Source organism: Suillus plorans, assembly GCF_016647745.1.
Source record: "Suillus plorans strain S12 chromosome Unknown HD556scaffold_98, whole genome shotgun sequence".
NCBI lineage: Eukaryota > Fungi > Basidiomycota > Agaricomycetes > Boletales > Suillaceae > Suillus > Suillus plorans.
In genome coordinates this window covers 52,784-174,986 of record NW_024537482.1, presented here as the reverse complement: position 1 = coordinate 174,986, position 122,203 = coordinate 52,784, and the positions used below count along the sequence as shown (strand labels likewise).

Genomic DNA, 122,203 nt, shown 5'->3' with positions numbered 1-122,203 from the left:
GTACCATCGTGTCCATCTCCCTATTCACATAGCACGACTGTATGTACGGTCATGTGTGTCTCTAAATGTTCTGTAGTCATCGTCATGAATATTTCAAGTCTCAAGCACCGGCACTTTGAAATCTTTTCCAACAATTTCACCAAAGGGGTGCCAACAGGACCGTGCACCTTCGATAATGTAATTTACCAATACATGGACCCGACGGTTTGTACCGTCGAGCTCGTTGTTCACAATGGCCTACCACCTCCATACACGGCATAACTGTATGTATGGTCATGCCCGCTTTTCTCTCCTGATTTTATCATCAACTTGAACATTCGGAGATCTTCGTTATTCCCTGGCTCGACGTCCCCGATGGCCTTTGCATCTTCGCTCCGGAACTACTGTCATTTCACCCTTTCGTCTCCTGCTTTCCTACCCAAGCTCAATCTGTCCTTGTCATTGCTGTCATTTCTCTTCGTCGTTGTCCGTTACATGATGGAACGTTCTACTGTTCAAGTTTACCATTACTGTGAGTCCCACCACTTTCCCCTGGTTCTCGTTCCAATTTTAATGGGTCTTCCCAGTACAAGACCTGAATTCCTACATTGGTACAATCCCATGTTACTGTTGTATTCAAATAGTGGCTATGTAGTAATCACCTTGTACTTTGTCACTACCGCTTCTTATTGCAATAACAATCGCTGCCATTGTTATTTAGTGACATGCCTTTTTTGTTTAAAAAATTATCCTAGCTGGTTCTGCCTCCCAAGACATTCGTCTCACATCCCCACACCAATAGGCGACAGTACATACTGTCGTCAGCACCACCCAACTCATTCACCTCTGTATATATAATGCCCGCATCTCGTGCAATGCTCAAACAATGCATGTGTGAGGAGTGCATTGGTAAAGGCGGATATGACAACAAAGGCGCACCAAAAGGAGTGCTCATGGCAGAACGTTCAATTACGTCTCACATCTGGCGTGTAAAAGCAGAACGTGCTGAGCACGCCGCAGGAGACATTGACTTGGATTGTGTCATCTCCAATCTTTCTGTGTGCACCATCGCTGGTAATACTAGGGTTGCCAGTCCCGTCTCCGCTATTACCGGCCATCTTAGTCGGTTGACCCTTTCCATGGACACTTCACAGTCATCATCATCCACTTCTTCTATGGCCGATAATCTCTATCGTCAAGGACCGCACATTACTCATGCAGTACCTGTTGCTGACCATGACCTCGACCACTCAACGTTGTCGGATTCCCTGCCACCACCTATGAAAATTCACAGAGCTGCTGGTGATAAATCATCCAAAAAGCATAATCAACGCACCATGAAGGCATTAGAAATTCTTGACAACATTGAATCCCAGATTCAACGATGCTTTCGCTTGTTGCTGCATTCTGGTAGCATCAATGACATTAGTCACGAGCTACTTTTACTTCGCAAAGCTTTGGAGACTATCAGTCAACAGGCAGATATTGTGGTCACGCGAAAGAAGGCCATCGTATCATGTATGAATGAACTGTCGACCCAGTTCGACAGCCAAAAACCATCCGATGACTCGCTGAAAGTACCTGTCAAGATTAATACCCATAAGCAATGAGCACGTAATCATGATTCTTTGTTGATTGTTCTCTAGACACCCCTCAGCAAGCTTCAGTAAATCGGTCAGACAAAATCACGCAAGTCGTCCTATTCTTTTGTGTTACATGTAGGGTTATCATGGGGGTCAGCAGGAGTAGCTGCAATTTAATCATCCAGATAATTTCCATCATACTGTTTCTGGCATTCCGGAAGTCAGACAGCAGTCTCAGCTCTTCCAACGAAAATATCCTCAAGCAGATTCCCATGACCTCAGAAAGCACAGAGGCAAAATTCCATCTCACCGGCAAAATCGTCCCGTATGCCGTCTGTAGCTGTCATTGCACCTACGCCCCGATTTATGCACCAGGCTCGACAACCCCAATATATCCTGAACAGTGCACACATTGTCCTACGCCCGGGACTGAATGTGGCAAGACCTTGCTTATAGTTGGCGCTGATGGAGAACCCCGTCCCAGAAGGACTTTCATGTACCATGATTTCAAGGATTATCTGTCTGGTCTCCTTTCTCATAGAGATATTGAGGCTGTGATGGATCAGGCATGTGATGAACTCATGGATTCCATTGACTCCCCTCATATCCCCTTCGTCAAAAATCCATTTGATGCTCAGTTTCTCTGTCAATTCCGTGGCCCAGAGCCAGGCTCACTGTTCGTCGATAGAGGAGAAGAAGGGTGCTATGTCTTTGCCCTTCATGTGGACTTTTTCAATTCGGAAGGTCTGAATTTGCGCGGTGCTAGCACGTCATGCGGAATCATTTCTATGGCGTGCTTGAATCTACCGTTGGATATCAGATATAAACCCGAGAACATATATCTCGCGGGCATCATCCTGGGTCCGAAGCAGCCATCTCTGGATAATCTCAACCACTATATCCGACCACTCATCAATAATCTGGTAGACGCATGGGAATGTGGTGTCAAGTTCTCCAACACCGCTTGTTATCCCGACGGACGGCTTACTTGTAGTGCGGTTGCCCTTGTTGTCTGTGATCTTCCTGCTGCTCGTCACATCGCTTCTCTAGCTGGAGTCAGTAGTCATTTCTACTGCAGTGCATACCAATGCTATCACAAGTCTACTTATGGAAGAGTGGACTTCAAGACTTGGGAGCCTTGTGACAGAGAAAAACTACGAGAATATGCTGAGAAGTGGAGAGATGCTGCTACGTCCTCTGAATGTGCCAGACTGTTTAAGGCTCATGGCGTGCGCTATTCCGAGCTTTGGTGTCTACCATACTGGGACCCCTCCCGGCAACTTGTGGTCGATCCAATGCACTGCATATTAGAAGGGTTGGTCCAGCACCACACTCGTAGTCTGCTCGGTTTGACTTCAGAGTCCACCGCGTCAACTTCGGCCCCTCCAGCATTTGCATATGACTTTGGCGAAATACCTCCCGGGACAATGTCATCCAAGGAAATGACGCAGATATCTGCAATTCACGCTCTTCTTATTTCCCAGATGACTCTTTCTGATGACGAGGAATGTTTAAACAAGCTGAGAAGCTCCCTGCTTTGCAAGAATATCGGACTGTTAAAGTTTGTGTGCAATTCCTTATGTTGTATCCCACAGAAATCCAGTAGAACACTGAAGATCGACTATGTTGAAGCTCTTCTCAACTGGGTAAGCTCTTCATGATTTCCATTGCCTTTAGTTTCATAATGTTTCTTCACAGCGTTGTGCAAAGCCTCTAGCTGCCCCTCGAGAAGAACATCTATTTGTGGTGGCAGATGTCCTTGGACATATCCACGACGTCATCCAGGATACATCTGTCCCCAGTTGGCTTGGTTCAGTTCCCAGTAATTTTGGAGAGGTATCTGCTGGGACGATTAAAGCTGATGAGTGGCAATTGCTTGTCATGGTCTACCTCCCATTGCCCTTCTGAGCTTATGGGGGGCCGGTACCTCGCATTCTTCTGATGAACTTGCTGTTCGCCTCAGAGCTGCGTTGACTTGTTGAAAAACAAAGTAAGGAGAGACATTGTGATATGATCTGCTGTTGTTGCCTGCTCACGGCGTATTTATCTGCACCTCTCATTTGTTTCAAGTACTTTTGTATCATTCCCGTATCTGTTTGATTCCATGGTAACTTTATAGTAATTCTATAGTAATTGTTGACGCCATTGTGTAGTACTGTGAGATACATTGACGGCTACCCCTTCACTATTCTTTAGGTACTATTATATGACGGTTACCATTTTTGTAGCCCTTATTGTTTTCGCCCAATATGGTAGTTTGTTGAATGCTTTTCCGAGTGCTTCTTATCATGAACCATCCCTTAAGTTCAATGTAGCTATTCGGCTCTTTCTCTATCTATCATGCGCAATACTTCTACAGTTGTTCCGCCTTTCTATGACTCGGAACCTGGTGTTCCACCGCCCCTTCCCCCAATGCTCACGGACCAGTTGGAGCTGTTTGGTAATGCTGATCGTTGCCCGACTACACTTATTGCCGATGAAATCCTTGGTCCTAAAACTAATATCGTTCCCACTGCAAGGGCGTCGTTGTCCGCACCCGCCCCTGAATCTAAACTTCTGAAGTGGACGCTCAAGTATTCTGATCGCTCTTCCACTCCATATCCCAAGAGAGCCACCTCTACACATTCCAATTCTCGAACACCTTCGCCCTCAGATTCCTCGGGCTCTTTGAGCTCTTTCTCAGATAGCGACTCCTCAACTTCGAGCATAGATTTATCGGAAAGCTCGAAGATTCCTAAACCTGCTGGTGAACCTGGGCGTCCAGGGCGTGGGGGGTACACACTTTGTGAAGCTTTAGATTGACACAGCTTCAGAGGCCAGCATATCCAGTCACATGTGTTGATGGCTGGAAAGCAATCTGAGTGCCGCAAGTTGGCTGCAGCGAGTCTTCATCCTTCATTTCAAGGTGCGTATAAAATTTCCTCGCTGTTCCTCCTTCTTAAACCATTGTCTTCTTGCAATGTCAGCTTAACACTGTAAGACAGTCGAGAAAACATGGAGCAGCAGACATTCATAAGTTTGAGTAGACTACCAGACTTGTTTTTACCTCACACTTGTGTCCTTTCACGAAGTAATAACATCATGTGAAGCATATTCCCTCCCTACAACATGTCTGAATAGTATGTCATCAATTATCAACATCTGGAAGACAGTGTGAGAGTCAGAACAGAACATAGAGCCGAACATATAGAAGTAAGTATAGTGAAAAGACTTGAAAAATGATGATCATAGAGCCACATACATTCAAGTAAGTGTAGTCAAAAGATAAAATGAAAGTTTGAGTCAACATAGAGCCGAACATCATAGAAGTAAGTATAGTGAAAAGACTTGTAAAAATGATGATCATAGAGCCACACACATTCAAGTAAGTGTAGCGAAAAGATACAATAAAAGTTTGAAGGGTCAGAAAGTACCAAACACGTTGAAATCAGTGAAGTCATGTAGAGTAGGGGGGTTGAAACTAGTAGCTGATGGTGCATGGATTGGCGCTGTCATGCTGTCTGGATGCGCAGGGCCAAAGATTTTATCTGACCTATCCAATATAGCATTGCAGTCGAGGGAAGAACCAAAGGGTGTGAGATCGCGAGTGTTGACATTATTGCTAGAGTGAGTAGTATTACCAGACACACAAGGTGCGGAGCTGGCATTGGAAGTGGCATAAGGAGGTGGTGTGGAAGACTGGCTGCGAGCCTCATGCTCATCATTGTCCCCTTCCTCGGGGTCATGCTCACTGTCTTTGACAGTGTCTGCACTCTTGTATTTCTTGTGCCGGCCATGCAAGTTACAATCAGTAGCTGCAGACTTCGTTCGTTTTTTACCTTTATCAGATCGTGTCTGTCGGCTATGATCCTCAATCTCGCCACAGTCAAGTTTAGCATTGTGCTCCTTGGGAATTTTCTCAAATTCCTTGCCTGTTAAAGTCTTCCAGCATGTTGCACCTGAGTTCCACAGCCGCAAGAGCCTGTCAAGCTCTGGGAGGGCACTGGATGCCTGGCTAAGGTTGGCGAATGGAACATTGTCAGGCCACCCCTCTATCATGACTTGGTAGCATTGGACAATGTTCTGGAAATAGTATGCCCATTGCATGTTGGCACGAGGGTCACCAGTGATCTCACCTGTAGTATAGCAGTAAATTAATTATATAGCATACAAAATGCGGGGAACTTACAAAGATTCTTGTTGATAATGTTGTGGATGGCTGCATGTTTTTGAGACATGCGCTGTTGGTGATTTTGTGCAGCACCTAGTTTGGTTGTGAAATAAGTTAGAGTTCAACCGAAAAAAATAAGCAGCAACTCGTACCTTTCACACCCTGAATAGCAAAGCCCTCCATTTTGCTAATTAGATCTTGATTGTCGATATTCATCACAGAGTGCATGAATTCCTGGATGCCTTCAGTTGTAAAGTATATGCTCCGAAGGGGAAGATCAGTTGACCCGCGTGTATATAGAGTATGGTTTCAGCGCCTGTGCGACATTTCAGACTTTTAAGCTATTTCAAAAACAAATTTATGAGCGAAAGAAAATTCAGAGGGGGGACACAAACCTCATTTTCGACAGCTCTCAGAGTTTGAGTGATATTGTTGACCTTTGACTTCGTGGACGTGCGCACACCTGTAGCCTTTGTCAATGACCATTTGGCGTACTCTTTAAGTAGTTCTTCCTGCTCGTCCTTTGAAAGGGCATAGTACTTCTCCTTGTGCTCATAAATGAGCTGTTGAAGTGTACCTCTGCCTTGGTCACCTGTAGGAGATTGTCAGGTACAATACATAGTAAGAAGGAAAAACAAAACTTACAATTTTTGATGTCCTGGTTTTTTTTCCAACAGAACACATTCCAAGCATTCAGTTTGGAGCGCTTGGAGTGCTGGATCCCATGGCCAATGTACAGTTCATTCTGTACACAGTGAATACTTTTATGGTGAGCTGAAGCAATAGTTTTTGTAGCCTTGTCAATCTGGTACCAAGCCTCATCAAGGGCTATTTTGAACTGGCGAGACTTCGTGCGTTGGTTGGCCGTCAGAAGAGCATGGGCCTCCTTACTCATGATGACCTTTGGACAGACACGAGGTTGCTGGATGCGGCGCCTAGCATTGCTGTTGTTGGGAGATACCATGTCTGAAGAGAGGGAAAGTAAGTTAGCATTGGTAAACAAAATTCAGAGACATTAAAAACATTTGTGGACATGACGCCATGGTGAAAAGTCAAAAAATGATTATTCAAACGATCTACAAAATAATAAACAACCGAAAGAGGTAAAGTGCACATAAAAGCACTAGAATGCCAAGCCACTTCAAGATGACAGAGAGAATAGAAGATTTGTGCTAGCAAATTATTAGCTTGACAGGTGTGCAGCCACAATCAAATTACGAACCTTCACGATTTCAGGGCTGAATGGCACACCTTGAAAGTCTGCGAGAAGGGCCTTCACCAAGATAGAGGCTTGCTCATAGTTCAGGTCCCACGTCTGGGACCTGAGTACTGACTCCCAACGACTGCTTCGCACAGTTCCAACAAGTACACGAAGTTTGGGTAAGAGCGCATCCCCCAGTTTGAACTGATCAAGAACAGCATTGGTATTGGGACCAATACTAATGAGCGGAGGACTAAAATTTATGGCATCGCAAGCGAGTTCTGGCTGAACCAAAAAAATCGGGCCAGGGACTCTGTCGGCAGCAAAGACATCAGCAGGTCGGTGTCGGCGTAACTACGAATGTGGAGTCAACATGTCTTTTGCAAGACTTGTCACCAGTTGGATTCCCTCAGAAATTGCTGCAGATGCCGGTTTCTTCAGATCTGCAGCAGGGGCGGATGATGCTTTCAGATTGTTCTCAAAGGTTCTTGGTGCTTGTGTGGAGCACACAATGCGAGCCCCAGTAGCTATGAGAGGCCCTGGGAGGTGCTGTGGTCCATCTGTACTGATATGAGTGGCAGGGACTTCATGGCTTCATTAGTGATGTTGGAAAGGGCAAGTTCGATTCGACTTACAAGACTAAGGCAGTTTGATATTTTCAACTGCACAACGCTTAGCAAAATGTTGGAGATGTAGTACCACAAACTCTTGAGTGAATGCTTGCACAAGCACAGCAACATCTCCTCCAATCTGTCGAGGAACTTCTTGCAGCTCTCATGGCGTGATGTATAGTTCATGTCATATCCCACGTTCCGGACCCAGACCTATCACATTCATCATTTCCGGATTTCTGGATCCGGCCGACTTCTATGTATCGTCCAGATCCGACCCGCGTCTAACTTCTGTGCCTTATCCCTTTGGTATTTCCCTTATCAGTTAGTACGCTTTATTTTCCGTTCCTTATTCATTTCCATCTTCATTTTACTAAGTTCCGATAGACTAGTGATAGTCGTCCCATATGTTTTCTTCATAGCTTTACATAGCTTCGCACTGCACTTACTGTTCTCCGTTATGTCCTCAGTAGTATATAAACCCCTGTACAATCTCTGTAGTTTCCTCAGTTCGAATATCATCTTAGACTCTGCTCATTCCCTCCTCCGTCCGACTTGAGTTTCTCTCTCATCGACCTCCGCTTGTCTTAGGATCGACTCCTATAGACTTGTCACCTCTGCCTCTACCTCTGGTAGTCCTCCGCTGTTTCCTTTCTAGTTCGGACTTCGTCCGGATTAGTCTTATCTCTTGTTTCCAAACGTCCGCCGGAATTCCCGCGCATCGGACATCGGACTCCGGACATCGCCCGACACCCTCCGGACATCATCAGGTAACCTTCGGACATCGTTCAACAACCCTCGGAAGTTAGGGGCACGTACTCGGGTAAGGGGCGCAGCGCACGAGCTGAAGCCAAGCCCTTCGGATCCGACCCTTGAGCACGTTCTTAACAGTTCAAGAGGAATCTTCTTGGGTGACATAGTTGAACCTACTCCAGAGCCCACACATTGAATGAATAGAGATATACCACCATCGAGGCGGTCCTGTGTAGCAATCTAAAGAGTGTGAGATTTACTGTAGCTTAAAAAAAAGAACTTACTGTGTCAAAGATGTCTTGGAGCATCGCTTCAATGAGTTCTTTGTGAGACAGCGCTCTCCCCGACTCCAGCTCTTGACCATCGGACTGAAAGGCTATGTAGGAGGGATGGAGGCCACCAACTGTCTTGGTATGATAATACGTGCCATCAATGTGAGAATCATGCCTAAGTAATGCCCTGGCAGCAGCCTGGCATTCATTATTGCTAAAGCCTTGTGCAAATGTTGAACAATGTAGCGCAGCAAGTCCAGACATTGTGAAATGAGATGAAATTTGGGTTTGAGTTTGAGACTGCAGCGGCATGGTCATTGAAGAAGACACGAAACAGGTGGTAGAGGTAGCGAGCATTTGTTGTACTTGAACATAAATGGACTAAAGGCATTAGATAACATGATGTGCGAAAGTCAAATTCTGCCATGGGCTCTACCTTGGGATTTGCCAACAGCCAGATCTTTCGCGAATGTAATGTAGGACAGTTGACCATGATAAATCCATTTAAGTTGGAAGATAGTGCTGGAATGGCTTGTAGAATTGAGAATGGGTGATCTGAGGGTGCAGGAGGATACTACTAAACTGCTCAATGTGCAATGTGGCACAAGATGCACTGCTGCCAATTTGAGATAGTTATCTCAAATCAATTTAAATTTCAACAACTTCCAGTAACAATGATTTCAAATTTAAGTACTGTGATATCATAAACATGTTCCCTTGATTTTGAGAACACAATGGTCAAGGTAGGTTTTCATATGAATCACATTTATAACGTCTACCACAAGAAAGCTTGGAGTCACCCACTAAACTATCCCAACATCATATGTCTTCGAGCACCTTCAAAACCACACTGATCCAAAGTTGTTAAAGAACCCTTAGTATGGTTCTCATGAATGAATGACCCCCCCCCTTAAAAAAAAACACCACCCTAAAAAATAAAAAACACCCCCCCACCTGTCCAAAATGGGAAGGAATGAGGGGTCAGTACGCCTGCGGGGGTGCAGAAAAAAAACCATGCGGGATAGGAAAATTATTTAATCTTACTCGTAGCAGAATGTGATTTAGCAATACAAATAAAATTGTCACTCTAACCAAGAAGGACAATGCACTATATCCAAAAAATGAAGGAGAGATGTCTTGATGTTTTGTTTCAGCTCGTCCAACTTCAAAACGGACAGCGTGTCCAAGTTACCATTGCTGTTTGTGAAAGATAATGACAGCTGATAGGGGTAGCACAATCCTCCATACACGGTTGAGGCCAAAGACATCGATGTTGAATAACTCCGATCGGCGACAGCGTGTCCGGCATTAATATTGTCGACAGTGTAATGTAGGATGAGTTGAGGCAGGCCTTCGCAGGGAACTTAATGGTGGCCATATGAGAACGTGGGCGCTCAAAGTGTACTTCCAATCAGCTAAGATGATGGGCAAGTGGAGTTTGGTGCGGTGGAGGACGCACGCCACCGCATGCACTGATGAAACTTAACTTGGGGAGCTAGATGAGTATGGATGGCGGGTATTCTGGAGAGATGGGAAATGAAGAACAGTTGACGTGACGCCTTTCGTATAGACAAATGATCGTTGGCGTTGGCGAGTGCCGGAAAGTTGTCGCCACTGTTGCTACTTAGACTCAGAGGCAAATTTGCGGCTGATGAGGTTTTCGAGGTCTTGTCATTATGCTGTACATGGGGGAGCTGAAGGCCCCAGGACAGTAACTTACCGTATTCTCTTATCACAAGGTTGTACCGTTCTTGTGAGTGGCAGAGGGTAAGCATTGGTCCAGTTGGTCAGGGCGAGAAGAAACAATGTACAACCGAGTGAGTTTGTACTGTAAAGATGTGCCGTGAACATCATGATGTTTCGGTTCATTCGAGTGGGAACTTCGTTGATTGGAATAAATCAGTATTGCCTGGACGACATGCAGGATGAGTTACAATATATATTAGGAGAACGTACGTTCGAGATTCATAAGCACCACCACTTCAAAGGGCCCTCAGCGAGTAGGCATCCTCCTGCAAATCCCACATCGCATACGGAGGTTGAAGATACAGCAAACACACCAAGAGACAGTAACCAAGTTGCTATATTCCAGTTCGTAAGTTATGGTCCAAACAGTAATACCAAACAGCATGAGTCAGCCAATCCAAAGAGCCGAAGTAAAAAATGAACAAGTCCGTCGCTGCATATAACAACAATCGTCTCCAGCAAAGGTAAAACAGATAACCCATCACCATCATGAATGTCAGTGTACAGGTGCAGGTATATTAATATATGCAAGTCTAAATGATATAGTCAATGGCACACTGGATTCATGAGAGGAAGATCATTGCGAAGAGAGTACCGGTGACACCCGCAAGGGTCGAAACACCAAGAGCGACGGCACCGCCGGTCTGAGTTGCAGCAGCAGCACCAGCTGAGTTCGAGCCAGTCCCAGTGGCCTTAGCAGTACCGCCACTTGCTGAAGCGGAGACGCCAGTAGGGGTAACGGTGGCGATACCGGTGTAGAGAGCAGAGCTGGCGTAAGTCACGCAGTTGGATGAGGCGGGAGTGAAAGCTGTGTAAGGTGGGTCGACAGCGGCGGAATCTGGTTGGCTGTAAGTCATGGTAACGCCGCCGGTGACGTAAAGACCAGCAGGAATCTTGAGATCAGAGTCGCAAACCTCGAAGGTACCGTTCTGGGCATTGTTGGGCATGTTGTAACTGCAACCCATGCGGTCGTAGATGTTCTGGCAGTAAGCGGACTGGTTTGCGCTGCTAGAAGCAGGATCACAAATTGTGATACAGAAAGCATCGCCACCCATGAAGCTGCGGTGCATGAGAACGAGAATGGGAATTGATTTGAGTTCAGCGACTTACTTCGTCCAGTCAATAACTTGCTGGTAGGAATCGTTGTTGCCACCGTTGCTTGGGAACGCGTTGGAGTACATCAAACCCCCAAGAGGATTCCCACGCTGAGTGACAGTCAAGTTTAACTCTAATCGACAAACGTGAGAGACTCACAAGGTCAGCACCATGAGGGTCGAGCTCTCCTCCGTAATCTTGAGCGTTCATGTTAATCTGAGTCTGGTCGATAAAACCAGCGATTTGAATGTACTCCGATGTAACGAGATACTGAACACCCTGGAGGGCACCATTGGGGATGAGACGAGTACCGTGGCCAGGCTTTGTGCACCATGCAACCTCCTCTTGTTCGGTATCGCCGATGGTGGAGTTAGGAATGGGCGGTGCCCACAAGCAGAAATCTGAAAACAATACGGACATTATAAGCTATGAACGCGTGCAGAGTTGTTAACCGGAGACGCACCGTCAATGTGGTTCACCATTGAGGTCTGGCACAAAGAATTCTGGTTCTGTGTGGTGGAGTTACAGATGTTATAGCCGGTCTGAGGGCCACGGATAGCAGCGGTGTTGTAGTCGACTTGGTAGGGCTTGAAAAATTATGCCGTGTGAACACGGTGCACAACGAAAGAGGGCCTGAATGCTCACAATTCCTGACGGGTAGGCATAAGTCTTGTCGACAAGTGGTGTTGGGTCAGCTGGGTCGGGTTGAGCGAGGGCGAGTTGTGAAGTGACAGCAATGGCTAAAAGCACAGAAAGAGTGGAACGAGACATATCTCAAAGTTGGTGGTGGTGATAGAAGGTAAGGAAACAAAGAACGCTTTGGTTTTGTAATGGGGGAAGCGAGGAAAAAAATGAGGCAAAATGTGTAGTCGGATCAAAGTCTCATATAGTTTGACACAAATAATTTCAGACACCGGAAATAGAATGGTGATAGCTATATTTATATCACATCACACCATGCATGAGGCTTCCTGCTTGAACATACCCATGGTATACGGTACGGTGTTTGTCCTGCAGGATGCGTTCACAGTAATTGGCTTCAAACTTCGCAGGGAATTTAAACCGACTTACTTGTGTGACTTTAGTCACAACTTGAATGCGGCTACGGATCTGATCATGATGGAGGGAGCTGTGAAACGTTACCGGTTTACCCCTGGGCCCGGTTGCCAGTATGTGGTCGAACTCATAGCTATGGTGGAACAATGATAGAGTAATACAGTACGTAGGAGAGCTGCTCCTATGACGTTACCAGTCCAACCATGTGCGTCATTCAGTACTCCTTTTCTGAGCTCCTATAAAGATTGGGTCTTTATAACGCTCCACTCTCCCCAACAGTCTGATGTCAACTTCCCAACAACACACCATGGACAAATTATCTTCTGTTATCGCTGCTCTCGACGCAGGCAAGCTCCCCACCCAGAAGCAGGCGGATACTGCAATCGATTGGACACTCCAAAATATCATCGCGAGCGTCGAATCTCCTGATGCGGGAACGATCAGCGAGTCGGGCGAAGTTCTTGCACGCGGTATACAAGACCTCCTCATTGCATACAAGAAACTTGGGGACAACAAAAATCGTGAGCATCTCGACTTTCCTCAATTTCAAAATCTAATTGCGGTATAGATGACAACCTTTTGCAACAAGTTCTTTGGCACCTCTCTGAGGGAGATTTCGCAGACATGCGTGTAGAAGCAATTGATACAGATAAAGCGTCCGCCGATCTCCAATCCATCCGCTCTACCATTCGTGCTCTTCTTCACATTCTTTGGACCAACGTCAGTGATGAAGCAACTGTCCTCCTGAATGACTTTGCGTCTTTTGCACGTCTGGCAATGGCTGACCTCGCCGGGGACATTGAAACCGGAGCCATTTACACTAAGGAAAGTCTACGCGAGCTCGACACAGGAGTGCGGCAAGGTGAGCGGGACAACCTGGGGCGCAAGCGAAAGACCCCTGAAGAAATTGAACGGGAGCGTGAGGAAGATACAAAGGCGAAATTTGAGAACACGATGGATGCTGTGAAAGAGACGGGATCTAAGGCTATAGGAGTCGGGCAAGAGGTGAAGGCATCCGCTGAAGAAGCGGCTGAGCGTACACGTATTCGCCTGCAGCAGACTTACTATAATGTCCGTTTTATTTTCTCAAACCTTTCCGGTGCTGACAGTATTTTGTGCAGATCTGCGAACGTGCGCAGAAGGATGAGGACTACCATCACGCCATCTCCACACTTTTCAACATCGTATCGAAGTGGATCAACAAGTCTCTTGATACTGCCACTGATATTACCGAGTCTACATCGCTCGAATCCTTCATTGACGATCCATCGAAAGAGAAGCATGTCCTCAAAGCCCTTCATGGCATCCGTACGCTCGTCGAGCGCGTCGCAGGTGGCAAGTCTTTGGATGACGTCTTCGCCAAGGCCCGTCTGTGCGCCGTACACGTCAGGAACGACGAAGACCTAAAGAGCTGGTTCAATGATTTCTTCGCTCATGTCCGGAAGAGCCTCGACGAGCCTGCCTATGCACGATCAGAAGAAGCTCATCACATGCTCCAACAGCTCGCAGGGCGCTGGAACCAGCTTCTTGACCAAGACTCAAATGCAGGGCGTAAGTGGAAAGAGGATGTGCGGGCTCTCAGGCACACGCTTCGTGATTTCCAACAGGCGATCGCAAGGGATGCGGACTTGCAGCGCGTGCGGAAGGCACATGCTATGTTTGGTAAAGATTTGGCGCAGAGCGTTGGCACGGGCGGACGCATTGGTATGCAGTTTTCCCTCGATCAGGCCTCATGGTTCTGGCAGGATGTCTTCAACGTTTATGCGCCACGCCTTTTGAGCGTCATCAAGGACATTCCGACTCCAAGGTAGGTTCCTGGGTTAACCGCGCGTTTTCACCATTCGCTGACGAGCTTGACAGAACCGAGTATGTTGACAATGAGATCGAATTTGTCCTCGAGAATTTCGACATCTCGTCGCTGAGCTTGCTTCCTGGGCATGTCTACATCCGCAATATCACTGACGTTGACATCACCGCTCCCGCCGGATCACAGTCAACCACCACTGCCATCGGCACACTCACGCACATTCGGATGCAAGCAGTGCAGCTCGCGCTCAAGGAGGTATCATTCTTCTACAGGGACAAGGTTGCTATTGTCGGGCCCAAGGACTTCACAGGTCTCATAGAGTTCAATCTGCCACCAAAGGGTATCGATATCGATCTCAAGTTCTCCTTGATCCCAAACACGCCCCAAGGTCTTAAGGAGCGCGAGCGTCTTGGACGGTTCTTCAAGATCGAGCGCGTCGAGGTGAATGTGGCGGAAGATATCAACATGCAAGTCAAGCAGTCCAACCACCCCATCCTTGCATCCGTCTTCAGGCCTGTCATCATGCTTCGTTTCCGCGAAGCGATTTCACGCACCCTGGAGGAGCAGATCCGGGGGCTGTTCGATACTACCGACGCTTTGGCGTTTGATGTTGGGCGACGTTCAGAGGTGTTCAAGGATGCTGGACTTGGGACTACGTCGTCTGTCGTTGCTGCAATGTGGAGCGAGATAGGGAAGCTCCGGCGGATGGAAGGTGGTTTGCTGTCTGGCTGGAGAGCAACTGGAACAGGAGTCGTCAAGGATGATTTGGGCGGCAACGCAAAGATTGCGATGGGCGCGGAACCACAAATTCTTTCGGGGGAGAAGAGAGGTCCTTTGGGTACTCATGCGGAGCCGCTTGCAGCAAGGATCCCGGGTGCAGACGTTGGAGGTGCCTTGGAAGGTGCAACAACTACTGTTGAACGAGTAGAGCAAGCCGGGAAGGAAGGCCTAAAGCAGGTGCAGAGTTTCAAGCAAAGCGTTGAGCATAAGAAGAGGGAAGAGGAGAAGCAGAGGGGATGGCAGAGCCCAGCATTCGATATGTAATCATCGATGGCTTTGACTTCTCATTTTCTCGGTCTTTATCACGATGTTTACAAGCACATGAATAAACGGACAGTTGTGCAATACGCCGAGATGATTGACTATGCCCGCTTCCTCTTAAGGTTACTACGCGCGTTTGTACCTTGTATGGCGCACAAAGGTCCCTTCTCGAGTATCTTGTGTTCTGTAGTATCGAACTCCATCCCTAGATCTTCCAGGAGCATCTCGGCCTCTTGAGGTGGGAGTGAATCCGTCGCAAGCTGCCAAAACCTAGCCTGGTAATTAGCAACACGACTGGATGCATCGAATGCGTTGATGGTCTGGAAGTGTCAGTGGGTGGGCAAAAAACTAACGTCATGAAGACTTTTCTTCGGCGAGTCCATTCCGCTCGCCATTTCGCCCAGTCGGCATCGATCTTGAGGAGTTCCTCAGCAGAAATGAGCGGTGCGCCAGAGCGAAGGGGGATGAGTCTGTCGGTGAGTTGCGCTATCTTTGTTGGGACAAAAGCAGGTCATATTGGTTCTCTAAAAATCGGTGAGAGTCATGTACTTACTTCCTTTTTCGTGCCCGCAATCTGGGCCTCGAGTTCTTCGTCCGTTGGACCATTTTTGAGTTTTGATAGTTCTTTCGCGATTGAGATTATACATAAGAGGGATGGATCCGCTTTCGTTCAGCGCTTACCTGCCGTTATAGCTTTGACCTCTGCCGCAAGTACGTTGTTGCTGTCCTCGACCGTCTTGCACTCAACCTCAAGTTCTGTAAGCTTGTCAGCAGGAACCGTGTCAATGCTAGCCTGATTGGCAACAAAGAAGCTGGTTTTCCCTGTATAGGTCGTAAATGCAAGAAGCTCTTACTTATAAATTTATACACACCGTATGTTTTCTGCACAATCTCCCCCCTCTCTGCTAGAGCGACGAGGATCTTCTGCGTTGTAGCCTTCGGCACTGCACCTTTCAGGTTGGCAGCGACATCCACAGCACCAAAGGGGCGGTTCATCTGTTGCATGTCATGTCAGTATAGCGCATATATGCGCCTTTTTCTGGGTCACTCTTTTCAGATATTGCAATATTGCATCTTCGGCTAATGCGAAATGAGAAAAGCATGAAGGAGTAGCAATCGGGCCTAACCTTCTTGACCTTTGAGAACCTTTACATCTGAGCTTTTCACTTTGCTTGCCATTGTCAGTTGTGAGAGCGATGTCGATGATGATCGGGTCAGTTGATTCTGCCTTCTGGAGTCACGTGTGAAGAAATTCGCTTGTGATTGTCTATTTCGGCTTTGCTTCGGGAGAGTAACATCCTCCGCTCCCTGTATGAGTGTGTAAGGTATTCATGAGTTCTACTGTCTCTCATCAGCGAGACAAACGTTCATTCGACTATGCTATTCGATCTGGAATTGCTGGTGGCTTGGCAGGGTGCATCGTATGCTTCGCTTTTCTCATGCTCTCTGCGGTTAATTAACACCGCATCTATAGGCAAAGACGGTTGTGGCCCCCCTTGACAGAGTCAAGATCCTTTTCCAAGCCTCAAACCCTGATTTCCAGAAGTATGCTGGTATGTATAGTTGACAGCGTCTCTCCGCATCTACCTCTGGACTGACTTCATCCCCCAAAGGAACTTGGACTGGAGCTTATCGAGCCGGACTCGCAATATACAGAGATGGTGGTGCCAGAGGATTACTTCAAGGCCACTCCGCGACTCTTCTACGAATATTTCCATACGCAGCCATAAAGTTTATGGCCTATGACCAATGGAGAGCGGTACGTCCACTATTTCATATGTGTACACACTTACTTACTGTACCATACAGCTTGTGATACCCAATAGGGATAAAGAAACAAATTTCAGACGGTTTACTGCTGGCGCTCTTGCAGGTGAGCCGGGCCCTCAGTCATATCTCGTCATTCAATCGTATTCGCCACAGGCATGACCTCCGTTATTTTCACCTACCCACTCGAGTTGGTCCGCGTGCGCATGGCGTTCCATAGTCGACTATCTAGCTCTTCCGACCAGACACGCCCTTCCTTTCTTAGAGCTATGCGTGTCATATATAACGAAGGTTCCACGTCTTCCCCTGCAACGCGGACCACAGCGGCGCAAATATTTGAACGCTTTCCCGTTCTGAAATTTTACCGTGGCTTTACCGTGACCATGGTGGGCATGATTCCCTACGCCGGCACGGCATTTCTCACTTGGGATTTCTTGCGGGCGCATTTCTTCCCAGTCATAGATGACCACTCCAAGCGACCTCACCCCTTGGCAAATCTCGCCATTGGTGCTGTTTCTGGTGCAATTTCGCAGACTGTGTCGTATCCCTTTGAGGTCGTTCGTCGGCGAATGCAAGTTGGAGGTTTGACTAGACCAGATAGGTGGCTACGGTGGGGAGAGACTGTGCGTGCTGTGTACGCAAGTGGAGGGTGGAGAGGTTTCTACGTCGGATTAGGAATAGGTTACTTGAAGATCATACCCATGACTGCCATCAGTTTCGCTGTTTGGCAAGGAGGCAAAAGCCTGCTGGGTGTCTAGATATCAAGCTATTCATCCGTCGAAACATAACATTTTTCCGTGCAAACATTGAAGAGCCATTGTCCTCGGGGCCAAAAACGCGAACTCTGGTGGACACGACCTTGAGCGATTGATGTGGTCAAGTGAGTATCATCGAGAACTGACATCAAACAGATAACACGCAAATCAAACTACATGAGGGCGAAAGCAAGGCTACAGATAGGTGGGTAAAAATACACGGAGCTCATGAAGACTCGGGGTGAACGACGCCTCGTCCCCTTCCTCGGTAACCCCTTCCTCTCCCGCGATCAAGATGCGACATATATCCTCGTCCTCGAGAACCACCTCTAGGATGTGGATAAGGGCGCATGGCGGGTTGCGATGTCGATCCAGAAGGTTCGCCTCCTGAGGTGCCTTCTGTTGTTGATGTAGGACGACCGTTTATTGCAGGTCCACCACGCCCATTTGGCGATCCTGCGTAGCCATTAAAGGGAGGGCCTCCACGAGGTACGCGAGGGACAAGCCCTCCACGACCCCGGTTCGGATTGGACATAATTGCTACAGGTGGTTGGTGTTGGCTGTGCGGAAGTTAGCACCGTATATAACCCGCGAGCACAAGAACTTCACCTCTGTGCAGCAGAACGGAATCCAGCAACAGCTTGATGCCCAGGAGCAGGCTGGATGGCTGGATACGGACCAGATCGAGGTTTGAAAGGAGCGTTTGGGCGAGGAGGATAAGTTGAACCAGGGGAGGTAGAAGCGATGAATTGGGGGTTGCTTAGGTTTAGACATGAATTGAATTCTACAGTCGAACCTCGATACTGAGAACATCTACAAATTACAAGTTTAAGTGTCTCAGGCCAGAAGAAGTGTTTCACTGACCTGTCCCCAAGCGTCGTACCAGACATAAATGGCACGTCCCACACGACATCCATCGACTTTGTGTTCAAGCCAACGACAACGCCCTTCGCAGACAATGGAACTCCACCTGAATCTTGAACCATAGTCACTCTGTCTCCCAAAGCAAAGTGCTGGTTCTGAAGTCGATAGATAGCGTGCGATGGTTTCAGAACTGCGTGGCGAGGGATGTTCTTCACAATAGCTTTCTTGATTGTCGCTTTGGACCTGTTCTTATTGATGTCATCAGCAACCTGTTCGATTTCTTTGACAGTGCTCTAAAGGCAGCTTTGAGTGAAACACGATTCGGTATGAATAGTGATTCTGATATACCTTCGCTAGGCTGTCTGAGAAGAGGGAAACTGGCTCGAGATCTCGGACCCCCTTCAATTTGAGCCACGACTTTACTTCCTTGACCCTGGCATCAGCGTGAGAGTCAAAGATGTCCGTATCGCGGGCCATATCTATTATCCTGGAGTTGAGATCAAGGAATTGTTGAGCTAGTCTGACATCTTACCGTCGCCTCCTTGGTCCAGAATCGCGAAGATTTCTGGGAATTTGTCCTGCAAAGAACTGAGTTCCAATTCAAATGCGATTTCGATAGGACCAACCTTATATTCACGAATGAGGTCAACTGCCTTCTCGCTAAACTCCCAATAGCGACCGGTCTTCAACGAGTAGTCAATAACCTTCAAGCCCTTAGCCTCGAACTTGATGCTTAATCCAAGATTGTTCTTTTGATGATCGGAGGTGAGAACCATGAAGCTAGATGTGATCTTAGAGAGCGCTCTCGGTGACATTCCGATTGCAGAAGCTGCTTTGTACGATGGCAAGTAGTGCTGGGAAACACGGCTGTCGACAGTAGTCTTGAATTTGTTGTTCTCCGTTTTATCTGAAGGGAAGAACTACGAGGTCATTTAGAAAGATAAATCATGGTAGGCGTTGTGACATACTGCCAAGACAACAGACAAAGCGCTGTCGGTAGTTGAAGACACCTGGGCAGCCGCACCATACGCATGTTCGCCTAGGAAGAAAATGTTCGTTCCATCAGGAAATTCCTCCGACAGGGGTGGAGCATCCTTCTCGAGGAATCTGGGATCTTCAGATGCAATTTCTGAGATGACCATCTGGACGGCTTGTTCGAGTTCTCTTTCGGGTCCTTCGTAGTCCTTAACTAATGCGCCTGATTCCAAGCGTTTCAAACCTGCACGAATGTGTAAAAACGAACGTCCATAAAATACCAGCACGCACCTTTTAGCGGACGGACGTGCACTAGGACATCGACGTCACCAGTGATCACTCCACATTTCTTTGAATATATCGACTCAATCCGCTCAGCTTTGCCTTTCCAATGGCTCAAGCCCTGGTGGGAATGCGGATTTGAAACAACCTTTTCCGGGGTGCCAGGTACGAGTACCAACTTCTCGTATTTGAACAATGAATCGGACACGGCGGTAACTAGCCCCTCTTGCAAAAAGGGCCAACCGATGAAAGTGCGTTTGCCAACCATTTCCTTGGCAATGTCCTCTACCTTGCGGTTTTCGTGAGGATTTTGGATGTGAACTACCATCGACTGATTGCGGCTTTCGGAATTGTGTACATTGACACCATGAAATCCTAGTTGCGCTGTGTGGGGTAATGTATCCAGTGAGGGGAATCCAGCGAGGGCCTCCGCACCGAGGCATACACCTTCACATAGTCCAGGCACGAGATGGAGTCCGTCAAGAGTTGGTAAATCGAAAGATTCCGTCTTGCACGTGCAACGATATATGGGAGGGAAGAAGTCTGGCAACGATGAAGGGTAGACTGTGGGTTCTCCAGGATTGAAGAAAAATTTAGTGCTGGTTCCAAAGTCATTGCGGCGACGTTCTTCTGGAGTCAACCTATGTTCTCGGGCTGTACACATGGAGCGATGACGAACTACAGCCAAAAAACGGAACATGCCACTCACAACGCATTGCTTGTAATAGCCGCTGCTCATCAATGAAGGGAATCTTAACGATCGCTTCCCATTCTTGCTTCTTCCCATTTAGGTCTTGCTCAAATTCGAGGGGGTAGAAATCCAATATTGGTGAATTTGGATCGTACATTAGATCCTATGAGTGATTAGTCTAATGCACGACACAGGGCCACTGAACATACTTGATATGCTGACGGAATGTGATCCATGCTTGCGGACGGGAGGACGCCCATCAGTTGTTCGAAAGGATGGAAAGGTTTACCCAGCTCGAATGCGAACGACATGTCGCCAAGGCCGCATAAATCTTGGAGAAATTGTGAATGTAGTGCAATGAGGACAGAGACTGCAAAAAGTACCAGATATCCGTGGTGCGTAATGGTAATTGTAAAACCAACCCCACGAGGCGATCCCGCTGTAATAGTAGTGCATAACCCATTGTAGTCCCTCTACATAGCGGTATATCAAGTCATGCATCTCTTCGGGGTCGTCAAAGGAGATTTCAAGTTTCTCCTATAGTGCAAACGGTTGGTCTAAAGAACGCCATACGATGCGGGAACGCACCTTGTAATATTTTCTCTTCCATTCCGCCATTTTGTCATTGATGGATTGTTCATGTCGAGCGTCAAAACCCCCACCTTCTTCATCATCCATCACAGGTGCCTTGTCGAATTTCTTCAACACTCGATCCACTGCAGCCCTGCCTTCTTCATCTTCCTCGTCCACGTCTTCCCACTCATCCTCAGTATTTTCACCTCCGTTAGATCGCTCGACATCAGTTTCTGCTGAGGGTTCGTCTAAAATTCCGGGAATTCGCCACGTGACAAGATTCTGGTCCTCCTCATCGTACTCATCCCAAGTAACAGACAGATGCAGCTCCTCCGCCAGGGTGCTGATGAACTTCCGTTCACGGGCGGGAAACGTATTGGGCATTGTTAGGGTCGTAGTTCGGTGCTGCGTCGATTTCTTGCGATTTTGCAAGACGAACTGTTGTACTTGATCGAAAATGTCTCGTTGAGGGCGCGTAAGAACTGACATGAATTAATTGTTGGTTGTCGACACAAAGAGTAGAGAACTGTACCAAGCTTAGCACGCTTGCGCGCAAGTTCCATTTCTTGGACGTGTTTGCTCCGCTTTCCCTTGAACCAATTCGAGTCCGCGTATTCTTTCTCGTAAATCTCTCGCTCCCATATAGTCATTTCGTCCAGGACGACCTGCAGTCGCTTGGGATTAATGACCCCGCCCTCATTTATATAACCATCTGAAAGGGTGAGCCAATATGCGACATAACGAAGTTCAGGACTTACCCAGCGACGGTAAAACCTTCTTGTACACGTCAAACAAGCGCTCCAGTCCGTTCTCGTGGATGTGCAAGTCCGGAAGATTAGGTAGGAAATCATTTCCGACGAAGACTGCCAGTAGAATGAAGTCATCGATGACTCGCTCTAGGCTGTAAGCAAATGCGAGAGTGTCTTCTATATCACGAAACTCAAGGTCCAGGTATTCACGCATTAACGAGAGATGTAGAAGGTAGAAGTTGAGGTTCTCCAGGCTTACGCTGGCGTTCAGTCAATCTGCCTATGCACGAAAACTACGAAATACCTGATGTTACCCTTCTTCTTCGCGGCCGGCCCGAACTTTACTTCCTCTCGCAAGAGACAGAAGTGTGGATCATGGCTCAGAAGGCCAAGCATGATGAGGTCGGCATCAAGACCGTACAAGCAATGCCGCACGTTCGGGTTATAATCAGGTTGGGCTCTCGATAGTCGAATGTATTCCATAATCTTGTGTTCACCTTCACCCGGCACTTCGTGACCGGACAATACAACTTGCACGCCACGCCAATTAGCATCTTCGGTAATCTTCTTGTTGACAAAATATCGTAGCTGTGCGGATAGCCTGACCATGAATGGAGTACCTAAGACGGAATAAACAACATGATGCCATATGAAACGACGTAGAACGCACCTGGCGTAATGCAATTACTATCAAACGCTTTCTCTTCTGGTAGTTTTTCTCCTTTCGACTCTGCCTTCTCTCTGACTTCTTTCGCTTCTTTGGCAGTGCGAAACCGTCGACTTCGTTGCTGGTTCATCTTTGCCCGAGGAGCCACGCCATCCACTGCCATGAAAAAAAGTTTCTTTGGCTTTATCTTACCGAATAGCAAGTCCACGTATGCGAATATTGCCGTGAATATTTGCTCTTCGGACATCCTGAAGTGCGCATCTTCATCATTTGGATGCGAGCCTAGAATAAAATTTAAACGCCAGTCTACAACGTATCTCCAGGGACTACTTACAATTATGAATGATTCCATTGAAATCAAGATAGAGATTATCTGTTCGAAGACTTCAGCGCAAGAATACTGAGTAAGTCTGATAACTCGCCAAATTCTGGAATCTTGTTCTCCTCGATCAACTGTGAGGTAAGCGGATACCGCTCACTACCGAGAAATCAGCTTCTGTGGTCGAATAATGGACGACTGGCTCACGAGATATAACGGAAAAACTGCAACACGAAGGACATTCAGCTCCCTTGAGTACATATTTCACAGATAAAAGAAGCGCGAACCTTGGGGATTCCTATAAATTGGAGAAATGTGAGCATATACATGAACTTTACCAGACAGACATACCCATATCAAGGAAAGGAAGAGTACAGTTACTGTGAGGATGTGACGATTCTCGAGGTTGAGATGGAAAAGGTGTATTACGTAAGCGACGCGCTGCACAGCCAGGGAAGTACAACAATGTACGATCAAACTTTGTCCAGCTGACTCCAGCAGCCTGGAGTAGTGGCTGATCATCAAGTTGCTTGGTATCCGTGGTGCTTATCGTTCGATAATTAGAAAATTTGACAGTAGAGTCACCACTTCTGGGACCTTCAAGCCTGAACCATTTTTGTCTGACAGCGCCGAGAGTCCATCATGATTCTCTTTGGGGATAATGCGTAGACTGATCAATCCAAGTAACTCGGGGTAGTCTTTGGATGGTCCTTCCAGACGACTCCACAGAGAGTTGACGTCTGGACATTGGACACCCTCAGCATGGAGCCCCAATCCTTATTTATAGGTCATCATCATCACTGCACTGGAAACGCTAATAATACTACGAAATTGTGGTGCTTTGAGCTTGTGAGTTCTTTCATTTGCTGTACATGTAATCTAGCTCAGCAATCTGTCTACTCGCTAGGAATGATCCGATTATAAAGTTAACCCGGCTTCAAATACGATATATGCTATATCATACCTACTATGATCCAATCACCTTTCCTTGATCCACATGACTGCATTGGGACGAGGCCGCCTTACTAAGACCTTGCAAATTCCCTGCAAGTCGGAATCAGGCCTCTGTTATCCAACCGGTTCCAGCGGCCCCCATACCTTTCCGCCGAATAATGATATTTCGAAGAGCAAACCTATCTTTGCCCCTTATGCGTGCCCCGTATATTGGAACGCGGGTCATACTGCCCGTTGCACCCTTGTGACATTATAGCCCGATGACCGGGGCAGAGAGCGAGAAGTACGCATGAGGCGATCATTGATTTAGAGGTGCCTCCTCAACCTTGGATTAGCCTATACGTTCCGTGGGCCGAGCTAGCGATGCGGAAGCACTGCTGCCGATGCTCATGGAGATAGCAGGTTTTTCGATGAACGCATTGCACTCAGGCCTGTTGTCTCCGATGATGCTAGCGATCTTTGTGTGCCGTGTAGAGCTGATACCATAGGATTTGTCCAATAAAATAAAATAACGCACTTATTTTAAAACTGTGGACGTTAAGCGAATATCACGCGTATTTTCGCAAATCAGACCTTGATGCAGGCCATAATTTAGGTCAAAGATGCACCGAAAACACCGCACGTAACACAAACGCATTGTCACAGCGGACAATAAACACTGACCAAGTAGACAACGAAAGCGATACGAAATGGTGATGCCAAGTACTATAAGGGCTGCACGGATCTCTGTATCATTCGTTTCAAGTAATATTGTAACGGACTGGAAAGGACCAGATATAAATTTAGGCGTGGTATGTTTGATCGCATGTTACACATCACAGAGCACGCGATCATGCGGTGGGTTTCCCTGCTTATTGAGATTCTATAGAAATGCGTGAGTTAGTGTGGGGGGAAGGCGATTTGGAGTTCGTACTTCGGTCTCTGAGAAGCTAACCATTCCAATATCGTCTGAGGAGGTCCGGTGAGCGAGGTCTACTTTCATTGTGCCAGTCCTATTAGCCTCCCTTGAGCTGGAAAACTCCGGCAGTGACTGAAAGGTGTCCGAGGTTGTTGACTGTTTGCTATTGCTTGTGCGGCTATTAAGAAGGACAAGGAAGGAATTGCTGTACAATTTCGAAAGCATAAATGCTGGTACCACATGGTAGAAATTATGCTTGAATGTCAAAAACAGGGTGAGCTCGATAATAGCAATTATAGCTATATCGTCAGCGGTGAGTAATACAGACATGAAAAAAATGTTGTATACACACCAGTGAGCATGCCGGTTTCTATAGTAATCCTAATCAACTTGTTGAGCAGCGAGTCCGTGGCGCGAAACCCAGTGCGACTTTTTGAGAGCTTCCGGCAAAGTCACATATAGCACTTGAGATGTATTATGAACTTACAAAATAGAACATGGCGCAGCAAATTATGATATCGCACAAGGCAGTTCCCCCAAGCCACACCTGCGGACGAGTAAGAATATAACCTCCTAGCATAGTGAGAACACATACTGCAGTCGTTTTGAAGGTGTTATCCTGGGTTCCTGGCACGTTCTGTGATATGAATATTTGGATACCTTCAGCCATTGCTGCGGAGCCCTGCACTAATGCGATCTGGTCCGGAGGCAGTCAGTATTTAACGAGACATATTTGACTTGGTCTCACAGCTGCGATCGTTATTGCTAACACAAGTGACTTGCTGAGGATGTAGAGGCGCCACGCATAGAAACATTGGATCGTAGCGCTGGCTATACGTAAGATGTCACACATGAGTATACGGTCTCTCTCGTTCGGTAGAGGTCAGAGAAAACGCACTGATGCCCGTTAGAACCGGAAGATCGAACCAAGAGAGCCAAACGTCCAACAAGTCTCCACCATTTCCCCATCCCAATGCAAGAGTGTGAAAAGAGTCGTGGGTCGCCATAATGAGCTGTAAAGTTTCAAGGACGAAAAGTCCGTATACGATGGACTTGATCAATCGATTGTCCTGAAAACCTGCTTGATGATAGGTGTCTTGTACAGAGTTACAATTCCGTCACAAGGTTAACGATATTAATTGTTACTCACAAAGCTGAGTTGCCAAAACACCATAGAGGCCCCAATTAAACTGATACCCTAGTACCTACAAGTTCATGAGGCTTGATAACCTTCAAGTCACCCGAATAAGCTCACCAAAGGACCTGTTCTATATTCCGTGAGTAGAAGAGTTAGTACATGAGAGAAGGATTCGTACTACTTACAGTTGTATTACAGCGTCTGCCATTGTGCTGACTCGGACTCAGTAAGTGTTGGCAAGTGCGAGTCCACAATTTATATCGCCAAGGAAGCCAGCCAATTGACGAAATTGGTAATGGGAACTGCGGTCTCGGCGTCGACTCGGAGCTTCGAGTATTACACTGGATTTTCGATATGCCGAGTCTGTAGACCTATCTCAGATCTCAACTTGAAAGTAAGCTCAGTTTAAGCGTCCTCGCACAGCTACTATGTAATCACTTACGTTCAGAATCATTGTTCATGTCTACTTTTTATTATACCATCCCCTACGGTCACTTTTTGGATCGTCGAGTGATCAAAACCTCGTGTCTTCAACGTGTCTTGATACTCTTTTTGTAAGGATTCTTCCGACATCGCGTGACAAACCAAGAGTTGCGACGTGTGTGGTCTAAATATAGTCACGACTGGAAGTAAGCGCTTAAGCGACCATGTGCCATTCCGATCACTCGATACTTGGCAGCCTGCTAGCCTCTCGGGTAACTCGAGTGAACTTAACCTGGCCCTGCCAGCTTGGGTGTTGGGTGCATGTTAATATATCCAAGGGTAACAAGGAGGCGGTCAAAATAACACAGCCAGCCCTGACCATTACGAGAACAACAATAAGAATACACATGTGTAGTTCTCTATTCGTCATCAGACGCTGCATGCTATTTAAGTCCGTGTGCAGCATGATGCAGCATGTACAGATACCATATGATGAGATGTCAACGTGAACAATGTCGTCCAAAAGGAAATTAGAATAACAAATTGGTACTTAGTGTTATCGGTTACATAAGCTCAAGCTCGCGCTCAAGTTCCACATGGTAAAACATTCTACCTCGCCACACATCATTGTCTTGACCACTCCGAGCTGTCTGCGGGGGAATATTTCTGGAACAACTTAGGCCATGGATGGGAAAAACACTCAGCAATGATGCAGAAATCCCGTGCACAGCATCTGGATTGTCCGCGCGCGGCGCGCTCCAAGTCATCCCATGTCACCCAACAAAGGCTACTGTCGTACTGCAATTCTGATTTTATATCGCCAGGCCCAAACACGAAACATTCTGATCGGTGATACATTTCCTATTTCAGCAGGTCGAAACATATCATATCTTTGAGATGCCATCAGCTTCCGAGCCGTCTGATCAATGATGTATATACAAATAAGAAGTATACGCGCACTAATTCCCTAATTCCCACTCCTCGAGGTCATGTCCACACAGACGCAATTACCATGGGCCCACTTTTCATCTAATGAATTGGCTTTGGTATCATTCACCCTTGTGCTGTACGACCACGCTATCACGTTTGCTGAAGAGGTAAATATTCTCGCCTTCATAAATCTGAGTCATCTCTCAATTTGCCGTTATCATTTCAGATAGATTTCTTCTGGTCTGGGCCATGGTCAGCTTCGAGGATACTATATCTCAGTGTAATGCCGTGGACAGATTTCATTTTATTGTCTGTGATTAATCGTAGGTTCACAGATCCGATACCTCGCTGTGACACAAGTGTTGTGCGTTTTTGACTCCGTCTCGTAAAGCTGCACCTGTTGACGAAATCGATTACATAGCTTGGTCCTTTTTGGTCCGTCAGCTTGAGTATTCTGTGTACTGGCTCTGGAAACTAATATCCGAACAGCAGATAGCAAGAACCTCAGTTATCTTGTAGGTATTTTTAGGTTGCGCATATCGTCATTGGGGACTTACATACAACCTTCCACAGGCGTGAGTTAGTACAGCTGACAGGGCCGCAGCAAGACTAACTCACATTAAAATACTAGCGCTGGCCAGCTTTTTGTCGTGGTTTATCTCCTTGCATTCGTGGTCATGGTGCTCTGCCAATGTTTGTCTTTCACTTTCTCATCGATCAAATTGCCTTTTTTAAAAATTCATATTTATCGTCCCTTGGGTCGAAGACCCTATGTCGGACATAGCCCTTCTCACCGCGGCTTGACTATCGTATCCAATTGCCTTTACTAACGACGAGTCTACAGGTGTCGTGACACTACGAGTGTGGCATCTATTCTATCGGAGGCACTTGATTAAATGGTTTGCGGCCGTCGTGTTCATCGGTTCCATGATAGGAACTGCAATTGTCGGTGGCGTCAGTTTTGACGCCGTCAAGAGTGCTTACGAGATCACCAACTCGTCCGTGAATTCGAACGACAGACCTCCAGTGATATTCGCAATCTACTTGCCATCCTTGATCGTTCATACGGTCATGTTCTCACTAACCATGTATCGCTTTAAAGCCAGCTCAGGTGCTTTGCAAGAACATGGGATTATTCACCGGTTCTTAAAAGAGTAGGCTTTTTTGTCGGTCGCAAACTAGTTACTAATGTTTGGTTAGAGGGATGTTTATGTATGCTTTTGCTGCGGGTGGGTATACCTCGATTATTCTTACATGACAGATTCTGAAGCAAATGATAGGAACGCTGCTGTACGAAATTATCTGCCTTTCTATGACTGAACTAGATCACATATCTGTAAGTTTTCATGACCATAGCTACCAACTACAATTTGAAATTCGGTTCCAGGTCTACTATCCAGCCCTTGGGGGAGGGTAAGGTCATGCCAACCTTTCTGTTCACCGAAAGCTCATGGGAAATATCCCCCAGATTGGCAGTAGGGACCACAGTCGTCTCCGTCTGTCGCGCGATGCTGAGCATTCGCTCATTGGCTGCAACTCACCATGTCGATCCTGCATGGTTGCTTAACCACGCAGAACTCAGCCGTGTTCAGTGGAGGAGAGGAACCAGTGAAGGGGAAATCTATGTCGAAGTTGATGAGATGGACGTTTTTCCTCCGAGTCTCTGACTTCTGCAGGGAATATATGGGCAAAGGCGATATAAAAACACGAATATAATCCATATGCTATTTCTTGATCTAACATACAAAACAAGACCTTAGGTCGCTATAAATTTGTGCCACACTCAATGCATCACCTAATGCCTATCTCGTTCTGTAAGCCAGTTGGCGCGAGTGAGGTGAGAGACAAGGCTGTGATGTTGAATGAGGCAAGAGGATGAATCGGGCGCAACGGAAACTTTGGAGAACCGGTGTTAGGTTACTAACCGTGCTTACTAATTACAAAAGCCGCGGCCTGTGCGGCTTTGGATGTCAGGCCATGAACGTTCTGAACGTTTGAACTTTGGCCTGGCTTGGCCCGCGGCCTGAAGCCGGGCTATGCACGTCACTACGGGGGCAGATCGCTGAGGAACTGAAGCAGTGCACTGTCACTCCATCGCACGCTCATTTACCCAAGTAATCGTAGGAATGATTGCATCACACGGAAAGAAAGACCAGTGATTGGTGCAAGTGCGGGCGGGCAGCTAGTGCCAGTAGTGGTATTCAGAATATTGGTTTAAACAAACATAACCACCACGGATAGTAAACCACTTATTATAACCAAATACTACGACGAAAACTTTGCCCAGAGTACGTCTCCTTGAAACTTCCTTCGGAACCCAAAATAATTTAGGTCAATACCATCACGAAAGTAGGAATAAATTCCCCTACTCTTTGTAGAGCACCAGTCAGCTGTCAACTTCACCGAGCATTACACACTACTGCTAGTTGATATATACACACGCTCCTGGAAAGCCACTGAGATCATATCAGTCGCCGCGTTGGAATCAACCACGAGCTTAGCATGATATTCTCGGATGCTAAGGATCAGGCGTGGTCCCAGCACAGACCTCTGCACGACCATAAAAATATCAAGCAAGCCATAAAAAATCTGATCTTCCAAGGGATTCTATAAGAATGATGAACCATGGTTGCATGCAGAGAGGTCAGTGAAAGATTGACATACCGTTAAGAGTGTCGGAAACAAATCGAGAATAACGAAGAGGCAGGAAGCAGCAACAAAACTAGCATGTCCGACCCTTCAGTGGAAAAAGGAACCATGATTATAACTTATATGAACCTACCTCGCAAGATAAATCACCTGAGTTTTTATCAACATAGTGAAAGAGTCCTTGATGATCCCTCTTGCATTTCCGAGCCGCAACTCACGGAAGTGTTTTACAGCAATCCAGATTGCGAGACATAGTGCGAGGACCTCCCATACGAGGCTGACTATCCAATCAATGGAAACCAGAAGTGTGATATCTTTCGCAAAGCCATACGAGCACTGATGATTGCCGAAGATGATGAGTTCCTCTGGTATTCATTAATGAGCCCCATTTTGGTTTCATCCACAATTAGACGTACCTCCTGAACTATACACTGCTGCTAGTACGATTACCACTCCGGTGAAAATGTAGACAGCCAGGAAGGTAACAACGAGAAAGATCAGAATTCTTCTGGATCGTTGATACATGGCATATAACCGAGTGACGATGATGACTTGCAGTATGTTTCGATCAAGTCAATATCACTGAGGTCTCGCAAGTGCCAAGCTCACCGCACAACATCGCTAACGCCAAAGCACTCCCCGAACTCCGTACGACGTATATAAGAGAGCCTGACGAATCCAGTCAGTGACCAGCCTCGGGCAGTACACACTGCAAACAGACTCACATCTGTGGCCGTATAGCGTGGCAATCATGAGTGACTCACCAGGAAGTTAGTAAAGAGCCACACCCACTCCTACAGGGCACCACAGTTAATTGGAGGGGAATAGTAGGCATCTGTGCACAAGACTCACTGTATCTGTTAGCGGGATGGTCTGAACACTGTCTGTATGTCGTTGGTCAGAAGACCCGAAGATAGTGAATGTACTAAGGAGACATACTCAGTACGGCCGGGCTGATTATGAGACAGACCATTAGCATAACACCGATTATTTAGCCTTCTGAACATACGCAGCCCAAAATATTAATCCAATGTAGCGCGCCTAGGATACTTTTAAGTCAGCACAATATGGTGCAACAAAAAACCTGCTACATACACCGAGATACATAATTGTCATGAGAGACCAGGGTTGCCTCTGTAATTAAGTGTATTTCGTCATTTTTTCTCTGACATAGACTCTACTCACCCAGACCAATTCAATCTACAAAAGCATTCTTAGCGAGATGGCTGCTCCAGTCGTAGCATTGACGTACCTCTTGTCCGAGTGTAAGTGCTGAAAACACTTGTAAGATATCAACAGTCATTTAAATATGACCATGCTGACCCCAATCATACGTCGCCCCAATCAAGGAGGCAACTGTGAAACCGCAGCCAAGGTTAGATTAAGATAGCAGCTTCAACATCTGATTGCTCTCCGCGAACCTGCAAAATAGCTATAAACACGTTCTGCGTTGATGAACGGCAACAAAGCGGGATCATTCGAGACTATAGTCATGTTGGTAGAGGATAAGTGTGGGTGAAAAGCTAACTTGGTGGACGTATGACGATAGCATTCGTGCTAGTTATATAACCACCACAACTTGGATCATTGAAACATCGAGGGTTGATACCGTCACTGCTTTGATTTGCCAAAATAGATATTTTTGGTTGGTGGTGAAACACTAGTACTTGAGCAGCATCAAAAAACTGCCAGTACTCTTGCCGCCTTGCTCGTAATGTTTTTGCTGCACGTGTGCATAAGTCCATCAATGCAAGCAAGTAATACGACACATACCGGTCATGGTGCGACCGTCAAGAAGCCTGTCATATCTTCTCTCTTCATCTCGCCAGCACAGCCCCGGTGAGCGTAACACCTCATCCAAAAATTGCGTCGACATGATGCCAGATCTGAATAGTCAGCCATCAAAGATAGGGGAGATCCACACGAAGCGAACAAACTTGCATCCTACCCGGGCTATCGAAACCTCCCTGTGAGCACTGCTGCAATATCGAGTATGCCATTTAATTCTTTAATTTCTTGTCAATTTTATACCTACCGAGCCGGAGTTTACAGTTGTCAAACTGAACGATGCCCTGAAAAGCAGACTGGGCTAAACTCAAATGTTGCTGCTGACTCGTAAGAACACTTACCGAAAACCAATTTCATCAGAGACGTATTTGCGCTCTTGGAAATTCTAGGTGTTACAGGCACTTCGGTGTTCCTGTTTTGAGATGTCATCACCGTCAATGCCGAGAAGATTACTTTTAAACACAAAGTTCTCATGGCAGCCGTAGCCTTCCGATCAAAATCTATGTGATTAAGTGGCTGCAACCTCGCACATACAGAGACAAGAAAACATGTACGTGATGAGTCCACGGGACATTATGCTTCCAACCAGCTCGATCCGAGACTCAGGACCATGCAGCTTTGATCAAATCCGCTGCTCTTTCAGCTAGGGCATAAACACATGCTTGAGGATGTGCAGCCGGTATATACGGCTGAACAGATGTCAGAAACATTGATCACGTAACGCCAAGCTGAGACTCACTAAAACAGATGCGTCTACGATTCGCAATCCAGAAGACACTTTGACAAGTAAATCTGGGTTGACCACACCATCCTGGTTAGAGTAGGACGTCATTCGAGCGGTTCCAACTGGATGGAAAACCGTAGATGTTGAGTTCCGAGCATACTCTGCTAAGTCTGCGTCTGTAGTGGAATTGAGAGCACCAAGGGCTTGGATAATGTAACCTTTCCATGCGGGCGCCTCGACGAATCGCTTGGCAGATTTAATGGCTTCCACCATTACATAAATGTCGAATGGGCTTTCCAGCAATGCAGGATTGATGATTGGGTTGTCAAAAGGATCGCTCGACGCCAACGTCACCGAACCACCTTGAAATCAGTCAGCGACTGAGCACGCGATACGCGCAAAATTACGCACGAGATAGTGGAGAAGCTACGTTTGTTACAACAGACATGAAAAACCCTGTCGCTGGGGTACTTTCAACGAATGACACGAATCCGTTCTATAACGCACGTCATCAGATTACACGAATGAAATGAACAAGAGAGACTTACGACGGGCAGGAGTTCATAGTGAGCAGATGCCGGGCCAGCAGATGGGTCAGGATACTGTTGGAAGATACTTGAGTTTGGTGGAAGTCGCTTCCAGCCAATTTGGTTGGCACCGGGGTCCGAGAAAAGGCCTGTGCCAGTCGCATTCCATTGTGCGAGCAGATCAGCAGTCAGAGTGGCATTTCGACCAACTTTTTCGAACGTGGAAGTGGAATTGACGAGCCAGTGATTGGCCAAGAAAGGATGGTCAGAAAGATTCTTGCCAACGTCTCCAAGATTAAGAATGGTAGTGATATTCAACGACGCAAGCAACGCCGAGTCGCCAACACCGCTCAGCTGTAAAAGCTGGGGTGTATTGATCGTTCCGCCGGATAGAATGACTTCTTTGGTTGCGTTGAACAACAATCGTGGACCTTACGAGAGCATGTGAGTTGAGAACACCAGGACGCAGAAACGCTACAGTCACCTGTTGCAGTTTGAGCCACCTCTACTTGGCCGAATGTCGGAACGCCATTTTCCTGCGAAACCGCTACAAGTTTCGTGACGCGAGTTTGGATGAGGACATCCAGGTTGTCTCTTTCCATCGCAGGTGCCAAATATGATGTAGCTGAGCTGCTCCGAAAACCTTTCGAGCTCACGGAATTCTGCACCCATCCTAAGAATAATGAGCGGTTGTTCCTAGTGTTACTAGCATTGCCTGACCAAGTCCCAGAGGATAGCCTGAATTCATGTCTACGTTGTAAGGGAACTCGCAGTCCAATTCTCTCGTTGTGTCGATAACACGCCGATCCATGCCACTGACGAAGCCACCCAGGCTTACTTGCACTGGCCCCTTCTTGCCATGTATAGAGGGATCCACCTCTCCGAATACAGAACGATTGTCCGTAGGAGGGACCAAATGTTCGCTCTACCAGCCAGTTAGAATTGAGCCAGGTCAGTAAGATGGGGGTATTTACTTTCTTCATGTAATGAAACATTTCATCCCACGACCAACCAGGGTCACAGGTCACATCCGCGAATCGATTATAATCATCTATCGAGCCTCTGGTCCATATCTCAAAATCTGGAACCCCATTAGATCTTTCTTATATTCTAAGAATAGTAGACTTACTGATTGTACTTGAGCCCCCAAGGACATAACCTCTTGGATATGGTATAGACCTGTTATTGAGACCGATTTGGGGTGTGGTCGTGTAATTCCATGTAACAGCGGTGTTCGGGGAGAGAGAAGAACCTAAGAATGGCACTTCAGCGGCTAGAATGTTTTGGTTACTTGGAAAATATTAGTGAGTAAAAGACAACAAAATTAATTATCAAATAAACATACCTCGAACCAGCTTCTATCACGAGGACAGAAAAAGCAGGATTCTCTGATAGCCTTGCTGCAATGACACTGCCTGCTGTTCCCGCTGATATCATGATGAGCGGCCGAATGGGCGGAACAATTTAGCATCAAAACGAGTAAACAAAGAAAAAGTGGTCACCTCCAACCACGACAAAGTCGTACTCCCTCGTTGGCAACTGAGTTGGATCAGTATACAGCGTCGCTGTAACAGAACTCTGGAATGCCAGTCCAGAAAGGAGTAGAAGGCGCAACATGTGATGTAGGTGATACCCGGGGTGTTTGAATCATGCGTCTTATAGGCCGATAGATCCATTGATGTGATCAGCCAGCGACCATGCGGTGGATACTGACCTTGTGGGACACTACGGTTATAATGCTGGCGGGTCATCATTCCTGTTCCTCCTCAGGGCCCATCAATAGTCACTGTCAGGCCTCAGGCCGGATGTTACAAAATAAAGCCAGATCTGGTCGTTTAATTATTTAACGAATATTATAACATGTAAACAACTTATCATGATTCTTTTACGAATTAGGTAAGTGTAATATTAGCACGCTGCATCCATCATGGCATCAGTACAACATGACCCACTGGCAACGTTGTGTTGTGTACCACATTTCACAAGCTCCATGACTAAAAGCCGCTCCCATCCCGGGGGCGGTGTTACTTATTGTTTCCTTTTGTATAGCTGATCTCTCCGAGAAGGTGCGGTATGACAAACTATTTTTGCTTCGAAGCTGTGTATTGAAATACAATAGTACTAGTATACTATACTAATACTGCCAGGGCTGTTCAATCGTTCTCTCAGTGTCTCATTACCCACCAGCAGTCAGCGCTAGCTTTTGACGGCTGGCAGGTGTACCTTTTCATATCCCAGCCTCAACTAGACTCATCGAGTAACTCGCAAATTCATGGCACAAGACAACGCCACGCCGGTAGATCCCTACTTGGTACAATTTGCACCAGACGACAAGGAAAATCCAAAGGTACCGCCGTTTATCTAAAGCTTCGTCCTGCAAGCTCTAAAAACGTTCGACGACCAACTTCAGAACTGGAGCAGACGGAAACGTTGGTACCTGACATATTTTGCGGGGTTATTGGGATTTAATGCGTGAGTTCTTCCTCTTGAACGCTGCAACTCGACAAATGACATTAATGATGTAATTTAGCACGTTTGCTTCCTCTGCCCCTTCTGGCATTGCTACCCAACTTATGGCTCAGTTCAAGCTCTCTGAAGAGGTAGCTGCATTGACGATTTCAGTTTTTGTGGCCGGGTATTGCGTTGGACCCCTTTTCTGGGGCCCACTATCGGAGCAGGTATATCAACTTTGTATTTCGGAACACCGTTTTGTTGACAAGTTACCAGTATGGCAGAAGGTTGATATTCCTTGTCACGTTTCCGGTATACGCTGTAAGTGGAGATCGCACTCTAAGCATTAAAACATTTGACACATACAATGCATCAGTGTTTCCAAGTTGGTTGTGCACTATCGAAGAACACGGCATCCATTATTATATTCCGTCTGCTCGGCGGTCTGTTCGCTGCCGCGCCGTTGACCAACAGCGGGTATGAGCTCAATTCGTCGATTCAACTTTTCTTGACCAATAGCCCCCAATAGTGCGCTGATATCGGACATGTATGTATAGATTAGCCCTCTCCTTGCTCTAGCTAAATGTCTCATAGCTGGGACGCGAAAACTCGAGGAAAAGCGTTGGCTCTATTCACTCTTGCACCTTTTGTTGGACCAGCCTTGTAAGCGGGCGCATGATTCACCTGACAAGAACGACTTACATGGAATTTTTCCCTAGTGGACCACTAGTTGGGGGCTACATTGCACAGTCTGGGACCCCATGGCCATGGTTGTTCTGGGTTCTCACCGCATTCGTAAGTCGCTTAACGAGGAACGAGCATATTCACCAACTTTTCATAGGCTACAGTGTGTTTTGTGTTCATCTACTTCACTCTACCAGAGACATATGCGTTAGTTGATACAAGTGCCGATGTATACCATGCTGACTTTGTACACTCAGTCCCATTGTCCTTCTGCACAAAGCGGAACAGCTTCGTTTGAAAACGGGGGATCACCGATATCATGCTCCTCTGGAGCTAGTCCAAGCAAAGCAGCTACACAAGCGACTTGAAGAGAGCCTCACCAGGCCTTTTAAAATTCTTATTTGCGAACCAATGCTCATCGCAGTCACTGCTTACATGAGCGTAAGCTCTCATCTCTTCCATCTACTTTGACTTGACTGTCGTGTAGTTCGTCTATGGATGTGTATACCTGCTGTTCGAAGCATATCCTGTAGTGTTCACGGTGGGACACGGCTTTCAGCCAGGTATCTTGCTACGTTTAAGACTCGATTTTATATTAATATTTGCCTTAGGGGTGTTGGGGTTGACTTACCTACCTCTGGTCGCGGGCAGCATAACGGGCGTTTTTGGAGTGAGTCTTGCATTTTTCGCTGTTCACCCTCATCTGACTTTTCCTAGTATCTCTTGATATTTCACCCTCAGTACGAGGCAGCAATGGATAAGCACAAAGCAGGACTGGTTTCTCCAGAGATACGTCTTAATCTGGCTATGTCTGGGGCGCCCCTATTCGCCATCACCTTCTTTTGGTTCGGGTAAAGCCCAATTGATACCCAAGTGGTCTTGTAAACTCACATTTCTTTGTAGATGGACATCTTATCCATCCATTTCATACTGGGCACCAATGATGGCAGGTGCTTTAATGGGACTCTCTTCAATTTGGATCTTCGTAAGAACTTCCTTTCATATCAATTTTCATACCTTAATGAGTCAATTACGTTTTCTAGCTTGCATTATTCAACTATATCATCGGTACGATGAGAACTCTTTCTTTCCTCATTTCCTCAATTTTGTATAGACGTCTATCTTATTGCCGCTGCATCTGCCCTTGCTGCGAACACTGTTTTTAGAAGTGCTGCAGGCGCAGTGTTTCCTGTACGTCTCTTCTTTTGTAGCACTGACAGTTGGTGCATGACTCTCTTGCAGCTATTTGCGTCACAGATGTACACTGCCCTTGATCCACGATGGGCTTCAACTTTACTTGGCTGTATTGCCTGCTTGATGATTCCCATCCCTATCGTGCTGAAACGGTTTGCATCTGATTTTGCTTTGGAGAATCTGGTGATTAATTATCTTTTGAACACAGCTATGGTCCGATGTTACGTGCCAGGTCTCGGTTTGCACCTGCGCTTGTTTAATGATGAATGCACCGATTTTGCTCCCAAGGACGTTTCCATAGTGTTATCGATGAAGTTTTTTATTTTATCAGTACATACGTTCCTAATGGACAGTAGCTGATAAGCTCTATTTTGTCCCATGTGGTTGCTTTCGGTAGAATTATATTAGTAGCAAGTCCTTCAAAATTCAGTGTGCTAAGATTGTACCGCCAGGAGTTTCACTATGACACCGGAGGATCAAATACTGCGGAGTAGAATAAAATAAGGAAGATGCTGTGAGTTAAATTTCCAAAACAACGTTCTGAGCCCCGAGCCCCTATATGGCGAATAGTTTATATCCGCGTGGCCGGCGGGAACGGAGGACTGATGGGGGTACGAGGGCATTCATGAATTGGGAGACGCGTAAGGACACCGGGAGTCGTATATTCTCGACAGGACAAAAGTTACGCCAAAAGTATCTGGTACCTGGTCTCCGTGACTTGACTCACTTTCAGCATGATGGGGATAGTCGCTGAAACCTTTACAGGGACATCATTGAGCTCCCTGGTGATTTTTCAAATTCATATCAGCACAGACTGTAGAACTGCGGCGTTTCCACCGTGGACTGGTGAGAAAGGTATATTATATATCGTTACATGACAATATCTGCAGAGCATCTCCTTTCTATCTTCATCGGTAAAAGCAGTACATGAAGGCCCTGCAATTGACGTAACGCACTCTAATGGACTCCTCGGTATAAGTGCTCTCCTTCTCGTCATCATGCCATCGGCTTTTGATGGTACCACGTTGATCAATGATATACTGACGATATACACACCAGAATGCGATTTTTTTTCGCTAAACATGAAGTCAATACGTGAAACGAGTAAGCAGGCTTCAAAAAATAGCTTACCTTTGCAAAAAAAAAACGAAACGGAACACGAGAACGGTGTTAGTCTGAATGTTGTGTTTGCGAAACGCCGGAGAGTAGCTTTGCATATATTTACTTCTGTTTTGGCACATCATGCACATGGCCCGCCCCGGATGCCACTTTCCTCAGTCTTTTATCTTATCTGCCAAGTCAGAGGTACGTCAAATGATTTCATCACTCCCTACAATATTCGTACTAGCCTACTACCGTAGGAATACTCACACTTTTATATCTAGGTACTTTACCACTCCACTTTTTCAAAGTGACCGTTGATCCGTTTAAGTTGGTCCGGCGCCCTTGCACCCCGTCGCGTAAAGTTTGTGACGAGCTTTCACACTGGCTGTCATGCAGGGTGTATTTGGTAGCATGAATATGTCCGGCAGTATAGCGCTGACGCGCAGAACTTTCTAAAGATTTTGCGCGCTAGGGTCTTGAACTAGTCGGCTATCTTGCACATGGTACACTCCGGTCGATCAAGATGGGGCCAGATCGGTCAACCGGTCAGCCCTAGGAATCAAATGTTTTGCCACAATCATGATGGCATTGGTGAGTCGCCATTAGCAACTTATCAGCCTAAAGAAGTGAACAGGCGTAGTTGTACAGCCCTGTTCGTAGCTACTACAATTACTTCGAGCTGCACCGCCGATGTTTTGTTCTTGAACCGTTGGTTAGCCACGATGCACACCAGCACTTTCACACGAAGTGATACATTATTCGGCATGCTTTTGACAATATTTCTGTTTGTCAAGTCAGACATCAAAACTACGTTAATTCCTATCGTACGTCATTAATTTGTGGTGAAGTTAAGTACTGATCAATCCCACATCGTACCCTACTTGCAGACAATATTGAGTGTCAGTTCAGCTCCCCTTTGCACCCCGCATCGCATTGTTCCAGTGGTTTGGTGGATATTTTTGCATCTCCTGCAGTTCGACACATCCAATCAAATACAAGATGTCGAAGAAGATGCAAAAAACAAGCCCATTCGCCCATTGCCAGCCGGTCGAATCTCGCTGAGGCATGCCATCATTCTTCGCTGGGGCCTAGTCCCAGCTTGTTGGATCATATCCATCGTACACGGTGGTCCTGTGCTATTTTCTAGCGTGGCTCTCGTGCTGTTTACTATCTTATACAACGAATTACAAGCACACCGTCACTGGCTCACAAAGAACATTGTAACTGCTATAGGTTTTGCTTCGTTTGAAATAGGAGGAACGTTGATCGCAGGTGAGTAATGTATTTTCCGGTCTGATACATATTGACTGATGGATACTGAAGGCTGTGATGCGTCGCACATGGACGCTGCAGCATGTCTGTCTGTCGCGATAAGCACAGCGGTATTTGCTACCACTATACATACCCAAGATTTCAAAGACGAGGAGGGAGACAGATTAACCGGCAGGATGACCTTACCGATCATGTCACCCCAATTGGGTCGTGCCTCGATCTTACCACTTCTCGCATTTTGGTCGATCGCTGTCAGCTTCGTGTGGCAGTTGACTTGGGCTTACAGCATTCTACTTCTATGCTTCTCTGTGCTGGTCGGCGTTCGGTTCTTGTTATTGAGAAACAGGGCAGCGGACCAAACATCATTCCTTCTATACAACGTTAGTCCCAACTCATCTATGTATCGCCTACGTGCTCAAAATTTGTCAGGTGTGGTTGTCGGCAGTGCACATATTGCCAGGCTATTGGCGGTACATCCAATATCAGGACCCTTGCCTCGAATAACGACATCCATGATTTCAATTATGAAACTTTCATCGACGACACTATGTAAAATATACTCTTTCCCGTCACTGTTTTGTTATATGCCAATGTCATCTTGTATAGTACATATACTCCGAGCTATTGTCTTAGCTTTATTGCCCCAGTTGTCCATTATTAGAATAGACCATGTTGTCTGGCGCCCAACTTTAGTCGGCTCGTTATGTCTTGTTATAGTCGTCACCTCTCGGTCTATCATATCGTCCGTCCCCTAGCTACCCAGCATAACCACCCTGGAGGTCTTGTCGACCGTAAACGATTGCCTGTTCAATCAGCGCAGGCTGTAGCTGGCGGTAATTAAACAAGTACATGTGTCCATCCCGTACTTACTGGCCTGTCAGCCTGGGCTTGAAATAATTTACTGTAATGCTGTCTGTCTTGTTATAGTCGTCTATCACATTGTCCGTCCCATAGCTATCTACCCAGCACTGCTACTTGCAATTGCTGTGCCCACAGCCTGGCAAGTCCTGTCGACCGTAAACAATTGCTTGTTTAATCAGCACAGGCTGTAACATCGCAATGCTCTTCCGGACTTCATACCGGATCATCAAATTCTAGTTCGAAATTTTGCATGTCCAGACCGATGTACATTATTTATACACTACTCGATGAACTATTTGACTTGAGAATGAAGTTCACGTACTGTCCGAAGAGTTCTGGGGTTATGTGTGCTCGAGAAAAGCTTTCAGACAAAAGCTTCGTATCTTGTACGCTGAGTACACGATGCCTGCAGTGAGCTGCATTGGACAACCATTGTTCGAAGAACGGCAGGAGATGCTTCGCCTTCAAGACCATTGAGCTATTTCGCACTGAGTCGAGCCATTTCTCGTTGGATACGAGAACTATAGAATTCCCTGATGCCTCAACCATCCATTGTAGGAAATCCGAGCTGGCGAGTTCTTCGGGACTGTCGATGTGCCGCACCAAAAGGTTGGTCGCATCACTGTAAGGGTCCTTTAGTACGATGTCCACCAATATGGCTGATGCAACATCAATCGGCGTCCATGACAAGTTCTATAATGAGAATTAGATCATTGGTGGGGTATGGGGGTTATTTGAATGACGAACCGGAATCTGAGAGGGCATAAGCTTCAAAGAGAAACAAGCCTGAATGAAAATAGGAATATGTTCCATCACATTCCATGCGCCTAGCGTGGTATTGCCAGCGAGTTGTCCAGCACGCACAATCGTTACTGGTATATTTGCGGCTCGGGATGCATCAATTAGAACCCTTTCCGCAACATACTTCGATTGCGCATAACCCTGATCAAGTGGTAAGCTCGACGAGTTGAAAGTAACTTCAGGGATAGCATGTTCGGGCCCCGAGTAGTTCGCAACAGCAGAAACGCTGGAGATGAAAAAGATGCATGGTGCCTTTGTGCGAACGCTAGAAGCAGATAGTTCGAGCATCGTATGTAGGGCACGGACATGGGGGTCGAGAAAATGTTCCAACTCGTGGTTGAAATTCACGTCCCATGCGCAATGAACGATGTGGGTAACGTCTCTATGGATCTGATACGCGTCGCAACTTATCAGAGCTAAAATTCCCAAGATTCGAGACACTGACCTTCTGAACGGTTTCTGGATCTAAACCAAAGTCGCTTTCTCCGAGATTCATAGACCAAGACTCGACCTTCGTGTCTCCTTTGCCTGGCGCAGCTTCGTATCTTATTCGCTGAGTATGAGCACCCAACGAACGAGGATTCGCGCGGTCTAAGCAGTAAACAGCGTGGACTCCTTCCCTCCGTACGAGCTCTGACAAAACGTGGCTACCGAACGTGCCTGTTGATCCTGTGAGGAGCACAATCAGGCGATCGTCGTCCATATTGCGGGATGTGTGTTCCAAGTACGATAAACGCTTGGCTGGAGCAGGGTTCGGAAATGTCCACTTCTTGATGATCGCATCTATGTGTTCTGCATTATTACGATTCATGTTGTGCGATATTCTCCCAGTGATTACTTGATGCAGACTATCGATGGATGAATATTTGTAGACGATATTACGAGGCAATTCTGTGTCCCTAACGAGTTTCCAAAGTGGCGTTAGGTAGGCTGTAAAATTCGCCGCTGATAAGGAATCCATGCCTAGAAAGATGTGAGCAAGCTAGCATGTAAAATGCAAGAATACTAACCACGGGAGAAAAGGTCATCTTCAACAGCGACCTCCACTCCAAGTACACGGGCTGCGATTGCCTGAATGTACATTAGAACGCCCTTATAATCATCCTTTAATGGCAGAGGTCTAAAAGGAGAGCCAGAGTCCAGAGCTGTATACGCTTCCTGGATCTCTTGAGAGTAAAGAGCAAGTGTCTCGTGGCGTCGGATGGTCCCTTTGTCTGTCAGAACGAAAGGTTTTTTCGGATCTCCAAGGATAACGAGAGCTTGTACGACGCGAGAATGCTTTGGAACAATGGAATTCATGTGTTGAGTGGTTGACTGTAAGGATGTCGCAAAATCAGCATTGCTCCAGGATATGGCCTTGGGAAGGACAAGCAGCCCATTCTGCAAACGCCCTTCGCCAAATACAACCACGCGTTCCACGAAGGAATTCTTGAGTACAAGTGACTCTATATCCAAGCTCAGAATTGCTACCTGACCTTTGAAAAGACCATAAAACGCCCTACCAAGCTGCTCGTTGTCCGTCTTCTCTCCATTACAGAGCACAGTCTTAGAAAAGAGATATTAGCGTGCTACATTCCCTCAAAAAGCAACTGAACTAACCACACTACTCATTCTTCCTGCGTGTTTCCAAAGCCCTGTACAGTCATATTAATGAAGTAAATTGCGTGAAAATTATTGGGAATGCCTTTTCTTGTTGGATGCTCCCGCCATAGGTCTCCAGAGCTGAAGCCAATAGGATTATGATGATTGACGAGGTCAGAAGACACAAAACGGCCTGGCTGGATAGTATGGTCAAATTAAGCCAGGTTAAACTTTTTAAAAAGAAATACCTTGACAACTAAACGCCGCAGATCACTGGCATTTGGTACATCCACCAATGTTATCTCAGATGGATCGATGAATCGGACATAAGGCCAGTCGAGGGGATCGTCAGAGCTGATATCTGCCACAGTTAATTGTCCGGTCTCAGTGCTGTGTTCAGAGATCAGAAAGTAACGTCATCGATAGTTAGCAGAGGACACTAACGTTCCAAAGGCCGAGATGATATTCACGCCATGACTTGCTAATCTGTTACCAACAGGCTCTTGCAGGGGTGCGCCAGCGAACAAAACCATATGTGTAGAGCCGAGTGTTTGTATTGCTCCTTCTCCCATCAAGGAGATCTGTTCAAGCAGGGACGGAGGGGTAACACAGATTGCACCATTGAAGCGGCTGAGGATATGACACAGTAATTCTCCTGTGCAAGGTCGCGTGGATTCAATGATTACCGGTATGCAGCCTGCGCCAATAGTGAACTTGGTTAAGCAAGTAAGCCCCACCGTCTGCAGATGCGCATGAGTAAACCGATGAGACCTCAATGGACGCATTTACATGAAACATAGGCATAGGGGTACACACTGCACGGCCCGGAAATGGTGTCAATCGCATGGTTTGGTCGTACCACTGTCTGTGAGTAATTGGTATCAGTTTGGGGTGTCCTGAAATATCTTGAAGGTTAGATTGACGCGGAGAGACGATATTGCATACCTGTTGATCCTGAAGTATGAAGATTATACGCGACCATATCTAGGTCTAGTAAGTCGTGGTCTTGATTGATGGGAGGGTAAGTGACGGGGGGTTGTAGAGTCGTCCCATTATCACTCTGTAGAGGGATAATTTGAAGATTTGGGACTTGGCGTTGTACGAGATCGATGAGGTCGGGATGAGTAGCGTCAACGAAAAGACACTGAGAACCGGAGGCACGAACAAGGTGTATTACACCTTCAGGACTATTCTTGTCAGATATCAATGTCGGCTTGGAATTATCAGACTTTATTCGCAGGTAAGAAGAAAGTTTAGACACACAGTCCATCTGTTTATCAAGGCAGCGAGGAACCCCACAAAGATATCATAGCCACTGCGCGCGAAGAAGCATACGTTGACTAGTGGTGCTCCGCATTGCCTTCGTGAAAGGCCGAAATGCAAGAACCGTTGTGCAGTTGCAGTAGCGTCCTGGATCAAGTCTGCCCTCGTTCTGTCAGAAATTGAGAGAGTTGAATCACTATCGACCTTGACATTCCAACAAAACGTAGAAGCTGATTGATCGCTGCAAAATTGCACGAAACTGTCTGGCAAAGTACAGGCTGAGGAATTCAACAGTGTCTGAGGCATGATTAGTAGGCGTCGTGAACTTCTGTCAAGCGGATGTGTTCTCGATACTAACGCTCTTGGAAAGAACTCGAGTCTCCAAGTAATTCAGTGACTTGAAGGCGTGCACGTGTGAACCCCAGGCATTTTGAAAATAGAAAGTTGCGCCCGGTGTACTGCACTCGGAGTCCAGCCGCATCAGTATCAGATCACGGCGCCCTACATAACACCATTTTGTGGATCCTGTATGAGCGGTGATAGTACCGTTAAGTTAGTGGGTAAATTACTATATGAATCACTATATAGGCCCATATTGGGCATGCATATGTAATTGAATTGAATGGGCTAATTTATTATTCGGTCGGTGACCGTACCTATACTAGTAGTACTAGCCACTCTTTTCCCCGTCAGCGTTTAACAATGACACCCGCACAGCCTAGGTTTCGGTGGTGCGCCGGTGATATTTAGGCTGAATGTGATCATCAAGGTGCTTCAAAGTGCTTCAGTTTTTACTTCCGTTAACATGTATTCCAAGCTGATAGGTTTTGCGTGCTTGGCCGGTGCATTCGCCGTCTATTTGGGCCAAGTCATTCGCAAAAGACTCAGACAATGCGAGCCAAAGGACATACACCAGTTCATACCGCTACCTCCTGGTCCTAAGAAAATGCCAATCATAGGAAACCTCTTCGATATTCCATTAGTTGACATGGCAAAAGTATTCGCAGAGTGGAAAAGCTTGTATGGTTAGTTGTCCAGACATTTCATACAAAGTACTTTCGGTAAACGTTCTTCTCATAGGCGACATCATCTATCTTGAGGCACTGCAACAACGGATCGTGGTGTTGAACTCCTTCGAACATGCTAACGAACTTTTATCCAAGAAATCGTATTCCGATCGTCCGGTACCCATGATGTTAGGAGAGCTCATGGGCCTTGGCCAAGTAGGTGGTATTGGGATGCTGCCGTTGTTGGTATTTTAACTTCGCTCTTGGTTGGGTGGTCTAGAGTTTTCCTTTACTTCGATATGGCGCTGCGTGGAAACAACAAAGGAAGCTTGCTCATTTGGCTTTGAATGCTGGCGCAATCAAAGAATATAGCAAGTTGCAAACGGAGGCCGTCGTGTCGTTTCTGGACAGTCTCATCGAGAACCCAAGCGACTTCATATCTCAGCTTCGGTTGTAAGTGGTGCACTTCATCATAGCGTCTTTCAGCTCACAGAAGGTAATTCAAGGGCTGCGGGCCGCATTGTGTTGTCCATGACATATGGTGTCCCAGTCAAAAGCTCGGAGACGATGAATGTTTGTGCGCTTTACTTGGCCAACGATAGACTTTTGTCTTACATTCTTACACCTCCCTTCTAGTTTATTGCTGAACTGGAGATTATGATGGCCACCATAGGCAAAGGAATGATGCCAGGAGCATACGCTGTCGATATGTTTCCATGGCGTCAGTAAATCTTGTGAAATTCTGTCCTCAGGAGAAGTGCTAATATGAAGTATCTGCATGGTTCCAGTCAGATATATCCCTTCTTGGGTCCCCTTCAATAACATTCATGTCATTGCTACAGAAGGCCGCACGCGCCTTCTTCGCGTTGTCGGACTACCCTTTGAACATGCGAAGCAACAAATTTCGTCGTCTTCACCAACCGCATCCTTCACCGCTACTTGTCTTCAGGTAGAGGGCGCTGCCGACATGGAACATGACATACGGTGGGCTGCTGGTTCGATGTATGGGGGTGAGTTGAAGTCTTTTGACGTTCCGATTTGACACTGACTCTCATTAGCTGGTAGTGAAACGGCAAGATTTCAATACATTGATCATACATGTTGTTTTGACGTTTCGAGATGCAGACCATGGGCACAATTTTGGCTTTCATTCTCGCCATGGCCTTGTACCCTGATATTCAGACCAAGATAAGGATGGAGCTTGATCGCGTTGTTGGCCATGGGCAACTCCCGACATTGGATGATCGCTCACGCTTACCTTACGTCAATGCTGCCATCAAAGAAACGATGCGGTGGAATCCAGTGGTTCCTCTAAGTCTTCCTCATTTTACAAGCAAGGAAGACGTATACCAAGGTTCGCGCAATCCTTTGAATCGGCAGGCATCTGTTGAGTCATTTCTTCCAAGGGTTCCGCGTGCCCAAGGGAACAATTGTTTTTCCGAACATTTGGTCAGCGTTATGCAACTTATGTAGATTCTACGGCGTACTCATTCCGTTTTATAGGGCGATGTCTAGGGACGACATCAGCGGAATTTCTCCCAACGAATTTGCACCAGAACGTTTTCTTGACGATTGCGTCGAAAGGACGGCATTGGACCCATATTCGTACGCTTTTGGATTTGGTAGGAGGTGCGTGGTGCAGTGGCGACACTAATCTGATGTTCTGATGTCAATCTGCCTCAAGGATATGTCCCGGCAGGTTCTTTGCGGATAATAGCGTATTTTTATTTGTGACTGGTCTCGTGTCCACCTTTGTCATATCTCCGACTGTTGGATCGGACGGAAGGAACTCTCTTTTGAGGGCGCCGTTTAGACAGGGTATGATGAGGTCAGTTACATCATGCACTACCTGGATGTTTTACTCACGACTAAATTGGCAAGGTTCCCTGAATCGTTTCAAGTTTGTATACTTCCCCGTTCTGAGCAGCTCGCAGAAGAACTCCAAGCCAGAGCTAGGGAAATGTCCAAGAATGGCAGTGAGTGACGCAGCAACTTGTAGCGAGAGGATGAGTAGATCCGTGTATCCTTATCTTATGAATCGTGATCGTGATATACTATAGTGTCCTCGTATCTGGAAATACACGGGCCTGAACTTAAGACTGATCAACGCGCATGAAGCTGGCCTTAAAGACACTTTGAAGATGATCGACTGACTTGAACGTGCCAAACGGAACAGTTCTGAAAAGGTTGTTCAAGACGTATGCATATTGGTACATGTGACTACAATTCCATTGTTATTGTACAACATACAGCTGAGTTCATCTACTACTCGTGGGCCGCCTTGATGATGTCCGCAGCTAAGATCATGATAAGAGCGAGTAGTTTCAGAAAGAATCGAAGCATACCTTGTTCTGCTAAAGCATATGCCACAGCTGGAAAGATGATGTTAGGGGGTGTAGTGAAGCAATAAGCGATACATTTACATTGAGTGTGGCTGCCAACATGGAGCGGGATGACTGACAAGTCGGCGATTCTGATATTGTGGGTGCCCCATACCTATAGGTCGATGGTTAAAACACGACAAATGATTGTGTTTGAGTATTACCTTGAGTTGAGGATCGACGACGCCGTTCAATTCCTTCGGAAGCATGGAACATGAACCAGCAGTATCTGACATGCAATGATCTAGCACCGTTGTGTATGCAGACATGTAGAGAGAACTTACGAAAGGTCGTGTTGACATTGTTGCAAATCCATTCTAAATTCAGGTGAGTAACTTCACTTGAGGAATTGAATCATGACCGAACCTGCGATGGCGGCATCATCTTGACAGTCTAGTCCGGGATGAATTTCTGGAATGCATGCAGTATGAGTCTGTTTCATAAGGTGTGAAAACAACGCCTACCTTTGAGTCGGCCCTCTCCTTCTCCTTTCAAGGGAGGCGTCTGAGCTAACCTCCTGCAATACTTGACTAATTCAACCATGGTATCTAGGTCTTAAAATCGACAGGGTGTATTAGAGTGGTGCGGATACGAGAAAGTTTGCCTTACCGAATCTATTCTCAAAAATATGGGGGTCAATCGCAAGCGAATCTTTGGATGTAACATGCTATCAAATGCATTAGCAAAGAACTCGTGGGTGAATTTGTTGCTTACTATGGTTCCACGAGAAAGCGGACAGTTGGTTGCAAAACAGAGTGAAACATGCTTCTTCGAGGCATCCCACCCCTGCGGGGGTGCTGTAATGCAATAAGCAACCAAATCAGCCTAAATACAACGACAAATGTGATACATACGTTTTGCGGGTCCTGGAGCAAGTATGATTTCGAGACTAGGGACCTTCTCCCGAAGATGCTCTGCTTGTATCTTGTACTGCGCAGCGAGTCCCGCGTCCTTCTCCTCAGTTTGCAAGGATGCGATTACTTTTGCATTGAGTTCGGGTGAAATATCAGCTAACGCGACGAACGCGACGTCGACAGTGTTGAGGTTCAAAGTGCCTTTGCCAGATGCACTAGTAATGTCCTGTTCAGCAGGCACGATCCAATTGACTATTGCTCTGGCTTACAACAGCTCTTTTTGCTTGCCAAGATTTGTGGCGAGAGAATCAAAGGTATTGACCTCCTGCTCGCCCGAAAAGTGATCCGTCAACTCTGAAGTCAGGGTGAGTCAGCGACCATACGCTGGGTCGGTATTCCGCGACGCACCGAAGGTTACTCCGGTGTATAGATGTTCCTGAACATTCATTCCAACACCAGGGAGGTCAAGTTTCACATCAATACCCGCCCGTCGAAGAACAGCAGGATCACCGATGCCAGACATCTCGAGTATCTAAGCAGAAAGTTATTCCATATCGAGGTAGTGACACATTCAGTATTCAAACCTTTGGAGACATAATTGTACTGAGGAAGTATTATTTAGCTGCAGCACCTCAGATAGTAAAGAAGGGTTTACCCAGCCGTTAGGCACACTTCGCCAGTGACATTTGCCGTGTAGGTATTGTCGCTTTTGACAAATTTGACACCAGTGGCGGTGATTAATCCATTGACTTTCGTTGTAATGATCTCGGTCACATAGGCATCAACGATGACCTTTAGGTTAGTACGGCCTGCGACTGGTTGATAATACATCTGAGCGATTGTGACAGATCAGTATCAACTTTGATTACAACTTCGAGGCACCCACATTAGTAGCGTAAGATCGATGATGCGTTGATGGGTCCAAATTGGACAGAGAGGGAGATGTTCCGCGGATCTGAGTGAAGATTAGGTGGAAAAAGTCGTAAGCGAATAAAGTATTTACCTCCCCGGAGAACTGGATGCGAAACTCCTTTCAGAACGTACAAGTGTATCATTACAACGAACTTACTGCGTCTCGAATAGTCGGGACATTGTGGGCCTCCATTGCCTGGCCAGCGATGTGAGATAGAATGTGACATCCTTAGAATACAAGCAATACCTTCCTAAAATCTGCCTCAAGGTTTGAAATAAGCGGAGGGAATGACGTGACGATAGGGCCTGAGATAAGTTGAGCAAGATTCATTATGCTATCAACGAAGCGACACACCCTGCTCCCCGTGAAGCTTTGTATCGTACGTCAAAACATCCGTGTTATGGTTCGGTTCCACAAACCTGGGAGGTGATTAGTGACGCAACCCTCAGCATATTGATATTGTTGACCTCTCAGATTTCTTGGAATATGCCTGAAATTTTTCCCAAGTCCAACCATCGTTGCCAAGCGCACCCCATGCTGTTGGTGTGTTAAGGAGGTGTCGATGTAGGCAAATAAAACTCGCCTTCAATGTGTTGGCGCGCTGGCTTATTCCAGAGGAGATTATTGATTGCGGAACTGCCTCCCAGTCCTTTTCCCCTGTAAACAAGAGCCACTAGTTAACGTAGCAATGACTCTTCGGAGTCAAGCAGCACAAACTGACCTAGGCCAAGTGAATATTCTGTCTTTGGCGTGATGTTGTGTTTCCTTTGCGCTGGTTAGTTGCGATTATGAGCTTACAGTCGGAGATACTGACAGTTTTAAAGCTCCAGTCGTATTCAGCTTTGCCCATAAACAACCAACGTTGTTGAGGTATCACTAGACTTGATATCAGGGATAATTCACGAGTATTCTGCCAGACTGACGTAGATTGGGATCATCGATATGAGCACTGCCTGCCTCCAAGACAAGTACCGAAGTCGATGGGTTTTCTGACAAACGTGTCGCTAAAACGAGACCAGTAGTCTAGGGGCTATCGGTCAGTTTTCAAGTTAAGAGCCGCGAATGCTCCTTCTTACTCCACCACCTGGAAGCAAGGTGAGTTACTCTACATCAGAAATTGATACAGAGCGCACCAATGATGATATAGTCGAAGACTTGTCCTTTGATTCCATCGACGGAGGTCAGCATTGTTCAGCTAGTAAGGAGAAATGAGACTCAAAGCCGTTCTTATAGAGAGACAGGCGCTGAGAGGGATGCTAGAACCGTGACTGGATATCGATCGATGATCATTGGGCGCATCTGCGCGAGAATATCTTGATCACGAAGATGATTGAATTACAGTGTGACTAAGACCAACTACGCCTTTCAGTGGCGCTAAATACCGACCTAGTTCACGGAGCTAGTGAACCCACAATTACTAAAATAGTCATGGGATATGATGCTTGGTCTGATGAGAACATCCACAGGATGGCAAGTTGCGTGATAAGATCTGGTAGGATCTCGACCCTACAATTACTAGATTCTAGAATGATATCGACTTGTCATATTAGTTGATATCAAAGATCAGCTGATATGTATGGCGACGAACCAGTACTAATCTAGCAGCTTGCATCTTGAGCGCTTGAGCTTCCGAATCAGTGCACGCGGTACCCCCAGACGGTCCGACAAGGATCAAAAAGGAGTGGATGAAACAAGAGAAGCTCCTTCCAGTAGGTCACGCGTTTCTGATTGATCTGGATCTAAAATAGTAAGCCACTACCTACCGGAGTGTGCATAGATCGGCTCTCAACAGGGTGACAATGACAATGACCTCTAAATCGTTCAACCACCGCTCGTTAAGTCGCCGAAGTTCACCGCCCTCTGTTCTGCCACGTTTGCGGAGTCACTCCCTTGAACCTTTATCGCCACTCTAAATTGTTCCTCCCCCCAACTCCTCCGCGCGCTTTCACCATCTTCCTCGTGTTTGTCACCCTCTTCCATACGTGTAGCATCTCCTCGACAATATTTCATACAAATGATGAACCAACTTCTTAAATTATCGTGTCCTTGATTGTTGAGTGTAAGCCGCCTAATGTGGATGTAATATAAAATTGTAGCCCGAGGAGGTGAAGCTAGCAGAAGGAAATCCAGGATGGCAGTGGAATCACTGAAGAAAGAATAGGAGACCCGCACCAATGGAGGTAACTGACTTGATGAAGAGACAACGAGGCAGGGTTGACTGCGAGCGCGGCGATCAGGATCTGGCGATAGATCCTGGCGTGGACGTACCGCCCAGTCTTGATGAGTGTTGTTCCAAAAAGGATCAACCGGCGGTTACGGCATGGCCAGGCTGCAGGTCCTAGGAAAGAGCGGAAGTGGGATTGGTGTCAAAGGTTATAGGCAGGATCCAAAGCGTCCATGAGCACTACAGTTGGAAAAAAAATGGCAGAGGATGTTGTGCGCAAATACGACGAGTAGGACATGTAATGACTAATCAGAGAAAAAAAAGTTTAGTATACCCGGCCGGTCATCTCACTAGTACTCTTGCAGTAACCAGTTGCTCAGTGTTTAGCCACATCATCAAATCCGGTACTACTCTCAAATTGGAATCAAAATCAATGCGGCCGTAGTATCAATCTCATAGCCCAAGCGCGCTTGGATGTTCCAGGATCGAAATATTCTGGCGCGCTCGGGCTACCGCCGAGCATAAAGATAAGAACGCGGCCCATTCAAATTATCGTATGTCCGAAGATCGAATATGTTCACATTAGGTCTCTGTTCATGTTTTTGTACGCTGGCTTTGGCGAGTTGGGCCTTTGCCAGATCCCGGCGCTTGCCTCTTCCCCCAGGTGATTGTTGAATGTTCCGTGCCGAACGCACAAAGTGACACCAGTGATACAGGTCCACAAGGAAAGTTTTGGTTTGGAAACGAGGAGATATTGCCTTGGGAGCATCCATGGAAAGAGTTTGTTAACTGGTCCAACATATTTGGCATGATCTCTTTTTCGACCGATACATTACGAGCTCATTGTTTTTAGGGCCATTAATATATCTTTATGCTTTTGGTCGGGACATCCTCATCGTCAATGAGGCTAGTGCGGCCACGGACCTGTTGGAAACGAAGTCTACGCTTTATGCCCGCCGTCCAACTTGGTCAATGGTGGCTCTCACTGGACGGCAAGACAATATCGCATTCATGGATCATACTGACAGGCAGAAGAAGGCCCGGGTGATCCTTCAAGCTGGTTTCAATCCAAAGGCGCAAAGGTCTTGGGGCCCAGTCCTTGAAGAAGAGACTACCAGCTTAATGCTGCAGATGGCACAATCTCCGGAGCTGTTTAAGCAGCATATTCGAAGGTGCGAATTCTATCTAATACCACGGTCACTTAGTGACGTTTTTCTTTGAATTCCAAGGTATCTTGGGTCTTTCATTACTCGATTTACATACGGGACAAAAGTAGAAGATCACGAACTCAAACTGGGGGACGAAATTTCAGTTCACACTCAACAAGCTTTGCGGCCTGGACGCTGGCTTGCTGATACTGTGCCTCTAGGTAAAGCATATTTTCCTGACCACACACAGTCTTATTGAATATCTCAGTATTGTATTTACCGGACTGGTTCCCTGGAATGGCTTTCAAACCATGGGCGAGGGATGCTAGGACAAAGTTCATGGAGTATACTGCACGCCCTTTCCGACAGGCACGCAGTTCTGTCGTACGTTTATATGTTGTATCGTATCCTACTTATAACGAACATGACACGAAGCTCGACGGTACTGAGATGCGGGGAATGGTGCCCGACGCACTCAACGACATCATCGCAGGCACGTCAAAATATAAGGAGGAAGAGCTCATCTCTGCAGCATCAAGCATCTATACAGGTGTGTAAATTTGTTATAAAGGACGGGACATTCTCTAACACTACAGTTAGCCGCGATAGAGACTGTAAGTTGTTTGTGTTGTCTGACATTTTGAAACAGCGCGAACCTTTTTACAGACATACGCGGTATTCATGGACTTTTTGATATTGATGATGGCGCACCAAGATGTTCAAGAAAAGGCTTACCGAGAGATTATGAGCGTCACTGAGTCTACTAGACTGCCCCTGCTGTCTGACATGGCTGCGTTGCCATACGTCGATGCGGTGATAAGAGAAGTTCATCGCTTTAATCCCGTGACACCTATGATCCCAAGGTCGCCCATGCAAACCGACTCGTACAAGGGCTACCGTATTCCCAAAGATACCTGGGTGATGTTCAACATATGGTAGGTTAGCCACTAGGCTCTGAGAGGAAGAAATTACAATGTTTGATTTAGGGCAATGACTCACGACGCGAGCATCTACCGAGATCCTCATCAATTTACGCCTGAGCGTCATTTGCCTTTGGGGCATGAAAGCAGCGCCAAGGATCCCCGAGACTTCACGTTTGGATTTGGAAAGAGGTAGGCAAACGACACATCATGGCTATCTTGCATTTGCTGAGCAAACGTCAAGAATATGCCCTGGATTGAACCTTGCAAACGTACAGATCTTCTTATTCGTCAGTCAATTTCTGGCTACTTTCGAAATCAGACCGCCGTTGAAAGACGATGGCAACGAAGAAGAGGTGGTCCTTGAATATACGTCGAGTTTTGTGAGGTTCGCAGCCGCTTTATGTACTTATTATTATGTTTCACTGATAACAACTTGACAGCCTTCCATTGCCATTCAAGTGTCGTATCATACCGCGTAGCGGAAATGCGATTCTATATTGAACCTCTTTTGCGGATGATGTGCACCCAACACCGCCTGATTGGGCTGTATGTTTCTTCGTGCAAGACCAAGTAATGTACATCAGTTATACCACTGATAGGTCTAGAATACGTTCGAAATATGTAGACAATGTACTTATTATAACAATCGGAAAATCATTTATTTGCTATTAAGCGTAGTGGACAATGAGATCTAAACTTACTTCTGTTCCAGAGGTAAGGCAGATTTGGCAATCATTTCGGTGGGTACAGTCTGACCCGAATGTTTGCGTGATGACTTCCTCGAAGTGTCAGAATAGCTCGACAGAAGTATACTGAGCTAGATAACTACACCTATGGAGATATCTGCAGTCATCCAGCTTGGTATGCTTCATTAGCTTTTGTAAAGTGGACAGTACAACGCGTACCGCTCGAGTGCCGGCAAGTCTGAATGGAAAGGCATATGAAAAGAGCTGATGGCCAGAGTTTGAGAAACTTTGGTGAGTAGGATCAACAGACTTTGGAAGAATTTATGCGGGTTGTTATACACGATTAGAGATGGCGGATGAGAGATATAAATAAACGTGTGACAATATTGTGAAACGGTGAAGAGTATAGGAAAAGGAAAGAGAATTACGTAGAATAAGGTGTTCGCACCTCGCTATCGCTAGAGATGAAACTATCCTTACACTTTTGGACTATCGGTCAAGGAAGTATTACTGTTCTGTTTGTGTAATCTGATAGTGTGCGAAGGCTGCACAGGATAACGCGAATTTCTTCGTTCTGTCTCAGTTATCCCACCGCGGACCGTCTGGGCGTAAGTTTGATTGTTTTGACTGCTCGCGATGCGAATAAACACCATATAAAAGGCAATCGGAATGATCGGGATGACCTATGTGGTTGATCGAATCTCGTTAATTTTGAAAACAGGTATCAACGACTGAATTACCAGGTCTGCCATAACATACATTCCACTGCTCGAGCAAACGAAAGAGATGAGCGAACAGCACACCGCCGCAGAGTACAAAATAGCGGCATCCACAAACACACGCAATATGGGTATGTTGTTTTTCGTAGCGCGAGTTGCAGAGACTTTGCGTTCGATCGTCCAGACGCGATATGCCAGTAACCCTGGATATATTCAAGTTAGTATGAGAATTCGACATTATGTAGAAGTGTGCTTACCTGAACTCAACAAATTAGTTGCCATTGTGAAGGAAATGAATGTCGTGATCCATTGTGTGGTCGCGTTGAGGAAAAAATTTGAATTGTTAGCCGGTTGGGACATGCTGTAGACCATACAGACACCAAACACTTGGAGACAACATTAGAACGTACAGCTTCCTAGCTGTAGTTGCAACCTAACCTGCGACACCGCACCACATTATGCAAGGTAGGATGATAATCCGGACAGATTGCCAAACAACGTAACACCGATATATCTTTTTTTTCATTCACAGGGATTCCTATGAGCCACGATGGTGTCAATCTGGCGGATAAAAAATGAACTCACCACTACCCCATCGCCGAGAAGAGTTTGCAAGACAAGTATCGCATTCTTCACCACAAACATTGGTTGAAGAAGGTCTGCGAAGTACGCCACTGGACCGCCCGGAAACGTGTCGCTATACTTCACCAGTCCGTTTTCAACGTAAATGATGCAAATGACCATGTGCTTTGGAGACTTCAGCAAATGACATCGGCTGCAAGCGGCGGGAGGCTAACCACAGTACTCAGTAGGAACAACAGGGTGGCAACCACAATAGTAGGCCTGGCGTCCCGCATGCGACGTTTGTATGTGAATATCCATATGGTACCTATAAACATAAGGACTGAAAAGCCTGAAAACCTCTCAGCGTTTTGTAGCCGTAGGATCCATGGAGTAACCAATTGTAATGCTCACCATATAGGATGCCTTCCAAAATTGTTGACATCAAAGTAGCGGCATCCAGTGGCATGCCTGTTGACGACTCAGAAATGGTCATGGATGATTATGCCTGGGGGGTGTTACGACGGGGTGGGCAACTCTGCCGCATCTACACCGTTATATATGAAAAGAATCATGTTATTCTGACTCATGTGGATGTAGTACTACCAGGATGGAGATCAGCTTACTCATCATACAGCATGCCAAAGAATCCCATAGCTTACTGGTGGTTATACTTAGTATGAAAAGCGGGGGCCATCTGCATCAGCTTCTGAATCCACCTGCAAGCATCCAGTATGGTATTTTTTTCATCAAACCACTGCTTGATAGAGATTGGTTCCGCAGCACTCTTCCGCTCTTCTCACGGTTTGTTAACTCCGAATCTGCATCAACATCGACTTATGATGGTTGCGTCAAGGAGGTCTAACCATACGTGTGCTCGCGATTTCGCACACCGGACGTTAGGCAACTTGAATATGTCGTTGAACGTTGGGAACCGACGGACGTATCAAAGGTACGTGCGACGGGTATCCAAGACGATGAGCCACGAGCAGAATATCGAGGTCTTGCGACGCACCACTCATGGAAATACGCATGTGGTACTGCCATGACCGATGTGTCGCATCAATTGAAAGGGTTGGGCGTATCAAGAATGAGGATCGTTTCACACAATGTCCACCAAGACAAGCTGCTGCAACATCAATTGCTGTCTACGATAGGTTCTTTACATACTTATAAGAATCAGTCGTTGGTTAAACATAAAAGCTATTTGCGCGACTAACCTGAATATGAGAAGGCATCTGAAGACATGAGCTTCAATGAAGATAGGGATCATCGTGTTCCACTAATTACATATATTCTATGTGCCTAGCATGGTGTTGCCTGCTCAATCTAGACAGACATCGATCTATCGTGATATAATCAATCGTCAGTGTCTAGGTAGCGTGCATCAGAGCAATGAAACGTACCCTCAGTACCATGTAGTCTCGTGGAACGGACCGAGGGAAGACATCCGAATTTTCAATGACGTTTACATAAATTTGTTTGCCTTTGTTGCCACTTACATATACGGCGTCCTGCAGCTGTCATAACTTTAAACTTACAAGCACCCAGCTGTGACACCCACAACTTGAATTCCTTTGGTATGATAATCAATAAAACCACCGCAAGGTTGGTGGGCCGTCTAAGCCTTTAAATATTTCACAGATGCATCAGCGTCCAACGACTTTATCATGAGTTCTCGCCCACACACCGCCGTTGTGGCCAACGCGAAGATCTTCCCGGTCTTTGCAAATAGGCTCGCATCACACGACCTCAACGAGTACATAAACACTGCCAAAAAGCTGAAGAACTGGTTGGGCTCCGAGAAAGCATACTATCCTGACGCTCTACGTAATGTAAGTGTTGGAATCCTGGTTCAGCTTGGCAGAAGCGAGGCTCAATAAACTACTTTCAAACCCTAATATCAGATCGTTTTGCTCCTCGAGGTGTGTAGACATGTCGATTCTTGCTCTATTCATTCATTTCGTACTCGACAGATTGCCCATCAGACCTTTACGAGAAGGTTTCTCGCAACAGAATCGTCAGCACTTGCTGTGATAGATATATATCAGGCCTTAATTCGCGCCGTAAATCCTTTCATACGGTTTTTTACAGAGGAGGACCTGCAACGTACGTGTCGAATCTTGCTAAGTGTCCGGCTGTGTCAATCGTCTTATGTAGTCCGACTCCAACACTTGATCCAAAGTTCTTCTGAGGTTTCGACTAATTTTATATATCCTATCCGGGCTGAAGGCGAAGCCACAGCTCAAGAATACAAGTACGCAGGCATTTATTGAGTCTGAGCATCAGTATGATGATTTTGTCTAGGGACGCTACCTCAATGATCACAACTACCCGAGATGTGACTCCAAGCACGCAACTAATGTTTCCTAGTACTGCGCAAATGGAGCCAGTTCAATCACCTGTAAGATGCACGCGCGTTGTTTATTCATGATCTAACGTATAAATTCATAGACTACAGCGCAGCCTTCGACCTCGTCTATACCCCACCCAGATATTCATGCGGATTCCCCAGCCAGTGTCTCCATCCCGAGAATCCTTCCAAAACCTCAGCCAAAGCGCCAATCTGTGGCATCTTCACTATCTGAGCACCTCAAACACCGTGACCTCGAATGGTTCAAGGCAAATCATCAGCATGCGGCTGCTCCTGATTCAAAGCCTTTAAGTCCTGCTGCTCCACCCAGTGCGCTCAAGTTTTCAAATGATGCAACGGAGCCCCCTGTAGAGAAAATACGGCCATCTCGCATGCCAGGGAGGCTACCTCCACGACCGGCATCTACTGAACTGACGACGATAAACGAGCCTGCAGCTCCTGCGAATACTGTTGACCTGACGAGTACCTTGCCTTTCTCCGAGATTCCAGCGCCAACAGTTGCCAAAGAACTCAACGAAGAAGAAATCACGTCCGCTCTAGTTGATGTTGTTATGACCGACCCACCAACAGAAAATATACCTCAAGGTTCAGAAACACTCCTCTTGGGTATGCCAGGAAACATCGCCCCTGGGGTCACCACGCCGTCGCCAAAACAAAATACAGATACCCCAACTCCAAGGCAGCCACTTGCGATACCCTCAGATGTGGGTGTAGAAAGCCACGGAGACGGAGACGAGATATCATTACCTCCAGTGGATAATACCTGTCCGCAAGTCGCTTGTGCGAGATTTGGAGGGGAGATGGCTGTGATGATGTTTCGGCAAGGACTCGAGTCACCTCGCGGGACGATCGACCTTACGTTCGACCTCGATCATACACTCTATCTCCAAATTGCTCGGTGGGCTAAGCGCAAGTCGTCACCAACGTATGTGTCCTTTTCTCGCTTTTATCCACATACTCAGCAGTTCACAGAGATTTGGAACAAAGTGTCTGTGTGTCATTCGCTTGCTATCATCTCCCTAGTCTCTTGCCAAATCCACCGGAAGATGATCAACCGACTCCGTTTGAGAAACTTACGATGGATTCGCAATGCTCGTGGCCCGCAACTGGGGACCTTTCACTGCAGACAAAGCGGGATGGGAAGGATTTTATTATTCCACTAGCTCCACCCATTTTCGTGAGTGTTACCGATGTACTTGCAAACCACACTGAAGTTGTTTGGCAGGTTACTCCAGACAATTGCGTTGATATCTCCGCATTTATCAGAAGCGGAGAAAATGCTTTTTCGGTGGTCCAACAGAGCGACATGTCAGACTATATGTTTATTCTCCACGCCCATCATCCCACGCCTGCGCAGCTTAGCTATCTTGCTTCCTGCAGACAGAAGCGTGAGGATTGGACGAAGACTACGCGTGCTTTTTGCACATCCGAACCGACGGAATCTTTATGGAAGCGATCCCAGTCGCGGACATGAAGGGTTCGTCATAATTAGTTTTCTTGTAATTAACCCTCGAACTTCGCAGTCCCGTTGTGTATGTAGTACTCGTGCATTTCTGATCAGATTATATTTTGTAGCATAGTCAATTAAATGTGTTTTCCGAAGCTTACTCAACGTAGCGCTACGATACATCCATTTGGTGAGCGATTCACGATTTGTCTTTTCGGAGTGATTGTTACCAATAGGCCGCTACATGCAATGTCAAGACCAATGAGGACGATGCCGTTCCCCTAAGCCTCAGGGGCGCTGACCCAATTGGAAATTTTACGCTGCTTATAATGTCTCACAACTTTTCAATGACCTCCCACTCACGGTTGACCGCTTTGTCAAGAGAAGATACCACGAAATAATGCCTAAATCACTATTCCTGTCCCTTTTTGAAGAACTCCGGGTTTACATTCTAGGCTTCCTTTCTTTCAGATATATCCTTTGTTGCGCATCCGTGGGTTGTTGTCGTCGTCCTAGATAGAATCTTATACTGACTCACTAGTTTTCACAGGTATGTAAGGCCCTTCGACAGACATACATGTCCTCTTCAGAGCTCCAGTACATTGTCGAACTCAGCGGCCAATGCTTGCTCCCCGTCTCCATCACGGGAGACCACACCCCTATTTCCGAGCGCTTACAACGCCTGAGGGACAAAGCCCACGCATGGCTCAAGTTTAATGTCTTCGCTTTCCAAACAGGCACCTTACCAATCCCGTTTCCTAACTTGAGATGCTCCACTGGTGAATATCTCTACTCGTGGATCCACCATAGCGACTTGGTCACCATCAGCCCAATACCATCCAAATATCCACAACAAACAATCGAACACGAGTGGTCACCAAAAACGTTGTGTCCATCAATATTTACTCAGAGAGTGAAGTACATATTGATGGACCCAGCACAAAATCTGTTCGGCATCATGTATATTGTTGACAACATGGCCTATCGCATTTACCTAACAACTCTGGATGATGGTCATGTCCACCCTCACGCTGCTGGACCAGCGCTGAACCTGGAGCTGTCCGTGTATGCATTTGATGTGAAGCTCAAGTGTTATGGGAGGCATATCGCTTTGTGGCGCGACTGTGAGACTTCGAGGTTTTTGCAGACGCCGTGGCATCTGCAAATTTGGGACTGGCAGCACTCAACAACATCCAGCGTGAGTCTTCAAGCTTGAGTCAGGAATGATTTGAATTGATGATTGATTTTGAATTTAGAGCGCCCTCAGCGGCAGCACATTCACCAGTGCCAGTTTTTGTTTTCTCGGAACGACAGATTGCTCGTTTTTGACCGAGAGTTGGAGCTGTATTCGATCGAGGATACGTCCAAGACACCGCGATTGCTGGCACGTTTCCAGTTGCCTTTCCCGTTGGTGAACTTGGAGAGTGATCATAGCTCACAGCCGAAGATGCAGACACAAGCCCAGTCGGTGTACACCTCAGACCCTAAACACAGACTGCTATGCGTTTACTCGTTAATTGATGATGTTCGAAAGATCTTTGTCATTTCCACGAAGATTTTCTTCGACATCGACCAAGCGGCGGTAAAACCATGGAGGTATAAACCATGGAGATATGGTATACCATGGCAGCATTGGGGCCCTGGACATGTTCGTGTTTTGAAGTATAAAGCAAGAAACAAAACCAAAATTCACCTCTGCGGGAATCGGGTTTTGCTGGTGGACAAGATAACGTCAAAGACACATGCGTATAAGTTGCGTATGATGGACTTCAGCCCGCTGGCTGTGGCGAATAGGCGGGGTCTAGGACGAGTGGTGAAAGAGCGATCGACCACCACGAGTGGCTCCTATTCCGAGTGGCCCGATCAATCATGGGACAATATCACCCATTGGCACTCGACGATTGAAAAGTCTATGCCTTACGTCGAGGTAGTATCAAGTAGGAAGATTGCCGGTGGTGGGTGGTTGCAGGATGTATGGATGGATGATGATAGGATTTATTTGGTATTTGTGACATCGTGTAGTAGAGACCGTAAGCTTCAGGTTATTGACATTTATTAGAGTGTTTGCTCACTGAGCTGCTATTTGACAACCTTTTGAGTCCGATGCTGGCTTCTGCAGAAGTTCTGCTGTTGGCGTGTCTGTGTCAATTATTCTCACGACTCATTACTTCCAGTCTTCCATGACATCTACGCGAGCCAACATCACACCTTTATAATCAGCTTGGGTGCGTGATGTGACTTCAGCATGAAGCTTAAGGTTTAGTCTATATAGAATCCACAAAGGGTGTCGTTCATACCACCAGCGGATACCTCCTTTGCGCGGCCCTTACTGTGAAATACATTTCCGATGCCCAGATGAAAAATTTCACTGCATGGCGGATATGGCGTCGGTTGGATTACTGGACATACCTGCATGTTTACGGACCACTCGCAAATGGAGTCATCATCACCGCTACTGGCGGAGTATGTAAAGAGCCATGGAAGAGGCATCCTCTATCCGTCATGATACCAGCGTGTAGCACGCCGAAGTTCCATTATCTTGTCAGATTTCTGACATGAGAATGAGTCGATTGACATTTTTTGTGTCTCTGTACGTGCGAGGTTTCAAACACATACACTTCGATCGAAAGAGTGCGGCTACCATGAGAAGTTCCTGGCGTTATGCTGTCTGCAGGTCAGTCAGATACTCGTTGCTGTCGTGTAGGTGCTTCTAGTGTTTATGACGTTGCGTTCTGCGACAAAATGAAGATACGGGATGAGAGGACGAAAAGAAGGATACATACCTGCGACGTTGGCTTTGTTGCACTTTTCAGTTCATTGCATCCGTTGATAATGGTTCAGCCAGCTGACCCATATACCCTGCAGGCTCAAAATCGCTATCCCAACCTCCAATGTCATGTATGACGTCCTCAGCAACTTTGGACCCAGAAAGGCCCTCGGCGACTTGGATAATCGCGGTCCTCGAGTACTTGAAGGAGGTCTGGACAATTTGGATTCCCATAACGTTACCCAGCGATGTATCGATTGCTATTGCCCCACCAACACTAGAAAAACTGAATGATCCCTGTGATCGCCACGAGCTCGGCAGAGGAATCTAAAACCGCACATTGCGTGTAATGAGATAGAACCTTTTGCCAGCTGCAAGCAGCGGCTCCACCTCATCACTTGACAGTATCCTACACGGTGCGCGGAAGAGCATGATATCTGACAAACGCAATTCATCCAGTTCTTTCGAGGGAAAATAAATTCTAGATGTCTCCGATCTCGTTCATTGCTGTCTGACATTGATACTGGAGAGTCACGGTGTACGAAGTATGCACTGTGACCTGCAAGCATACTCCCGCGAGGTCGCGGTTCTGGGGCATTTGGACTGGCAATCTTTGTCAGAAGAACGTCCTGCCCAACATATGCTACTAGTCAAATCAGCGGAGATCTCGACAGTTAGTACGTACAGCGATTCACCGAGTTCTGATGGATATTGTGAGCAGAGCATTCTGCAATTGCATAACGACCGTATATATTCACTTGAGTGAAAAGTCGAACCGAGGAAAGAGTTCCACAGCCAAGATGGCCAGCAAAACTTGGCATCGACAGGGCAACATTAGTTATAAGTGGTAGTCTGGACGTATGTGGGATTGGCCTCGAGAGTTATACTCTATGGCAACACATCCTTGAAACAAAGTCTCCTATAGTCAGATTTTTAGGCCTTGGTCGAATGAAGATGGTATCCTCGACCAATGATCTCCATAAGTACTTAGCTAATCATCGACTAGTTGATACCACACCGCTCTATAAGTCAGACTGGACGTCAATGACCTCAAGTCTGTCAATAAAGCTCGGTGATCTGGAGAACATATAAATCCCATCCTTGTCGATCCACATGCTCCTCAACAGTGAACCAGCACAATCGAACTTTCTGTCCGAAAATACGACTTGGACGTAAGGCAGGGATGTTGTCAAGCTCTCTCCAAATCCGAATTTACCGGCACTGATATACGCCGTGGACGGCTCTATCACCACTCGTCCTAGACCCCGCCTGTTTGTCACAGCTAGCGGGCTAAAGTCCAATAGTTGTAATATAAAGTGCGTGTTGTGCGTGCCGACAGGGAGTGTCTGCAAGACTCGGTTTCCGTTAATGTGAAATTTGAAACCAAATGAGTGCCGAAAGATACGAGTATTTGAGGGGCCCCAATGTTGCCATGGTATTGGCGTTGCTGCTGCCACTCCGTTGAGGTCGAAGAAAATCCTCGTGGAAATGATGAAGACTTGAGTACTATCTCGAGCAGAAGGCGCAATAAGGCATATGAGTCGATGCATAGGGTCTGAGGTGCACATCATCGCTTGGGCTTGCATATGCGGCTGTGAGCCATACCCAATATCATCTATCGGAGAGAGGCACCGTAACTCCAATGGGATGGGGATCAGGAAACATGCCAGTAATTCCGGCGGCTGGGACATGTCCTCGATTGAATAGAGATTCAAGTTATCGGTTATAACCAGCAATCGATTGTTCCCGAGGAAACAAAAATCAACTGCCAGTGGGCTGACGGATCCATTGAGTACTGCACCACTGAGGATGCTCTAAATTCAGAATTAACCGTCAAGTCTTTCAACTATTTCAAACCAAAGCTCACACCAGATGTTGTCGAGTATTTCCAGTCCCAAATCTGCAGCTGCCACACCTTGTCCAACGAAGTCCGATTTTTATTGTCCGACCAACGCGACAATGCGATATGCGTCCCAGAACCTTTGAGCCATCCAATTATCCTCCCATGGCGGTTTTCCGAGTCATCCGACAGAAACAGTCTCTCTCCGGCAGCCTGAGGGTGAACACCATCACCATCCAGGGCTCCAAGGTTAATATAGACTGTCTTGTTATCAACGACATAAGCGACAGCGATTAGGTTTTGTGCTGGATCCATCAACACATCAAGCTTGTGTGAGTGTGGAACCGAACACAACGTTCCTTGGAGCCAGTTTCGCCGGATTGACTGTTGTGAGGGCTTTGGAAGTACTGGAAAAATCGTGGCCGTATCATACAGTGCGTCCCACAAGCAGAAATGCCCACCAGCAACCAGTTTGTCTCGAGATAGCGGTGGCCTTGTTACGGGGATCATTTCGAGAGGGTGGATGTCAACCTTGAACCATGCGTGAGCTTTGTCTCTCAAAAGCTGCAGACGCTTAGAAATAGGTATGCTATTGTCCGTGTTGGAGATAACAAGCAACCGTTGTCCACTTATTTCAACGATATACTGAAGTTCGGAGGAGGACAAGTACGTCTGGCGAAGGGTCCTACATACCTGCAAGAGGATCATCAGAACATCAGTCTATCTAGATTATAGAACAACGATAACATGAATGATGGCGACCCACAGATGTACACCGAAGAATATCTCGGCAAGGAAGGAAACTCAGAATGTAAGACAAGATTTCTTCAGCAAGAGACAGGAATCCTGTTTGGGGCTTCATTTCGTTATACTAGTAACACTTGAAGGTGAAATAGTAAGGTACATGTGCCAAGAAGTTGGCTGGTTTCCGCAGAGGTTCTGTTAGCGCGCGTCCGTGTTAATTATTCTCACGACTCATTACTTCACGTCTTCCATGACATCCACACGAGCCAAAGACTTCCTCACTAAAGAACTGTTTATTAAGAAAAATGTGGTATGAGGGACGCGCACTCTGAACGTTGAACATCGACGTAATTATAATTGCCAGGTCACATTCCGGTCTTTGAGTCGCGAGCTCGGTATTCACGTCAATGACGCCAAAAAGTAAGGCACCCTGATAACTTCATATTGAACGGAGTGCTACATCTACACAGTGAGCTTGCCGCGTATCTAGTGGACACTGTAAACACCGACACGCCATCATTCGCAACGTACATGGTCTCTGGTCAAATCTCTCCACTGCACACCAATGGAAGCCTGCTTGATGCAATGGACGTCACTCGCGATGATGACAATGCACACCAATCTGTAATGCGCTCGAAGATAGTTTTGGTAGACTGCAATGGTCTGCAAGGTCGTGTTATTTCCTCTTCTACGCGTCTTGACGCTAACGAGAGCGGTGTGCCACAGATGCGAAAGCTCAATTCACCCATATTCATTCCGTTCATATATACAGCTTGTCACCCTCAGTCTTACGCGTAGGTGCTTCATGAAAGGGCACACAAAACAAACTCATGTTTGTGCAGGATGCTGGCTTGATTTGCCAACCGACCGCCAGTGTCCGGAATGCAGACACAAAGGGCAGCCCCGCGCTCAATGGGAAGATAATCAGTGCACACGTGAAGGTCTTTATCGCATATTTTGGTTCATCTTCACCATCTCACAAAGACACAGATCAGGAATGGACTGCCCAAAAATGTCTCTGCAGCATCATCATCAAAGACAACGTTAGATGCGCGAAAGCCAGTCATGCCCCAGCCACATATTTTACCGCAAAAATTAGAGCAGACGACAGACAAGGGTAAGCGGAACGAAGTGTCAAAGGACAATGTGCATGCAAAACCACTTGCTACGACAAAAGAGCAACCCAAGCCGACTGGTAAACTAGATTGGAGCAAAGGCAAGAGTAAGGAGCAGGAGATCACATCAGGATCACGCGTCAAGGATAAGGCCAAGCTTCAATCTAGACAAGATACTAAGATTTCGTCGTCTTCGGCAAAATTGGCTGATAAATCGTCGGGTAATAGTGATATGGGTTTGCAATCGATGAAGAAGCATATCTCAAAGGTACCTGCAGTCGAACCAAAGGTACGTCAGTAATAATATTTCTAGGGAGGTCTATAATCAATCGTTACTTGACTCCAGCGAACTATTAAGCGTAAATCGCCTGATCCATCAGACTCGGATGTAGATGTCGAACACAAGCCAACGCCCAAAGACGGGAGGGCGATGCCTTCCGCAATGAATCATGCAAGGGTGAAAAGAGGTGTCGTAGTGTCGGATGACGAGGATGAGGAAGTCCCGAGCAAGCTACACAAAAATATCACTCGGTCCACTTCAGACTCTGAGAGGAGTCTTGCGGCAATGATGGATATTGACGATGGTCCGTTGTCAGACTATTCCTGATGTTATGCTAATCAGCCAGCAGACCAAGTTGTCAGGGCGTCCCGCTTGTCCTCTCATCGCCCTGATGTTGAGGTAGACGATACTGGTGACGAGGTCAACCAAACTGATGTGGACGCTCTGATATCTAGTCTCGGCGAGGAAGAGGAGGAGGACGTCAAGCCCCAAGCTAAGAAGAGGAAAACTAAGAAACTAATCCCCGTCGGGCGCAATGGTTTGAAGAAACGTCGCATCTTAAAAAGTCGCACCACCACCGATGCCAAAGGCTACATGCGTATGCTCACAATTCCCAAATGATAAATGTGCTATTCTCATGATGTTTTTTCAGAAACGGAGGATTACTCTTCGTATGAATCCGTCAGCGAAGAGGAAGCCGTGCCCGAGGAACCGAAAAAGAGGAAATCAAGGAAAGTGGTCCCCGTCGGACGCAACGGTTTGAAGAAACGTCGTGCCATGAAAAATCGCACTACCACTGATGCCAAAGGCTATACCCGTATGGTTATCATCCCAAAGTGATAAGCGCACCATTTCTCATCAGATTTTTTCCAGATACAGAAGAATACTCCTCGTATGAATCTGTCAGTGAAGATGAAGCTGTGGAAGTTGCGCGTGATGATGCGAAGAAGACCAAAAGTAAGAAAAAGGCAGAATCGAAGTCGAAGGATGAGGCGGGGGACAAGCCGGTACAGGCTAATTCAAAGATCAAGGAGACGAACTCCTTACGCGAGACTAAAACCAAGGGTGGGAAGGCACCGAAACGTGGCGGTCTTTTAAATTTCTTTGGACCTGACAAGTCAAAGAAATAGAGGTCAGTTTACACTAGGGAGCAGGCGATGATGTAGTCATGATTTTGGTTAATTCAGTTAGGATACAAGTCCTTACCTCATTTTGTCAAGGTGGGGACACGCAACAACGGTTCAGTGGTCTAATGGTTATGATTTCTGTCTCACACACAGAAGGTTCTGAGTTCGATCCTCAGCTGAACCACTTTTTGCAGTTGCTGGGTACGCTGAGGTACGTAGCAAGATATCTTAGGAGCATCGAAAGCGAACCATTAACTTGGTGATGACGGTATGGCACTCCTATGCAACTTGGCATACGTACGGATAAACATAAACCGTAAGCTCCTATGCTCTCCTCTTAATATTTACATTTACCACCAGACAACCCCCTTCATGATTCTCCTTCCCGTTCTAACTACTTTCGCTTTCAAGACTTCACCATCTGCTGCGAAATCTGCTCCCACTTCTACGATGCCGCTCGGATGTTTGATTCTGATGAACTCGCTCTTCTCCACCTTCCCGAGCCGCATTGACTTGGTTAAATCCCAGGCCAGCGTACCCTCAACTTTCGCAGCAACACCAAGACACAAACCGACTGTCATGGGTACGGCTTTATGCAATACGCCCATCGAGAAGGCATGAATACCAATATCATGATCTTGGTCACATGACGGCGACAGGACTGCAATTTTTGGCTGGGCTTGCATGTTAGGATCAAGGCCCATCTTAATTGCACCTGCCCGTCTGATGGACTCCATCAATTCCCGCAGTTCAGGGGTTGAGAAATCAATGAGGGATGAGGGGCGAAGAACGCGACACAAGTCTGTATATGTTACAAACACCGTGGGGTTCGTTGCGTCGACGAGTGAGACTGGGATTTCTTGGTCAAGTGTGTTCACGGAGTCAAGTGGCTTCGCTGTCGGAAGTAGTTCACCGGTTCGTGCACCTGCTGGAGAGATAAATTCGAGGGTTATCTGTGAAGCCTTTCCCGGGACCCCTGCCATCGTGGTTTGAGGTAGGTCTAGCTTTGGCTGTAGGCCATCGCCAGCCAAGGTTACAGGAAATGTAATGTCAATTGTTTTATTTGTATTCGTGTTATGAACTCGAATGGTAGTGGTGGTTCCGGATAGAGCAGAAGGATCTCGGGAACAGAATCCTTCGTCCATGGCGAATACACCAATCATACTGGAAAGGTTTCCACAGTTCCCAGAGAGGTCGATAGTGGTATCACGGATTCCCACTTGAACAAAAGTGTACTCGGCATCAATGCCTTGCGCCTGCTGTTCCGCAGAGGCTGAGCCGACGACGCATATCTTGGACAGGCTTGATATACCGCCGCCCATGCCATTGATCTGGAGACCATTGGCTGTATCTGGGGAGCCCATAATACCCAGGAAGATGGGGTCCCATTGTGATTGATCTTCTGGAAGATGAGCCCTGTTCAGAAATACGCCTTTCGATGTTCCTCCACGGAGGAAGGTAGCTGGAATGGGGTTGGGAGTGGTGAATGTCCTGTGCAGGTGGTGCGACTTTGGTGCAATGCGAACAATAGAGGGCAGCATATCCACAAGACGTGGCACTAGTAAGACTTGACAAGCAGGTCACGACCAAGTTGTGAAGATCCCATATTTAAAGGTTGTACTGATCTATTAATCCGGCCCGAATCTAATACATGCAGACCACGTGAGTACTTTATGCTGACTAATCTGTTTGATGTGACGAATTTCAATCAACCTATACTGAACTAACCCGCACACTCATTTTTCTTTCGTAGGAGCGGCTGGATTCACTTTAATTAGTGAGAAGGAATTGGCCTCCCAATGGTTTTTGCAGGTAGCCTTAGGGCGAATAGCGCGTCTTGCACTCAACAATTACGCTCAAGTCTCACCCGAGCATTGCACACGACCGGCGTTCCACGATCGTCACAGCGATTGGGTACTCAGATAGCTGCCAGGTTAGCTAACTCAAGACATTTTTCGACATCTCTGGTTACCCCTGCTCGCTCATCTCCCCTTCTATCCTCTCCACGCTGGTCAGGCAATAATAAAACCACCCCTCCAGCACCATCAGAACCCAGTGAGAATGACGCGGCAGAATCGAGTAGCAATTCTGTGAAGCTTGACGGTGCAGATGACGAAAGTCCAGCAGGTTCATCTTCCCAGTCATCAACCCCACCGTCTTCTTCCTCTAGCGGAGATAGTAGCGATGGTTCTGATCCACCACCACCATCTTCACAGCCGACACCTACTCCCAGCTCAATAGCTAAACAGTCCGTACCAGAAGTCTATCCCCAGGTTCTTGCTCTCCCCATTGCACGACGTCCTCTCTTTCCCGGTTTTTACAAGGCTGTCGTCGTTCGCAATCCAGCTGTCGTCGCTGCTATCAAGGAGATGATGAAGCGAGGTCAACCCTATCTTGGCGCTTTCTTACTAAAGGACGAGCATACGGATAGCGATGTCATTACGGATATTAATTCGGTTCATCCGGTCGGTGTCTTTGCTCAGATTACAAGCGTGTTTGCTGCGAACAATGGTGCTGGTGATGACAAGGAGGAGGGTCTCACTGCTGTTTTGTATCCACACCGTAGAATCAAGATAACGGAACTAATCAAGGCTGGTGAAAATCCTAGTACTGCTAAAGTGCAGGAAGAGACGCAAACGGTTACCCCTCCTCCCACGCCTACTGAAGGTGACGTCGCGAAGATACCACAAGGTATGTTTCTCACAACTCATGGCAACAAATAATTCAGTGTCCCTCTCAGGTCCTGTCCAGACCTCATTCCTACACAAGCATGCTATCTCCATCGTTCAAGTAGACAATCTCGTAACACAACCATACAACAAAGACGACCAGTACATTCGTGCCTTTATGTCTGAGATCGTTTCCGTCTTCAAGGACATCGCCCAGCTTAACCCTCTCTTCCGCGATCAAATTACCAACTTCTCTATCAACCAGGTTGCGTCCAATGTCTTTGACGAGCCCGACAAGCTCGCAGACTTTGCGGCTGCTGTATCCTCTGGTGAGGTTGGAGAACTTCAAGACGTGCTCGAGAGTCTCGTCGTCGACGACCGTCTCCGCAAGGCCCTCCTTGTTCTCAAGAAAGAGCTTATCAATGCTCAGCTCCAGAGCAAACTCTCACGTGACGTCGATAGCAAGATTGCAAAGCGTCAACGCGAGTACTACCTGATGGAGCAGCTCAAAGGGATCAAAAAGGAACTCGGTATGGAATCAGATGGGAAGGACAAGCTCATTGAAAAATTCAAGGAGCGTGCCGCCTCGTTAAAGATGCCAGAGGGCGTCCGGAAGGTCTTTGACGAGGAACTCAACAAATTGATGGGACTTGAACCTGCTGCTTCAGAGGCGAATGTGACGCGCAATTACCTTGAATGGCTTACTCAAGTGCGCATTTCGTCAACTTTCATTTTTGGTACTGACACCTGCGTTACAGATACCATGGGGCCAGCATACACCCGAAAACTTCTCCATCACACATGCTCAGAAAGTTCTCGATGAAGACCATTATGGCCTCAAAGATGTTAAAGACCGCATACTGGAGTTCCTTGCAGTGGGTAAGCTTCGGGGAACAGTCCAAGGCAAAATCATCTGCCTTGTTGGGCCTCCTGGCGTTGGCAAGACATCTATCGGCAAATCGATTGCCCGTGCGCTTAACAGACAATTCTTCCGCTTCTCGGTTGGTGGTTTGACGGATGTAGCAGAGATCAAGGGCCATCGGAGGACATATGTCGGTGCGCTTCCTGGAAAGATCATCCAGGCGCTAAAGAGGGTAGGCACCGAGAACCCGTTGGTCTTGATTGATGAAGTGGATAAGATCGGGAGAGGCATCAATGGGGATCCTGCTAGCGCGCTGCTTGAGATGTTGGACCCTGAACAAAACAACGGATTCTTGGATCACTAGTGAGTGGTTTTCCATCACTTCACTTCATGACGTATATTCATCCTTCTTAGCATGGATGTTCCCGTCGATTTGTCACGCGTTCTGTTCGTCTGCACAGGTGAGTAGTCTAGAGGACATGCTGTGTTGCTCGTACTTGCCCTAATACATCTTTCAGCCAACAACCTGGACACGATCCCAGCACCTCTCCTCGACCGCATGGAAGTCCTTGAAGTCAGCGGTTATGTCTCAGAGGAGAAATGTGTTATCGCCGAAAAGTACCTCGGACCACAGGCAAAGGAAGCGTCAGGTTTGAAGGACACCGACATTGTCCTCGAGCCTTCCGCTGTCGATGTGCTCATCAAGTATTACTGCCGAGAAAGCGGTGTGCGGAATCTGAAGAAGCATATTGACAAGGTGGGGATTGTGCCAGTATACTATGTGCATAGCTCACGGCTGCTGTAGATCTACCGGAAGGCTGCGCTGAAACTCATCCTCGACCTTGGTGAAACTGTCTTCCCTGAACCAGTCTCAGCTGCCTCTACCAGTGCACCTGTCCCGTCGAGTGCTGCTGATCCTCCGTCCAAGACCGTCGAGTCTCAAGAACCACCTGCCAACGAGCCCAATACGGTCATATTGGAGGAGAGTACAAGCAATGAATCTGGCGACCGCAAAACTGTGACGACACAGGAGCGCAAGCCACTACAGATTCCTGATGACATTCACGTCCGCATCACGCCAGAGAACCTGAAAGACTATGTTGGTCCACCTGTCTATCACAAAGACAGGATGTACGTGTCTCCTCCACCTCCAGGTGTCAGCACTGGTCTTGGATACTTGGGCAACGGGTCGGGCGCTGTCATGCCCGTTGAGGCTACTGTCTGTCCATTCTCTACGCTCGGATGCAAATTATACTTATGGTTCTTCTTCGCAGAGCATGCCTGGTAAGGGTGGATTGCAGCTGACTGGTAAACTCGGCGAAGTTATCCGCGAGAGTGCGCAGATTGGGCTCAGTTGGGTCAAGGCACACGCATACGAGCTTGGCATCACTAAGACGCCCGAGGAACAATTCCTCACGGACCGTGATATCCATGTCCACATGCCCGAGGGTAGTATTGGAAAAGAAGGTCCCAGTGCTGGGACTGCTATCTTATCGGCCTTTGTTTCTCTCTTTACCAAGACGAAGATCCATCCAGACATCGGTACGTTGTACCGTTAGATCTTGTTTTCAGTGACTCACCTTTTTGTTCATCAGCCATGACTGGCGAGATATCACTCGTCGGCCAAGTGCTTCCTGTCGGCGGTCTCAAGGAGAAGATCTTAGCTGCTCATCGCGCAGGTATAAAGACGATTCTAGCCCCCGCAGCGAACCGCTCTGACATCGAAGAGAACGTCCCGGAGAGTGTCAAGACAGGAATCCGCTTCGTATATGTCGAAGACGTACGGGAAGTCCTGCACGAAGTTTTCCGAGGTCAAGATATTGTTGAGCGGTGGAAGGATACGTTATCGTTATAGTTTTGGTTCTCTACTGCATCATTACTTATTCTATTTCGTTCGATCGATCGACGAGAGGCCGATTGCTCGCTTTTCTATCTGATCGCGCACTTGCATATCTAGACTTACTTTCACTTAACTGCACAGTATCCTGCAATGGCTGTATTTTACACAATAAACCCAACTCATGATCTCATGGCACGGTTGAAGTGGTTGTGTACGCTTGTTTTGCGGTGCACTTGACCAACTTTTGCAGAACCGAACATGTGTTCATCGAAACTTCATCCCACACTTCTGACATTAGCCCGGTATCACTCGTTGATTGAAGCATGCTGCACACCTTATCTTCTACGCGTTAGCATCTACTTTCTCATGTAACTCCGAGGGAACATACATTTGTCTGTTCAAGTGATGTCATGTGCGCCGCCGCAGGGGAAGTGTGCTGTAACTGTGCGTCCCCGTATATTTTTCTCCATAGTAGTGATGATAAAAATTTTGGTGCCATCCGCGACAGGAACCACAGATTGTGCTAGAGCGACTTGTTACTCCTCTTACTGATACGAATTTTTGCCGTATATCGAATATTGCAACTAAGGAAGTGCCATGCGTTCTCAGCAAGCTCATCATCCACCAGCGTACTTTCAGCGCTGGCAGCCGCGAAAGTCTGACGCGGTCAGTTCGGAGAATACTTATCTCTCTAGTCGAGGTCTAAAGTTAGAATATAAGCTTCTCCCGAATTTAGCTCCTTATCGCCGGTTCCTCGGCCATATAATGTAAGTTCGTCGCTGTCCGTATTCCTTCTACTCGGAAGGTCTCTCTGCTTCGCTTTACATCATGCATGACATCGATGATTCCGTAGTGCCTGGATCAGTTTACCTTGTCGACGTCCAGGAGAAAACGACGGTTGCGCACGCAGAAAATAACAGTGCCATTGTGCTCAGTCCGACGCCTTCCAATGATATTAACGATCCACTGAACTGGAGTAGAGGCCGGAAATTTCTGCAGATCGTCTGCGTGATGATATGTATGTCTTAAGAACTGATAGATGATGTATTGGATTTTTACTCGGTTTACAGACACAAGTGCTATCGGCATCGGGACGACCGTGCTGTACTCCATTTTGCAGCCTATTTCCGATGATACAGGGATACCTCTTGCAACGCTTAATGCGGGCACAGGATACAGTGGGCTTGTCTCAACATTTCTCTTATGTTTATATTCAACGGTGTCATTGTTGTCATGAAAAGTGTTTCTTTGTAGGTCGTCATCATTGTTCCTCATGATTGGGTTTATATGATATCGGAATACCAGTCTTAGGCTGGGGAGCGCTGATAAATCAACCGCTCGCTCTTACCTTTGGAAAGCGACCTATATATCTGATTTCAGTCATTGGCAACACTGTAAGAGTCTGTGACAATGAGATATAACTTGAAGGTTGACTAGTCTTTGGTAGGCCCTTTGTCTATTGACGCCGTACATTAAGACGGAAGGCCAGTGGTATGCAGCACATTTTTTTTTAGCTCAAAGGCCACTCAATGACCGGTGATCATTCGCCGCCAGGATCGCCAGCAAAATTGTGCAGGGTTATCTCTGCACTCCTGTCGAGAGTCTGTGCGAGGTCAGCATTGCAGATGTGGTAAGCACACTAAGATCCTTGTCTATCCAAATAAACTCATTTCACCTAATAGTTCTTTGCGCATGAGCGTGGGACATATATTGGAATTTACACGCTCTTTCTGTTTGGGTTGGTCTTGAGCGTATTAAATTTTGACTTGTACTGACCTCGTGAGCAGGTCGAACTACTTTGCACCACTCATCGCTGGTGTGCGTATCAAATTGCATATCGATTTCCAAGTTTCGTCCTAATTTCTGACCAAGTTCATATATGATGGCCAAGGATGGCACTGGGTGATGTACTGGGCTGCGATTATAAACTTCGGTTCCCTCATATTGTTGTTTTTCTTTATGGAAGAGGTACGCCGTATGTGATTAGTACTGGTTATTGCTGACGCCTAGGTGTAGACGAACTTCGTACGCAACACAAGCGAAGCGACAGAAGCTGTACACTTCAGCACCAAACCAGGTACTGAGAAAGACGACAAGGTGTCAACTACTTCATCTCCTGTCTCTTCTGGGGAGTTGATAGGCATACCTAAACCATATTTGCAACGGCTCGCTTTATTTGGTGGGCGCTATGCTTCGAACAAGCTGCTATTCACGATGACGTATCGTCCTATAATTCTGCTGCGCTTCCCTGTCATTTTCTGGTAAGCTGTCCGTTGGAAATACAGAGAACGCAAACTGACTTTTTCAACAGGGCAGGGTTTCAGTATGGAACATGTTTAGTGTGGTATAATGTCCTGAATGCCACCTGTTCATTAATCCTCAGCGAACAACCCTATAACTTCAGGGCAAGCTTTGTGGGATTGACCTACCTCGGCCCTTTGATTGGCATGTTTATTGGGTAAATTTCTTCTGAGTTGCCCTGGTAATATCTCTGACGTTGGTACAGAACATTCTATAGCGGGTGGGTGGGCGATCGGTTTGCTGTGAGATATGCGCGTCGAACGGGCGGTATCCGAGAGCCAGAGCATCGCCTTTGGCTCATGGTTGTTTCGCTTCTTCTGTGTCCAGCTTCTCTCATTCTCTGGGGAGTTGGTGCGTCTAAGGGCATCAGCTGGGTCGGCCTCGTCTTTGGGATGGGCATCATCTCTTGCTCGACTGGTATTGGCTCTTCACTCTCTATAAGCTACGCCCTGGATTCATACAAAGATATGGGTGGGGAAGTGATGATGGCTGTCATCCTTGTTCGCGTAAGTACACCAATTCGTCACATCTTTGTACTCATACTGAATATGGGTTTTCTTGAATGTAGAATACCCTTTCATTTGCTATTGTGAGTCGAGACATTTACTTCACCTTTTCATTTTGACGCGTGCTCTTACAGGGATATGGGATCACCCCTTGGCTTCACATGGGTTACCGGAACACGTTTATATCTGCAGGCTTCGTCGGGCTTGCCATTACGATGACTTTCCTCATTGTTATCAAGTGGGGAAAGAGCTGGCGAATAGCAAGTCGTAAAAGATATTGGGGATATGTCGCTGATGGTACCCTTGGGCATTAGACACGTTGACAAGCTAACTCTTCAAATATCCACACTAGACATAAATTTAAATTATCTGGCACCACGCGGGCTATCGTTCCTCTTTGTCGGATGTGCATGACTGCATAGCGCAGGTCGATGCTTCCATTCTTTTGCAAGAGTGTGTGGCCGGGACGGCAGTATGACGCCTCTCTTTCGTTGATCGTGCATGACCGCGTATTGCGGATTATTGCCTCCCATCCCCCTTAGATCGTGCACGACTGCATTGCCTTTCCTCTTTCCTTGGTCGTGCGCGACTGCATTTGTGCAGGTCGGCGTTTTTCTTCTTTCCTTACCAGAACATGCATGGCTACTTATTACGGACCGACGTCTCTCTTTTGGCTGTACACGACAGTGTAATGCTGAGTACAAAGATCGATCTTTAGTGAAGCTGGTAGTGCAACGGCCGTCTCACATCCGCGGCAGGTACAGCAGGCAGAAATGAGGAGGCGGACGCCAGGTCACAAAATGAAACAAGCTGTTCTTTAGCAATAGCAGAAGTGGATGAATTTCTGAATTGCCTATACGTATATGCAAGATATAAAGCTGGCCGTTGCCTCATAATGAAACATATCATTGCAGATTTCCCTCAGAAGATTACATATCACCTCGCACTGAAAATGCGTTTCTCCGGCCTCGCCATTGTTCTTACTTTGACAGTATCCATGTCTGTCAGTGCATGTCAGAACGAGACAGAACGAGATGCAAATTGATGCGGTGACATAGATTGTGGTCTGGGCGTGAGTATGAGCAGGTCGCCGTGCAACCAGATCCAACCACATGACTTACCCGCGCACCTCGGCCCAGAATGGAAGTATGGCTTGTATGCAGGTTGAAAATTGAATATTGAGTTGGCAGCTCGAGCGACACGTCGCAACAGCGAGTTTTTTTGGACAAATGTTCATACTGTCCAAGCAGTCATGTGTATGTTTGAATTTATCTAAAAATAATCGACCGTGGCTAGTCTCGCACGTGGTCCACGAAGCTCAAGCGCTCAAGTTCGAGTGGCACAGGAAGATATATTTGAATTGTTGATACCTGCAGGCAGATTATGATTCAATAGTCATAATCAAATGAATACGCTTCGGCATGTTCTGCTGAAGTATGCCATCTGACAGCTCACAGCAATTTCAATTCTGCCAAATTGGTCAGAATTGTGCCTATACGTATATGCAGGATATAAAAGCTGGTCGTCACCCCACAGTGTTCCCCCATCTTCAGAGATATCATCCGAGATCCCCCTCAGAAGATGCCGCATCAGCTCACACAGAAAATGTGTTTCCCCCTCCTCGTCGTTATTGTTAGTTTGACAGCATCTATATTTGTCAGTGCATGTGTGGGCGACAATCAACCTTGCAACACAGTTTACGATTGCTGCGCTGGCGTTTGTGTCGATAGTGACGTGCGTATGAGGAGGTCGCTGTGTACCCAGAATTTAACCACATGACTCACCTGCGTGCCTTAGAGTGGAGGTACGACCTGCCAGGGTTGAAAATTGAGCCAGCAGCCCGAAGGGTATGTCACGACAGTGAGTCGTGTTTCTGCTTTTGCGCTGGCATCATGGCTGATGGCAGTGCAATACCTAGTTCGCAGCCAACCAGTACAATTGAGTTTGCATAAATGATTGTAGTACCAGCTCGAGCAATGTGGATGTTTGGAATGATTAACCATGCCTGGTTTTCTTGTCGTCCACTAAGCTCTAAGCTCGGGAGTGATTAGGCTCTTCACTTGATGATGCCGCCGGCAAATTTTAAGGCACGCAAACCAAAAATAGAAATATCCTTGCACCGTCACGGTAGACTGTCTCCCATAGTCAGACCATGATAAAAACTGACCCCAAGTAGTTTTTCCCCCTACACTACCTGCGCAACAACATTGATCAAGTTGATAGTTTTAACGTCAGGACTACCAAATTCCAGTGTTTGGCAGAGAAACTGCGTGTGAGTGTTCCTGCCTAGTCAGGTGAAATGCTCCTTGTGTATTCAATGGTATGACTCACCGTCGACTCACCGAATGTAGAACGATGCTCATCAGCAAAGTGAATATAGACACCGTTTCTCCATCCGCTGGCGGCGGCGTGGATGCAATCCGCGAGAATAACGGGCAGCACAAATATGAAACATGCACCCTTCTAGTTGCAAGCCGGAGCCTGCTCTAGCACAGGTGCCAGCTTCGAGGGTCGCGAACTTCCAGATGTCACTCTCTTCTGGATGGTGGCCGCGATGTCAAGTTATCTGGTTGGGGGCAGGTTATTCTAGTCTTTTATTAACTTGTATGGAGAGATCAAATCCTTCGTTGAGCTAGACCTTGACTCACTTGCGATCGACCAGGCAGCTGCCAGAACCCGGAGCCTTGATGAACCTTGGACTCCATGCGCTCAATGAAACAGGCTCCACTTAAAGAGACACTTGGTTTATGCCTGGGCCCTGAATGTGACGCACAGTTTTCTGGCAGTCTCAAAATAGCACGATGACCAGTCATCCAGGCTTATCGGTCCTCAGGTCATATACGCTCTGGAACAACAACTCGCAATCATGGTGATCAGACGAACGTTGCACCAAGCAAAGAGACCAACGACTGTGTAAAATTAAGCATGAGGCTCGTCGTGTATAATCAGACGTTTAAAAACCACATCGAGACCATACTAAATGTTTTCGAATTGTAGATACATGACTGCAAGATCAATTTCGAATTCTGCCGCTGATCAGTGTTACTCTTTCGCTTCAGAACAGTGACATCGCAACCCCCATAAGCTTCTGCATCTCCCCTGGCTCCATGTTCACCTTACCCGTTGACTTGTACTCTCCCATTAAGCGCATTGCAGTTGCTGCAGCTGATTGCATAGCTATGGGTAGTGCTTCGTTAGCGCAAGTGATAATATATCAGGCGCAAAAACTCACCTTGCGTCTTTCCTTGGCTGTCTCCCCCGCCCTTCTTGTCGAAGAGTTTACCTGCCTGAGCCATCGCCAGTGCAACCTGCAGGATTGAGCATATCAACTCCAAAGATGGTAGAGAAACCTACGATCTTGCCCTGCATGCCACCACCTCCTGCAGAAGCCTGTGCTTTAGCAGCCGGCCCCTCGTCGTCAGACTCAGACTCGGATTCCGCATTCTGTGGCCGCCCCTGAGGCTTCCCGCCACTCGGTCTCCCACCCATATCTGATGACTGCTGCGCACCACCGGCAGATGGTGTCGCATGCGGAGCGTTCGCGTCGGCATGGAATCCACCCTGTGGTCTACCTCCCTGCTGCGGCCTGTTACCCGACTGGTTATTTGCAGCCGTGAGCTTCAGCGCCTCAACAGCGGCAGCTGCGCCTATAGCATCATTCGCCATTGGCCTGTCATCGTGGTCGGAACTACAAGAAATGACGTTCAATCTAGCTCGAATCAATAAGGAGATAACATACCCATACGCCTGAGCGTGAGCGGAGAAATGAGATTTGTAATTCTCATCGTCGAACCCGTCCGAGGGTTGAGGCTGGTAGCGAGGTGGGTTAGGGGAGTCACCATAAGCGTTTGCGTTATCTGGGGTGTGCGAGTATGGCTGTGCTGATTGACCTACTTCGCCGTCAATTAAAGATAAGCGATGCTACTTGACAGTCTAATCATACCTGGCGGAGGCCCATTGTAATAATCACTCGCAGCACCTCGGCCCGATCCTCCTTGAGGGGAAGCATCGTTGCCATATAAAGGTCTAGCACCTGGGGGTGGCGGCCCAGGAGGTGGAGCATAGCCTCCCGCTGGCGCATGACTGGATGATGCACCAGGAGGACCAGCAGGGGGTGCATACACGTTACTTCCATAACGTGGGTCCGACGATTCTGGGACAGAATACTGGTTGCGAGGCTGAGCATATGCGCCGCTCTCATAGCCAGATGTGCGCTGTTCGTGAGGGACGGACTGCTGCTGGTATGATTCTTGGTAACCAGCGTTCTGAGGTGGTCTATTTGAATCGTCCATCATCAGCTCACATCACGATCTGATCGCACATAGATCAGATAAACTGACCTCTGTCGATCCCGTTCTCCAAAGTCCTCAGGGCCGATGTCATTACCTCCCCTGCGGGGTTGTTCGAACCCCGCGCCGACGCCGACGCCGCCGCCATGCATCATCCTCTTAAACTCTTCATCAGAGACGAAATCCGCCCTGTTGAACCCTCCAGACGGGGGTGCATACTGCTGCTGATCTGGGTCGCGGCGATGGTCTTCATATCGTTCATGTCTACGCTCTTCTGAGTGTTCTCCGTGACGCCCATGTCCGAATCGACGCTCTTCGAGCGCTTCGCGGCGGTCATGGAGACGCTCCCCGAATTGTTCGCGGCGATCTTGGAGACGTTCTTCTCGCCTCTCGTGTCGTCCGAATCCTTCGCGTTGGTGATGCTGAGAGCGATCGTTGAGGTTTAGTAGGAAGATGGTTCATATAGAATCGACTCACCATGACAATATTAATGTTTTAGAGAATCTCAGAGTATCAGAAGATGGAAATTGTGGAAAGGAGGATTCGATATCACTGCTAAATATACTATAGCCTGGCCGAGGCTGTTTTAGGGTATAGCCCAAGATAGCATAGCCTGTGGTGCGTAGTGATGAGGGCTATGCTCCGTTTCAGTCTTATCTCGCGAGTGCTCCATGACGGAAGCTATAAACATCCAAATCAATTAACATTGCCCCACAAATTTAACAATTCCTAGTCAATACTGTAGATATATAACCAACTATAAGTCAATGATCGTGTACACTAGTATCTCCATCTGCCCCCCATGCGATGCAAGCACACAAGGTCATGCCCTAACACTGTGACTTGAGCCATTCCGCCTACAAGTTCCAATCCCCATCCCCACTCTGACCAACGTCTCCAAACACGCTCTCCCATTAATCACCAGATCCTCATCCCATTCTACTGTTCCCCGCTCAAATAAAACGACGATCGTCGAGCCCCCTGTATTGACACATTCATTCAGAAAACGAGTACGCGGAATACAGGAGACTGCGCACCAAAAGCAAAATAGCCAAGCTCTTGACCGCGCTTGACATCCTCTCCCTCTTTAACAGTTATCTTGATACTCCCCACCATCATCGCACCAACGCAAACCACCATGACTCGTCCAAACTGTGGACTATCAATAGGTACGATCTTCCTCACATTCTCCCCATAGACATCTAATGCGCTCCGAATCGCTTGGGGCTAACCATGCCACCACACATCAGTCCCCAATCAATCAAAACAAAAGCAAAAGCACCCACGTTCACAGTATAATACTCCCCCTTCACATCCCTCATCTCCCCAATCCTCCCATCCACAGGAACATGGAACCGATGATAATCCTGAGGTGCGAGTCTGAAAATCGCCAGGGGCCCACCCACGTATCTCTCTGCCTCATCGCGGTACACATCGCCCAGTAATCTCGCAATACTGAACTCGCGGCCTTTGATCCAGAGCTTTGTAGCTTCGGAAACGGTTTCAAATACCATGAGGCGACAGTCGGCGGCACTGACAAGGCGGCGGGAGTCGTCGGGGCTTTCGGTGGGTCTGGCGGAAGGTTTGAGTTTACGGTAGAAGAAATCGTTGAAGGTTTCTGACAAACAAAGATCAGGTCAGCGGGGTACGCATCACAGAAGTGGGAGACATACTAAAAGAACTAATTGGCTCCAAGATCTCACTGACTTGAAGCTTATGGAACTCGATAAAACTTGGGATATCGCGAGCAGATTCTGGTGAGTCGTATTTGGCGCCTTGTTTGATGGATAACGACTTGAGAAGGCGACGAGCTAAAATAACTCGAGTTGGGAAGAATGACGGATATGAATATGAATATGCGAACCTCGTGCGCCTTCCATCCTTCCTCTGGCACCCTTATACAATAACCGAATGCCAAGCCGAACATACACCTGCATCTTCTCTTCCTGCAACTGCCCCGTCATCCGATTCTGTACGATGATGTTCGCCGAGTTCTAAGAGACACATCATCAGCACGACCCAACCAACACAACGACCACTCACAGCTCCAATCCTATAATTCCCATTCGACACCTTCGAAATAACCTTCGTATACCACTTCCTCTGTGCCTGACTCGCAGTCACGAAATTCCCCACCACAATCCTATCCACCTTCGCCCAATCCTGACTAGCGCATATAGCCAGATGCGTGATGATGTCCATCTCCGCTTTCGAGTTCAATCGTGGTCGATGGCACAACGGGCAATTCTTGATATTGATAACCCGCTCAAAAGTGTCTGAAGAAGACACTTGCGCTGAAGTTATATCGTCGGGGTCAGACGACGAAGCAGAGTCCTGCCTCGCGTTATTGGATGTAGACCCACCAGACGTCGATGCCGCAGGTGAATGCTCCGGGACACCAACGCTCAATAACGGCCTATCACTCGACTCTGTCACAAACGACTTTCCCACATCCGTAGGCGACTCATCCGCAAATATCGCGCTCAAGGGCGGACCTGAGAAATCCAGGCCGCCCAAGAACGGCCGGCCAAACGCTAGGTTTAATCCAAGTTCTTCTCCAGGCGTGATGGATTCCGATGCAGATGCACTACTATCTCTGTCCATGAAGGTGTCTATTGTGTCGATCCTCTTCTTCTCGCATGCCGGTCGTATGAGCTCTCTTTCTAGACATTGAATTGATTCTTCAAAGGTTAGTTCGTCTTCTGCTGGTCGTTTGTGATAGCGAGTGAAGAAGGAGTCTATAGTCTGTGCAGAGAGTGTAGAGCCGAGAGAATCAAGCATAGATGTGAGCTCCACGTGCGATATGGCACCAGTATCATCCGTATCGTACTGCTTCAGATACTGTGCCCAGAATCGCTGACGAAGCTCGGCATAGGGCTGGAACTTTGCACTGTCACGAAAGTTAAGATATGAAAATGGTAGACGATAAGACGAGCGCACCGGAAGGAAATGGTAGGATTATGCTTCGCCTCCCAAGCCATCTCTTTGGCCGTCGTCAAGGGCAAACAAAACTGCTTCATATCCTTTCCTTCTCCACTTCCTTCCGCATTGTTCTCCCCGCACACATCCGCATACAACCCTGTCTGCGGATCGGGCTGCGGCGCGTCTCTGACTAGTTCGCCGACATCCAACCATGCATCGCCCACATGGTCGTTACTCGATAGTTTATCCCAGTCCAGGACTGTCATTTGGACCTTGAATGCCGTCTCATATCGACGTACGTGGAATAGGAGTTTCTCATCCCAGGTGGGGTTGAGGGAGTGCCGGATGATACGTGTACGAAAGATCTTTTTGGAGAAAGAGATCACTACGAAGGGGTCCATGTCAAAGCCGGTGCGGGTCACTGCAAAAATGAGTCAACGCTGGAAGTAAACGACAATGAGTTCAAACGCACTGTTCTTCAGCTTAGGCAAATCAGCCGCGCCTTGTATCTCAAGCATCACGATCCCGACTATGTCGTTCGAGTTTGAGGCAGTAAAGTTGTAGTCTACCTTTTTGCTTGCCCAAGATTTTCGGAATATCTTTTTCTGTGTGGGATAGACGGCACTAGAAGGACCTGGAGATACGGGAGAGGGGAGAGGAGTAATAGCACCCGCACTCATAGACCGTCGATGTAAGCGACCCGAGGGAGGCGTGTCGTAGGATGGGGAAGTGAGAAGATTGGGACGGCGAGGGAAAAGTTTTGGGAGTCTGCTTTTCGAAGAAGGGGTGGTGCTGGACATAGCAGGCGCAGTTATGATAGGCGTAGTGGTCGGAACAGGAGGTAATGGATGCGCGGTCTCAGGCTCCTTTTCCTCGGACTGGACAGGGGAGAGTATCTGGGAAGGAAGATGAAGGCGCGGTAGATCGTAGGGTACCGGTATGGGACATGCTATCTCGGGTTCTTGGTGCTCCTGAGTCTGATCTGGTAGGAGAGATGGAGAGAGGTAAAGATTGGAGAGGTGGAGGACGAGGCCTTCGTCTTCTTCTTCTCCTTCCTCTACAACATCGTCATCATCTTGGTCTTCTTCATCAGAACTGATTCCACCATCATCTTCATATGCTGGGCCTGTCAAATGAGATGGTAGAGTGCCGATACCTTCTGTCTATGGGAGACGATCGAGTTAGTCGGAAAAGGAAAAAGAAACGCGTGAGACGTACTGGAGGCGCAGAAACGAGACTCGGGCGGGATCGCTTTACGAGTTCAGCAAAGACTCGCTCAAAAGCCATTGGGGACTGTGCACCAGGGGGTGCAACGAAACCGAGTTTGACTACTGCCATTCCAGATGCGTGCGTGTTCGCACGTGTCGAAACTAGATTTACAGAGTGTGGCTACAAACTTTTATTAATACGAAGCCTGCGAGAACACAAAGGATAACCCACCCGATTAGTTTCAGCTGCGAAACCTAGACTATTGTTGCCGTCGCCATCACCATCCCGAAACCAGGACTCGAGAGTCAGTGCGACTTCTCCGACGTATTCCTTCTTCAACTTCAAGGTATCCTTGTCCCAGACGACTAGTTCGACGGACCCTAGCCTATCAGCAAGAGATAGATAGATAGGAAAGTCGAAGGTTGCGTCTTTAGCAGCATAGACCGGGTTAGGAGTGCGTTTGAGGACAGGAGTATGGTGTCGATTGTTGAGGAGGGAGACAACGACCAAACTATAATCACATGATAAGACAAGTCAGGGTCGTTGATAGGACTCGGAGTAGCAGATTCGGACTCACGGATTGAGGTCGCCCTCCTTTGCTTGTGCGCCATTTCGAGCCCTAGCAAGGCTCAGACAACCAATGATTTGAACACGAAGGAAGACGACTGGTTGCTCGCCTGGGGAGGGAGAGTAGTGGTTTCGACCGCTACCACGGCCCGGAAAGCGGGCTGCGGATTTGAGGGCACGCCCAAGTTTTTGGGCTTTCTTGGGCACGGCCGGTGCCATATTGAGACAGTGGTATGAGTATTGAGCCCAACGACGACGTCGGACTAGCTGAAAAGGACGACCTGAACTTGAAACTCGGAGCAGTTCAGGGTTAATATAGAGGCCCGAGGACCTCCTGTGGCACAGCTAGAAGCTGGCAGTTACGAGAAACTCTTCTCCTAGGTGCCAGCGCTGTTGGACAGCCACGCTAAACAGCGCTGGTGGATGCTTCCAATGTGTTCCAAGTCGAAATAAGCGACAAGTTAGTCACAGTCAGAAAATTGGAATAAATGGAGATGAAAGAAATAACGCGAGAAGCCAGCTGCTAGGCCCAAAGGGTTTAAGCAGCTTCAAGTTAAGCGTGATAATCAGGTGCCATATGAACGTCATGCCGCTAGTCAATATAAATGATCGTGGGTTTCGGCTCGTGCTCGTGCTCTCTTCCATCAATCACCGGTTGCTTATCACTTTCTGCTAATGGTTGTCACCAATATCAATAGCAATGGCAATGCTAACGCGCGCTCGACATAGCCCTACCGGTATTCTAATAAATGTTAATAACCTCAAGCTTAGGTTTAAACGTTCCTCCTACGACTCGATCTAGCAAATAGATCCTATCACCATCCATCCAAACATCGTGCAACAGCCCACTAATCTTCCTATCCGATACTAGTACCTCAACGTAAGGCAGAGCCGTTTCAACCGTCGAGTAGTAGTACTTTGATTCATCGTCCCACTCGGAATTGGGACCACGTTGGACCGCTACCGTCACAGTAGATCGCTCTTTCACTACTCGTCCTAGACCCCGCCTATTCGTCACAGCCAGCGGGCTAAAGTCCATCATACGCAACTTATAGTATTCGTGTCTCTCTGACATCATCTTGTCCGCCAACAAAACTCGATTCCCACTGACATGAGTAATTGACACGTGTGCCGCTTTCTGCTCAACAACACGAATATGTCCAGGGCCCCAATGATTCCATGGTATCGGCGTTATTGCCGTCACTTCGTCGATGTCAAAGAAAATCTTCGTGGAGATGAGGCAGATCGTTCGTTTATCAATCCATGAGGTAAGGCATAGCAGTCTATGTTCAGGGTCTGAGGTGTACATCGACTGAGCTTGCGTCCGCAGCTGTGAGCCATGCATAGTCGGATGGTAGTGTTCTGTGTCCACCAATGAGAAAGGCAACAGGAAACATGCCAGCAATCGTGGCGTCTCGGACATATCCTTGATCGAATACAGCTTCAAATTATCGGCGACAACGAGCAACCTGTCGTTTCCGAGAAAACAAAAACTAGTGGGGGTGAACAATGTGGTTTGTATGTTGAGGACACTCTAAATTCAAAATCAACTGTCGATTCTTCGTCAATTTCTGATTCAAGCATGAAGACTCACGCTTAATGTTGTCGAGTGCTGCCAGTCCCAAATTTGCAGCTGCCACACACAGTCAGAAGGCCATAAAACGCCAACTTCATGAGTGTAAAATTCACGCCACAAAGCGATATGCCTCCCATAACACTGGAACTTCGTTTCCCACTCATATACAGGAGTATCCAGAACTAGCGCTGGTCCGGCAGCGTGAGGGTGGACGCAACCATCATCCAGAGTTGCTAGGTAAATGTAGGTCATCCCGTGAAAAGTATACGCGATGGCGAACAGATTTTGTGCCGGGTCCATCAATACAATCCGCCTCTCCGCCCCAGGAAATGGACATAACGTTCTGGGTGACCAGTGGTGTTCGATTGTTCGTTGTGAGAGCAAGTTGGATGGTATTGGGCTGATGGCGACCAAGTTGTCATGGTAGTTCCACATGTAGAAATGTTCACCGGTGATGTATTTTTGTATGCCAGAAAACGAGATTGATGGGATAACTGTTTGGAAAGCATAGGCATCAAACTTGAGCCATGCGTGGGCTTTATCCCTCAAGCGTTGTAAGCGCTTATAGATAGGGGTGTGGTCGTCCGTGTTGGATGTGGGGAGCAAGCATTGACCGCCGAGTTCGACGATGTACTGGAGCTCTGAAGAGGACATGTATGTTTGTCGAAGGGCCTTACATACCTGCGAGAACTAGTGACTCAGCATAGGATTCCGTCTAGGACAACGGCGACAGCCTACGGATGTGCAACGAAGAATATCTGTGCAAGAAAGGAAACCTAGAACGTAAATCCAAAGTTCGTCCACAAGAAACGAGAGTGCTGATTTAGGCTTTATTTCGTCGTCCATTCTCTTGACAAGGCGGTCAACGTTTCGTCCCGATGAGTGAGTGGGAGGTTATCGAAAAGTTGGAAGGTGTAAATTTCCAATTGGGCTAGGCTGCGCCCCTAACTCGGCTTGAGAGTATCATGCGTTTGTCGAGTCTTAGCCGCGCTCAGACCCGCGAGAATATTAACAAGAAACGTTCTGCAGTGAATCCTCAATACTATGTTGCTATAACACTAAATAGCGTCGGTAGAGTACATAATAAATTAATAAAGGAAAGTGGAAAGTTCTAGCAAAACACTAAACAGCGTCAGTGAAGTCCGAAATAAAGGACAGTGAAAGGTTCCAAAACAACCTCATCCAAGCGCGACCCATCCACACAACTCCATTTTTTCACTGATCTCCGTCGGCATCCTCAGCACGCTCTCCTTATGCAGCTCATTGATATCACATTTCTCCGAACACAACACAAACCGCCCAAGCCCTCCCTCTCGTCCGGCGAATATACACACAGTCGGCGGTCGTTGCGCACGGAAATAGTACATCGTCGACGAGCACGTGTCGATGAGCGTATAGATGTGTCCCGCATCGGGTCCACTATCCGCTAGTTTGGCATAGTCGTATTGTCTGAACGAACCTCCCCGGTCTAAGCCTCGTTCCGGAATCGAGAACTGTGATCCGCTCGGCGTGAAATACATTCTTGGGAAGTGTCCTCTGGCGGCGCCACCGTACAAGTGGCTCTCTACCTCTTTGATGCTCACGACCCCTTTCACTCCGATGAGCCATGGTTGTGCGCTGACGATACGCCCAGATTGACTGAAAACGAACAGCCGAGGGGAAACAATGAGGAGCACCAATCCGATTATGGTGAGCGCGATGCCTCCTACCCGGTTGATCATAAGAATAGCTAGCCCGATGATAAGAGTTGGCCACGAGAGGTACGGAATGAAGCCGATGATGGTTCTCCTCAATGAATCTGTGGTCACAAACGCAACCTCCGGGAAATCTTTCCATCTGATGGCTGCCGACCGACACCCGTCAATTACAAGAGCTCCATTGTCCGTAACACCAGCGACCTGGATCTCCGGTAGAATATCCCAAAGGTTGGCACGGTAGATATCATCGTCAGAGTACCAACACGCTGTCTTGGTGATGGTCGAGGGCAGCATGGATACCATGCGCTCAGCGATACGGTCATTGTCGTTGGCCATCGAAAGCCTCACAAGAGCGCGCAAATCGTCCTCCGAGCGGTTTGGCTGAATCCGATGCTCAAAAAAGCCCATCAGCGCATACACACGCTCGGCCTTGTACGCCCCACTCAGGACGGTGACAGACTTCTCGGAGTCATCTATCATATCCAGCTTTGGCGGAGGAGGAGTAATACCTGGTGCTAGAGCTGCCGTACCGCGCCGCCATATAGCTGATTTCAACAGCGTCAAGCGCTCCAACCTCTCAAGTGGATCCTTCCCGCTGTACGCGTTGACGATAGCTTGTTCGATGTCGTAGTTTGTATAGGCCAGGTTGGCCAGCTCAAACAACGACAATGGTGTGACTGCTTCCCGATCTCGGAACTTGTAACAAAGGCTAGAGCTCAGGAGGGCTTCGGGCATAGTCCATACCCGTTCGCCCCAGCCTTTCCAACACTCCTTCTCCCCAGACGCAGATTTACCGAGCATGATCAAAGTTACAGCTGCTCCACGGTAGACGTCCGCCATGCAGTACAAATCCCGATTCTTCTCTGACGGCGTCTCTCCTACACACTCCAAGTCGAGCCAATACGCATCGTATTTTTGTTCGAGCACCGCTGCACGAACTTCCTCTATGAACTGATCTTTTTCTACCTCCTGATCTGGGCCTCGAGTGAAGGCATCAACGGCGCGATAAGAGATGGCGATGAATTTTGTATGGATGATGGTATCGCGATCTGCACATGAGGCCCACTCATTACAGATCGGGTCGCGGATAATAAGAACTCGAGGATAAAGGGTATGTGTAGGGATATCCATCTCGCCCTCTTCGATAATGCGCGAAGAATGCTCCATAGGCGAACGAGCTGCCCATAGCTGACCCTGGAACCCGCGGACATATGGTTTGTAGTATCCAGTGTTATACAGGTCCGTGTCCTCCCCGGTGTCATCCGCCAAGTCGATGGGGGCGAAAAGCTGTGCTAGCAGCCAGATGACTGACCAGAGGAGCTTCAACGTAAACAACAACCATATGCCTATCCATTTAAGAATGATCCACCCTCGTATGGGGGAATTGGCTAGCAGCCATATGGCGATTTTGCTTGCTTGATTGGTGTGGTTGCTGATGGGGACTTCGGATTTACCGAAGGGAGAGACGGCTTGCACGACGAGCTTTCGACATATCCCAGTAGTAGGGCTGACATATCGCTGCTCTAAACCGTGCGTTTTTGGATTACCCAGGTCATCGTAGCAAGTGATGGTCACGGCTTCGTTTTGCGTGACTGGGAGCTGCCCGGGCCAGAGTCGCATCTTGGCTAATCCTGTTGAAATCGTCAAATGAGGATGAGAAATCTGCACGATTTTCGAGACTTACGGTGAGCAGAGGAACACGAGCGGGGGGATGTTACTTGGCATTACTTCATAGGGACACCAGTACCTTTATATTACGCTTATGCGTGCCATAGCTTTAGACGCCCGTACTTAGTACGGTTCAATGTCAGGAGCTTAGCTGATCCATCCCTCTCATTGGACGATTCGATAAGGTTTGCCCTGCAGGGAAACACTTCGTGCACAGCCAAAATTATCAAACCCCGTCGCTTATGCTGAAGGTTTAGAAAGAGCTTACGAACGTACGTGCTATATAACCTGTTATAGCCCCTTACAAAGCATAATACATCATGCATCTGATGCGGCATCAACGATCATTTGGGGTTGCGCAAAGATGATCACGGAAGTTTACGGTAGCGATGCATTCTGATGGCTATCGTGACGGAGGTTGTGAACTCGTACCTGATCTGTGGGTAAAACAATTAAACGATTCAAATGTCTCTGAACGTCACGCTTTGACGGAGGTAGAAAACTGGCCTTTGGCAGAAAGACGTTGCGCCTGGTGATTCAAGACCCATCTGCTACAAGAACGGCACCTCGATGAGGTGCTCGACAGATGCCTAAAGAGCGCTTGGCGCCTAGTGTCATTGAAAGTTCTGCAAGGGCTTCTAGGTCAGAATTTCAGCGCAGCTTAGAAATGCTAACGGTGATGCAGCACTGATGCTGACTGTAAATTACTGTGGCACTTATAAGAACGGCCGCATTGAGTGCATACGTAATGACTTGAATTAGAAATTCTACTTCGTGAGTAAAAATAACTAAACTTTGGTGCGGTGTGCTAACCTGTGCTGGCTTAATCTTTGAAACTATAGTTATCATAGTAATGATGATCATCGTAGGTCCTGAATGAACTCTATCATTATCTCCAGCTGAAGCAGATGAATCGAGTGGCAAACATCCTTTAGGTCAAGCTACATAGCATCATCGCGTAATGACACGGCGATTGATCGCACCTGAGGCCTTGAGGTCGTGGAGCTTCCAGCCATAAACAGGTCAAAGATACTTTGGCGGTGATACCCTCACGCAGGCGGAGGTACAAATCAAGGGACTCTTGCCAAGATATTCTACGTGGTACATCCGTGGGTTATGATTTTGTTATCGTTGTTCTAACGGGCTTTCATAGTACTGACGATCTTGCAGTTCTTCGCCAGACGTACATATCTTCCTCCGAGCTTCAGTACATCATCAAACTCAGCGGCCGGCTGGCAATTACTTCCTGTCCCCAACGTGGTTGATCACACTTCTATTTCCAAGTGCCTACAACTTTCGAGGAATAAAGCCCACGCGTGGTTCAAGCTCAACTTCCATTCTTTCGAACAGGTTTCTTTATCGGAGGAATTGTCCTCTGCGCATACATTTGTTGCCGATGAGGATCTCCGTTCGTGGAAAGCTGATGAAAACTCGGCCGTGATCATCCCGATACCATCAACTCATCGAAGATGGAATAGGCGACTCTCTTGCACTTCCTGCAGGAACGACGATCACGCCCGTCAAGTCTTCTGGGTTCCCTTCATTAACAGGACGACCATGATCAGGCTCAGATCTTCTGGAGTCTACGCATCTTGTGTTGACAGCTCTTAATTGCCTTACCGATGATGCAACGTTGTATCATAATTGAATGGTCTTGCAATGCTATCTATCTCTCCCGCCCGAACATCATTTCCATTGATACAGAGTCAGTTACCAATGCTTTGGCACGAGCTGAGAGGTCGTTTTGGGGATGCGATTTCAGTGGCATCATGGCCCTGGAAGTTGGCAGCTTGGCTTGAGTATTTTTCTACCAGGCCCAAGCAAGGGTTTTCAGGCCCGACGCATCAGTAATGTAATGCCACTGTCACTGGTGTTACGCTGCCTGCAGGTCGGATCACTTGAAAGCGTCCTACACGGTGTGCGGAAGAGCATGATATCTGACAAACACAATTCACCCAGTGCTTTCGAGGGAAAATAAATTCTAGATGTCTCCGGTCTCGTTCATTGCCGTCTGGCATTGATACTGGAGGGTGTACAAAGTATACAAATTACGAGACCTGCAAGCATACTCCGGCGAAGTCGCGGTTCTGAGGCATTTGGACTGGCAATCTCTGTCGGAAGAACGTCCTGCCCAATATATGCTACTAGTCAAATCAGCGGAGATCTCGACGGTTAGTACGTACGGTGATTCACTGAGTTCTGATGAATATTGTGAGCAGAGGATTCTGTTATTGCACGACGACCGTCTGTATTCGCTTGAGTGAAAAGTCGGACCAAAAAATAGTTCCACGACCAGATGGCGAAATTTGGCATCGACAGGGAAACATTAATTATAAGTGGTAGTCTGGAAGTATGTGGGATTATTGGCCTCGAGAGTTATACTCTATGGCAACACATGCTTGAAACATAGTCTCCCATAGTCAGATTTTTAGGCCTTGGTCGAATGAAGATGGTATCCTCCACCAATGATCTCCATAAGTACTTAGCTAATCATCAACTAGTTGATACCACACCGCTCTGTAAGTCAGACTGGACGTCGATGACCTCAAGTCTGTCAATAGAGCTCGGTGATCTGCAGAGCATATAAATCCTATCCTTGTCGATCCACAAAATCCTCAACTGTGAAAAATCGAACTTTCTGTTCGAAAATACGACTTGGACGTAAGGCAGGGATGTTGTCAAGCTCTCTTCAAATTTGTCGAATGTATCGGCAGTTATGTATGCCGTGGACGGCTCTTTCACCACTCGTCCTAGACCCCGCCTGTTTGTCACAGCTAGCGGGCTAAAGTCCAATAGTTGGAATATAAATGTCGAGTCGCGCATGTCGACAGGGAGTGTGTGCAAGACTCGGTTTCCGTTGATGTGAATTTTGAGATGAAATGGGTACCGAAAGATACGAGTATTTGAGGGGCCCCAATGTTGCCATGGTATTGGAATTGCTGCTGCCGTTTCATTAAGGTCGAAGAAAATCCTCGTGGAAATGATGAAGATTTGAGTACTAAATGCCACAGTAAGGCATATGAGTCGATGTGTAGGGTCTGAGGTGCACATCGTCGCTTGGGCTTGCATATGCAGCTGTGAGCCATACCCAATATCGTCTATCAGAGGAAGGCACCATAACTTCAATGGGATGGGCATCAGGAAGCACGCCAGCAATTCCGGCGGCTGGGACATGTCCTCAATTGAATAGAGATTCAAGTTATCGGTTATGACCAGCAATCGATTGTTCCCGAGGAAACAAAAATCAACTGGGTCGACGGATCCGTTGGGTATTGCATCGCTGATGATGCTCTAAATTCAGAATCAACCGTCAAGTCTTTCAACTATTTTAAAACTAAAGCTCACACTGGATGTTGTCGAGTACTTCCAGTCCCAAATCTGCAGCTGCCACACCTTGTCCAATGAAGTCCGATTTTCATTGTTCAAGCGATGCGACAAAGCGATATGCCTCCCAAAACCTTTGAGCCTTACGAATGTCATACCAAAGGAGTTTTCCGAGTCGTCCGACAGAAATAGTTTCTCTCCAGCAGCCTGAGGGTGAACACCATCACCATCTAGGGCTCCAAGGTTAATATAGACTGTCTTGTGATCCACGGCATAGGCGACAGCGATTAGGTTTTGTGCTGGGTCCATAAACACATCAAGGTTGTGTGAGTGTGGAGCCGAACACAACGTTCCTGGGAGCCAGTTTCGCCGGATTGACTGTTGCGAGGGCTTTGAAAGTACCGGAAAGATCATGGCCGTATCTCTTGGTGCATTCCAGAAGCAGAAATGCCCACCAGCAACAATCTTGTCTCGAGATCCCCGGGACCTTGTTATGGGGACCATTTTTAAAGGGTGGGTGTCAACCTTGAACCATGCGTGAGCTTTGTCTCTCAAAAGCTGCAGACGCTTAGAAATAGGTATGCTATGATCCGTGTTGGAGCCTGAGATCAACCGTTGTCCACCTATTTCAACGATATACTGAAGTTCGGAGGAGGACAAGTACGTCTGGCGAAGGGTCCTACATACCTGCAAGAGGATCGTCAGAACATCAGTCTATCTAGATTATAGAACAACGATAACATGAATGACAGTGGCGACCCACAGATGTACACCGAAGAATATCTCGGTAAGGAAGGAAACTCAGAATGTAAGACAGGAGTTCTTCAGCAAGAGACAGGAATCGCTTCATCTCGTTGTACTAGTAGTAGTAACACTTGAAGTTTGAAGGCGCGTGTGCCAACTTGAAGTGTCCTAGCCTACAATTACATAATATCGTCCCTAACGGTGCAACTCCACAACCACTCAGACGCTCGTCTCAAGCTATTCGTACTGATCTCCGAACAACAAGGTTCACCCGAGTGTGTGTTTCAGGTAATGAATGTCCCGTTTGAATGAGGCTGACTGCTCGGACCGTCCCAGGCCTACCTGCCCATCTCTCAAGTCTACTAAATATTGTTGTTGAACTCGGACGTCCGTTGTATGGCACATAGTGTGAGTGAAACCCGGTTTCTCCAGATCCCATCAGCATAAGTTCTTTTGCTACCGCATATGTTGGGTCTGTGCTGGAGTGTCCTCGTCAATATAACCTTGTCCATTTCCCAGCTGGCGCCTCTCCTTCGCTTCCAAGTTGGTCTGGACTCTGCACCCACCATTGGATAACGGTAACACAATTCAGCGAACGATCAAGATCTCTTGAAAGACACAACTGTCTTCCATCCAATGGGTTTGTGTATGCTTTGGATTCCAGGATTTTGCGGTTGGTTTTTGAATTTGACTGTCGTCCTTCATTGCACACTCACATCGAAGGGTCTCCTGGCTGGCACATCTCACTCACCCTGGACCTACATACGATGTGCGCTGCTGATGCTATTCGCTTTACCTGCTTGAAAATGCATGACAACGAACACTATCAACGCCTGCCTTTGTCTCGATACCCTTCGCTGTGGACAACAATCATGCATCGTCCGATAATAGTAGTGTGAGGAGCCTTATCGGACGTATTGTTTTCACCCCATATTCTTGAATAACTCGGGAAGGCCATATCAAATGTCGAGTAAATCCTCCAGAGCAAGCAACACTGTGACGAATGAGAAGTACCTGCCATCCTCTCATACCCAAAATGATAATGGTGAATTTTGTATATGCTCGCCATAGGAAAGTTTTACTCTTCAATCTGCCGACGGTTTCTGAACAAGGCTCTAACCAGTTCCAAATCTGCAGCTGCCACGCCTTGCGCTTTGACGAAGTACGCTGCAAAGCGATATACCTCCCCATAGCTTTGAGCTGCACACCCCTGAATCCATGTGGTCCTCGTATCCGGGAAGCTCCTACAGGAACAACGTCGGTCCAACAGCTTGGGGGTGAAAACTATCATCATCCAGAGCTCTAAGGTTGAGGAAGAGTCTCGTGATCAACATAGACGACGACGATCAGGTTTTGTGCTGTGTCCATGAACGCACAGAGCTTGGTTGAGTTGGGAACTGTACACAATGTTCCTGGAAGCCAGTTACACTTGATTGGTTGTTGTGAGGGCTTTTGGAGTATTGTGATGATCGTAACCGTGTCATCTAAGGTAAATATGTCCATCGGCTATGAGACTGAAGCTCGAGGACATGTATGTCTGGCGAAGGGCCCTACATACCTGCACGAGTGACGAGGATTGTCAGGATAGAATTCCACGTTAACATCAACATATATAGAAACTGGGTTGCGGCTCACAGATAGAATATCCCGCTACTAGGGAAGGAAGCGCAGAATGTAGAAGTGGAGTTCCTCAGCCAGAGAGGAAACCCTCTCGTGTTGGGCTTCATTTCGCCCGAATTTTCGTGGTCCACTGTATAAGTCTATACCAGTACCGGGTGAATATGGACTCCTCTCTCATGACTGAGTCGAAAGTGGATTTATTTGGCTTTGAGATGAACAGATGATCACGTGGGTCGCGACGAACTGAAAATTTGAAATTGAAATTCTAACCTACCTATGATTTCCCAAATGATAAATTGGTCACTCATATCGGGATGACAGACACATTTGGCTTGCCAACCCACATAATCAATGAAGCCTAATTGTAGCAGACTTCATGTCTACGCAGATCAATGACATTAAAACGTGCATTATTCCAATCTCGATGCAATGAACGGATAAGCAACCAATGTCAGTCCGTCTGTATCCGCGTGTCTATGTCAACCAAAATTCATGCAGTGGGGTATTATAAAGTGCGATGAAATAAAATGACCGCCCAGAGAAATGCGGTATGCGAATGCAACAACCTCTCTCCCCGTCAACAGTGATACCCGCACTGCCTTACGACAAGAACGCCATCGCGAACACCACACCAACAAGTCCAGCGCCAAGCGATACACCCATGGTGGCAGCACCACCAGTTTTAGCCGGTGATGCGGCGGAATTGGTGCCGCTCGCTGTTGACTTTGCTCCACTTGCACCTGAACTCGCGGCCGCGCCTGATGGCGTCGGCAGACCCGTGTACAGTGACGTGCTTGTGTACGTCACGCAGTTCGAGCTCGGAGCAGGTGTGGCGGTGTAAGGTACGGTGGTGATCGGACCAAGAGATTCGGCGGGTTGGTAATAGGTCGAGGTAGCGCCGTTGGTAGTGTAGACACCGACGGGGGACATGTCGTCACCATCGCAGACCTCGAAAACACCCTTCTGTGCGTTGTTGGGTGCGTTGTATGCGCACCCAAGACGGTCATAGATATTTTGGCAGAGGGCCTGTTGGTTCTGGCCGGCGGGATCGCAGATTTTCATACAGAAACCGTCGCCACCCATGAAGCTAAAAGGGAAATGAGACACGTGGACAAGAGGCTGGGAAAAACGCACTTTGTCCAGTCAATAACCTGTTGGTAAGAAGCGTTGTTACCACCGTTGCTGGGGAACGCGTTAGAGTACATGAGACCGCCAAGAGGGTTACCGCGCTGCAAGTCACGTTGAGACTTCACCCGTGGGAGGTGTCACACAGTAATTTCTAGCTCACCAGATCAGCACCGTGAGGGTCCAACTCGCCTCCGTAATCATTAGCAGCGATGTTGACCTGGGTTTGGTCAATGAAACCAGCAATTTGGATGTAGTTGGGGGTCTTGATGAGCTGTACGCCTTGGAGAGCACCGGCGGGGATGAGACGAGTACCGTGTCCTGGCTTTGTGCACCAGGCGACTTCCTGACCTTCGGTGTCACCGATGGTGGAGTTGGGCTGTGGGGGAGCCCAGAGGCAGAAGTCTATATGATTTCAGAAACCGTGAATAAATTAAAAGACGGCGAAACTGACCGTCTATGTGGTTCACGAACGAAGTTTGACACAAGGAATTCTGGTTCTCAGTTGTGGAGTTGCAAATATTGTAACCAGTTTGAGGACCGCGAAGAGCAGCGGTATTATAGTCGACTTGGTAAGGCTAATATACGATGAGTACCATTCTATTGCGCGCCGCTGCATGCTACAAGCACACTCACGATACCAGATGGGTAGGCATAGTGCTTATCAACGAGAGGAGTGGGGTCAGCAGGGTCAGGCTGAGCGTGGACAAAGGTAATAGCCGCAACAGCAAGGAGGGCAGATGAAAGAGCGGACGGAGACATGGTCTGGCCGGTAATGATCAAGGACTAATTTAGGTGACGAGCGCTAGAGAGACAAAGAGAGTTGAGATTTTTTGATGCGGTCACATTCTCCTCAAATAGGTTTCGGCTATTCCCCGAGGTGCACTGACCACCCCACCACGTGATAATAACACGTCGCGTTTAAACCCCGACGCGACTACGTTTAAAGATCGATAACCCTCAAATCAATCAACAAAATTCACCCCTCATCCTAACCATCATGGCAAAATCAGCAACAGGTCAGTTCAACGCGTCTTTTAGTTTAAACATCCACTCATCGTCGTAAAGAATCAACCACAAAGGCTGCAACAAAACGCGCTAACACCAAGACCTCCAAGGCTGGTTCGTCGTCCCTTTATATTTTTTCTTCATCGTACTCACTTTGTCACAGACAAGGAGGACAAACCAAAGCGCGCACCAAGTGCATACAACCTCTTCGTACAAGCTCATATGAAAGAGTGGAAGGAGGCACATCCCGGCGCACCCATCAAAGAAGCCATGTCCGAGGTGCGTATATGCGCATATATGCGTCCATTTCATGTCTGATACATCTCCAAGATCGCAGCAATGTGGCGGGAAGCACCTGAGAACCCAAATCGTGGCAAGGAGCCAAAGCCTAGAAAGCCAAAGGCTGCGGCTGGTGCACCTAAAGCCAGCCGCAAGAAGAAGCAAACCCCACCACCATCAAGTGACGCCGAGAATACCGGTGACGTCAGCGACGATTAGTGCATCATGTATGTTTGCTTCTTCTTTCACGCCGTTGTCTTGACTGACGTCTGCAGTCTTTTGCTTCCCTTCCGTTGCTCCTGACATTATATTTCTCCGTAATCATTCAGTTCACTGTACTCTTTCGCATCCTCCTCGAGTTATAGAGCCGTGTGTATGCTACAATGCAGCTATTTATTCAGATAGACGTGGCCGAATACACATAGCCCCTCTACCGTCATACCTGATCATACCGTTCGAAAGTCTGGCCATATCTGTCTGTCCACGTGATGGCAATTGATGCACCACCTCCGATTAATCTTGCCCTTCGGCGTCTCCCCTCACAACAAGGTCTGGACTTCCTGGTTACGCGTTTGTGCCGGTCAGGCATTCTATCAAGCCTGAGGCCTGAGGGACCTACGTCTCCGATGACAATCCCAACGATGGATGATATCGGTTAATATTGTAACTCGTGCAACTTTCCAGTGCTACAAGCAGCCCACTTCACGGTGAATGTCAGCTCCTTACGTGCACGCCGACCGTAGTGTTCTTCGTGGATGCAATGATAAAGCTCAAGCAATTTGACGAATGTGAGTACTGCCCAAACATGTGTCAAAGACGTTCACTCGTTTATAAGTGTCGACTTTGTCTAACTACTCGTGTTTTGCAAGCCTGTCACGCGCCAGCTTGGGTTGTCCCCCTTCTTCCCCTACACAGTTGAGAAAAATGGACTGAATATAATTCGGTCGCGCGTTAACTGTCTTCCAACGAGATTATAGGCAACGTCTTGGACCAGTATGGCTGGCAAGTCGCGGACTAGTGAACCATGGCAAGATGGCCGAGCGGTCTATGGCGTGTGACTCAAGCGAAAGCTTGCCTGATAGCAGGTTTCTCATCCTCGTAAGAGGGCGTGGGTTCAAATCCCACTCTTGTCATAATTTTTGAAGGAAGGCTTATCTTTAATTTTGTTGCTTATGTATCTTTGTCCAGGATCTACTCGACCAATTGCAAGTCAAGGTCGAACAAGAACAACGTGCTTAGACAAGGAGTGCGTAAGATGAAATTTGGATCGCTTTTAGGTCGTGGATCTCTACTTGAACTGGAACTCATGCTCACCGTCTCAAGTCTCCAGCCTGATTACTGTAAGTGACCATACGCTGATTTCGATCCCAAATTCTAAAAGTCAGTGTGCCTTAATTAGACGCAGTGTGGTAGGCACAGTACACCCACTATTGTCTACTACAATACGCCTGGCATGTCAGCAATGTTTGCGTGGCCAGTCTCGTTGTGTTCTATCAACTTGCATGATCTCTGAATCGATCAATCCAAGATCAATCCTTCTCGCCCGAAAGTATGCGAACTAGAGTTGTATATTTACATCCCAGTGTACCACCCAGTCTCGCTAGATACTCAGTGAACTCGTGCAAATGTGAAATTCATATATTTCGGTATTTCCTACTGTCAGTAATGTACATCCTTCTTCCCATCGACATACAGGTGCAAGTAAATTTTGTATACATGATGATATTAACAAGGGTCTTGGCAGGCACATCCGCAGCTCAACGTTCAACGCTGACCGTCTACAAGAATATGTCAGACAAGACCGACAAGCAACATGTCTAAACGGGTACTCACAAGCCTTGGTCTCGAACTTGCCAATACCGACGATGATGTTTTGAGGCTCCTGGGCCTTGCCAGAGAGGTAGTTCTCAATGATGCTCTTGGTGCCACTTGCATAACGAGCCTGAGCATCGAGGGTGGTGCCAGAGTAATGGGGTACCATGCCGTTACCGCCGCCAAGGGTGTTCTTAGCCGTGCGCAAGACGTGGTCTTTGGGTGCGGGCTGGACGTTCCAAACATCACCAGCATAACCTGTTGCCATGTAAGCTCAATGTGCAGATATCAGGTGGTGGGGGTCACGAACCGTTCAGGTGACCACTTGCAAGGGCAGCAGCTACGGCGTCCTTGTCGCAGATGGCACCGCGAGCGGTGTTGACGAGCCATGCACCTTTCTTGAAGTGTTTGAGAAGATCAGCGTTGACGAGGCCGAGTGTACCCTCGTGCAGAGGGCAGTTGACGGTGATGACGTCGCACTGCGAGACAAAGTCCTTGAGGTCCTCGACGCGACGAGCGTTGACGGCCTTAGCAGCAGCTGTAATTACATGAATAAAGCTGTACAAAACCGAAGATAGTGTGGTACAAACCTTCAGGCAAGGGAGCGTAGTCGAAGTAGAGGAGCTCCTTGCAGTCGAAGGGCATCAGACGCTGGAGGACACGGTAGCCGATACGACCAGCACCAATGGTGCCAACGACTTTGCCCTCAAGATCGAAGGCATTTCGAGCAATGTCAGAGACCATCCAGTCTCCGCGCTCGATCATCTGAGAATGGCGAGCAATTAACAGAGGGAAACGCGCGCCAGTGGGTCATCATACCTCGTGTGCTGGAACAAAGTTCCTGACGAGAAGGAGGATAGACATCACGACATGCTCGGCGACGGAGACGACATTGGATCCTGAGACCTCTAGGACCTGAATACCATTTTTGACAGCGGCGTTGAGGTCAATGTGGTCAGAGCCAACACCAGCGGTGACACAGAGCTTAAGCTTCTTGGCCTATCAGAAGTATGAATGAACCGTTCATATCGACGATAGCTCAACGATCATCATACCTTCGCGACCAAGTCAGCAGTGAGGTACCCAGGGTGGAATGGAGTCGTGATCAAGATCTCAGCCTAAGAAAGAGAGTAAGTACACGCGGATATATGTACAGTAGTGGGGCTTGGACGCACATCAGCGATGTGCTTCTGGAAGTCGCTGTCAGCGCCCTCTTTTGAGTCCGAAACCTACACAAATGAGTAGATTAAGTGACTGCGTAAGCATGCCGACAGAAACTTCGACACATACGATGTACTCGTGGCCTTGAGACTCGAGCCACTTGCGGATACCAAGCTATATGGAAAGCATGAGTAAGTCTGTCGAAGATATTCTCAACGAGACAAACCTGGTTCTCCACAGTACCAAGGAGACGGGGCTCGCTCGTAGCAGCATTACCGCCCTTGTACAGGATAGCTAAGATCTATAAGCGCAAGCGCATCAGATCTTGTAATCGAAGACAGAAGGTTCATCACTACCTTCATGACTGAGTTTATGAGGACTGAAGGAAGATGTGTAGTTAGGAGAGTGGGTAGAAGAATGAGTCCCTGTGTCGACGAAAGTCCAGGATCTTTATAGGGGGAGTCCGGGGTGTGAGCGGTCCTACTACAATCGGAAAACAGACGGTGTGTGGGCCTATCGTCTCCTACCGCTCCGAGTCTCTGTGCACATCATGGCCTTCCGGTTTGAGGGCTCCCTGATCCGTCAATATAGCAAATCCCATCGGCGCCCTGATGAGAATCCTGTGTGCCCCCCGGTCGTGCCCATTGGCCAAAAATAACACAAGTACTGATCTCCGGAAGAAAGCGCGGTAGCCTACGGTAGCTAATTGGGGATCGGAAGAAACCGGTGCACTAAGCCAAGCGCCGGACGAGTCCGAGTTCAGCAGCAGGTGGGATCGGACGTTCAAACGGGACAAGTACTCCGGGAGCTACCTGACACACGCACTCGGGTGAACGTTTGAACCTTGTTGTTCAGAGATCTCGATCAGTACGAATAGCTGTAGGCGAGTGTCTGAGTGCAAGTTGTGGAGTTGCACCTTATGTAATTGCAGGCTGGCACATGCGCAACTAGTAGTTGCTTATTTCAGTGTTCAAACGTTCACCTTCAAGTGTTAGTAGTATCATATATCGAAATGAAGCCCCAAACAGGATTCCTGTCTCTTGCCGAAGAACTCCTGTCTTACATTCTGAGTTTCCTTCCTCACCGAGATATTCTTCGGTGTACATCTGTGGGTCGCCATCTTTCATGTTCTCGTTGTTCTAGATTCTAAATCGTTTTGATAATCCTCTTGCAGGTATGTAGGACCCTTCGCCAGACGTACTTGTCCTCCTCCGAACTTCAGTACATCGTTGAAATAAATGGACAACAGTTGCTCGTTATCTCCAACCCGGACAATAGCATACCTATTTCCAAGCGTCTGCAGCGTTTGAGAGACGAAGCTCACGCATGGTTCAAGGTTGACACCCGCCCTTTCCTTAAAATGGTCCCCGTAACAAGGACAGCGCTATTGCGAGAAATCATTGTTGCTGGTGGGTATTTCTGCTCGTGGGACCGACTAGGAGATACGGCCATGATCTTTCCAGTACATCCAAAGCCCTCACAGCAGTCAATCCGGCGAAACTGGCTCCCAGGAACGTTGTGTTCGGTTCCACACTCACGCAAATTTGATGTGTTTATGGACCCAGCACAAAACCTAATCGCTGTCGCTTATGCCGCTGATCACAATACAGTCTATATTAACCTTGGGGCCCTGGATGGTGATGGTGTTCACCCTGAGGCTGCTGGAGAGACACTGTTTCTGTCGGACGACTCGCGCTCTGTAACGAGAAAAACAAGGCTCAAAGGTTTTGGGAGGCATATCGCATTGTCGCGTCGCTTGAACGATGAAAATAATTCGGTGTGGCAGCTGCACATTTGGGACTGGAAATACTCGACAACATCCAGTGTGAGCTTTGGTTTGAAAGAGTTAAAAGAGTTGATGGCTGATTCTGAATTTAGAGCATCCTCAGCGGTGCAGTACTCGACCGACCCGGCCCAATTGAATTTTGTTTCCTCGGGAACAATCGATTGCTGGTTATAGCCGATAACTTGAATCTCTATTCAATTGAGAACATGTCCCAAACACCTGAATTTCTGGCGTGTTTTCTGATACCCATCCCATCGATGCTACTACAGTGCCTTCCTATGATAGATGATATTGGGTATGACTCACAGCTACATATGCAAGCCCAAGCGACGATGTGCACCTCAGACCCCACACATCGACTCATATGCCTTATTACGCGTTGTGCTCGAGATAATCTAGCCTTGATCATTTCCACGAGGATTTTCTTCGACCTCGACGAAATGGCAGCAGCAATGCCAATACCATGGGAACATTGGGGCCCCTCAAATACTCGTATCCTTCAGCGACCATCTCATTCCACAATCAACGGAAACCGAGTCTTGCAGACACTCCATGTCGGCGCGCACAACCGGCAGTTTATATTACAACTATTGGACTTTAGCCCACTAGCTGCGACAAACGCGCGGGGTCTAGGACGAGTGGTGAAAGAGCCGTCCACGACATGTATCATTGTCGATAGAATTGGCACACGTGGAGAGAGCTTGACAACTTCCCTGCCTTACGTTCAAGTCGCATTTTCGCACAGAAAGTTCGGTGCTCATGCACTGTTGAGGGACATTTGGATCGACAAAGATAGGATTTATATGCTCTCCAGATCAAGATCTATTGACAGACTTGAGGTCATCGACGTCCGGTCCGACTTACCGAGCGATGTGGTGTCAACTGGTTGATGATTAGCTAGGTACTTATGGAGACCACTGGTCAAGGATACCATCTTCATTCGACCAAGGCCTAAAATACTAAATCCTTCTTTGTTGTTACGAGTAGGCCAAAAAATTTAAACTGCACTGTTAAAATGTCTCACGTACAGCTTGACTTCTAGGTATATCATGCCGTTGATAGGCTTGAATCTCACTGAGGAATATACACAATCCCAAGACGGTGCTTCTCTGATCTCCAATTTCACGTTGAGACCGGATGAACTAGAATTTGCTGTTGCGAGAGCTGCTGCACAACTCATGTGGCTAGGTAAGGGACACGTTTGAAGTTTTTGAGCATCGCCCTGTTCTCGCTCACTCCGTGTCACATGCTTAGCGGGACAAATGGGCGTAGCCAATGGAGGAATTGACCCTAGCAATGGAACAGCCTATGTTAACGAGGAGTTCATTGCTCTACGCCTCAATGTAAGTGGACTGCACAGATGCTGATTTTCAATGACTGATGGAGCATTGTAGATTAACCTTCTTCCTGTGAGTTCGTGGTGGTATCTATGCGTTGACTATTTATCGAGAATGGCTCTAGTTGGCTTTCGCGGCGTCTGCATCTGTGACAGTGTTGGAACTGGCGCTACATATGACCCGAGTATTCCATGCATCGCACGACAGTCAGGCTGCTATCCCAAACATAGGCGTGCTGCAACTCTTGTGGTTAGGTCATCGTCCAGCCTCTGTCAATGAAGTCCTGGAAGATGTGCAACATCCAACAGAGGCCAATCTGCGGCGAGCAGGTATGATAAATGTTTGTTTTTCGAACACCATGCTCGACGAAGGAGAGTTTGGGACCTCAACTGCTAGTGATGGTCTCTCTTGTAGTACCGTCGTGATGAGGAGATGTGATTTGAATTTGAAAATAGTAGGCTGTTGTTCATTTATACTGTATGTTTTGTATTTCCCTGGTGCGGAGGTCTGTTATGGTTGTTTTTATTTTTGGTATCGTTTCTCAATTTTGATGCTTCGATGACGACTACTAGGTGTGTCGCAGATATCATTATCATATGGATGACACTGACTTGCTTTTTATTGACTGTCATCGAGTTTTATTTTTTTACACATGTCTAACTGGTAGACGCATTCGAGCTTCAAGATTTTCACGCGCGGCCCATCCGTCTGTCCCTCAAATTCCCTTTGTCCATTGCAAATGACATGCGCTCCGATCTGGGTGCTAGGCTCATATACATGCTGAGACATCCTAACTTGAGCGCGCAATAGTAGTTAGGATGCACGCTGGTTTACGCCTCTTCTCAGCTACTTATCATCAGGTTTCAAGTTGGTATGTAGATGAGTTTTTGTTCTGAACTTCTCAAGTCTCCATCCTTCCTCATCTTACCTGCTCGTCGTCTTGTTAGTGTTTCAAAAGTGTTTGTCACTATCGCTCTCCCATCCCTTACTGAACTCCTCATGATCAGCCCACCTACTAATGGTAGGTCCGACTGCACCTCCTCCTGACTTGTACAGCGTCTGTAGAGTCTGTGGCCTGGCGTACTAGGGTCTTGTGACCTATAGTATCTGCGGCTATGGGTCGCCGGAGCAGAAAACGCTATGCTGATTTGAGCTATGTTATTATTGTTCTGGTATATATATAGCAATCAAAGAAGCTTTGAATCGAGAAGCAGGAGTGCCTCGATTGGTGCGCCAGCGTGAGCCCTTGGCAACCATTTAATGTGGTTGCATACGCAGCGCACAGCGGAAATTGCTTTCGGCTTACTGTCCACGACGAACGGTATGAGAAGTTGATGCATGGGATGCAACGGCTTTCGCGTGTGTAGAGAAGTCTGAGATGTTTCGTTGAACGGCGCAAATATTCAATTTGGTTTCAGATCTAGGCGATGAGGAGGTACTCTAGAAGGGTGAGTCAACATCGCGAAATAATCAGGCGTGTTCTCTGGTCCGTTCAATTCAGCGTGCTCCGCTTCTTTTAAGCTGTCCGAACTAAAATAAGACTCTGCGGATTCTCGTCAGTCGTAATGTGAACACATTGACACGAATGTCTCCTAGTTCTGGAGTAGCAATGAATCTGTCGTATCGCCAAAAGTTATCTGATACTGACTTGCATTTTGAAGACCAACAACAAAGCGGACATCGCCATAGTAAGGAGACACCTGTTCATGGCAGGGTGATACTTAACCGTGTCTAACTATACACAGTACATTTTGTAAGTTTGTCTCGGAGCCACCAACATGAAGCTTTACGAAGCTTAACAGGCACGATGCCTCACTGGTTCTAAAGATCGGGATCTCTCTTGTGATCTCGATGCTACTGGAAATGTTTTTCTCAGGCTTCCAAGAATAGCACTACCATCGGAAAAATCACCAAATTAGGATATTCCAATAATCTCACTATTCACACATACCTCCCTGGCTCTACTGCTGCACCAGAGCTTTCCTCTTGCTCACTCATGTATATAAGTAGTAGAATGGCATGTACATACATAAAATGATACAATAGACCGCTTTTTTCATTGTCTGAGAGCTTGTACAGCAGTCTACAGTGCTGACTACAATATGTGCATCCCAGGACTAAAACATATTCGCTTTTTTGCCCCTTTAGCAGGGAAGCAATTCTGGCTGTATATATCATATATTAGAGTGTTAATGAATATATTACACCGCTTGTTTGAGCCTCTGTAGTGTCCTACATCAGTAGATATGTTAAATTCATGAAAACCTCTCAAAAAAACATAAACCAGTTCGCATTTTTTAGTGTTTAGGTATATAGGCTGGTGAATATTATTTCTAACATCTCTTTACTAGTATATACATTATATCAAGAGTATAGGTCAGTAGGATCAGTCCCTAGGGTGATATGTATTGTCATCTTCCTGGTACTAGTGCTGCCGTGGTCCGGTTCCGAACCGTGGTTCGAACCTGACCAATGGTCAGGTTCGTCCATGGTTTGGTCCACGGTTCTCCATTTTGGCCGGACCGAACCGAAATGAGGTTCACGGTTCGTTGGTCCTGGGGAGGTTCGGTCATGGGTTCAGACCTTCCCGAACCGTTCTGAACCGCGAACCGAAACTTCGTCGACGAGGCTGGTGACTTCCCTTCCGCACTCATGGGTACTTCGACTTCTACATAGGATCATCGACATCTGAACTAACTTCCAATTCTGTCCGGACACTCGCATTTCATGCTCCCGGTTGTCCAATCAAGCTCAAGGTACCAATTAACCATCAATCAAGCTAATAAACTAACCGATATATAACTTTGATATATTTTCCAGTATAACAGGAGGTTCTATTCATTGAGGACCGGCTACAACACTGTGCAGGCCAGCACCCATCGCTACCAGCGCACAACCCATCACACGCTACGCCACCTGCGCCTATGTTAATGCCTGCCACCTCACCACATCCCCTCTCACTTGCTTGCTGTTCTTGCTGGCTGGCTTTTGCTGGCTCGCTCGCCGTGTCTCACTCACCCACTGTCTCTCACTCACTGTCTTGCACGACTGCTGACTGCTCTCGCCCACTGTCTCTCACCCTCTGTCTCTCGCCCGTTGTCTCTCACCCCGCTGTCTCTCACTCGAGAAGGTGACGGCAACATCTGAGAATGGAGGCGCGACTCAAACTGTACGTACCTCTCTCGTTGTCCTGAATGTCTTCCTTCGCTGACAACGGTAATGGCGCTAGTTTTACCATCGCTTAACTCTTGTATTTTATTCACCTCCATCCGTAATTGCCAAGCTGACTGTCTGTTAGACTATGTCCCTTGCACGACACCACTCAACATGACCATTCTCTCGACGGCCAACCCGAGCTACCCATCCACCCACTCGACCTCACCAGCGAGCCATCTGGCTGTCTCCTCGCTGGCTGCTCTTGCCCGCTGTCTCTTGCCCGCTGTCTCTTGCCCGCTGTCTCTCACCCCGCTGTCTCTCACCCCGCCTTCTCTCACCCACCCGCTGTCTGCTCTCGGCCAAACAACGTGATCCTCTGTCTAAGCGTCCAGCGTGCACCCTTCATTGCCAAGAACTGCACTGTCCTCATTTCCTACTTTCATGTTCCTCACAGCGTCTGGGGACAATGATACTGTGCATACTGCCCTGTCTTCATCTCCCCAATTTTCCTCTATCTGGTTTCTGCTTGCCAAGTCAAGTTCCATATTCGGAGCGGAGGCAGAGAGTATGTAGCTATGTCATTGGAGTAGCTACTCGATGTGTAAAGTAGTATTTCAATGTTTTTTTTTCGCGCTCACCATTGAAAATTTTCGGGTTCGGTTCGAGTTCGGACCAGAAAAAAACTGAACCGGACCACAGAGAACTGTTCTCTGTGGTCCGGTTCAGGGTTCGAAGATTTTGCAGAACCGGACCATGGTTCAGTTCTCGGTTCTCGTCCAGGACCCTCTGAACCGGACCAAACCAGACCACGGCAGCACTAATGGGACGGCGTTCAATATTCCTGCGCCGGCGGCTTTGCGGCTTCACCAGCCTGAGGCGGTCGACTGAAAAAATCATCCACCTGTGGCAGCACATGACCGCCAGCATTCGATAGCGGGGTTCCAGGAGTCAGTAGAGGTGGAAACTGGTATGGACTCGGGTTTGAGTCGTGGCCTGGGGAACCAAACTGGTATGGATTCGAGTTCGTGTCGTTCATTGGCTGATTTTCTGGAGCACCGCTAGGGCGGCGCTGTGCCCCGTACATTGTTAGGCGAACAAGGGGGCTGTGGGGAATGGGGAAAAGCCAGTGTGAAGCACCCAGAAGCTGGCAAATCCCCAGAATCATAGGGATCTGCACATTTGTAACTAGATACTAATCCGAGTCAATCATGATCATATTCAGACACAATTCAGACATATGGTTTAGGTTCTACTGTTTCTGTGCACCTCTGCAACATCGAGTTTTCCAGTGTTGGATAACAGTCTGAATTGAGGATCTCTCCAGATTCTAACACCTCGGAATCTGTGTCATTTGCTACATCTGTTTAGATACTGTTTACATCGTCTTTTCGTACCCTTTCCAGGTCTGATCAGTTTCTCACTTCCGCAGTGATTCGACCAAGGCCTAAAAATCTGACTGGGAGACTATGTTTCAAGTATGTGTTGCCATAGAGTATAACTCCTGACTCATGCCAATCCCACATACGTCCAGACTACCACTTGTAATTGTTTCCCTGTCGATGCCAAATTTCACCATCTGGTCGTGGAACTCTTTCCTTGGTCCAACTTTTTACTCAAGCGAATACAGACGGTCATACGATCATGCAATAGCAGAATGCTCTGCTCACAATACTTATCAGAATGTAAGCACGCTGGCTTACCTGAGTTTTCATAATCAGTACATATACCATCGCTGATACTGAAACATAAGCTTTCAGTATTTCACCTTTTGGTGTAACAATTATGCACGGGCGTCTAGCTGACCATGTTACACAGAACTCAGTGAATCACCGCACGTACTAACTGTCGAGATCTCCGCTGATTTGACTAACAGGATATATTGGCAGGACGTTCTTCCAACAGAGATTGCCAGTCCAAATGCTCCAGAACCGCGACTTTGCGGGAGTGTGCTTGCAGGTCTCACAGGTCACAGTGCATACATTACTGATGTGTTGCGCCTGAAAACCCTTGCTTGGGCCTGGTGGAAAATGCTCAAGCCAAGCTGCCAAGGTTAAGGCCACGATGCCGCTGAAATTGCATCCCCAAAACGACCTCCCAGCTCGTGCCAAACCATTGGTGACTGTATCAATGGAAATGATGTTCGTGCAGGAGAGATAGATAGCATTGCAAGACCATTCAATTACGATACAACATTGTTGCATCATCGGTAAGGAAATTAACAGCTGTCAACACAAGATGCGTAGACTCTAGAAGATCTGAGCCTGATCATGGTGAGCTCTGTTAATGAGGAGAACACGGAAGACTTGACGGGCGTGATATATGCACACACTCTTGGAAAGCGATTGAGGTCATGCCGGTTGCTGCGTCAGAGTCAGCCACAAGTTCAGCATTATATTCTCGAATGCCAAGGATCAGCCGTGGTCCTAGCACGAACATCTGCACGACCATCAAAATCTCAAACGAGCCAGACAAAGTCTGATCTTCTAGGATCTGTAGAAATGATAGATCGTGGTCACATGTAGAGGTAAGTGAAAGATTGACATACCGTTGATGATGTGGGAGAGAATTCAATAATGAGCTCGAAGCAAGAGACAGCAACAAAGCTATCATGTCCGACCCTTCAGTGGACAAAAGGACAATAATCAGAATATGAACTTACTTCGCAAAGTAAACCACGTGAGTTTTCATCAACACCATAAAAAAGTCCCCGATAATCTCTCCTGCTGAATGTAATCGCAGTTCACGGAAGTGTTTTACCCCAATCCAGACTGCGAGACATAGTGTGAGGACCTCCCAAACAATGAAGATTATCCACAAAACAGAATCCAGAACGGGGGTATCTCCTGTATAGCCAATTGTGCACTGGTAGGTGCCGGAGAGAACGAGTTCCTCTGGTATCCATCAATGAGCCCTGTGCATGTTCGTTTTCATCCATAATTAAGCATACCTCCTGAAGTCTGCATCGTTAACATTAAGACTGTCGCTCCACCAAAAGTGCTGATTGCCAGGAAAGTGACAATGAGAAATATCAGGATCTTTCTGTCTCATTGATACATGGCATGCAGCTGAGTGATGATGATGGCTTGCAGTATGTTTTAGTCATTCCAATATCACTGAGGTCTCACAAGTGCAAAGCTTACCCCACAGCATCGCAAATACCACAAGACCCGTCCAATTAGATATAATGTACATCATCCAACCTGACAAATCCGATCAGTGACCAGTCTCACGTAGCACACACTCCAAACAGACTCACATCTTTGGTAGTATAGTGTGGCAGACATCAGTGGACTGAGAAGTCAGCAAAGAACCACACCCACTGCTACAGAACACCATGATTAGTTTGAGGGGAATGGTAGGCGTTTATACAGAAGACTCACTGTATCTGTCAGCAAGATGGTCGGAATACCGACTGATGCCGTTGGTCAGAAGAAGCAAAGATAGCGAATGAACTAAGGAAACATACTCAGGATATCCAGGCTAATTATGAGAGATAGATGATTAGTACAACACCAATTGTTTAGCCTTCCGAACATACACAGCAACTAGGATTCCAAGGTAGCGCACCTAGGATACTTTCAAGTCAGCACAAAATGGCAGCTCCGACAAACAAGCTACATACACTGAGATACATCACTGTCATTAGGGACCAGCGTTGCCTCTGTAAATAAGTGCATTTTCATGTGTGTTCCTTCTGCCATGAGACTCTACTCACCCAGATGAGTTCAACCTATAAAAAGATTCTTAGCGAGATGGCTGCTCCAGTCATGGCATCGACATACCTCTTGTCCGAATGTGAGTGCTGAAAATACTTGTAAGATATCAGTAATCCTTTAATATTATCGTGCTCACCCCAATCATATGACATTACAACAAAGGCGGCAACTGCAAAACCGTAGCCAAGTTCAGATTGAAACATCAGCTTCAACATCCAACTGCTCTCCACAAACCTCCAAAATAGCTGGAACAACGATATGCATTGATGAACGGCCACAAAGTGGGATCATTTGAGACTATGGTCATATTGTTAGAGAATGGGTGTGGGTGAGAGGTGAACTTGGTATAGCGGTGACATTTGTATTGGAGTTCTACGTCAACACTTACTAGATTTGTCTCGGACTCGTCATCTTACGTAATTCACCTTATAAGCTCGTGTTTCATGTTCGTTCATACCTCAGCAGTTCTTTCTCGGACGCTGAGGTATGTATCACGTTTCTCTTGCCTGCCGCCTTTGTCTTACCTTACTTCGTGTCTAGACCTCACCTTTTAGGTATTGTTAATGTCATAGCAGTTCTTTCTCGGACGCTGAGACCTCACCTTTTAGTTTCAACTCACAGGTTATGAGCCCTGGCTCTTACTGAGCCTTCAGACGAAACTATCAGATCGAACTTCCCTCACGCCCGCTCGCTGCTCGTATAATCTTGCTTTACCTTGTTGTCCTCTCACAACAGTATCGTCATGGGGAAGTACGACCACATTCCCGAACTGTTGGGGTCTGAAAACTACATCGGATGGTCCACCAAGATGCAGTACGCACTCGTGTGCGAAGATCTCTGGTGTCACATCAATACGATAGTCGATCCTGCAGATCTCCTCGGGACACCGTCCACCTTACCTGTTCCTGTTAATCCAGCCAACATCACGGCTGCTGAAAGAACAGAAATGCGTGATTGGCTATTGAATGATATGAAGGCTAAAGACCTCATCACTCGTCGTCTCAGTCCATCCGTCGGCTCTCTCGTGTCACGCTCGCACACAGTCTCAGCTCGCAAGGCGTGGCAAATGCTTGCGGAGCATTTTAATCGAACTGACACCAGCGCCCAGTATCAACTACGTCAACGGCTTGACGCACTTTGAATGAAGGACTCTGCGGACGCGACGAATTACGTCGGATAACACGCTGTTCTCCGTGAAAGACTTAGCGATTCGGGTGCTGCTCTGAGAGAGAGTGACACCATTTACAGTCTACTTATTGGGCTACCTCATACACCCATATGGCAACAGTTCAAGTCAATGCTGGAACAGTGGATGCATGATGAGATCATGACAGCAGTGGCCGGCACAGCCTCCATGTTCACCATCGACAGCTGCGTCTCCCGGATCACTGCTGAAGCCGCGCGCCATGTACATGTGCGTGCCATTCATTTAGCACGTCTCGGCTCTGAGTACGCAAATGTCACCACAGCATCTAATGCGAGCATGTCTAACGTTAACCCCATCACCGGACTCCGCAAACACAGACATAACCCTGAGGGAGTGTTTTGCACGACGCCCGGCTGCAACAAGGGCGACCATGATCACACGCATTGCTACGGGAAAGGTGGAGGTATGGAGGGTCAAGCACCATGGATGCGAAACAAGAAGAAGGACACTACTGTCGCCGCCGTAGTTACATCTGCGCCTCCTTCAACCACTCCCACATCCTCTACTCCTGCGATCGCAGCCGCTGTCATGCAGACCGATCTCACCAGCCTCTATGATGACGTTTCTTTCGCATCCATCACCGAAGTCGTGGATGATGTTTCCTGTGTGGTCTCGCTCCCATTCTCCACCATTCTCAACTCAGGGACTACAGTGACCTTAGTGAAGGATCGCTGCTTCTTCCACACCTACTCTACGGAAGATCCGGTTTCTGTCCACACTGCGAACTATGGGGTGTTAGAGACTACTGGCAGAGGGACGTGCATCGGGTGGATGACTATCGGAAAGCGCCGCCTTCGTGTAAAACTCTCCAACTGCCTTCACGCGCCGAATGCAATGCTCAACCTCCTTTCCGTTTCTTGCATGAACGCGAAAGGATGGGACGTAAACTTCAAGGCCAACATGACGTGTGAACTGGGACACCAGGGTAACATTCTCGGCTCCATCCCTGCTACGGGAAAACTCTATGCTGTTGACCTCGATTTCATTCCCCACACTGAGGCGCCCGTTGACTCATCTGTACCTGAGTTCTCAGTGTTCGTCCAAGCTCCTCGCACATTCAATCTGTGGCATGCTCGCCTCGGTCACCTAGGCCGTAACGCTGTGACGCGTTTGGACAAGGTAGCAAAAGGCGTGATGTTCGACTCGAGCTCTCCAATGTCGACGTGCAAATCTTGCATCATGGCAAAACATCCGCATCTCCCATTTCACGCCTCAGAGACCGAGCGCGCATCTAAGTTCTTAGAACTGATTCACTCAGATGTGTGTGGACCCATCCCCGTTATCATGCCGCATTCCAAACGCTACTTCATCATTTTTCTGGATGATCACACTCACGTTCTCAATGTTCAGCTCCTCGCCTCAAAGGATCAAGCGTTGAGCGCATGGACGACAGTACGAGCTAAGTGGGAGAATTTGTCCGGACTTCGAGTCAAAGTCTTCCGTTCGGACAATGGGGGTGAATTTATGAACGACGCATTTACGACAGCACTGGAATCTGCAGGGATCGAGCGACAACGTTCTGCTCCATACGCGCATCAACAGAACGGGAAAGCCGAGTGTGTCATGCGCACAATTGAGGGGCGCATGTATGCGATGTTGGATCACGCACGTCTCCCGAGAACGCTGTGGGGAGAAGCCGCACTCACAGCAGCGTACTTGTTCAACAGATCGGAATCGCGTGCCTTACCACCAGGAAAGACGCCTTATGAAATGCTCAACGGGACACAACCGATGCTCGCTCACCTTCGCGTTTTTGGCGCCAGGTGTTTCGCACGAATTCCCACAGAACTTCAGGAGAAGCTCGGTCCCCAGTCACGCAAGGCCATCTTCATGGGCTACCCTCCAGGTGTCAAAGCCTGGCACTGTAGAGATGCTGTCACGGGTGCTTTCTTTAACTCAAGAGACGTCATATTTGACGAGGCGTTCACTAATCGCCCCTTCCCAGACAGTGACGACGATGACGAGGACGATACTCCTGCAACTTCTCGCGTGCCTCCTCCCACGCCCATTCCCACTTCAGCGCCCCCTCTGACTGCTCCATCAGTCACACGCAGATCGTCTTGCATTCCTGTCCTGACCGAGAAGGGTCAGGTGTTCAAGAACCGCCTCGCCTCTGATCAGTCACGGCTTGCGCGCTGTAGGACACGAGCTGGCGCTGGGCTCGTATCGAGCTATTTCACAGTACACGTCAAATACCCGTCACATGCTAATCACTTCCCGATGTTATCCGACGCTAACCCGCCAACCCGACGTTTAGGCTGCATCGGACCCGATGTTTTCCCGCGCACTTGTCCTATCCGTGTCCCGTCCTGTCTTGCTAGCCCCACTAGGTGTGTAGTTCATTATTTCGCACATTACTCACGTCGTAGCCAGCGCTATTACATGTTTTCCCATAGTCCGCAGCGCCTCATGTTTATTTACATGTACTTCGGATCCGAAATACTCCGCCGCTACTTTCGCCTACGGGTTCCGCATTTCTACGTACTTACATATATATTGGACTGACCTCGAGCATTATTCATTATCCAAGTAGAGGGGAGCAGTTCCCCGACGCTTAGTGGTCAAACCCGATATTTCGTAGTTCTTAGTTGATATTGCGAATATCATCGCTCTTTCATTATCCGTATCAGTCATTGTTATTATCGCGCACACCGCTCGCTCTTCCAACGCTCGCTATAGCGTTACTATTAGTTTCCGACACCCCGAACCAGAACCCGATAACCCGAAACCCCGAAAACATCGGACCCGACGCTTTTGCATCGGACATCGTAATTATACCTTCGGACATTGTTTCCCGCGCTCGGACTATTGACTCCACATCACTCACTTACCCCCAAGACTATTCCCAGACCGCAGACCCCTGGGTCGAACGCACTTGTCGTCTCAAGTATAGCAGACTAGGCAGTGCAAAGACCACAACACAAATATATCAGTTAGGAGCGATCATCATTTGCTCCTCGCAGTATTGTTGTTTCTACAGCGCCAACGCGAAATCCACGCAGCAAAATCTCACGGAGTACCGCCTCCTCCTGTCACAGCCTCCCCCGACGCCACAGCACTCAACGACTCACCGCCTTTACCTGATTCTGATGCCATCGTCCCTGATGATGAGGAGATCGGATTCCCGCAGGTCATTGCAAATCTGATTGTGGTTGAGTTAGCTTGCCTGTCGATCCGCAGCGATGTCAGACGCAACCCTCTCGCCCACGGTTACAACTTAAAGGTCCCACCCGCCACCTACGATGAGGCCATGCGCCGGCCTGATGCAGACAACTGGCTGGCTGCAATGCACAAGGAAATCAACCTCATGTCAGAAATGAACGTTTACGAGTTAGTGCTCCTACCCGACGACCGACGCGCAATCGGTTGTAGGTGGGTGTTAGAGTTCAAGGAGGATCTCAAAGGCGGACCCGTGTTCAAAGCGAGGCTTGTCGCACAGGGATTCTCCCAGATCCCAGGTGTGGATTTTGGTAAGATGTTTGCGCCAGTGGCGAAATCAGCGTCTATCCGAGTTCTATCTGCATATGTGGCCGCTAACGACTGGGAGCTTGACTGCTTCGACACGCGGAGAGCCTTCTTGTGGGGGAAGCTACAGGAAGACGTCTACATGTGTCAACCACCCGGCTTCGAACGTTTTGGGCCCAACGGAGAACGCCTCGTCGCTCACCTGCTGTCCTCGCTCTATGGTTTGAAGCAAGCCGCATACGACTGGTACGAGCTCCTGCAGGCCGTGCTCACTAGCCTCGGGTTCATTCGTTGCGATGCTGATTACGCTGTGTTCATTTTTGATCACATCAACGGCGAAGGTACAAGGATCATCTGCATCATCGCCTGGCACGTCGATGACGGCCTGGCGGGTGCGAACAATTGTGCGTTCCTGGACCAAACAAAGTCAAAAATAGCGGAGCGTTTTGGCATCACTGACCTCGGACCATGTCACGAAGTATCTCGGTATTCAGTTTGTCCGCAATCGTCAAACTGCGCGAACTGTGGATGCATCAAGAGGACTATATCATCTATCTTCTGCAGGAACATGGGATGTCCAGCTGCAACCCCGTCGCACTACCCATGGATCCTAGCTTTCCCTTCGGGCGACCGACTGACCTGCATCCACACATCGACGACCTGGAATCTGAATATTGTAAGATAGTTGGTGAACTATTATACCTCGCGATGTACACGCGCCCAGACATTGCGCACACCGTCATGCGCCTGGCACAACAGAACGCCTCGCCAGACCCCAGCCACTACTGGCGCTGTGAAACACGTCCTACGCTATCTCTCGGGCACCATGGGCATGCGCATCCATTATGGGGGTGCCGGTGTGAATCCTGGCCTTCACGGATTTAGTGACTCCGACTGGGCTTCCTGCCCAGAGGACCGCATCTCCGTTTTGGGCTATGTCTAAGTTCTACAACGGGGGTCCAATATCCCACTCGGCCAAGAAGCAGACCACTCACGCGCTCTCGTCCATGGAAGCGGAGTATATGGCTTTGACAGCAGCGATACAGGACGGGCTTTGGCTCCAATCACTCTTCGGTTGCATCAGTGTTCCCATCACTCTTCCCTTACAGTTATTCGCCGACAATGCTGGGGCCATTGCACTCTCGAAAGAGGCTGTGAATCATATACGCACGAAACACATTGACCTCCGGTATCATTTCATCCGCCGGCACATAGAAGAAGGCACTTTCCTGCCCATATGGCTCTCAACGCATAAGAACACCGCGGACATCTTTACCAAAGCCTTACCTCGTCCGATCTTCATCCAGCACCGTGCGGGACTCGCTTTAGTGTCTCGTTGAGGGGGTGTATTGGAGTTCAACGTCGACACTTACTAGATTTGTCTCGGACTCGTCATCTTACGTAATTCACCTTATAAGCTCGTGTTTCATGTTTGTTCATACCTCAGCAGTTCTTTCTCAGACGCTGAGGTATGTATCACGTTTCTCTTGCCCGCCGCCTTTGTCTTACCTTACTTCGTGTCTAGACCTCACCTTTTAGGTATTGTTAATGTCATAGCAGTTCTTTCTCGGACGCTGAGACCTCACCTTTTAGTTCCTACTCACAATGAGCATGGGTCGAGGACTGTAAACCATCAAGGCACTTACGTTTAGGGAACTGCATGGGTATGGGTAACCCGCAGCAGGTCACGGGTACGGGTACTGCCGGGTACGGGTACGGGTCAGGATTTTGTGACCCGCACAAATACCCGTACCCATGATGTACCCGTCACAGTCGCAGTGTAGCCATTCTATGCTTGGGTACATTCACAGCGCGCGCACGCGGCGCATGTAGAGTCGACTCTAGATGGGGAGTTAGTGGTATTAGGGCTGCAAAGGTGTGTGTTTTTATGCTACTTCATCATGCTAACTGATCATTTTTAGTAACTTATGATTACTCTTGTGCATACCACCACTCGCGCCCTCTCATTCTTCCCATCTCGTTGCTCATTGCTCTCAGTCGTTCGCTGCTTGTTCCAGGTGCGCATGTTTTTTTCTTGTTTACTACTATCTTTAACTTTACAGTGTGCTACTACCACCACTCGCGCCCTACTACCACCACTCATGCCCTACTACTACCACTCGCGCCGTACACTGCATCCTACCCTCCATCTCGTTCTTCCTGTCTCGTCCCTCCTTCCACTCTTCTGGCGCTCTCCAGTGTCCTCCGCATATGTCTGAGCCACGTCAGCATTCACTGATGTGCGCCGGGCGTGTGCGCTAAGCACTGGTGGCTGCTGGGATCAGGTGGGGGAGGGTACACCCGCCATGGGTACACACCCGCACCTGCACCCGTACCCATGTCTACGGGTACATACCCGTGGCGGGTACGGGTACGGGTTGGCCTCGAGACACCCGCGGGTTTACCCGTGCGGATCCCTACTTACGTTCTGTCAACAGGGGAGCAGCAGCAAGGGATAGGGATCATGAGCATGGATCAAGGACTAGAAACAATCAAGGTACTTACATACTGTCAACAGGCGAGCAGTAGCGAGGGATGGCAATCATGAGCATGGGCCGAGGACTAGAAACAATCAAGGCACTTACCTCCTATCAACAGGCGAGCAGCAGCGAGGGATGGGACCATGAGCATGGGTCGAGGACTAGAAACCATCAAGGCACTTACATACTGTCAACAGGCGAGCAGCAGCGAAGGATGGGACCATGAGCATGGGTCAAGGGCTAGAAACCATCAAGGCACTTACGTTCTGTCAACAGGGGAGCAGCAGCGAGGGATAGGGATCATGAGCATGGGTCAAGGACTAGAAACCATCAAAGCACTTACCAACTGTCAACAGGGGAGTAGCAGCGAGGGATGGCGCTCATGAGCATGGGTCGAGGACCAGAAACCATCAAGGCACTTACGTCCTGTCAACAGGCAGGCAGTAGCGAGTGATGGCGATCATGAGCATGGGTCGAGGACTAGAAATCATCAAGGCACTTACTTGCTGTCAACAGGAGAGCAGCAGCGAGGGATGGCGATCATGAGCATGGGTCGAGGATTAGAAACGATCAAGGCACTTACGTTCTGTCAACAGGCGAGCAGCAGCGAGGGATGGGACCATGAGCATGGGTCGAGGACTAGAAACCATCAAGCTTACTCCCTGTAAATAGGCAAGCAGCAGTAAGGGATGGCGATCATGAAAATGAGGTCGAGGACTAGAAACCATCGAGGCACTTACGTTCTGTCAACAGGGGAGCAGCAGCGAGGGATAGGGAGCATGAGCATGGGTCAATGACTAGAAACCATCAAGGCACTTACCTTCTATCAACAGGGGAGCAGCAGCGAGGGATGGCGCTCATGAGCATGGGTCGAGGACCAGAAACCATCAAGGCACTTACGTCCTATCAACAGGCGAGCAGCAGTGAGGGATGGTGATCATGAGCATGGGTTGAGGACCAGAAACCATCAGGGCACTTACATACTGTCAATGGGCAGGCAGCAGCGAGTGATGGCGAGCATGAGTATGGGTCGAGGACTAGAAACCATCGAGGCACTTACCTCCTGTCAACAGGCGAGCAGCAGCAAGGGATGGCGATCATGAACATGAGGTCGAGGATTAGAAACCATCAAGGCACTTACATGCTGTCAACAGGGGAGTAGCAGCGAGGGATGGCGACCATGAGCATGGGTCGGGGACCAGAAACCATCAAGGCACTTACCCACTGTCAACAGGGGAGTAGCAGCGAGGGATGGCGACCATGAGCATGGGTCGGGGACCAGAAACCATCAAGGCACTTACCCGCTGTCAACAGGCGAGCAGCAGCGAGGGATGGGGACCATGAGTATGGGTCGAGGACTAGAAACCATCAAGGCACTTACATACTGTCAACAGGCAAGCAGCAGTAAGGCATCAGCATTGTCCCTGCGTAGCTTCATAAGCCACGATCTTACCAGCTGTAATCAAGGAAAATATATCAGAATCTCTACAGTTTTAGTGCCTCAATATTTACCATCCGTGAGTACCATTACCAGGGAATCGTCAGATTGAATCAATCTTCGTCTTACTTTGATATGTGGAAACCACTTAGCAATGCTATACTGATAGCGGTCATAATCGATTTGCTTATCTGCATGATCAACGAGTGTTCTAGATGATGTTGAAACAAAAATACGTGACTTGCAAATTTGAGACTCACATGATGGCGCACTTGATGCAAAGTTCCATGTTCGATTTTTGTGTCGACACCAAGCACAACCGTAATTCTTCGTTGTCCAGTGCGAGAGTGGTGCTTTCCAGTAGAGAGTCGCAGTTTGTATTTTGTTGGTTCATATCTAGGACGGTTGCTAATGTCAACTTTGACATGGGACAAATCAATCTCAACCACTCACTTTGTAAGCATACATGGGACTTGGGATGCGCACGGTTTTTGGGGTTGTACAACCGATCCAAGACTCCTGTCTTGGTGAAAAGTTCCTCGACACGCTCGGCAATCCTCTTTGACCGCTCTTCGCCCAATACCCCTCGTAGTTGCTTCTTGATTTCACCATATGCGACTGGATTCAGAGCTTCGAATTTTGTGAACACCACGACCACAGGAACTGAAGATCGGTCATTCAGTCCCAGCACAGCAACTAACGATGAAGTTGCAAGCTCACCGTGCCCGGTGTCGCACTCCTGGAAGAACTTCTCTTCCGACCGCTGGAATGTTCGACAATGGTCATCCATCGGAATACAGTACCTGATGGCAATCAAAAAGCGCGGAACGTCGGAAGGGGGCTGCTTACCAGATAGCATGAATTCGGTCCTCTATTTTCATTGCATGTGCGCATTCTGCAATAAATTCCTTCATGCTCTCAAATTCTTCTTCAGACCCCGCTTCGAAACCGCATGAGTCGTGAAAGACGAAAGTGGGATTGCTCTTGAACATCATCGCGCTCGTGATGTCGTGATTTCCACGCTGAGTGTCCGTCAGCGCATGTATGTCCACAGGGAAAATCATGCACACTGTTACAATAACATGTAACCGAGAACCCCTCCTACGGAGGTCATCATGACCTTAGCCCCTATCCCACCACATGCACTGTCTTGGAAGACTTACCGACTCAACGGAGACTCGTAGAGACGCCTAGAACGGCCTGGATGCCGTTAGATGACCTAGACCAGCCTAGGCTACATCTGAACGGACCTAGATGGTCCTCGACCCGGATCATGAGGAAGCTCTGCCTCATGGTCAGAAGAGAAGCCGCATGCCTCAGCATGCGCAGTTAGACTCCAAGGCATGCTACGCCTTGAGGACAGATAGAAGAGGCATGGTAAGCCTCATGTATAGATAATCGCCCGCATGGCATCAGATAAGATGCCCTTGTATAGACACACTCATACCTACCTACCGAACGTAGTATTGGTCTGTGCACACGGACGACAGTATATAGAGCAGACAGAATCATGTATATTCCCTACTTGATTCTACTAGGTTTTATCCAAAACTTCCTCTGAAAGACAGTCCCAGTCCTTCAGTCTAAGCCGCACCTTAAGGAAAGCCGACGCTACCTTAAGTGGAACCCCCGAACCTCTCATTCGAGAGAAGATCCCCGTCTCTCCAATAGCGAGCCCGCTATCAGATTAGGCAATCCGCCTAGGGAGAGCTCGAACTATCCTAGTTCGTATCAAAAGAATCAAGTCTTACATTCCCGGCCCTGCTCATCACGCACCGCCGTTGAATCAATACCGACCGCACCGCTGAGACAAGCGTAGACCTCTACTCTCGTGACCAAACCGCCAAGACCGGCGTAAAGCTATCCACAAATTGTCAAGACAGACGTACGAAGCTTTGAATCCTTAAGCCTATCACTGTCCCTTCACACTACTCCCTCTACCATGAACGCACCGACTCAGATCATGATGATCAGAAGAAATACCGACGCCGCCGCCAACCTTTCAGGAATGGAGACAAGACACCACCTGAAGCAACGACGATGCTTTTCTTGCCATCACGTTGGACACAAAGCCAACGACCACAAGTGCCCGATGAGGAGAAAGATTATCGAAGAAGAAACAGTCCGCAAGACAGCGGCTGGTAAGGAGAAGACTGGACCGCTAATAATTAACAAGAATAGCGTATCCAAGAAGAAGGAACTACGGGTTGCCGCCACCCTCATGTCCACCACTAAGCCGCCCATTACGACCACTATGGTCATAGACTCGGGCGCATGCGACTCATTTATAAGCAGAGAACTCTGCAAGAGATATTGCATCAGAACGCACCTCCTTCAGAAACCAAAAAGGGTAATGAACGGAGACGGAACGAGAGGAGGCGACGTCAAAAGATTTTGCCGACTCATCATAAAGATCGACGACCGAGTAATGCACGGACGATTCCTCATAATGCCGCGCTTAGACGACATCTTACTCGGATTCACATGGCTGGCCGCTGTGAAACCTTCCATAGACTGGAAGAAGGGAACGGTAACTATCCCTGCCACTGACAAGTCAAAAGGACTTGAGAGAATGATTGAGAGAGGTAGGAAGAGGAACGGGTTGAAGCCGCTCTTCCGTAAAGAAAAGAGGACGCGAAACACGCGCCAAAGAAGGGAGGTAGGCACCCTGACGAAGAAGAAAGAAGAACTCCGAGATGAGTATAAACTAGATCTGACAGAAGCACCTGTCACGCAGAACCTCCGGAATGAGGCTAAACTACTAGAACCGGCTGATTCGCCGATGGAAGATCTCCGAAACGAGTCGAAACTAACTTCGGGAAGACGGAAATTCAATCCGACATTAACCCCGATCGAGGAACTCCACGAAATCCTCGAGTACGCACCGGCTACCAAGCCGTTGGAACCCCACGCCTCGACATCCCAGAACGTCGAGAAGAAGTCCACGAGACAGTCGGACTTAGTTGCCACCTCACCACCCGCAGATAAATATAGATTTTCTGCAGTACCTGCCCAGATCTTAGGAAAAGGCAGAGCCACTTTCGACGAGGAACCCCCTCGTGCAAAGATCCCTAGACCGGCCCCTGAACCGGAGAAAACTCAGAAGTACGTCTTTTCAGCAGAACCTGCCTCGGTTCTTGGAAAAGGTAGATCGGTAGTCACGGCAGAAGCGCCGTCACCGAAGAAACTCCGCCAAGAGTATAAACTAGTA

At 47.7% G+C, this 122,203-nt stretch overlaps 40 protein-coding genes and 2 non-coding genes across 42 annotated transcripts; 21 read left to right on the top strand and 21 right to left on the bottom strand.

Annotated features, from left to right (window-relative positions):
- Positions 1-836: 836 nt before the first annotated feature.
- HD556DRAFT_1450092 (uncharacterized protein) lies at positions 837-1,589 on the top strand (the record flags this gene model as incomplete). The annotated part of the gene is made up of 1 exon (XM_041307715.1): positions 837-1,589. One exon carries the CDS (start codon positions 837-839, stop codon positions 1,587-1,589), a length of 753 nt encoding a protein of 250 aa, XP_041153586.1.
- Positions 1,590-3,046: 1,457 nt separating this feature from the next.
- HD556DRAFT_1313776 (uncharacterized protein) lies at positions 3,047-3,470 on the top strand (the record flags this gene model as incomplete). Its single annotated transcript, XM_041300849.1, has 3 exons — positions 3,047-3,127; positions 3,158-3,208; positions 3,261-3,470. The coding sequence occupies 3 exons, from the start codon at positions 3,047-3,049 to the stop codon at positions 3,468-3,470; spliced, it is 342 nt and encodes a 113-aa protein (XP_041153585.1).
- A 1,494-nt stretch (positions 3,471-4,964) lies between these two features.
- HD556DRAFT_1450089 (uncharacterized protein) lies at positions 4,965-8,813 on the bottom strand (the record flags this gene model as incomplete). Its single annotated transcript, XM_041307714.1, has 11 exons — positions 4,965-5,677; positions 5,731-5,805; positions 5,865-5,946; positions 6,108-6,304; positions 6,358-6,678; positions 6,827-6,884; positions 6,935-7,267; positions 7,310-7,473; positions 8,344-8,407; positions 8,455-8,517; positions 8,562-8,813. 11 exons carry the CDS (start codon positions 8,811-8,813, stop codon positions 4,965-4,967), a joined length of 2,322 nt encoding a protein of 773 aa, XP_041153584.1.
- Positions 8,814-10,436: 1,623 nt separating this feature from the next.
- Positions 10,437-12,242, bottom strand: HD556DRAFT_1417644 (uncharacterized protein). The gene is made up of 5 exons (XM_041304380.1): positions 12,036-12,242; positions 11,854-11,977; positions 11,550-11,791; positions 11,406-11,500; positions 10,437-11,354 (listed from the first exon to the last, which is right to left on the bottom strand). Exons 1-5 carry the CDS (start codon positions 12,159-12,161, stop codon positions 10,859-10,861), a joined length of 1,083 nt encoding a protein of 360 aa, XP_041153583.1. The 5' UTR covers positions 12,162-12,242; the 3' UTR covers positions 10,437-10,858.
- A 100-nt stretch (positions 12,243-12,342) lies between these two features.
- HD556DRAFT_1417643 (uncharacterized protein) lies at positions 12,343-15,379 on the top strand. Its single transcript, XM_041304379.1, has 6 exons — positions 12,343-12,559; positions 12,610-12,651; positions 12,726-12,967; positions 13,015-13,517; positions 13,568-14,253; positions 14,307-15,379. Exons 3-6 carry the CDS (start codon positions 12,730-12,732, stop codon positions 15,295-15,297), a joined length of 2,418 nt encoding a protein of 805 aa, XP_041153582.1. The 5' UTR covers positions 12,343-12,559; positions 12,610-12,651; positions 12,726-12,729; the 3' UTR covers positions 15,298-15,379.
- Positions 15,380-16,529, bottom strand: HD556DRAFT_1417639 (Tat binding protein 1-interacting protein-domain-containing protein). Its single transcript, XM_041304378.1, has 7 exons — positions 16,422-16,529; positions 16,343-16,374; positions 16,167-16,290; positions 15,976-16,116; positions 15,848-15,918; positions 15,648-15,784; positions 15,380-15,564 (listed from the first exon to the last, which is right to left on the bottom strand). The coding sequence occupies exons 1-7, from the start codon at positions 16,471-16,473 to the stop codon at positions 15,396-15,398; spliced, it is 726 nt and encodes a 241-aa protein (XP_041153581.1). The 5' UTR covers positions 16,474-16,529; the 3' UTR covers positions 15,380-15,395.
- A 96-nt stretch (positions 16,530-16,625) lies between these two features.
- On the top strand, positions 16,626-17,819 carry HD556DRAFT_1248771 (mitochondrial carrier domain-containing protein; the record flags this gene model as incomplete). The annotated part of the gene is made up of 5 exons (XM_041298794.1): positions 16,626-16,715; positions 16,769-16,847; positions 16,908-17,053; positions 17,104-17,167; positions 17,218-17,819. The coding sequence occupies 5 exons, from the start codon at positions 16,626-16,628 to the stop codon at positions 17,817-17,819; spliced, it is 981 nt and encodes a 326-aa protein (XP_041153580.1).
- Positions 17,820-18,042: 223 nt separating this feature from the next.
- Positions 18,043-23,197, bottom strand: HD556DRAFT_1434858 (exonuclease II; the record flags this gene model as incomplete). The annotated part of the gene is made up of 19 exons (XM_041305370.1): positions 18,043-18,376; positions 18,426-18,629; positions 18,681-18,973; positions 19,029-19,159; positions 19,213-19,258; positions 19,307-19,600; positions 19,649-19,899; positions 19,947-20,591; positions 20,647-20,791; positions 20,838-20,959; positions 21,012-21,165; positions 21,217-21,683; positions 21,734-21,913; positions 21,960-22,210; positions 22,255-22,570; positions 22,621-22,899; positions 22,952-23,001; positions 23,036-23,091; positions 23,144-23,197. The coding sequence occupies 19 exons, from the start codon at positions 23,195-23,197 to the stop codon at positions 18,043-18,045; spliced, it is 4,272 nt and encodes a 1,423-aa protein (XP_041153579.1).
- A 1,555-nt stretch (positions 23,198-24,752) lies between these two features.
- Positions 24,753-25,993, bottom strand: HD556DRAFT_1248736 (uncharacterized protein; the record flags this gene model as incomplete). The annotated part of the gene is made up of 7 exons (XM_041298792.1): positions 24,753-25,087; positions 25,141-25,228; positions 25,276-25,335; positions 25,384-25,485; positions 25,537-25,619; positions 25,687-25,884; positions 25,939-25,993. Coding segments are annotated over 7 exons (921 nt in total), but the record flags the coding sequence as incomplete, so codon positions are not given.
- Positions 25,994-26,909: 916 nt separating this feature from the next.
- HD556DRAFT_1417607 (uncharacterized protein) lies at positions 26,910-27,974 on the top strand. Its single transcript, XM_041304377.1, has 4 exons — positions 26,910-27,446; positions 27,506-27,643; positions 27,701-27,795; positions 27,911-27,974. Exons 1-3 carry the CDS (start codon positions 27,339-27,341, stop codon positions 27,755-27,757), a joined length of 303 nt encoding a protein of 100 aa, XP_041153577.1. The 5' UTR covers positions 26,910-27,338; the 3' UTR covers positions 27,758-27,795; positions 27,911-27,974.
- A 149-nt stretch (positions 27,975-28,123) lies between these two features.
- HD556DRAFT_1417585 (uncharacterized protein) lies at positions 28,124-29,141 on the top strand. The gene is made up of 5 exons (XM_041304376.1): positions 28,124-28,433; positions 28,480-28,508; positions 28,560-28,615; positions 28,667-28,692; positions 28,748-29,141. The coding sequence occupies exons 1-5, from the start codon at positions 28,207-28,209 to the stop codon at positions 28,944-28,946; spliced, it is 537 nt and encodes a 178-aa protein (XP_041153576.1). The 5' UTR covers positions 28,124-28,206; the 3' UTR covers positions 28,947-29,141.
- Positions 29,142-29,482: 341 nt separating this feature from the next.
- Positions 29,483-31,476, bottom strand: HD556DRAFT_1070580 (uncharacterized protein). Its single transcript, XM_041296062.1, has 12 exons — positions 31,350-31,476; positions 31,181-31,284; positions 31,114-31,128; positions 31,024-31,062; positions 30,938-30,969; positions 30,868-30,881; positions 30,777-30,812; positions 30,538-30,597; positions 30,345-30,479; positions 30,062-30,293; positions 29,944-30,001; positions 29,483-29,886 (listed from the first exon to the last, which is right to left on the bottom strand). The coding sequence occupies exons 2-12, from the start codon at positions 31,229-31,231 to the stop codon at positions 29,689-29,691; spliced, it is 870 nt and encodes a 289-aa protein (XP_041153575.1). The 5' UTR covers positions 31,232-31,284; positions 31,350-31,476; the 3' UTR covers positions 29,483-29,688.
- Positions 31,477-32,202: 726 nt separating this feature from the next.
- HD556DRAFT_1417567 (aryl-alcohol oxidase-like protein) lies at positions 32,203-34,794 on the bottom strand. The gene is made up of 9 exons (XM_041304375.1): positions 34,313-34,794; positions 34,097-34,257; positions 33,942-34,048; positions 33,688-33,892; positions 33,452-33,640; positions 32,989-33,398; positions 32,852-32,936; positions 32,456-32,802; positions 32,203-32,405 (listed from the first exon to the last, which is right to left on the bottom strand). Exons 1-9 carry the CDS (start codon positions 34,402-34,404, stop codon positions 32,319-32,321), a joined length of 1,683 nt encoding a protein of 560 aa, XP_041153574.1. The 5' UTR covers positions 34,405-34,794; the 3' UTR covers positions 32,203-32,318.
- A 445-nt stretch (positions 34,795-35,239) lies between these two features.
- Positions 35,240-37,556, top strand: HD556DRAFT_1450080 (MFS general substrate transporter; the record flags this gene model as incomplete). Its single annotated transcript, XM_041307713.1, has 18 exons — positions 35,240-35,314; positions 35,378-35,439; positions 35,498-35,645; positions 35,695-35,739; positions 35,795-35,895; positions 35,948-35,965; positions 36,013-36,081; positions 36,138-36,213; positions 36,260-36,309; positions 36,360-36,543; positions 36,590-36,665; positions 36,714-36,772; positions 36,820-36,953; positions 37,006-37,087; positions 37,146-37,170; positions 37,217-37,293; positions 37,345-37,448; positions 37,505-37,556. 18 exons carry the CDS (start codon positions 35,240-35,242, stop codon positions 37,554-37,556), a joined length of 1,437 nt encoding a protein of 478 aa, XP_041153573.1.
- A 1,566-nt stretch (positions 37,557-39,122) lies between these two features.
- On the top strand, positions 39,123-40,176 carry HD556DRAFT_1450079 (UbiA prenyltransferase family; the record flags this gene model as incomplete). The annotated part of the gene is made up of 4 exons (XM_041307712.1): positions 39,123-39,224; positions 39,288-39,672; positions 39,724-40,052; positions 40,102-40,176. 4 exons carry the CDS (start codon positions 39,123-39,125, stop codon positions 40,174-40,176), a joined length of 891 nt encoding a protein of 296 aa, XP_041153572.1.
- Positions 40,177-40,806: 630 nt separating this feature from the next.
- On the bottom strand, positions 40,807-44,484 carry HD556DRAFT_1450078 (uncharacterized protein; the record flags this gene model as incomplete). Its single annotated transcript, XM_041307711.1, has 10 exons — positions 40,807-41,226; positions 41,281-41,724; positions 41,780-42,297; positions 42,345-42,879; positions 42,975-43,112; positions 43,164-43,305; positions 43,360-43,655; positions 43,705-43,811; positions 43,861-44,128; positions 44,179-44,484. The coding sequence occupies 10 exons, from the start codon at positions 44,482-44,484 to the stop codon at positions 40,807-40,809; spliced, it is 3,174 nt and encodes a 1,057-aa protein (XP_041153571.1).
- Positions 44,485-44,803: 319 nt separating this feature from the next.
- HD556DRAFT_1531210 (cytochrome P450) lies at positions 44,804-47,335 on the top strand. Its single transcript, XM_041309489.1, has 13 exons — positions 44,804-44,947; positions 44,996-45,203; positions 45,259-45,401; positions 45,466-45,638; positions 45,692-45,758; positions 45,822-45,906; positions 45,974-46,195; positions 46,244-46,257; positions 46,311-46,539; positions 46,592-46,634; positions 46,689-46,814; positions 46,870-47,013; positions 47,067-47,335. Exons 2-13 carry the CDS (start codon positions 45,125-45,127, stop codon positions 47,167-47,169), a joined length of 1,428 nt encoding a protein of 475 aa, XP_041153570.1. The 5' UTR covers positions 44,804-44,947; positions 44,996-45,124; the 3' UTR covers positions 47,170-47,335.
- A 21-nt stretch (positions 47,336-47,356) lies between these two features.
- HD556DRAFT_1417479 (alcohol oxidase) lies at positions 47,357-50,673 on the bottom strand. The gene is made up of 26 exons (XM_041304374.1): positions 50,467-50,673; positions 50,410-50,417; positions 50,257-50,356; positions 50,148-50,209; positions 50,055-50,098; positions 49,917-49,990; positions 49,801-49,870; positions 49,688-49,752; positions 49,580-49,638; positions 49,490-49,528; positions 49,424-49,435; positions 49,307-49,375; positions 49,076-49,251; positions 49,005-49,023; positions 48,829-48,952; positions 48,690-48,774; positions 48,421-48,635; positions 48,281-48,363; positions 48,176-48,233; positions 48,031-48,120; positions 47,933-47,977; positions 47,851-47,883; positions 47,731-47,795; positions 47,609-47,681; positions 47,531-47,557; positions 47,357-47,482 (listed from the first exon to the last, which is right to left on the bottom strand). Exons 1-26 carry the CDS (start codon positions 50,519-50,521, stop codon positions 47,451-47,453), a joined length of 1,782 nt encoding a protein of 593 aa, XP_041153569.1. The 5' UTR covers positions 50,522-50,673; the 3' UTR covers positions 47,357-47,450.
- Positions 50,674-51,507: 834 nt separating this feature from the next.
- HD556DRAFT_1539736 (cytochrome P450) lies at positions 51,508-54,512 on the top strand (the record flags this gene model as incomplete). The annotated part of the gene is made up of 13 exons (XM_041309728.1): positions 51,508-51,668; positions 51,981-52,051; positions 52,351-52,669; positions 52,727-52,866; positions 52,914-53,195; positions 53,246-53,259; positions 53,312-53,580; positions 53,632-53,757; positions 53,810-53,953; positions 54,028-54,114; positions 54,281-54,308; positions 54,418-54,429; positions 54,462-54,512. 13 exons carry the CDS (start codon positions 51,508-51,510, stop codon positions 54,510-54,512), a joined length of 1,704 nt encoding a protein of 567 aa, XP_041153568.1.
- Positions 54,513-54,619: 107 nt separating this feature from the next.
- On the bottom strand, positions 54,620-56,119 carry HD556DRAFT_1069929 (uncharacterized protein). The gene is made up of 7 exons (XM_041296061.1): positions 55,949-56,119; positions 55,771-55,886; positions 55,559-55,720; positions 55,412-55,487; positions 55,231-55,359; positions 54,995-55,176; positions 54,620-54,937 (listed from the first exon to the last, which is right to left on the bottom strand). Exons 1-7 carry the CDS (start codon positions 56,028-56,030, stop codon positions 54,731-54,733), a joined length of 954 nt encoding a protein of 317 aa, XP_041153567.1. The 5' UTR covers positions 56,031-56,119; the 3' UTR covers positions 54,620-54,730.
- Positions 56,120-57,073: 954 nt separating this feature from the next.
- Positions 57,074-59,515, top strand: HD556DRAFT_1417418 (uncharacterized protein). Its single transcript, XM_041304373.1, has 8 exons — positions 57,074-57,369; positions 57,442-57,459; positions 57,511-57,643; positions 57,695-57,791; positions 57,842-57,938; positions 57,989-58,833; positions 58,881-59,085; positions 59,134-59,515. Exons 1-8 carry the CDS (start codon positions 57,205-57,207, stop codon positions 59,380-59,382), a joined length of 1,809 nt encoding a protein of 602 aa, XP_041153566.1. The 5' UTR covers positions 57,074-57,204; the 3' UTR covers positions 59,383-59,515.
- A 177-nt stretch (positions 59,516-59,692) lies between these two features.
- On the top strand, positions 59,693-61,415 carry HD556DRAFT_1417414 (uncharacterized protein; the record flags this gene model as incomplete). The annotated part of the gene is made up of 3 exons (XM_041304372.1): positions 59,693-59,848; positions 59,906-60,553; positions 60,623-61,415. The coding sequence occupies exons 1-3, from the start codon at positions 59,756-59,758 to the stop codon at positions 61,412-61,414; spliced, it is 1,533 nt and encodes a 510-aa protein (XP_041153565.1). The 5' UTR covers positions 59,693-59,755.
- A 1,502-nt stretch (positions 61,416-62,917) lies between these two features.
- On the bottom strand, positions 62,918-64,915 carry HD556DRAFT_1068794 (uncharacterized protein). The gene is made up of 3 exons (XM_041296060.1): positions 64,729-64,915; positions 63,990-64,655; positions 62,918-63,936 (listed from the first exon to the last, which is right to left on the bottom strand). The coding sequence occupies exons 1-3, from the start codon at positions 64,822-64,824 to the stop codon at positions 63,145-63,147; spliced, it is 1,554 nt and encodes a 517-aa protein (XP_041153564.1). The 5' UTR covers positions 64,825-64,915; the 3' UTR covers positions 62,918-63,144.
- A 24-nt stretch (positions 64,916-64,939) lies between these two features.
- On the top strand, positions 64,940-67,360 carry HD556DRAFT_1417398 (DNA polymerase subunit Cdc27-domain-containing protein). Its single transcript, XM_041304371.1, has 10 exons — positions 64,940-65,016; positions 65,071-65,126; positions 65,177-65,376; positions 65,433-65,500; positions 65,549-65,647; positions 65,697-66,110; positions 66,168-66,405; positions 66,451-66,699; positions 66,754-66,918; positions 66,975-67,360. Exons 1-10 carry the CDS (start codon positions 64,957-64,959, stop codon positions 67,229-67,231), a joined length of 1,806 nt encoding a protein of 601 aa, XP_041153563.1. The 5' UTR covers positions 64,940-64,956; the 3' UTR covers positions 67,232-67,360.
- Positions 67,340-67,412, top strand: HD556DRAFT_t119. The gene has a single exon. It is a non-coding gene; the product is annotated as a tRNA-Val (tRNA).
- A 19-nt stretch (positions 67,413-67,431) lies between these two features.
- HD556DRAFT_1417396 (PrpF protein) lies at positions 67,432-68,834 on the bottom strand. Its single transcript, XM_041304370.1, has one exon. It carries the CDS (start codon positions 68,767-68,769, stop codon positions 67,579-67,581), a length of 1,191 nt encoding a protein of 396 aa, XP_041153562.1. The 5' UTR covers positions 68,770-68,834; the 3' UTR covers positions 67,432-67,578.
- Positions 68,835-68,879: 45 nt separating this feature from the next.
- On the top strand, positions 68,880-72,867 carry HD556DRAFT_1068492 (Lon protease C-terminal proteolytic domain-containing protein). The gene is made up of 8 exons (XM_041296059.1): positions 68,880-69,919; positions 69,969-70,606; positions 70,656-71,122; positions 71,174-71,220; positions 71,278-71,516; positions 71,565-71,978; positions 72,034-72,301; positions 72,355-72,867. The coding sequence occupies exons 1-8, from the start codon at positions 69,028-69,030 to the stop codon at positions 72,612-72,614; spliced, it is 3,225 nt and encodes a 1,074-aa protein (XP_041153561.1). The 5' UTR covers positions 68,880-69,027; the 3' UTR covers positions 72,615-72,867.
- A 560-nt stretch (positions 72,868-73,427) lies between these two features.
- On the top strand, positions 73,428-75,720 carry HD556DRAFT_1248772 (major facilitator superfamily domain-containing protein; the record flags this gene model as incomplete). The annotated part of the gene is made up of 13 exons (XM_041298795.1): positions 73,428-73,617; positions 73,670-73,777; positions 73,905-73,993; positions 74,047-74,090; positions 74,154-74,229; positions 74,282-74,337; positions 74,387-74,417; positions 74,472-74,567; positions 74,616-74,860; positions 74,911-75,057; positions 75,106-75,406; positions 75,469-75,489; positions 75,541-75,720. 13 exons carry the CDS (start codon positions 73,428-73,430, stop codon positions 75,718-75,720), a joined length of 1,584 nt encoding a protein of 527 aa, XP_041153560.1.
- Positions 75,721-78,424: 2,704 nt separating this feature from the next.
- On the bottom strand, positions 78,425-79,914 carry HD556DRAFT_1068344 (uncharacterized protein). Its single transcript, XM_041296058.1, has 4 exons — positions 79,350-79,914; positions 79,146-79,296; positions 78,639-79,094; positions 78,425-78,583 (listed from the first exon to the last, which is right to left on the bottom strand). The coding sequence occupies exons 1-3, from the start codon at positions 79,699-79,701 to the stop codon at positions 78,686-78,688; spliced, it is 912 nt and encodes a 303-aa protein (XP_041153559.1). The 5' UTR covers positions 79,702-79,914; the 3' UTR covers positions 78,425-78,583; positions 78,639-78,685.
- Positions 79,915-80,379: 465 nt separating this feature from the next.
- HD556DRAFT_1417343 (phosphatidylserine decarboxylase-domain-containing protein) lies at positions 80,380-85,079 on the bottom strand. The gene is made up of 11 exons (XM_041304369.1): positions 84,404-85,079; positions 84,058-84,337; positions 83,836-84,006; positions 83,090-83,780; positions 82,636-83,038; positions 81,739-82,585; positions 81,560-81,689; positions 81,369-81,506; positions 80,982-81,313; positions 80,733-80,922; positions 80,380-80,676 (listed from the first exon to the last, which is right to left on the bottom strand). Exons 1-11 carry the CDS (start codon positions 84,610-84,612, stop codon positions 80,519-80,521), a joined length of 3,549 nt encoding a protein of 1,182 aa, XP_041153558.1. The 5' UTR covers positions 84,613-85,079; the 3' UTR covers positions 80,380-80,518.
- HD556DRAFT_1417334 (uncharacterized protein) lies at positions 85,039-86,877 on the bottom strand. The gene is given in 4 exon segments (XM_041304368.1): positions 85,039-85,927; positions 85,988-86,650; positions 86,708-86,836; positions 86,852-86,877. The coding sequence occupies 3 exon segments, from the start codon at positions 86,813-86,815 to the stop codon at positions 85,136-85,138; spliced, it is 1,563 nt and encodes a 520-aa protein (XP_041153557.1). The 5' UTR covers positions 86,816-86,836; positions 86,852-86,877; the 3' UTR covers positions 85,039-85,135.
- Positions 86,878-86,916: 39 nt separating this feature from the next.
- Positions 86,917-89,539, bottom strand: HD556DRAFT_1417328 (uncharacterized protein). The gene has a single exon (XM_041304367.1). The coding sequence runs from the start codon at positions 89,284-89,286 to the stop codon at positions 87,148-87,150; it is 2,139 nt and encodes a 712-aa protein (XP_041153556.1). The 5' UTR covers positions 89,287-89,539; the 3' UTR covers positions 86,917-87,147.
- Positions 89,540-91,569: 2,030 nt separating this feature from the next.
- HD556DRAFT_1067918 (uncharacterized protein) lies at positions 91,570-93,597 on the bottom strand. Its single transcript, XM_041296056.1, has 3 exons — positions 93,422-93,597; positions 92,680-93,345; positions 91,570-92,625 (listed from the first exon to the last, which is right to left on the bottom strand). Exons 1-3 carry the CDS (start codon positions 93,506-93,508, stop codon positions 91,828-91,830), a joined length of 1,551 nt encoding a protein of 516 aa, XP_041153555.1. The 5' UTR covers positions 93,509-93,597; the 3' UTR covers positions 91,570-91,827.
- A 2,025-nt stretch (positions 93,598-95,622) lies between these two features.
- HD556DRAFT_1248749 (uncharacterized protein) lies at positions 95,623-96,909 on the bottom strand (the record flags this gene model as incomplete). Its single annotated transcript, XM_041298793.1, has 5 exons — positions 95,623-96,109; positions 96,157-96,251; positions 96,311-96,552; positions 96,602-96,725; positions 96,784-96,909. 5 exons carry the CDS (start codon positions 96,907-96,909, stop codon positions 95,623-95,625), a joined length of 1,074 nt encoding a protein of 357 aa, XP_041153554.1.
- Positions 96,910-97,032: 123 nt separating this feature from the next.
- On the top strand, positions 97,033-97,975 carry HD556DRAFT_1417304 (uncharacterized protein). Its single transcript, XM_041304366.1, has 5 exons — positions 97,033-97,166; positions 97,216-97,269; positions 97,319-97,434; positions 97,486-97,661; positions 97,710-97,975. Exons 1-4 carry the CDS (start codon positions 97,148-97,150, stop codon positions 97,651-97,653), a joined length of 357 nt encoding a protein of 118 aa, XP_041153553.1. The 5' UTR covers positions 97,033-97,147; the 3' UTR covers positions 97,654-97,661; positions 97,710-97,975.
- A 328-nt stretch (positions 97,976-98,303) lies between these two features.
- HD556DRAFT_1067907 (uncharacterized protein) lies at positions 98,304-98,941 on the top strand. The gene is made up of 4 exons (XM_041296055.1): positions 98,304-98,348; positions 98,405-98,532; positions 98,623-98,774; positions 98,834-98,941. Exons 2-4 carry the CDS (start codon positions 98,459-98,461, stop codon positions 98,845-98,847), a joined length of 240 nt encoding a protein of 79 aa, XP_041153552.1. The 5' UTR covers positions 98,304-98,348; positions 98,405-98,458; the 3' UTR covers positions 98,848-98,941.
- On the top strand, positions 98,461-98,567 carry HD556DRAFT_t120. The gene has a single exon. It is a non-coding gene; the product is annotated as a tRNA-Leu (tRNA).
- A 233-nt stretch (positions 98,942-99,174) lies between the features above and the next one.
- On the bottom strand, positions 99,175-101,242 carry HD556DRAFT_1417301 (uncharacterized protein). The gene is made up of 13 exons (XM_041304365.1): positions 101,224-101,242; positions 101,010-101,068; positions 100,944-100,972; positions 100,764-100,904; positions 100,634-100,708; positions 100,537-100,581; positions 100,422-100,475; positions 100,302-100,364; positions 100,066-100,245; positions 99,837-100,011; positions 99,557-99,784; positions 99,268-99,504; positions 99,175-99,212 (listed from the first exon to the last, which is right to left on the bottom strand). The coding sequence occupies exons 4-13, from the start codon at positions 100,767-100,769 to the stop codon at positions 99,199-99,201; spliced, it is 1,077 nt and encodes a 358-aa protein (XP_041153551.1). The 5' UTR covers positions 100,770-100,904; positions 100,944-100,972; positions 101,010-101,068; positions 101,224-101,242; the 3' UTR covers positions 99,175-99,198.
- Positions 101,243-101,357: 115 nt separating this feature from the next.
- Positions 101,358-103,144, top strand: HD556DRAFT_1531193 (uncharacterized protein). Its single transcript, XM_041309488.1, has 3 exons — positions 101,358-101,515; positions 101,582-102,232; positions 102,286-103,144. Exons 1-3 carry the CDS (start codon positions 101,420-101,422, stop codon positions 103,081-103,083), a joined length of 1,545 nt encoding a protein of 514 aa, XP_041153550.1. The 5' UTR covers positions 101,358-101,419; the 3' UTR covers positions 103,084-103,144.
- A 4,374-nt stretch (positions 103,145-107,518) lies between these two features.
- Positions 107,519-110,709, bottom strand: HD556DRAFT_1450057 (uncharacterized protein; the record flags this gene model as incomplete). Its single annotated transcript, XM_041307710.1, has 13 exons — positions 107,519-107,789; positions 109,016-109,176; positions 109,232-109,289; positions 109,346-109,577; positions 109,634-109,643; positions 110,067-110,098; positions 110,153-110,166; positions 110,225-110,253; positions 110,309-110,347; positions 110,402-110,416; positions 110,469-110,488; positions 110,539-110,571; positions 110,637-110,709. 13 exons carry the CDS (start codon positions 110,707-110,709, stop codon positions 107,519-107,521), a joined length of 987 nt encoding a protein of 328 aa, XP_041153549.1.
- A 4,129-nt stretch (positions 110,710-114,838) lies between these two features.
- On the top strand, positions 114,839-115,042 carry HD556DRAFT_1187772 (uncharacterized protein; the record flags this gene model as incomplete). The annotated part of the gene is made up of 1 exon (XM_041296109.1): positions 114,839-115,042. A coding segment is annotated over one exon (204 nt), but the record flags the coding sequence as incomplete, so codon positions are not given.
- A 3,924-nt stretch (positions 115,043-118,966) lies between these two features.
- HD556DRAFT_1508083 (uncharacterized protein) lies at positions 118,967-120,285 on the bottom strand (the record flags this gene model as incomplete). The annotated part of the gene is made up of 9 exons (XM_041309066.1): positions 118,967-119,010; positions 119,067-119,203; positions 119,253-119,388; positions 119,446-119,655; positions 119,713-119,795; positions 119,842-120,014; positions 120,063-120,093; positions 120,156-120,192; positions 120,243-120,285. The coding sequence occupies 9 exons, from the start codon at positions 120,283-120,285 to the stop codon at positions 118,967-118,969; spliced, it is 894 nt and encodes a 297-aa protein (XP_041153547.1).
- Positions 120,286-122,203: the final 1,918 nt, after the last annotated feature.

Coding starts and splice junctions, on each gene's coding strand:
- HD556DRAFT_1417585 (XM_041304376.1), top strand. CDS start 28,207: ATGATAGGAACTGCAATTGTCGGTGGCGTCAGTTTTGACGCCGTCAAG. Junction 28,434..28,479: donor ATTCACCGGTTCTTAAAAGA/GTAGGCTTTTTT, acceptor ATGTTTGGTTAG/AGGGATGTTTATGTATGCTT. Junction 28,616..28,666: donor CTGAACTAGATCACATATCT/GTAAGTTTTCAT, acceptor ATTCGGTTCCAG/GTCTACTATCCAGCCCTTGG.
- HD556DRAFT_1417343 (XM_041304369.1), bottom strand. CDS start 84,612: ATGGCACCGGCCGTGCCCAAGAAAGCCCAAAAACTTGGGCGTGCCCTC. Junction 84,338..84,403: donor AAGGAGGGCGACCTCAATCC/GTGAGTCCGAAT, acceptor ATGTGATTATAG/TTTGGTCGTTGTCTCCCTCC. Junction 83,781..83,835: donor GTCTCGTTTCTGCGCCTCCA/GTACGTCTCACG, acceptor CGTCTCCCATAG/ACAGAAGGTATCGGCACTCT.
- HD556DRAFT_1417328 (XM_041304367.1), bottom strand. CDS start 89,286: ATGCGACTCTGGCCCGGGCAGCTCCCAGTCACGCAAAACGAAGCCGTG.
- HD556DRAFT_1068794 (XM_041296060.1), bottom strand. CDS start 64,824: ATGAAGCCCCAAACAGGATTCCTGTCTCTTGCTGAAGAAATCTTGTCT. Junction 64,656..64,728: donor ATATTCTTCGGTGTACATCT/GTGGGTCGCCAT, acceptor ATCCTCTTGCAG/GTATGTAGGACCCTTCGCCA. Junction 63,937..63,989: donor AATACTCGACAACATCTGGT/GTGAGCTTTGGT, acceptor TTCTGAATTTAG/AGCATCCTCAGTGGTGCAGT.
- HD556DRAFT_1067907 (XM_041296055.1), top strand. CDS start 98,459: ATGGCAAGATGGCCGAGCGGTCTATGGCGTGTGACTCAAGCGAAAGCT. Junction 98,533..98,622: donor ATAGCAGGTTTCTCATCCTC/GTAAGAGGGCGT, acceptor ATCTTTGTCCAG/GATCTACTCGACCAATTGCA.
- HD556DRAFT_1070580 (XM_041296062.1), bottom strand. CDS start 31,231: ATGACTGTTGATATCTTACAAGTGTTTTCAGCACTTACACTCGGACAA. Junction 30,294..30,344: donor AGCAGTGTATAGTTCAGGAG/GTACGTCTAATT, acceptor AATGAATACCAG/AGGAACTCATCATCTTCGGC. Junction 30,002..30,061: donor CAGGTGATTTATCTTGCGAG/GTAGGTTCATAT, acceptor CGGACATGCTAG/TTTTGTTGCTGCTTCCTGCC.
- HD556DRAFT_1531193 (XM_041309488.1), top strand. CDS start 101,420: ATGAAGCCCCAAACAGGATTCCTGTCTCTTGCCGAAGAACTCCTGTCT. Junction 101,516..101,581: donor ATATTCTTCGGTGTACATCT/GTGGGTCGCCAT, acceptor ATCCTCTTGCAG/GTATGTAGGACCCTTCGCCA. Junction 102,233..102,285: donor AATACTCGACAACATCCAGT/GTGAGCTTTGGT, acceptor TTCTGAATTTAG/AGCATCCTCAGCGGTGCAGT.
- HD556DRAFT_1417301 (XM_041304365.1), bottom strand. Junction 100,476..100,536: donor CTCAAGGCCACGAGTACATC/GTATGTGTCGAA, acceptor TCATTTGTGTAG/GTTTCGGACTCAAAAGAGGG. Junction 99,505..99,556: donor TGCAAGTGGTCACCTGAACG/GTTCGTGACCCC, acceptor ACATGGCAACAG/GTTATGCTGGTGATGTTTGG.
- HD556DRAFT_1417607 (XM_041304377.1), top strand. CDS start 27,339: ATGTCCACACAGACGCAATTACCATGGGCCCACTTTTCATCTAATGAA. Junction 27,447..27,505: donor CTATCACGTTTGCTGAAGAG/GTAAATATTCTC, acceptor TTATCATTTCAG/ATAGATTTCTTCTGGTCTGG. Junction 27,644..27,700: donor CTCGCTGTGACACAAGTGTT/GTGCGTTTTTGA, acceptor TCGATTACATAG/CTTGGTCCTTTTTGGTCCGT.
- HD556DRAFT_1068344 (XM_041296058.1), bottom strand. CDS start 79,701: ATGATGGACGATTCAAATAGACCACCTCAGAACGCTGGTTACCAAGAA. Junction 79,297..79,349: donor TTACAATGGGCCTCCGCCAG/GTATGATTAGAC, acceptor ACGGCGAAGTAG/GTCAATCAGCACAGCCATAC. Junction 79,095..79,145: donor GCTCACGCTCAGGCGTATGG/GTATGTTATCTC, acceptor CATTTCTTGTAG/TTCCGACCACGATGACAGGC.
- HD556DRAFT_1531210 (XM_041309489.1), top strand. CDS start 45,125: ATGCCAATCATAGGAAACCTCTTCGATATTCCATTAGTTGACATGGCA. Junction 45,204..45,258: donor AGAGTGGAAAAGCTTGTATG/GTTAGTTGTCCA, acceptor TTCTTCTCATAG/GCGACATCATCTATCTTGAG. Junction 45,639..45,691: donor TTCATATCTCAGCTTCGGTT/GTAAGTGGTGCA, acceptor AGGTAATTCAAG/GGCTGCGGGCCGCATTGTGT.
- HD556DRAFT_1417639 (XM_041304378.1), bottom strand. CDS start 16,473: ATGGCAAGCAAAGTGAAAAGCTCAGATGTAAAGGTTCTCAAAGGTCAA. Junction 16,291..16,342: donor TATTGCAATATCTGAAAAGA/GTGACCCAGAAA, acceptor GACATGCAACAG/ATGAACCGCCCCTTTGGTGC. Junction 15,785..15,847: donor TTGCGGGCACGAAAAAGGAA/GTAAGTACATGA, acceptor GTCCCAACAAAG/ATAGCGCAACTCACCGACAG.
- HD556DRAFT_1417334 (XM_041304368.1), bottom strand. CDS start 86,815: ATGGACGACGAAATAAAGCCTAAATCAGCACTCTCGTTTCTTGTGGAC. Junction 86,651..86,707: donor ATATTCTTCGTTGCACATCC/GTAGGCTGTCGC, acceptor TAGTTCTCGCAG/GTATGTAAGGCCCTTCGACA. Junction 85,928..85,987: donor AGCACTCGACAACATTAAGC/GTGAGTCTTCAT, acceptor TTTTGAATTTAG/AGTGTCCTCAACATACAAAC.
- HD556DRAFT_1417304 (XM_041304366.1), top strand. Junction 97,270..97,318: donor CACCAAGACCTCCAAGGCTG/GTTCGTCGTCCC, acceptor ACTTTGTCACAG/ACAAGGAGGACAAACCAAAG. Junction 97,435..97,485: donor TCAAAGAAGCCATGTCCGAG/GTGCGTATATGC, acceptor TACATCTCCAAG/ATCGCAGCAATGTGGCGGGA.
- HD556DRAFT_1417567 (XM_041304375.1), bottom strand. CDS start 34,404: ATGATATCAGCGGGAACAGCAGGCAGTGTCATTGCAGCAAGGCTATCA. Junction 34,258..34,312: donor GTGATAGAAGCTGGTTCGAG/GTATGTTTATTT, acceptor ATATTTTCCAAG/TAACCAAAACATTCTAGCCG. Junction 33,893..33,941: donor TGTTTCATTACATGAAGAAA/GTAAATACCCCC, acceptor ACTGGCTGGTAG/AGCGAACATTTGGTCCCTCC.
- HD556DRAFT_1417396 (XM_041304370.1), bottom strand. CDS start 68,769: ATGCTGCCCTCTATTGTTCGCATTGCACCAAAGTCGCACCACCTGCAC.
- HD556DRAFT_1068492 (XM_041296059.1), top strand. CDS start 69,028: ATGGTTTTTGCAGGTAGCCTTAGGGCGAATAGCGCGTCTTGCACTCAA. Junction 69,920..69,968: donor CGTCGCGAAGATACCACAAG/GTATGTTTCTCA, acceptor TGTCCCTCTCAG/GTCCTGTCCAGACCTCATTC. Junction 72,302..72,354: donor GAAGATCCATCCAGACATCG/GTACGTTGTACC, acceptor TTTGTTCATCAG/CCATGACTGGCGAGATATCA.
- HD556DRAFT_1417479 (XM_041304374.1), bottom strand. CDS start 50,521: ATGCTGACCTCCGTCGATGGAATCAAAGGACAAGTCTTCGACTATATC. Junction 48,364..48,420: donor TGCTCCAGGACCCGCAAAAC/GTATGTATCACA, acceptor ATTGCATTACAG/CACCCCCGCAGGGGTGGGAT. Junction 47,682..47,730: donor TCGTCGATCCTCAACTCAAG/GTAATACTCAAA, acceptor ATCGACCTATAG/GTATGGGGCACCCACAATAT.
- HD556DRAFT_1067918 (XM_041296056.1), bottom strand. CDS start 93,508: ATGAAGCGATTCCTGTCTCTTGCTGAAGAACTCCTGTCTTACATTCTG. Junction 93,346..93,421: donor ATATTCTTCGGTGTACATCT/GTGGGTCGCCAC, acceptor ATCCTCTTGCAG/GTATGTAGGACCCTTCGCCA. Junction 92,626..92,679: donor AGTACTCGACAACATCCAGT/GTGAGCTTTAGT, acceptor TTCTGAATTTAG/AGCATCATCAGCGATGCAAT.
- HD556DRAFT_1417644 (XM_041304380.1), bottom strand. CDS start 12,161: ATGTCTCGTTCCACTCTTTCTGTGCTTTTAGCCATTGCTGTCACTTCA. Junction 11,978..12,035: donor ATGCCTACCCGTCAGGAATT/GTGAGCATTCAG, acceptor TAATTTTTCAAG/CCCTACCAAGTCGACTACAA. Junction 11,355..11,405: donor CAAGTTATTGACTGGACGAA/GTAAGTCGCTGA, acceptor CATGCACCGCAG/CTTCATGGGTGGCGATGCTT.
- HD556DRAFT_1417418 (XM_041304373.1), top strand. CDS start 57,205: ATGAGTTCTCGCCCACACACCGCCGTTGTGGCCAACGCGAAGATCTTC. Junction 57,792..57,841: donor GCCACAGCTCAAGAATACAA/GTACGCAGGCAT, acceptor GATTTTGTCTAG/GGACGCTACCTCAATGATCA. Junction 58,834..58,880: donor AAGCGCAAGTCGTCACCAAC/GTATGTGTCCTT, acceptor AGCAGTTCACAG/AGATTTGGAACAAAGTGTCT.
- HD556DRAFT_1417643 (XM_041304379.1), top strand. CDS start 12,730: ATGTCAACTTCCCAACAACACACCATGGACAAATTATCTTCTGTTATC. Junction 12,968..13,014: donor ACTTGGGGACAACAAAAATC/GTGAGCATCTCG, acceptor ATTGCGGTATAG/ATGACAACCTTTTGCAACAA. Junction 13,518..13,567: donor TGCAGCAGACTTACTATAAT/GTCCGTTTTATT, acceptor TATTTTGTGCAG/ATCTGCGAACGTGCGCAGAA.
- HD556DRAFT_1069929 (XM_041296061.1), bottom strand. CDS start 56,030: ATGACCATTTCTGAGTCGTCAACAGGCATGCCACTGGATGCCGCTACT. Junction 55,488..55,558: donor TTCTCGGCGATGGGGTAGTG/GTGAGTTCATTT, acceptor ATGAAAAAAAAG/ATATATCGGTGTTACGTTGT. Junction 55,177..55,230: donor AACTAATTTGTTGAGTTCAG/GTAAGCACACTT, acceptor GAATATATCCAG/GGTTACTGGCATATCGCGTC.
- HD556DRAFT_1417398 (XM_041304371.1), top strand. CDS start 64,957: ATGACATCCACACGAGCCAAAGACTTCCTCACTAAAGAACTGTTTATT. Junction 65,127..65,176: donor CACGTCAATGACGCCAAAAA/GTAAGGCACCCT, acceptor ACATCTACACAG/TGAGCTTGCCGCGTATCTAG. Junction 65,648..65,696: donor TAATCAGTGCACACGTGAAG/GTCTTTATCGCA, acceptor ACAAAGACACAG/ATCAGGAATGGACTGCCCAA.